The sequence below is a fragment of the Anastrepha ludens genome, chromosome 2 (genome assembly GCF_028408465.1).
Source record: "Anastrepha ludens isolate Willacy chromosome 2, idAnaLude1.1, whole genome shotgun sequence".
Taxonomy (NCBI): Eukaryota; Metazoa; Arthropoda; class Insecta; order Diptera; family Tephritidae; genus Anastrepha; species Anastrepha ludens.
Window position 1 is genome coordinate 90,826,067 of NC_071498.1, and position 144,179 is coordinate 90,970,245.

A 144,179-nucleotide genomic window follows, 5' to 3' on the forward strand; every position below is an offset into this window, starting at 1 on the left:
TGTTACAAGTTAAGTCCGTGTATGAAATCATAATACCTTTTTTAATGAAGTTAATTTTATTTAATTATTAAAGAAAAAAAATTTTAATTTTCATTCGAAATGATAACCGTTTGCTTTTACACAAGCCTTAGGCCTTTCAGCTCTTGCAGCACACACGGTGTCCATGGCTATTAGCGTCGCTGCTCGAGCCCATGATTGTTTGAGGCTCTCCAAATGTCTGCGAAGCCTTCGACAGTCCATGTTCTTCCATTCTAACCACAAACTATAGTGCATTGGATTCAGATCTAGACTTCCATAGGACCAATCTTCTGTGGCTATGAACATACGAATAGTGTTTTTTAGCTACTGGTGTGTGGTTTTTGACTTATGGACTGGAGCGGAATCCTGCTTTAAGATCCAACGCTCTTCATTGAATAGAGTACCGCTCATCTGCTTCATCACGTCCTCTAAGACATTTTGCCGAGGTCTTAACCTTTTTTTAGCAGAAATGAAGAGAGGATTATCTTTATAAGACACTCCAAATCAAACCATTACGGGGGCTGGATGGTGACCACACTGAACCTTTGCAACAACATTTTGTGTGTCTCTAGAAGTTTCGGCATAGATTTTGTTATTTTGATTATTAAAAACTTGTTCAACAGTGAACATTTTTTTATGTGAAAATAATATTTTCATATCCGTTAACCGCGTGCCACCGAAGAAGGGTCCTTGCATCGACAAGGCGTTGTCAAAAGATGATCTGCGAAGGAAGGCTTTCATGTGGAGATCATCTATAATTAGTCTTGACATGGATCTGGTCGTTCCTTCATTTACCTGAACACGATTTTCTGCTTTCTAAGGTGATTTCTGCGAATTCTTTCTCGAGCAGCTGCACTGGTTCGAACCACGCGAGGACAACCACATCTTTTTCGGTCTGTCACTTCAGACGTTTGGGAAAATCGATTGATCGTGCGGTAAACGACCAAAAGCAAAAACAACGGAACCTTTTTTTGTGATTTGTTCTCGCCGTACACATTCTAAAATTTGTCACAAAAATTTAACAAAAATTCGATGGATTATAGAGCTGCATAATCGAAATGTTTCTAAAACTGGTGATTAAAAAATTCAAATTACAATATATGTTTTGTAATAAATAAAAAATAAATAAGTAGCAAAGTAAAAACTTTGCGACACGTCGCGCTCCTTTTATTTTTAACGCATGTGTACCTGTGTGTATGTTCGAGCGCATGCTCCCATGCATTAGCCGCAATTCGAAAAATGTTGCTTATACACCCTGTTGACAATCTTGACATGCACTGTGATAATGAGGTTTTAGGCGCCCATAATGGATAGACTAAAAAGTTTATTAACAATTTGGCGGTATAAGTCTTTAAAGTCGAATAATCTTTTGTTTGGTTTGTGAGAAAAGAGGATATACTTTTAATGTTCTAGAAAAATATTTATATATTTATCAATACTTATTTTGTCTCTTTGTAAACCTTTTTTCAGATACAGCTAATTCTGTTTTTACACGGCAGATTGGTTCCAGAAAAAACCGTGTAAAAAAACCTATTAAAATTAGTGAAAAAAAAAGGATTTTTAAGAACAAGCATTAATGTTTATTTTAATTAATAATTAAATCACATATACAATGTTTATTTTTACAAGCATAGTTATTAAAGATAAAAAAATATGCACTCTAATCTTAAAAATAATATAAATTAAATGTATGCCAAGTTCAGCAACTAAAAATAATTGTGTTAAACAGCTATGTTGTAAACGAAAAGAATAGGTTATTCTATTTTAATAGGTAAAAAAATTAAAAGAAGTGATAATCATAAATACGGAAGCATAAGTTTAATTGCTGCCATCATCAGTTACTCGCATTCGCTTGCTTCGAACGCATATACAATCACTATCATCGCTGGAATAATTTTGAACTGGACTTTCTCTTGCTCGTTCAGCATCTACATTTTTACAATGAACTCTGTTATGAGCCGCAATTCTTGCTACCTCTTTGTATAATTCTTTGTAACGAGCCATACAAGAATTCAGCACACGTTGGAATTGTGCAGGTCTTTCGACATTGGAATCATTTGTGATGAAATGGTGCCCTAATTTATTTGCAAGTTGAAGTCCTTCTTGAATTAAATTTGCAGTTAATTTTATAGGGTCTTCACTATCACTGATTTCTATAGAATCAGCATTCTTTGAGGCAAAATTTAATATTTCCTCTTCGCTAAGAACTTTAGAACTGAAGATTGCTTCAGTTCATCAATGCCATCGAATACCAAGCCATCAAATGACACCAAAATATTTAATGAACGATTCTGTGAAAACTGTAGTTGTCACCCATGCTTTTTTATTTACCATTAAATTAATCGGCAATGTACCAAAATCGACACCTTTCATTGCTCGGGACATAACTGCACGATTGATAAGCAGGGACCTTAACATTCGATCTCCAGAAGCGTTACTGCAAAATAAAAATGTGACTCAATCTTTTTCAACTTTAAAACCACCAGCGCTTTTTTGCGATTTCGCCACAATCTCGGCATTTTTTTCCAAAAAAGACTAGTTTCGGCGGCATTAAAAACCTGATCTGGACTGTATGCACCATCGGCTATTATTTTTTTAAGTTTTAGTGGAAACTCTTTGGCGGCTTTTTGATCTCCAGAAGCAATCTCGCCCTTGATTTTTATGTTATGAAACTCATGCCTTTGGAGAAATCGCGTTAACCATCCTGTGCTTGCAGAAAATACGTAGCTTTTCTCATGAGTTGATTGTGTGGATGTAGACGGTTGTGTGTCTTTTATCATTTTATAAAACCTTAATGCTTGCTGTTTGATATTGTTTCCGTCTACGGGAATTTGTTTTTGTGCATTGTCCCCAAGCCATATTATGAGTGTTTTTTCCATTTTTTCTTTAGTAGCATCACTAGTGTATGATGAAGACTTAACAGATAGTTTCGTGTCAGAAATCACCGATTGCCTAATTGAAATTTCATTTTTTTTACAGTTCTTCATTTAAACCGAACCCTTTCGAAGGCGATCTAAAATTTCAATTTTGGTTTCCAAAGAAATTGCTTTACGTTTTAGTTTTGTATTTGACATTTTCTTTTAGAGATACATAAAATATATATAATTAACAAAATTAAAAAATATAAATAACTGAATAAATATATAATATTTTTTTGGCTTATCTTTTATCTTAATGCGTTAAAATTAATGTAACCTTAGAAAAATATATTTGCCAATAAAAAATTTCTTTACCAATCACGTCTGATTGCATTGATAATTCTCAAAATATTAACATATTTCAATTGCTCTGACCAGTGAATTTGCTTCTGTGCACAAAAAGGGAATTCTCCTAAATTTGTGATATGAACATATTTCGCAAAAATTAAATTTGACAAAAAAAAGTTTTAGCACAAAAAATTTTAAATCGTGCTAAATGGAATAAAATCGTGTAAAAAAATTAAAAATATTTCATTTTCAAGCCGTGTTATATCAAAACCGTGTAAAAAAGACCATGCAAAAACAGAATTAGGTGTACTCATGTAACACAATTACGCCAACGTTTTGCAAATCTTTGAGCCACTCCATATATGCGCGTTTTTGTATGACCTTCAGCTCTTTCGCCACAGATTGGCTCAATCGTGGTACAACAAAGAGCGTTATTACGTAATTTTGAAAAAAAAATCGTATAAAGAGCAATCCAAAAGTTTTTGGATATTTTATTAAATCGGTACGAAAGAAATCAGTTATTTCATCTTCGGTTTTTTATAAAATAAGCAGGCTTATTCTGTCAACAACCATCGATTTTTTTTTCTGATTTCTTCAGTAAAAATATCGTATAAAAAAGTCAAGCAGGTTAGGCGCTTTTTCAATGTCAAAAGGCCAGTAGCTGTATTCTCCGGTATTTATAAATTTAAAATTTTGTGTTCTGTTGCGTCAAGTAGTGATTTTCCTTTCGTTGCGTTATCTTGTTGTTGTCTTTCAAAGAGCAGTAAGCAGCTGATACGTTCAGCGGGCCTAGAGTGTCATTTATTTGAATCGTCCTTGCTTGAAAATTGTCCATTTGATATTCTTCCATTTCATTTAACATAATATTCCGTCTCAGTATAATATTGGATCTGCCGGGTGCTCTGTTGTAAGACTCATTGGTACTTATTATTTTGTAGCCGGGAATACTAACGTAGCTTTTATCTTAGAGATGAGTTTCTAATGCCTATAGTTTGTCAGTGTCGAATTGATAAATAAAGGTTTTAGTTGGAAAAATATGTTGATTTAATCCGTTCACATACTAATAAAAACAGATTTAATGCTATCGGGGAGCTTTGCTTGAAAACCTAAGTGATCTAATTTAGCGATCAATATATTATGTGAGACCTTATAAAACGCCTTGCAAAAGTCGGTATATATAGCATCGACTTGAGTTGTATCCTCAAAACGGCAAGGTAATCTTCGAGGAAAACAGTGAGATTTTATACAGTAAATCTATCTTTAACAAAAACCCTGCTTATCAAATCGAAAGCGAAAGTGAAGGAGAGAATAGTCCTTCTAATATCTACCGTTTTTTGATTGATGAGCAAGCACAGACTTATATAGGATAGAATTGGATTAGTGAAGGGCATCCTCTTCACCATTTAAGGTAATGAGCGATTACATTCCTGACACGATAAAAAAGAAGCTAAAGCAAATAAGAAATTTAAGAAAGAAATAGCAGATAAGAATTATTTCCAGATGATAAAAAAGCTTAACAAATTGGAAAAAGAGATAAGAGATCTGCTTCAAAAGAAGAAAGATAAAAAGTTGAGCAATTATTTTAAAAATATTGATGCAACGAAATCTTCACACTTCACACTTAGGAAGGCAACGACAAAATGGTGAGAGCTGCACTACAATTACACCAATAAAGCAAATGGAAAATGGGCAACCGCATTAGCTCAACATTTAAAAGATATTCGTATATTTAAAAATAATAATAACGATATAAATCTCACTGATAAAGCAAATGAGGATAAGAAACAATTAAAAAAATCACACCTAAAGATATAAAACAATTAATAAGAACTGTAAAGCACCATAAATCACTTCGGGGTACTCCTGCAAAAGTAATCTAAGTATGCCACAACGAGTCCAGTTGAAAATACTTAGGACCATGACTGATGTCCTTAAGGCAGATATTCTTCGCGACAGACTACTCACGCTCAAAAATTTTGGGATGAGAAAGCTCTTAAATAAAAAGAAATCTACTCAAAGTCCGCTTAACATTCAAGGATCAAGAGATCTTGCAAAATCTATGTAGTTAATTGTCGGCAGGCTAATCATCTATCCTGTCAGATATCAAATATGATAGATCAACGAAACCAACGCAAGGCAAGTCTTGTCGAGGCCCTATGCTCACAAGAGAAGTGAACAAGAAATAAAAAAAAAACACAAAAAGTGTCATCATTTTTAGTCTCTCGTTTTAAATCATTTGTATAATTGTTCTAAATGACCTTGAGGGCATTAGCCCTTCAATATCACTCTCATTCCATGTCGCTGTAAATTAAATTAGTTATTGTCTAATAATAGGTGTAATATTGAATGGAAACAAATAAAGAAAACGTAAATAATAAATTAAAAATGTCTCATATGATACAAGTTGCGGTTTCATATTTTCGAAATTTCCAATGTAAGCAGACGAACTTCCAATAGGGACGGAATATACGTCATCAAAAATATTGTAGACTCCATTTCCCTCGAATCAGATCTTAACATAGCTTCTTGGTGAGAGAGACTGTCCTAATTTGAATTTCAATAAATATTTATTGGTTTTCTCCAGGCTACATAGAATAAATATTTCATATATGGGCAAAAAGTAAGGTGAATTTGGTTGTAAAATGAAAAATCTTTATTTATTCTGGTAAATCAATTTCATCCCCTTCAAAATAATCCCCTCTCGATGATAATAATTGGCATAATTGCCAACGATTTTTCCAATCCCCGAAACATGCCAAATAGCTCATTTCCGGTATAGCCATCAGCACCTTCTTCGATTCAGCTTTTATCTCCTCAATCCACTCGAAACGCGTTCCCCGGAGTGATATCTTGAGTTTTGGGAATAGCCAGAAGTCACACGGAGCCAAATCAGGCGATTACGCTGGTTGCGGAACGATATGCGTGGAATTTTTGGCGAAATGGTCACGAAGAACGAGTGCAGTGTGAGACGGTGCATTATCGTGATGCAAAAACCAAGAGTTTTTGGCCCATAATTCTGGTCTTTTTAGACGAATTGCATAACGCTCAAATAATATTCCTTATTAACAGTTTGGCCAGGTGGAAGGAATTCATAGTGCACCACACCACGAAAATCGAAAAAAACTGTCATCATGACCTTTATTTTTGAACGACTTTGATGTGCACTTTTCGGTCTGGCCTCGCCTTTAGCACGATATTCGCTTGATTGGTCGGTTGTTTCAGGGTCGTAGGCATAAATCCAAGTCTCATCTCCCGTAATGATGCATTTGATCTTGTCTTGATAGTCTGAAAGCATTTTTTCACACACATCAACGCGACAACTTTTTTCCAAGAAATTGAGAGTTTTCGGTACCAAACGAGGTTTGACTTTTCGTAGGCCCAAATGATCTTTCAAAATGGTGTTCACAGATCCTTCTGATATTCCGATCATATCAGTAAGGTCTTTAACAGTCAACCCACGATTTTTGATTATTAACTTTTGACGATAACTCCTTCACTTTATTGACGTATTGGTCATCTGTTGACGTCGATGGTCGTCCGGAGCGCTCCAAGTCATCAACACGTTCTCGACCCTCTTTGAAGTCTTTGTACCACTTATAAACATTTTTCTGCGACATGGTCGAATCACCAAATGCTTTCTGCATGCTAAACGTTTCCGCAGCCGAAATTTCATTCCGCAAACAAAATTTGATGGCACTTCTCTGCTCAATCAAATCAGACATTGTAAAAATCGAAAAATGCACTCTTGGTCGTTTGGTAAACACAAGCGTAAATATATTACTGATAATGACATTCACATGAAAGTTGGCCCAGATGTTACTAACAGTGCTGCCAACTCATGAAAAAAATAACTAAAGCGAAATTTTAATCCCGCGAAGTTTGACAAATAAATTCACCTTCCTTTTTGCCCATAGTAGTATATAGGTATCTGTCGCTGAAAAAAGTGATTAACAGTGCTTAAACGGTATAAGTAGCTGTAGAGCGCTGCCAAGTGGGGATCCAAAACTAGCTTTAGAGGACATAAAGTGCAATATGTCACCCAAAAATTTGTAAGAAACTACGTTTTAAAACGAAATATTTTAAAATAAAAAAATATTTTTATGAAACTAAATTTATTTTCGATCGAAAAAATAAAACTCAAAACATGAGAAATATTTCTGACTAAAAGAAAAAAATACAATAACTATTCATAAAATAATCATTATTTCTGATCAAAGAAGTAATATGGAAATATTAGTTTTATGCCTGCTCAGAAAATGTAATTCGATAGATGATCGTATTTCTAGAGCAACTAATTAAAAATCGAAATATGATTCTTCACTATAATTTTAATAGATATCATTCAAAAATTTTTAAAGCGTAAAATATTCATAAAGAGCGTCAAATATTAAATGAGCACATATTCAATTGTTCTACGGTATTTGGAAGGTTTTGATTTTTGAAGTCAAACTTCTTAGGCGGCGATGAACAAGCGAGAAAGGAGAGTAAAATTTTAAGGCCATGCAACGTTTTGGGCATTATCGTTCCGCGAGAGGGAAAAATATATTATATAACGTAGAGGAAAAGGAGAGAGAGAGAGAGCTATACCTTATATATATCTTAGATTCGATTTAGGCTATTTTTCTTGAGTTTTTCCTTGTGGTTGCTAATTTCTAGTGAGAAATTACACTGCCTGCTTTTCGGCGCTTGTTTGTTGGTGCAAACTTGTAGGAAATGTATTTTTGGTGCCTACTTTTTGGCGTTATATTTCCCTGGTGCCTACTGTTTGGGGCGTTTTTTGGTCCCAATTTTTTGGCGCTTTTTCGTGCCTACTTTTTGGCGCTTATTTCCGTTTCCTGTCTGGTGCTTGTGCGTACTATAAAGTGCTATCCATTTCGGCGTCGGACTTATTGGTATTGCGTTGCGGTAATTTGTGACGTTGACGGGTGATAAACGCTCGGAGTAGTGCGCATTGTTGCCACGGTTTGTGTCCGGCGTTTACCTACACCGGTCGACCCTTCTCCGTTTTTTGTAAATTTTGTCTATTTGTATTCTCTGTGAATTTATTTAGGTATATATTATTTCTCTCTCTCTCTCTCTCTCTCTCTCTCACATTCTCTCTCGGGTCTCTCCCTCTTTCTTTGTCTGCCTTATAAATTTCACTTCTGTTATGTGTACTGCGCTACACGCACTTGTTTTTGTTTTTTTTACTAAAATGTTTAACATAATAATTATTTCCAGTTCCTGAATACCCCCGATTGACTAAAATACTCGTATTACTTTTGGGCTCTATTGTCAACAAGAAATAAGAGTGAAGTAAGTAGTTCTATTGGAGCGGTCAGAAATTACAAGTCAAGTTCACATAAATTCTGAAAGCAGCGAAAGGAACTGCGCGAACTTGGTTGGAAAAGTCATACATATTCCCCATATCGTAATACTCTTACAGCTTCATGCCTTTTTTCAGAATCTGCGGAACCCTATTCATAGACCTCAAAAGAGGTCTACAAAATACACTTCAACATATTTTTCCTTCGGAAAAATGAGAAGTTCAACAATAACCGAATAAAAGCGCGAACCAAAAATAGACAAAAGGCCATTGATCAAAATCGCACATTTGTTATTTAAATTTCAGGTAGTTAAATTTCAGTAAAGATCATATATTCTACTGCAGTTCGTGACCGAACTTTTTAGATTACCCGATATTTTCATTCTTTCACGAATATGTACACATACTCATATGTGTATGTGTATGCACTTTTATATTCGGCAGCATGTTTATAGTGACGGTAGTAGAGGTCGGCTACGAAAATACACACATCTCAACTAGTTTGCCCGAAAAACCGTAATCATAAAATAAAATGCATAGAGGCAAACGCTGCTACTAGTGTTTGGAGGCAGTTGGCTGATTTGGTCTACCAACACCACAATAACGCACATTTATCACCCATTTAACTTTATCAAGTTGTCACCACGGCCGGTGCATGTTTATATGAATTTTTTGCAAGTAGACAAGCAGCATACAGTGAAGCAAATACATGGAAATAGGAGTAGAACATAGGTGGCTATATGCATGTATACAAGATTTGATGTACTCTTACATAGCTATTATATAGAAAAGTGCCACCTGACCATAGGAAATGTGAACGTTTTCAGAAACACTTTCCATACCAACAAGGCAAGTCACACGCTTTTATCAAACGCCTTGCGTATTTAATCATGGTTTATGCGTTTCGAATTTTATTCGCAACTTTGCCACAAACAAATGGCCGAATAGTAAGAAATATCATTTGACAATGTAGACCTTTTTAATAAGAATAAACGCCAAGAAGAAGAAAATTAATTTGAAACTCGACCTAGATTTGAGTTTTGAGCATTTATTAAACGACAAATTTTAAGAATTCCAAACCTGTATGCTGATAAATTGCCATTTGCGTGTGCCATTGACCAATTTTTAAATATTCATCAGTGCCATGGAATCCAGTAATAAACAATTATTGTTATTAACGACAAGAAATTTATGATAGAATTAATCAAGAAGTCATCCTCCGTAAAATAGCAGATTAACTAGTAGCCTAAATGGTTACTGGGCCCTTAGTGATGAGGAGAAGACTAATAGAGCCACCATATATTGCCGTACGTTTTCTCATGTAGCTCCCCACACCTTGTTCCGACTCGGTTATTTTCCAAAGCCAAGGAAATTGTCTCAAATCATCAAGATTACCCAAACTTAAAAAAAAATCTAAACAGATGTCTTCTAACACATCAGTAAGTGTATTGTCTTATCTTTTGAAACTAAAAAAGTTTGTTATTAAAGACGACTCACTAAGAAATCAATTAGGGTCCCACGAAAAACATATCACAAACCAATAACTTAGTCGGATCAAAAAAGGCATATCAACTCAGGGGGCATCCAAACTACAATCCAGGGCTGGATACGGCTACAGCAACCTCAAAACTGGTGTAACAAAGCAGAAATAGATTCACCACTTTGAGCGAAAATCATAACGCTCCTTTAATGTTGTTCCCGGGACAGCGAAACTATGAAGGAAATGAAAAAGCAAACGAAATGTCAAGACGTGGGTCTGCCATAAGTAACATCCTTGCAGAACAGATATTCACACCTCTAGGTGAGAGCAAGAATGCAATCACCAAAAAGTACCTATGAATCACGGTCTGTGTGATAATTGGTCCATAGGAGAGCAGACAAACAAAACGCCCATCCCTTACAATACTTATATATACTGCCATAATTGTAATCAACCGGAGCAACAGGAAACTATCTTCCACTTCCTGCCTAGTATAGACGAAAACGACCTTATCAGGTTTCCCAATCGAACACACGGGATATAATCTTGAAGGAATAACCCGTATAACTTATTGGTAGCGAGGATGTGGCGGCATAATGGTGCCGAAGCGCTAATTTGATCTTTGGAGAGTCACCACTTAAACCAACCAATCAACCAGAGATCTTTGCCGATGTATCTGAATCATTTCATAAATTGTGGCACGAAATCTCAACACATAATATTAAAATATTTTACATATGTGCATAATTTGTGCTTACACCCTTTTTGGATATTTGGCTGAGCGCTTCCTCCTATTTGTGGCGTGCGTCTTGATGTTGTTCCCCAAATGGAGGAACAGTTTTAAACCGACTCCCGGGACAATTACGACGTGTAAGAGGAAGGTGTCATAGGTGAATCTACAGCACTGAAATGGTTTGCACAATTCAAAAATGGCCACTTTCACGGCTAATCCAATGAAGAACGTCTCAAATCGCTTTTGAAGGGGAACGGTCGCCAAACCAGCCGTGAATTGGTGAAAAATGAACTGCGGTCATAAAACGATTCTTAACTACCTTTATTCAATGAGATTTACCCAAAACTTGGGAGCTTGGGTGCCTCACGAGTTTAACGAAAAAAAATGAAAGTTGTCTTCCAATTGCTTCTCAGCATTTCGCCCGCCATCGACCAACGCCCGATCATAAACATTGCTCTTTGTACCGAATCATTATGGAAGATGAGAGATGGTGTCTATACATCAATACGAAGCAAAGAAAGGAGTGGATGGCTCCTCCGGGTCTTCATCTAAAGAAGATCATAATAGGTGTTTGGTGGTACTGGGAGAACATGGTGCACTTGGAAATGCTCGAAAAGAATGCTACGTTACCCAGCTAGGCCGCGGGAATTAGGCTATTGGACTGAACAGACCTTCAGTATTCGACGTATTCTCCGGATCTTACACCGAACGATTACCATCTTTTTCGCTCCCTGTCGAACCAAAGATGCCCTTAAAAACTGGCTCAACAACTTTTTTGACACCAGACCGGGTGATTTGTGGCGGGCCGGCATCAACAAATTGGTCGAGAGGTGGGATGAGGTTGTAAATAGCAACGGCGAATATATAATTGGTATAATTATTAGTTTTTTGTTAAATAAAAGATAAGATAAGCACGAAGTTTTGACAACTCTGGAGCAGGGCCGAATAAATGCGGAATTATTGATTAGATTAGATTATTCGCTCCAATTCGCCGGGGAGTTTTTGCGTTTGACACACTTACATTGAGGCACTTTCTGTGTACCGCCTGACTGAAATGTTTATAAACTGTTTTTAGTGCAATGTCCAGGTTCGGGATAATCTAAAGAAATCTTGTAAGACGATTCCGTTCGACGATTTGCATTATTTGATCGAGATTTCCGACAATTCGGACTCAAGAGCGTAGTACATGAAAAACAGTCGCGCATGAGTGGGCGTTGCAATATCAGATTCTTAAACACTATTCACATTTTACACCACCTGGCTTGAATTTTCGCTATTATCGGTGTGCTCTGCGTTTACAGGTATCCATTCCGAGGTGAGTTGAAACTGAGTATTGAGTCAAGTAATCACAAAATTTTCTCAACAACTTTTTAGTACGAAATCTTATATTTCTGTATGCAAATTTTTTACTAAACTAATAAAAATTGTGAAAGGACAATTCGAGAAAGCTATAGCGAATCTACTATGAAAAATTTCACAACTTTGCTTTCAAGTTAGTTAGTCTACATCATAGCATATCCCTTGTCCCAGAATCTACTACGACAATCAACATCATCAACTAGCCTATGTTGTAATCTAAAAATGCTGTCGCCAACAACAACAACAACAACATCGATACAAATGTCGACTTCTCATGCCTCACTTTTGGGCTCAACACAAACAACACCATGCAAATGGCATTGGTCATACGATGTTGTTGCGGTTTTAATGTAACATCGGTGCTACCAATCAGTTAGCCATGCATTTGCAGAGAAAATGTGGCTTGTGGTGTTCGGCTGTGGTTTCAATGACAACAACAACAACAATAGTGCAAAAAACTCTACATGCACATTTATGCAGTTTCGTGCGTATGCCCATGGGGATGTGTATGAAAGCACACATATTTTGTAAGCATTCAGTGTTGTTGTACATTAGCCCATACACTGCTAACTAATAGCCTGCAACATAGTCCACGCATGTGCATGGGTATGTGCGAAAGATAGTCGATAGCCTTGCATACACATAGGCGCTCGATAGCTATTACGTAGCATTCGTATAGAAAAGTAAATTTGCTGCACAGTACTTGGAAAAACAGAAGCAGCGGAAAAGTATACCACCGATTACATCAACAACATTTGCGCTGAAGAAATTGGCAAATAAATTTCGAATCACGCATGTAAATGTTGTTGCAAGTATAATTTTCTCTTTAGCATGCGCTGTTTTGACGTTGCTGTTGTTGTTGGTATTGTTCGTTTGTTTGCTTGCTTGCTTGCTTGCCTTGTTACGACTGCTATTGGCATTATTGTCACCATTATTGCCGTATGCTGCATTATTGTTGCTATTTCTGATACTGTCTTTCGTTTTATGTATTGACACATACCTTTCTACTTATGAATCTACACGCATGCATGGGGCGAGTATGATTACCCGCACCTCAACGCTCGTTTGCTATATGCTCGTTGCTTTTCTTTGTTTTTTTTTTCGTTTTGCAATTTTTGTTCATTGTTCCTATTGTTGCTGCATTTTTATGCCACCCACATGACACAATGCGGTTTTTAGCTTACATTGAAATAGCAAGTAAAGGCAAATTGAAACAGTAGGTGTGGACAAAATAGTCCAAAGCGGCAGCAACAACAAGGATAGCTCTCAGCAAGTGGCAGTGGCCATTTTATTAGCATTGCCAACATCAGTGACACAACAATGAGTGCAACTAAAATTGCAATGATAATAGAAATAGCCATGCTAATAACAATGATAAGGCCGATCGAATGCACTGCATGAATGGCAATCAGGCTGGGCTGAAGCCGATGCCGAAGTTGAAGGCGATGTTTAGGCACACGTGAAAAAAATGTTTCTTTAATTCTTAACTGCTCGCTCGATATAAGCAAAAATTTGAGGACAATGTTTTTCGTAGAAAGTATAAATATGTGAGCAAGCTTGGTCTGTTTGTTCAATATCCATCATCGGAGTTATGCGAATTTCCTTCTCATCCGAGGAAAAAATTGATTTGCATTTTAAATGACAATTGAAATCCAAAGAATAAAAAATTTGTCAATATACGACGGAATCAAACATTCCCCATAATAACAAAGTTGCGGCAATGGGTTCTGGGGGAATTAAAGTATTCGTTTATCGACGATTTGAAAGTTTACGTCTGGATTTTGTTTCCAAAGAAGGTCAAAGTTTTCACCTTTTCGCACATTTCTATGGTAAATTGATGTAGGAAACTTTGCGATCCTTACATTTTAAATATCTGATGGACTCAGCAGTTCTGTGTAAGAACAACGAGGAATCTTTTCTTGCAACTTTCTAACCCTCTAATTTTGCAATATCCCTACAATTTATTCCACATACTCATAAGGGGAAAATAACGGGTTCAAATGTCCATTAAAATATTTGTAATAAAATTCTACTTACAATACGTGGGCGATCTGAACTAAGAGTTTTTTCCATAGTTTGCTATTTCAGCTATCTAAAAATTAGTTTCGAAAAAGCTATCTTTAGTAGTAAAAATTTAATAAAACCTATTTCGAAATATTTTTAGAAATTCGAATTGAGTTGTGGTAATAACAATGTTGCTGCCACAACTTAAAAATTGATCAGTAATTAAACTCTGCAATAAGAAATTCTCTATTCCATAAGGCGAGTTAGTAGTTTCCAATTGGAGCTATTAAATGTCTCTATTATTTCTGCTTTATTTAGCTTAGCTGCGTTTAGGTATCTTGTTCTGGTTTTCCTCAGTACCGGACTTCTTCCGAAGAAGCATATCTTCTTCTTTTTAAATTGCAAAGGGTGCACAGTTTATGAGCATTTCCAAGCGTAGTTGCATTTCGCTTTAGTAAACCATATTTTCCTTTGAAAATTGTTGTAATGTCAGCTAGCCGCATATGTATAGTATCTCCTTTAGTATATGATTCCCCATTTGAATAGTCTAAGTCACTGTGCTTTTTGCCTTGCCATATTTAGATGAATAATATTTCTATTTCATCTGAACTTTGCAATGCCCTATTTTCGATTTAAAACTAGCGAAATGTATCGCTTGTACTAAATTCGATTAGGTGAGCAAATCAAACATTTTACAACTGCGAAATTGTGAACACTCTTTATTTACTAGTAGTATTACAATGACTTCCTAGGTGAAGCATCGTTGATTTGAAAAAGGGTTTGGCACGACTTGACAACGTATAGCGTCATAAATTTTCAAGCTTTGGATAAGTTATTCATTTAAGGTGATAAATAAAAATTGAAAATGTGATTGTGATAGGTCAGTTTCCAAAATACAAGGTGTGATGCGACCGGTGAATACAGGGTGAGTTTGGCACCCGGGGGACTAAATAAGGCTCTCTTCTAACGGAGCCCTCCTGATATCAGGCCGCCTCAGGTTGTAACGGTGGCCTTGCCATGGTATGGGGCTCTGCCATGATCGACCGGTTACTTCCCCTTAATCCTCTTTGGTCATCGCGCATGGCGACATGCGCAGCTCTCTTGGCGAGGCAGATGACCGTAGGAACAAGTTGAAATAAATAAAACAAAAAAACAAAAACTCGGATAAAGGTAAAAAATTCACAAAACAAACGGACAAAGCGATGGGAAAGCATACAGACTCAGTGGCAACACGGACTTATATTCAAACAGACACACGGACAAAACCACAGGACAAGCAAACAGGCAGACAGTTTTAGTTTAAACCGGCGTAAAACAGAACTTATGCTTTTTACCACAAGATACAAAGTACCAATGTTTAAACTACCAAATATTAGTGGAGAAACTCTTTCACATTAACCCAGTGCAAAGTACTTAGAGGTAATTCTGGACTCCCTTAGCTAGACACCACACGTCGAAGAACTGGTAAGAAAAGCAGAAATTGCTTTATATGCCTATAAACGTATGCTTGGCAGAAGATGGGGTATTCAACCTTCAAAATTCAAAGATCAGCCTGTGCAATAACAGTCGGTGCAATCAGATCACGACCTAGGTAGGCTCTCAATGTACTGACACACGTTATTCCAATAGATCTACACATTAAGAAGACGGCAACCATAAGTGCATTTAGGTTAAACGAAGCGGGTCGCTGGAAAGAAAACCCTTATGGTCATTGTAACAAACTCAGCTCACCTCGGAGAGGACCGACTACATCGTCCCGACGGTAACATTCAATAGGAATTTTACCACTCTCTTTGCATCTAAGGAAGAATGGAATAAGGGATTCTCTCTAAACAACTTCGACACTACAGTCTATACAGATGGCAGTAAAATGGATTGTGGTTTTGGAGCTGGCATATATTCTCATAGACTTAAAAATTAAAAATCTGTGCCTCTCTCCAACGCGTGCAGTGTCTTCCAGGCGGAAATACTTCCAATTGGGGAAGCTTGTGGGCTATTAATCGCAGATTTCTCCTGTAAGGACAATATCGCAATTCTTTCAGATAGCCAAGCTGCAATCCAGGCACTGGGTTCGGCTACAACAACCTCTGTGGTGGTGGCACAAAGTAAGAATAGCCATAAAGTTACCTTAATCTGGGTCCCGTGACATTGGAACATTGAAGGTACCGAAAAAGGAGATGAACTGGCAAGAGGGGGATCTCCCATGAATCACAGTTCTTGCAGAATCGGTATTCACACTATCGCGGATTGTAGATGGAGAAACCAGACGAAATAAAAAAAAAATAGCAGAACGTTATGGCCCACTTACAACCTCAAACAATCGTCGACATTGATAAACATGAAACGACGGGATGTCTGTAAACTAACGGCAGTCATAACAGGATTTTGGTCTGTCGGAGAAGAAGCAGCCCAAATGGGTATCCCTCACAACATATACTGTCACAGTTGTTATCAACCGGAGAAAAAGGAAACAATCTTCCATTTCCTCTATGATTTCCCTGCCCTATGGAAGGACAGAATGTTAACCCTGGGCAAACCGCTGTTCGAGGGTCTCGAACAACTTTCTGGCTTAGATGTCAACAACTTAGTAAGGTTCTTAAACCGTACAGACTGGATAAAGTTTTGCTAAAATAACCGTTGAACAAGTTGGTAACGAGGATGTGACAACAAAATGGTGCGGAAGCGCTAGTTGGATCCTGGATGAATCACCACTTCAACCAACCAACCACTGGAACATTTTATTCTCCATCTCTGATTCCATTAACTACATCACGACGTTTCAAAATCTGTTTACGAGGTTGAAGTTTTACATCACTTACGGAGGACTCAGATGATACAAAACATCAGTGTTTATTGAATTTCTATTGTATTTTTTGAAAATCTTGCGGTAAATTTTTAACAAAATATTACTATATTACCTTCAATAAAAACGGTTAAGCCTTAAAGTATGCAATATACCTTAATACTCGTAAAAATTTGGATTTAAATTTCCATGACCTTTATCAGAAAACGTGTAAGTTTGTTCAAAGTTCCTTACCCAGGAAGACGAATCCAACTCATTTTATTTACAAGGAAAATTACAGACGCTGTCTTTTGTAATACAATTTTGATTCGCACAGATTTTTTAAACCACTTGCGAAAAGAAAAAATAATTGTTTATTCAAGTTCTTAAGAAAAAGCCGTGCCGTAATAAAAGCATCTTTAAAAGTTTTGTTAAAAAAATACCATGAATATATACACCATTGAAATATATAAGCAAGTCGACCTGTTCTCGCTGTACAAACATTTAGTAAATCTGAGACAATTTTTCTTGCTCCTTTTTTTACTTATATAATACCTGAGAAATGGAAAGTATTCGTACTTCCACAAAAAAATTTTTTTTCAGAGCACAATAATATGGGCAGTGACCCTGTTTAGGTGATCATACTTTGCAATAGTATTAGAAATAATAATACGAGTAATTTATAGGTGTTTGACCGAGCTTTCCCTCCAACCGGGTGTTTTCTTAACTGCATGAGATTAGATTCGATTATATTTGTGGGGCTTGGACAAATTCCTCACCTAGACAACGCCGGACAGCTACAGAGAAAATGTTCTACAGTGTCCTCATTCTTACTACGAGGTAGACATATTGGGTCGCCTATGATTTCCATGCTAGCCATATGCTGACCACAAGTGTTGTGCCTTATGATTACACCTACCAGTACTATCTGGCCCTTTCTACTAAGTTTTAGGAGAAAGGCCGCTAATTTCCTGTTTGGTTCTTTCACAAAGCACTTAGCTACTCTGCAGAAGCCCAAATCAGACTAATGTCTTCTATAGGTAGATTTGATAAAGTCGTCAATCCATAGTTGAATCGATACAGAATTTACCCCTAGGAAGGTTTTCAGGGTCCGGTGGCATGCTTGCAGAGCCTTCATTAGCCAGTTTATCAGCCAACTCGTTCCCTGTAATACCGCAGTGTCCGGTCACCCAAATAAGACAAACTTTGTTGTGTTTAGCAACTCTGTTGAGTTTTGTCTTACATTCACCGAGTAATTTCAAAGAGTCGCGTGGAATGGCAAGGGCTTTTAGTGCAGCATGACAAATTCCAATACTACTACCCCACCACTTTTTCTCAATTAGCCAGTATGGTACATTTAAGATGACATAGACTTCCGTTAAGAATACCGTAGCCATCTATCTGTCTTATAGCGTAGGAGTGTTTAGTGTCTTCGTCTAAGTATGCACCACCCAGATCCCCTACCATCGCTGGTTTTGCATCCGTCGGTGTAGAAAGTGTGCTAAAATCCCGTGAAGGGTTCCTTGGACTTAACCATTGAGGTGCATGAGAACCATTGATATCGATAACTATGACTTAATAGCTGAGAATAGCAAACTGTGTTGAAACTTCTGTTCAGAAATGTTTGATAAGTCATCCTGAATTGTTTAATGCTAGAACAACGTTTCCAAATTATGGAAATTTATTTAAAAAAAAAAGTGTTATCGGTTGTTGACAGATCACTGGTGTCATCATCGGTTCTTATTTCTTTCTAAATCAAGAAGAACCAGATGCTACGGCGAATGGCGAGCGCTATGGATCCATGCTGACTGAAATTTTGTTTCCAAAAATTTATTAGCTAAATATTGACGACATTTAGCTCTAACGAGATGACGCGACTTTCATACAACGCTTAGTAATCGATGTATTGCAATATTCAAGCCACACAAAAAATAGTAAAAAGTTTTACTGATCGAATGGATTCAACTTCTGTACAAGATACAACTTGCAATTTTCATCTGAAAACAAAAAAAAAAAGATTATTAATTTTGATGTAATTATCTTCTATGTGAACTAAAAGACACCCAAAAACTTTTTTAAGCGACTTTTTTACCCAGTTGAAGAGTTTTTTTTTCCTTGAAAACCCACTTTTTTTTTTCTATATTACCTTCCCCAAAAATTCGAATTTTACGTGTTTCTCCCAATTTTTTTAGTTCACATCGAAGATAATTATATTACATCAAAATTAATAATCTTTTTTTTTTTTTTGTTTTCAGATGAAAATTGCAAGTTGTATCTTGTACAAAAGTTGGATACAGGCGCTCTGGGAATCTATTGATAACTCGGCTTAAAATATATTGTTGGAGATTGTACACATTTTTTTTTTTAGTTCAAATATATATTAAACTATCCCCAAAACTTCATTTGGCTAATTGTTTTTTTTCTCATCCTACAACGCTTCGCGAAAACTACTGAATTTAGGACATCTAATTGGCCCGCCGGCCTTAACTGAATGTTAGCACCACCGGGTTGTAGTGACATAGCCACCCATTCGGTTGCGGCAGCACTAGCGAAGAAGTGTTACGTAGATTAAAAATGACTCATCTTATCTAAATAAGTCATTATTCTTTCTAAAAACGAGTTCCGAAATTATTTTTTATTCTAAATTTTTTACAGTGTTTTCATTTTCGCATCATTAAAAGCGGAGCACGATGCCATTGTCATTGTCATGGTTGCATAAATAGTAACAATGCTACTTGTAGTCATTGATTTTGTGCAGCCATATAAGTAGACTTACTTGTTGACATCAAATAAAGTACTACACAGTCTTTGTGAATAGTCTGTGTGCATGTGTGTGTGTGTTATGAACGCATCAAGTGTTTATTGATTTCATTTAGTATAAAAGTACAAAACCTTCCACTCAACTCTTCGCCAACTTACGAAAAGTCTTTATCGTTTTTTATACACATGTTGGTTTGCTTTTGTCTTCCCTCCATAGCACAATAGCAAATATCAAACGCCCATACTTGCAACTGCATGCAATGTACATAAAATGTGTGAAATATTCCTGTAGCCGCTGTTGTAGTAATTGCCTTTCTATTTATTTATTGCGTGCTTTGTGTGATATTGGGAAAAGATTGCAACAATGTGTCCATTACGGCTATCTTCTTTAGCATGCAGAACTCTCTGTCAATGCATGTATGTGCGTATGTAATTATCATTTTACAATCTTTGTCAGAAATTTTGTTTGCTATGCTCAAGTGTCACTAGTTAAAATAATTCATGACTTTGTATTTGTGGGTGAGCTCGTGTGAGCAGCATTTATTGCCTGCATGTTTTAGTTGTTGCACTCATTTATTATCATTTATGCACTATTAAGTTCAATTGTATACATTAAGCTCTTTTGTATTGAACTTTGTTAGCACAATTACCACAATACACTGTATAACATTTTATCATTGAATATTGGGATGCGGGTACGTATGAGTGACATCAATTAGTATAAACTATAGGTGTGCGCAGGCTTTTTTCTTGTAGAAGGTTTACATTGAATATCTCAATATACACAGGTGTTTCAGAAATAGCTTCTTTTTATTGTTGTAGCAGTTCATTAAACCCTGCCGGAACGGCAGTTCGTCTGGCTCATCGAGCGGTATGCCCAGGAAACATGCTGTTTCGACGGGTTTAGTCCAGAGCGGGGAGAGAGAGTAGTGGCTCACCTGGGTTTAAAAGAGCATGTGAATAGGAGTTTAGTATCGTGTAAAGTGCCTTATATATTGAGTATGCCAAGATCGATTCTGGATAAGTAGGGGCTTAACCTGCTACAATATCTAGCACGCTGATCTCACGAGGCGGCTGAAGCTCTTTGTCTACGATGGGTGGTGGTTGGATTCCGATGACGGCATTCAGGGGTCGGGAGTTTCGGAAGCTGGTAGGAGACTCCCGATGGATGTCGTTTAATGTCTCTCTGTATACTGTTCGATTCAGTAGTAGGGGTCGTGCCAGGTCCTGAAACATTGTCATTGTTGTCAAAAAGATAGCTTCTAATTTACATTACCCTCTTTTTTTCTTTCAAACCTGCATCAATGCTACATTTTTAAGTTGTAAGTTAAGATTTAAGGTATCTTGAAATAATGCGGTTTCTTCTATTTACTGACGCCTGTTAATATATTACCCAAAGCAAAACTCCAAGTTTTGAACATTTATCATTTAGTTTTAACGAGCTGTGGTTAAACGAATAATCAATATTTTTTCAATAGATATTTTCGACAACCTTATCTCGTCTTGCATAAGTACGATCAAGTTACGTTAGATGGCGTTAGAAGGATAGGATATTTTCATCGATAGTGACTCGAGTGGAGGCCGAAAGTTTGGTTGGAAGATTCTGATGTATATTTAACGTACACTTGAGCTTCTAACAATGCTAAATAAAGCTTTAAATGTCCTAAAAAAATTTGCATAAAAACTGGAGCAGTAAAATTTCGCAGCCTTCCCTTGAGGTATATCTTTTACCTTCAGACTCCTGCGCCTCATGCAGAAATATATGGTAATCACTTTGCGCTAGGTTCGGACTATAAAATTGGTACATAAAATTCACCAACGGAGCCTTACAGGGCGCAGGATTTCCTCACCTATTGGCCTATTGGCTTCTGTGCGACTGCTTTCTTCATATGGTTAAATTGTTGGCATTTTAAATGCAAATTAAAAACCCAAATGTAGCAAAATCATTCATACGAGCTGATTTCCTGCCAAAGCAAAGAAACACGCAGCAAAATCTTCCTGACCATCATTCTTGACTTGGCCACCAATTACGCCAAAACACCGCTATTCCATTTTCTCCTGACTACAACAACGTCACCACGTGACCTATTTTTCATCAACAAATATCAGCCAGACTGTGATACTCTTTCGCATTGATTAATAGATAGCAATTCGGCACATCAAGGACTCCACATGGTGGCTGCGGAAACTTTATCACCGAAATTTAAAAAAAAACATTTTAATTTTAATTAGTTGTTTTTTATATATTAATATTATGAGCGGAGTACTGCCACTTCAAATATCTATTGTGCTCCTTTCATGTATTCAAAGTATATCTCTCATCCCAACTTTCTCAAGAAATTGTGGAATTTGTATGTACTATTTTATTGAATTATGTTTCCCCCTCTGGTAAAATATGGTTTCCTGGGTACTTAGTCCGTGTGGAGTTGCCTGATCTCCCATCGGGCGCGTCCCAGGTGGTGGATAGAGAAGCCCTAGCATCACACGAGTGGCCTTCCCTGATGGGGTGGGTTCAACACTCGTGTGATGACTCAAAGTTGGCATAGAATCAGGGCCCCATCCGCGAACCAAACTGGCTAGGGAGGAGTGCCGAACAAAAACCATCATACTCCAGATGGAATCCACAGAAGTGGCAATTCACCCGCTTCGGCGGCAGGGGTATGGATTCTGGAGGCCCGAACCATTACTCAAGTCTCTCAGTTCTACGAGCGAAAGCGCATCCTGGAGAAGACGGGGGTTGCTATCGCAATCTTCTCTCCTTCAGAGTCTGAGAAACGTTTCCCTGTTTCGGAGGGCCTGAGTTGTGAGGTCTCTTCGGCGGCTGCACGACCTCCCAAAGAAGCCGGGAAATCGAAGAGCGTGGCAAGGAGGGAGAGAAGAAAGTGGCGGGCAAGGCTCATGAGGGAGAAATCCTCATGTGGCTCTACCCACCCTTCTGCGTCTGTGTCTTCCAAAAGACCTCGGTCAGCGGAAGTGACACCCACGGAAGCTACCGAATCCTCGGTGGGCACGGGCGCTCCCAAGTTGTCTCGCTCTCGAGGTAAGCGGAGAAGGACGGTGGCTGAAAGCAGCACACCTCCCTGCCCTGCGGTTGCCGCCAATGGCCGAGCCACGACCCCCAAAGGTACGAGCGCGGTCTTGGCGCCAGCCAATGTGGCGGGAAAAGGTTCTGCTGAGCCACGTCCCTATCGGCGCCTCGACAAAATGTCCAGCACAGCTGTCTGCCCGGCGAAATCTTCGTCAGTGGAGGATCGGGAGCTGCCATCCTATACCGAGAAGGCTGCTGGCCCACGACCTGTGGATGGGATTGGAAAACTGGGGCTTGGCCATCAGCTGACGGATGCAGAAATCAAATACTGCAAAAGTCAGCTGATGCGTCAGGTTATTGTCTGCGGTCCTGAAGCCAACGCGAAGGGCTATGAGACAAAGAACGGCACCATAAAGGTGACGTGCGCGTCACTGGCCAACTTCGAGGGGATCAGGACCGTGGTCAATAACGTGCTCCCTATGGGGAGCACTCGCATCGCAGTCCACAGCTAGGAGAGTGTACCCCTCAGGAAGGCCATCTGCTGGATTCCGGATCCAGACCTGTCTACGGCGGATGCCCTATCCTGTCTACGTGCTAGAATCCGGGCACCAACACAAGGCTTTGGCGAGTCCTCTCGTACACCAAGAGCAAAAACCGAGAATGAAAGGAAGGGGCTGCTCTTGTGGAGCGAGTGAATGAGGCCAGTGTTGGTGTTATGAGCTCACGGTACGGGAACCGTCTGACTCTCTTCTTTGGGACGGTCAGCTTCCATGTCTTTCTCAGATGATTGGCTCGGACGGTTCCTGTAGCTACCGTTCCTTGACGGTGACGCAGATTAACTTGCAGCATTTCAAAGCCGCTACTGCACTACTAAGTAGAAGGCTTACCCAGCTGCACACATTACCCCACATAACAGCAGTGCAAGAGCCCTGGGTCTTTAAGGGCCGTCTCTGTGGCTTAAGTGCGCTGAAAGGGGCCACGTTGTTATATGACAGGAGTTCGAGTAGACCTAGGACCGGTCTTATAGTATCATCCCATCTCACTGTGAATGGTCTTGAGCAATTCTGGCACAAATGCCATTGCCGTCCAGAAACCCCAGGAAAACAGACTAACAGAAGTTTGGGGAAGCATTGCGGGACCTTGACGTTACGCCACCAAGACTTCGAAAAGAACAGGCCATTGAGGCGGCTGTTGAGAAACTCAACGCTGCCCTAACCGATTGCTTTGAGTCAGCCTGTCCAATTCGACATCTCCCTAACCAGACTCCCGTTCCTTGGTGGAATCGAGAGCTCCAGATGTTGAAGAGTGACTCGGGAAAACTTCTAAACCGGGCCCTCAAGACTAACCTTGCAGAGGACTGGGAGCGATACCGTGATGTTCAGAAGAACTATAAGAGGCTTATTCGTTAATCGAAAAGAGCCTCATATAGGGAATTCTGCAGCGGTATTGAATCTCTGAGTGACACGGCGAAATTGGTTAGGATCCTGGAAAGGGGCCCAACTGCAAAGCTGGGGTCACTTAGGAAATCTGAAGGCTCCTTCACGGAGCGGAAAAGTGAGACATTCAGCTTGCTGATGGAATCTCACTTTCCTGGTAATCAGATAAGCGTCAGCCGGCAACAGCCCTTATTGATAGAGGCAGTTGTTAGAGCTGTTACACCTTCTCGGCATGACTGATTCGTTGCCAGATCTGTGGTGAATGAGGCCGCCATTCGATTTGCCATCAAATCTTTTGGCGGCTACAAGTCGCCCGGATCAGATGGCATATATCCTACCATGCTGAAGGAAGGTGCAGAGTCTGTGACAGCAGCCCTGAAGAAAATCTTCTCGGCATGCCTGGCACTGACTTACATACCACGCTCTTGGAGGATGGTGAGGGTGGCTTTCATCCCAAAGGTTGGAAAAGTCGACTACACCAGCCCAAAAAGCTTTAGACCCATCAGCATGACCCCTTTCATGCTGAAAAGTCTCGAACGAGTGATGGAATTGCGCATACATTAGAAGTCGCTGAAGGCCCACCCTCTGTCTCCATTTCAGCATGCCTATCAGAGTGGAAAATCCTGCGAGTCGGCACTGCAAAACCTTGTTGCTAGGGTAGAGCTGGCCATCGACAGGAGGGACTACGCTATGGGCATCTTTTTAGACATAGAGGCGGCGTTTGATAATGCTACTTTTGACAGTATTTGTAACTCTGCTAGTAGGCGTAGGCGTAGATCGGGTGCTAGTAAATTGTATTCGTTCGATGCTGGCCCAAAGAGTCGTTTCGGTGTGAGCAGAGGAAGATCTGCTGGTGTCATCTGAGGTTAATAGAGGCTGCCCCCAAGGCGGTGTGCTATCTCCATTGCTCTGGTGCATGGTCATCGATCCTCTACTCACCACCTTAAACGATTCGGGAGTCTACGCACAATCATATGCGGACGATGTTGCTTGTTTGATAACAGGCCCTTCGCTTATGAACATCTGCAAGAAAGTGCAGAAAACTCTGGATCGGATTGACACTTGGTGCTGTGCGAATGGGCTAATGGGAACCGCCAAGACTGGTATTGTCCTCTTTTCCAGAAGGAGCAAGCTTGATGGACTCGTTCTGCCAAAGCTAAAAGAAGTCACAATCCAGCCGGAGTAATCCTCGATAGTAAGCTCCCATGGAAATCACACGTTGAAACAAAGGCATCCAAAGCACTGACAGCTATCTGGCAGTGCAAAGGTGTCTTTGGGAAAACGTGGGGTCTCCCTCCTAGCAAGGTCCTATGGATCTACACGGCTATGATAGGAAACACTGTCCCCTATGCATCAGTGGTCTGCATGAGTAGACTCTCCCTAGTGGGAGTCAAGAGGACCTTATCGAGAATACAACGCACTATGGCCATCTGTTTCACCGGAGCATTTTTTTCTGATTGGTTTACCACCACTTGATGCTTTCAGCCAAGGAGAGGCCTTGAAGGCCATCTGCAGACTGAAAGACAATGGGAACTGGTACGGCCCCTGTCCGGCATTGGAACGCAGAGGAGCCAGCTGTCTGCACTCCCTTCTGCTTAATGACAGAAGGGTTTGCGACAGTCGATCGGACATGAACGGTGACATCAGATTATTCCATCTGCAACCTCTCTCAGCCTGAAAAGCTCGCTTGTGGGTGGTGGTTACCCAGATCCCATCTTAGCTAAGGAGTCAGAGGTCTCGTTGCCCGCGATACCCACGTGTCCCGGGACCCATGTTAGCATTATGTCTACCGACATAGTTCAGCCTGGATTTACAGTACTTGACTACCCCTGATGTGGCTGGAGGGCTGCCTAAGGCCATAAGCGCAGCTTGCCGGTCGCTGCAGGCGCATATAGATCTGCCTCTCCATCGGCTTTCCACAAAAAAGTTCATCGCTTCTTGAACTGCATATACCTCCGCTTGAAACGCAGATGAATGTATTCCAAGAGCAAAGTGCAGTTTTGTCTTGCTGAATTCCACGTAGACCGCAGAGCCGACGCCATGCTCGGTCCTGGAGCCATCCGTAAAAAAACGAAAACAGTGTTTGCCGGGCTAATTTTCTGAGTTAGACCACAACTGAGCCTCTGCCAGCACTACACTGTATCTCTTTTCAAGTACGACTCTTGATGACATGGAATCAAAGGACATGGAGAGAATCAAGGCCCATGCCTTCTCTGTTTGCCAATGCCGGTTAGGAACGGTACCAGTTCCCATTGTGTTGCAGCCTGCAGATGGACTTCAAGGCCTCTCCTTGGATGAAAGCATCAAGTGGTGACAAACAAATCAAAGCATCTAATGCCGGGCCTAAAGTAGTCGGAAAAGCTCCGACTAAGTGACACCAGCTTTGCGCTTGGATCCCTTTTCAGGATCCTAACCAATTCTGCCGTGTTACTCAGAGATTCAATATCGCCGCAGAATTTCTTAAAGGAAGCCCTTTTCGACTCACGAATTAGCTTCTTAAAGTTCCTCTGAATATGACGATATCGCTTCCAGTCCTCAGCAAGATTAGTCTTTAGGGCTCGGTTTAGAAGTTTTCTGGACCACGCCTCAATGTTTGGAGTCTCGGTTCCACTACGGAACGGGAGTCCGATCAAGGAGAGGTCGAATTGGACAGGCTGACTCAAAACATTCAACTAAGGCAGCGCTGAGTTTATCAACTGCCACCTCAATCCCCTCTTCTTTCCGAAGTCTTGGTGGCGTCACGTCAAAGCCCCCCAACGCCCCCCCCCCCCAACTCCTGCCAGTCTGTTTTCCTGGGGTTTCTGGAGGGCAATGGCATTTGTGCCTCCTCGCCACACTGAGACTCAATATACCTGTGCTCCGAGCACGAATCTTTGGCAAGGACTCTCCAGTTCCTGATTGACCACCCAAATTTTGAATTTGTTAAGGTGAGATCAATCACCTTCTGCCTTCTAGCAGTAACAAACGTGGGCTGTATGCCCTTTTTGTGTATGTTTAGGCAAGGGGAAGCGATAAACTCGAATAGCCGAGAGCCCCGCTCATTGCATTTGGTTCTGCCCCACATTGTATGCTGGACATTAGCATCGCAGCGGAGAGCGAAGCCCAGACTGCCCCGCTTATAGAACCTTACGAGGCTGGTGGCCTTCCAGGTGGTGACCTTTCCGAGGCATTGTAACGAAAATAGGCAGATGCGATCACAAATCTCAGCCATCCGCTCCTACCTTTATAACACACCTCAGCAGCTACCAGCTACCATACTATAAGACCGGTCCTAGGTCTACTCGAACTCCTGTCGTATAATACCGTTGCCCCTTTCAACGCGCTAAAGCCACAGAGACGGCCCCTAAAGACCAAGGGCTCTTGCACTGTTGTTATATGATTACTTAGTTGCCAACCCAATATATATAGCAATAGATGACTTTCGCATACACTTCATTTTGGACAATTACGCATAAAATTTGCTGAACAGAGTTTAAAGTATCGTGAAGTCAATTCACCAATCAGCACTTTTCTCTTTACTTAATGGCTAAAATTATTGGCGCAAATATCGAAGATCATAATTCCATGAAATCTAAGCCATGTTTTAAATATGAACTGGGTCACTTACCTTTAAATTTTGCCGATACATACCTACTAGTCCTTAAATAATTTTTCTCAAATTTCTTAAATCAAATTTTATTAACGATTTTCATACCTTAAATACAAATACTAAATTACATACAATGACTCTGTCGCTCTGATCCTGCCATTTATCAACACCTATGTGTGTGTGTATTTACAGTATATATTGTGACATGGTAACGCCTCTTTGCGATTATTTGTATGTTTGTATGTATTTGTATATATGTGGGTGTATTCTCACATAGATCAGCTTACAAAATTAGTGTATTTGAACATCCATTAGAGTTTGACTTGCGTGTATTTACAGGTTATATTAGCTCGTATTTATTATACATGTGCATATGCACGTGTGTGCGTGAGTATTTACAAATAGGGTGCGGTTTAATTAATAAATTAACATGCTGCTATCAAAGTATTTGCCATAAATATCGGAAAGCTGTGTGTGGCTTTGGATAATGACAAATTAAGTGTGATCGGCTATTGCGAAATAATTGAACACTGTACATATGTACATATTTACAAGTATTTAGATAAATGCATAGATGTATAAATAATTTGCACTTTAATTTGTGCAATTGTGTTGGGCTGCTTGAGTATGTGTGTGTGTGGGTATTTGGTATATATAAGGAGGACAATTGTTTGTATGTGGCAGACTCAGTTATAGCAATTTGTCTTTTGGAATTTGGTTAGCAGCGCCAATTTCAACACCACTCTGATTGCGTTGACCTTCACAAAACTGTATAGTGCCGAGAATTTCATTTTTAATTTTTCTTCCTTCCTTTTTCTTAGTAGGGATTTTCTATTTTTTTTTTTTGCTGTTGCTCTTACTAGCTCAGTCTTAAAAAGTCGAGCAAATTTGTGCTGATTTCAAAGTGTGTGTGTATGTGCGTGTATGTCCTTTTATCTATTACCATTTGTGTTTGTATTTGTTAATTTGCACTGCATTCTCAAAGGTTGTTTTATGCTTTCTGCGGTTGCGTCATCCTCCCTTTCTTTGCATCCGTTAAGTCCGCCTTTTTGCAAATTTATGTTTTGGCATTCTTTTTTTATTTTGCCATTGGCCTTTCCCTCAGCACACGCTTTGCCTCAGCTACTTTCATTTGAGCTCTTTTAATAGCCCAATTTTTTTAGAGCTTTAAGATCTACATCACCATAGTAATCCTCGCTATAAAAATGTGGAAAGAAAACAGTGAATAAATAAAATGGAGAATATTTTTTTATTTTTTTTATTTTGTCTTTGTAGTGGCTTGCATTTTTCATTTTAACCATTTCTTTGTTGTTTCTCTTTAATTAGTTTAATTTAATTTTTATTCGTGGGTGTAGAATGTTACCCTAATTTCATGTTGTTTAGTTATAATTGCAATTTTCTTTAGTGGGAGGGAATAAATTTTCAGTCGGCTTCAGAGTGCCTTACCAAAATATATTATTCACTTATGGAAGAAGAAAATCTAATATTTAGTAAAACACAAATTTCTAAAAGAGTTATGTAACTACTTAGTAAATAGTCTATTCAAAATTGTGAATTAAAAATGAGTTTTTGTTAGTTATATGTAAATGAAAAAAGGAACACTGAAAAATATTGTTAGAAAAACTTACCAAAAAGAATTACCACAATAGAAATTTTAATATAAGTTTTTATTCACGTGAAAATTCAATAACTTTATACTCATGTTTAAAAATATGACTGGAAACCCAAACCTAACTTATACAACAATAGTAATACCATAATACCAATACCGGAATATATCGGGGGTCCATTTCAAATCCTATAATGATAACAACAATATGAGACAAAAATTTAGAAATTATGAAGGTTGAACCAATGACACTATCCAACAGTTTTTACTCAACACGAACAAACGTTAATAATTATGAAAGAAGATATCTCGCAGACCAGCATAGACCAGAAGATCTAAGTTTTTTTACAAAACGTTAAAGTTTTAAAAGCCTGAGCGAAAATGCGAATATATTAGCGAAAAACTTACGTATGAAAAGGCTTTAAAAATAATTTCTATATTTAGACTTGTATAACGAATTTTAAGACCCTTTTTTTGTAGTACACTTTCCTTTACCAAAACGGGTATAATGAAAGCTCATTAAAAAAGGCAGTTGGAGTGTTAAAGTATGTCATAGAAATTTTAAACAGACAATTTTACTCGGACGGGTTTAAATGAGTGCGCCAGAAAGTGTGGTATAGACGCATTGTAAACAAATAGAGCTATGAGCATTAGGGAGCATTGATTTATAAGGAAAGCAATTTTTTGACTAACTATTTTGCCGTCAAGCTGCGATCAAGGCCCTGTCGACTCCTGTAAGGAGCAGATTAAGCGTTGCGAATGTGCAAGAAATATTTCTCTTATCTGGGCTTCAGGGCATAGGAACATTGAGGAAAATGAAATTGCCGGTAGTTTGGCAGAATCGATTTCAGTTATCCCCGTGACAGACATCGGTGTCCACTTGACCATTGTTAAAGAGAAACGGCTCAATTTTTTTCTTAAAAAAGTGCAAGATAATATGGAGTTCTATATTTCCATGTGCTATCTCAAAAACATTTTGGCCTCAGTACGACAGAAGCATAACGATAAATATCCGCTACATCTGTTAAATATGCATTACCAATCATGCGAAGTCTTCTTCTAGCTAATCTTTCATACTCACAGGTCTCTAATAGTTTCCGTTTGCTTCTACAATAATCGTAGTATGGAACTCCCATTCTTCTAGTATGGTTACCTATTAGACGATAACCGTTTAATTCAACTATCAAAGTTCTTGCATCCTCTCTGTTGTGTTTTAGCATAAGTTTTGAACGTCCATTGTTAAGTTTCGGTCATGCCAATTTTTTTAATTAGTTTGTTGTTAGGTTTTGCCATTTTAAAATTACTGTTAGTATATTTCCCTTGTCTTTGAAAGTGGCTATGGGCATATCAATGCTTTATCCGATTGAAAAATTTGGGTTGTACCCTTTCTAGTAAGCTGATGTGCTTTTCAGTTTCCTGCTATATTTCTAAGACCTGGTATCCGAATTAGGTTTAAATTGAAATACTGGGATAAGTCATTTACGAGTTTATAACATTCTATCACTGTTTTCGACTAGTGTGGTTTGGACTCTAGCGCTCTGGCTCTCTAAATAACTGACGATCATCATGGTGGATAATACTTTACTGTTGTATTTATCGCTGTCATTTTTTTCTTAATAGCAGTGACTTCTGATTGAAATACACTACAATAATCGGGTAGCAGGAATGATTGCCTTTGTTATCTAATTTTGAGCTATAAAAATGGTTTAGATGGTTGCCGCTATCTAAAGCCGGCTACCATACCAGTACGCCGTAAGTTAAGATTGGTCTTACTAATGCTGCGTAAAGCCAATGGACAATGTAAGGGAAAGTTGATCCAATTAGTCTTTTACAGGAGTAGAGTGCTATACTGTTGTTTTTTACTCTATCTTCAACATTGACTTCCATTTAAGTCTTCTGTCTAGAATTAACACCCTTTTGAGTGTTTGGCCGAGGTCCTCCTCCTATTTGTGGTGCGCGTCTTGATGTTGTTCCACAAGTCGGCTACAGTTTCAAGCCGACTTCGAACGGCAGATATTTTTTATGAAGAGCTTTTTCATGGCATAAATACACTCGGAGGTTTGCCATTGCCTGTCGAGGGGCGACCGCTATTGGAAAAATGTTTTTCTTAATTTTGGTGTTTCACCGAGATTCGAACCAACGTTCTCTCTGTGAATTCCGAATAGTAGTCACGCACCAACCCATTCGGCGACGGCGGCCCCGAAATAGCGGACAGGAAAAGTCAAAGCTAACGTAATTGTTTGGGCTCTTGTATGGCTATCAATCAATTGAAGCCGAATTTGATGCCCACCACCATGAAGTATCAAATGATAAAAAAAGTATTTTCTATACCGGTCGCACCTTCGCAGGTAAATTGTGTTTACGTATTTATGAAGTCACCTGAGTAGATTTTAGCTATAGCTTGACCCCAAAATTATGCCGAAGTCGAGATATTTAGAAAAATCGTATTCAAGTTCCAATCCCCTTCATATTCAGAATAAACGTAAATAAGTAAATAGAAAATGAATCTGCGGATTGCCACTGTAATTGCGACATGTATAGGCAACCTTTTAGTCCATTTATACATTGCGTGTACCCAGAGTGAAGCAGATAGAGAATTAAGTGGTAGCCGCTAATACGAACGCTTATCTAGAGCTATAATAAAATATGTGAAAAGTCAGTGCTGGTAATTGTCACGGTATTTAAAATACTTTTTTCAATACTGGCAAATTTCCAACAACTGTCACTTAGGTCAAAATAAATGAAATCCAACTAAGGAATTGAAAGGAATGAAATAAAAAATTAAAATAATAAAATAATCCAACCACATAATCGTCTAACTTACTAACCAACTTATCCTTCCACACTTGTTGCAAAGCCAAAATGTCTAAATGACAATCAAAATACCTTTTTTGCAAATATGGGATTTATTTCTATGTAACTCTACATTTTTAAGAACTGAAAGCTTAGCGGTGCTGTAGCTGGTTTTACATTCCCACTTGCCACCAAGTGGGTCGAAGCAGCCCATACTCAACTATAGATACTCAAAAGGGCAGATATAATATTATTATGTGAGAAATATGTCAAAAGTACGGACAAAAGTGGGGAATTTACCATTTGCTTTCTCTTTGAAAGTGAATTGAATGCAGTAAAATTCATAGCAACAACATCAACCGACAGCCAGAAAAACAAACTGACGAAGACGAGTTCTGAAAATTAAGAAAATTGAAGAAGCAGTGTGTGACAAATATAAGGGAAGGCAGAGAAACAAAAAAAGACCTGCAGCGCTGGGCAACAGGATAATTGGGTTGAGCGAGGCACCGCTGTAAGGGTGAGAGGCAGTGAAAAAGTAGCACAACTATGACAGACTCAAAAATAGCCAACTACAGTAAATATGGAAATAAAAGCCTAGTAATATGAAAGACAAATGCAAGCAACATGGCCGGAGGACACTACGAAAGCGGTAAAACCCGCTGCGATGGAGGGCAAGCAAATCGCTATGACAGTAAATTGCCTTAAAAATTATTTTCCTTTATATATTTTGTTTTTGTTTATTTGATGTTGCCGCCGGACACGTGGCGCATATGTTTGGCTGCGTTTTTGTAAGTCAACGAGATGAAGGACACAAAGCAGATGGAGAGCAAAATAAAATAAAAATAAAAACACTAGCAAAAACAAAAAAACAAACCCAACTGAACTGGACGCAATAGAAACCGCAAAGGACAGCAAGAAGCCAACACACGAGAAAAAACAAAAGAGAATAAAAAGAAAATATTAAGTTAGCCATCTATAGCAACAATTGTGAGTGCTCGTTAGGAAAAAATACAAATACATACATATTTATTTGTACTCGTGAAATAAAGATGCCCCGTAGGATGACTCTCTGATGCGCCCATGTGGTGGATTCCCAATCTTGACTGACTTAGATTCCAACCCGGTACATGAGTGTCAGCAGTCTTTCTGCTATAACTTCCACTCGCCTCATTAGTTTTAAGGGAGAAAAGGGTATGTATTTAAACTTTGTACGTTCCTTGCGTCAAGCCGGGTTTCTATGCCAGCTCGACTTTGACACGCATCAGTCGCTTGTGTCAATTTGGCCACGCCATTACTTTTTCGAATTTTATTGCTTAAGTTTGATATTTGATGATGAGGCAAATTGAAATTGTTTGGCAAGGATTGATGCGTGTTATAGCGTTTTTCAGAAACTTTTTATTCTAGAAGTCTCTACTTCATACAATTCATTCTTTGGAGCGTTTTTAATTGTTTTTTTTTTATAAATTCACTGTACAAATTTGGACAAAGGATATGCTAGCTTGGTTACAGTTTTCGAGATAACGGTATTTGAACATTACCTTTGGGGATGCTGAGAGCTCATTTGCAAATAATTTTACATAATACATTTTCAAACGGAAAACCACTCTAAGCTTAATTTTACTGTGTTTTTTTAAACATTTTTGTACTAATTTTAAATTTTTTGGTTTTTGGAAATTTGTCTATATGTACATTTTTTTGCAGATAACTACCTTCGTTTTAAAGCTAGTCTGTCAAAATGTCACTGTTTTTTAACATAACTACCGTTAATCACTCTAAACTTGCGGCCAATCTGATAAAAATATTTCTAACATTTTTGTAATTTATTTTTAATATAACTTTGTTTTGAAAAATTTAATTTGTAAAATAACACCACTCCGATTTTTTCATAGTTTTTCATTAGTAACTCAGAGATTTTTATAACTTTTCGGATTATATTCAAATAGTGTACCGAGGCAGTGAAAAATCAATGCGATTTACGGATCTAGAGAAGGGGTAGCATACGTACTCGTATACATATTACGATATTTTTCATATTTCAATACAACTCGAACCTTCAAAGGATTTGAAGTATGAAGCTATTAAGGATTGCTGAGCATAGTCTCGGGTTTAATGAAAAAAGTAAGAAAAAGTCTCAAAAAAAGAAAATAATAATTAATTTTTCCCCAGAAAGAAAAGTTTTTTCAAGCAAACTTTGTTTCAAAAAGTAAAGGGTTTTCCAATAACAAGTGTTATTTTGAATAGGATTGCGCTATCGAGAGATGATTTACGATTTTTTATGGTCGCAATTGGATGATATTGATCTGGACAACGTTTATTTCCAACAAGATGGCGCTACGTGCCATACAAGCAACGCAATCATTGATCTTTTACATGAAAAATTTCCGGACCGTGTTATCTCCCGAAGAGCTGATCACAATTGGCCACCGAGATCTTGTGACTTAACACCTTGTGACATTTTTCTTTGGGGCCACATGAAAGAGAAGGTCTACGACAACAGCCCTGTGTCGATTCACGACCTCAAATATGGAACTCGTGAGGCTATCGAGGACATAGAGCAGCCACTTTGCAATTCGGTTACGGAAAATTTCATGAAAAGGATATTGTCCTGTAAGCATGATCGTGGTGGTCATTTGCCTGATATTATTTTCCACTATTAATGGCATATCTTCCTCTTTATAATGAAATAAACACCCGATCATTTATATTAAAAAATAGCATTTTTCTTTGAATATCAAAATAACACCTCTTCTTGGAAAACCCTTTATATTTTATAATAGAAAATGTACAATACAAAAATCTTAACAAAAAAAAAAAGATATTACACTTTAATAATCTTTGAACAAAAAGTTTCAGCATTGAATAAATCGGAAAATTATGATTTTTTTTTTATTTTTTTTCATTTCCTATTATATGTATGTATTCAAACTTAGAAAACAGCAAATTTTCGGAAAAATTAGGGAGAAAGTCCAAAATGCTTGGATCACTTGACATGGGATTACTCAAATATGAGACATTCGCGGCGTCCAATCGTAAGAGGGCAGGACCAATGGCACAGCACCGTGAAACGGAACGCAAACCTCAGAAAAAAATTGCGCTAGATTCAAATTGGCACAAAGTTTAATATAAAAAAATCAGTACCCAATTTCACTTGAATGACTCAATTACGAATACTTATGTACATTTATATATAGAAAAGGTGTGCGTTAGTTCATCTTCAAGACAGCTGTATATATAAAATTTCGAAAAAGGTTCTATATTTCATATAATCCCATTTTAGTAGGATCTGAAAAACACTTTTTTATTGATCTTGAGCCTTTTTGTGTGTTGCCCAACATTTTCTCACAGGGCAACATAAATCGCCAAAGCAAGCAATGTCAAGCGCAAAAGCTATTAAATAAAATTCAATTAAATTAAATTGGCCAAAGCGGGAACATCTTGTTGCTAACACAGAGAATAGAAAGCACACGGCGCAAAACTAAACAATACCAGCAGACGTAATAACAAATCAACAAAAACTTAACAGTAAACGAATCAAAGCAGTTTCTTTGCTACAGATGCCCAGCAACCAATTCCAAGTTGATGCTCTTACTCGCATGCAGCTTTGCAGATTGGATCTGAAGTCCTTCAAGGGCTTGCGGCTTCACGTGAAGATGTGGGCACTTCTAACCACTAAATCTACTTGCCAGCTGTGTACAGTTAACGTTGAAGATATAATATTAGCTGTCAGAGTGGACGTAACAGTGCCTTGTAAGGCGCGCAAAGAACATAGAATTCAAAGCAACCACGCTTTTGGGAGATGCTGTTTGCGAGTTTAGTGCTGATTTGGGGGAAGCTTTTTTGGATTTATTTACACATAAATATGTATATATTATAAATATACTGCACATATATAATAAAATACCAGCACATACATTCGTTACATTCATACATTGTTTGCTGTGCATTCTGGAGATATCTAACAAATGCGAGGATTGCCTTGTAACAGGGTTACCTTTGCAAAAATACGTATGATGAGCTATTTTTCCATCATTTTATCGAAAAGCTTGGCATTTTTTAACATAAACTTCTATATAAAGTTTTCACTTACGGGCTTATTTGTTCTTTCATTCAAATTAATCTCACCCAAGAGATGCAATTAACTCGTGTACATTTTTGTGCGATGTTTTATTAGGATATCCAACGTAGACTATCGAAACAGGAGTGCATTGATCAACTTAGTGCGACTAGTGGCGTTGAAACCCCACACTTAGCCACTGTCGATCCTTGCAGGTTGGATTTCGTCAAGTCCATCCAAAAATAGTTGAATTATCGCGATAAAGAGGCTTCCTTGAGCAATAGTGGCACCAGCATACATTCAATATTGCATACATATTTGGTCGTAAAGAAGATGGTGGGATATTGCATAATTTGACAATTCGCCAAAAAGTACTCGGATCGATAGGTGTAAAGAAATAGTGAGAAATTCAGCAGCGGTGGTTTAACGCACAGTTATGATATCGTAACAAGTGGCGAATAGACAGTGGGTATTCCAGTCAATTATGTGCCTTCAAATGTCTTTTACAAGTAAGAGAAGCTTTCTTAATACAGAAATGCTCTGTCGTTGACTGTCGAGGTGCCACCGCTGTTAGATAAAACTTTGCCTAGTATCATTTGATCTCAACATATCATCCAGAATTAACCGGGTAATAGTCACACACAGACATACTCAACTATAGCAGGCGCAAGGCCTTGGGTTAGAAGCTGGATGTTTTTCTCTGACTTTGAAATTTCTGGTCTTCTCTAGTTATTTGCTTTGTTAAGGATTCGTGATTATGTGAAAGTTTCCATCCTAACTAAGGCAAATGTTCCAGAGCCATCTAAGTTTTGGCTTAACAGATTTTATAAAAATATCTTAAGCTTTATTTTCACCTTTCTAGTTGAAGTTAGCTTTAGGAAAAGCAGACGTGATTTTTCTTTGAGACGAGTGCACCAACATAATTAAAAAAATAATAATCGAAAGTCGAATGTACGTGAAAAAAATAACGAACATTCAAAATATACCAAAATAAATTGTGATTTTCGCATCGGTATTATAAATCGCTTATATTTTAAGACTTTCGCCATAAAAAATCCGGTAGTTGGCTCAGGCATTTTTGATGTTAAAGAGAATGTCGGTAATGTCGATAAAATAACAGAAATAATCGCAATTGCCCGGTATGTTAGTAATCGTCGCATCACTCAGGAGCTAAAGATGTACGATAAAATATGTTTAAACCATTTGCGCAAAAATTTTGCACAAAAATTATGGATTTTTCTTTTCCCCAAACTAATATTTAGGAAGAATATTAAGAGTTGCATATGTTGGACCGAAAATAACTCTAAAAGTCGAGTGCTCGATAACTAAAACTGTGGTTAAAAAATATTTTTTCCAAAAAAGCGCCTCACATGATAAAAGATTTTATGATTAAAAGGCAAATTTTATCAACGGAATTAAAAGAATGAAATTTTTTTTTGAATTAATGAGTTAATTTTCTCGAAATTGAAAAAAGGAAAAATACTTTCCCAGTGATGCCTTAGAAGTCTATATTGGGTATTTTGTTTAAACTTATTTGAATTCCAAAAAAAGTAAAAAAAAAAATACAATTTTTAAGCTAGAATGATTCTGCGATTATTAACGAACAATATCGGGATTGAATGTATGTAGATAGAAAAATCCCCTTTCATAGCAAAAAATCAACATACAAAAGTGGTTTGTGTTTACAGTTTTGTTTTACACTATTCGTGCTGTATCAACTAAGAAGAGTGAACAGTCAGCAACTTCATGCATGCACTTAAATAACAGCATTAAGTTCTGATCTTACCATTTATGGTTTTTTTCAGCACCAAATAAAGGCAGCAGCATTCTTCTCTCTACCTTTTGGTCATACTTTTTAGTAGCGATAAGAGTTAAACAGCTCAATATGAAAAATGTGATAAAGTTTTAAAAACGAAAGGAGGACCTACACACAATGCACATGTAATAAGTAAGCAAAACAAAGAAACCTTGAAGAGCTTTCTGATTCTACTCTTGCAAACAGCAGGTAAGTAACCGTAACTTATACTTTATTAGAGAGTAGACACACTGTATCAGCTGAATATATGTTTATATTACCATATATGGATTATGCCTCTTGCATGAAACGTGCACTGACATACTCCATTTTTTAATTTAACATAACTTTCCGCTTATACCGTTTAGATTATCTATATTCTTTTTACTTCCCACCAGTAAGAGAACACTAGAAAATTTAGCGAATTACACAAAATATCCTACTTAAGTTGATATAACCGGTTTACGTAAAAAGCGCATAACTAAATTTGGCGTCATGAGTAGTTTCGTAAGGTACAAAGAGAGACTATTGCATATGAACCGCTCGAAAGTATTTGGAAAATTCAAGTCAAACATCAAACTGCAGTATACACACATACAGTTGTACTACTGCTATCACCTGCAAGGATTCGCCTTGAATAAAATGAAACGTCCAACTGCTGGATACAAAAATGAAACGATACAAAATAGAAAATAAAAAATATATTGCAACTGATTTCGGTTGAATGAAGCAGTTGTACGAGGTTCAGAAATGTATGAAATTCTACCAACCACATTTTTTTCTGCTTTTTCATTGATCTTTTTTCATGTTTCTCAGATATTTACACGCTTAAGTGTAATCCATCTTTTGTTACTAATGAAATTATTTCTGGTTTAAATAAACAATTTTATTTAAAACCTATTTATTATTTATTTTATGACTACAGTGCTTTTCAGGCAATATTGTTGGAATTCTTTTCAACTTAAATTGTTGCAAGTAATGCATCCGCTTATAAAAAAATCAAAAAAATGTACAAATAAAGGTATTTGAGGTGCTCTGAAAACAGTGGAAGTACTGTTATTGGCTGCTTTTGCATAAATATATCTCACCAAATATCCGCGAAACTTTCAACTTGGATAAATTTCACGCCCAACCACAGTAAGAGCTTATTTTTTAATTCATGAAGTATATTTATAAAATTTTCTGTATCTCTCTCAAATGTAGAGTGTACTGGGAATGTTGTTGTAAATATTTAAGGGGTTAGGGAAAGTCAGAATTAAAAAAAAAAATATATTTTTTTGCATTTTCTTAAAGTATAATATCTTTAAAATATTGTGTGAAAATTTGAAGCTAATCCGATAAATACTTTTCGAGTTATTCAACAATTAACAAAGGGCGTTCAGGCGCTCCGGAGCGTTCGAGAGCAAGTAGTTAGCATTTAAATGCGTTTTTCTCAAAACTATGTTTTCTGAACTGGTGATCACTATAATTTAAAAACGGCTTGGTATATTTTAATAAAATTTATAATGCTTTTGAAAAACATGAATGAATCTCCAAGGGCTTGTTATGATCACCTCAAGGAACTTCTGTAGAAATAGGCTCCACACAAACAGCGATAACTTTTACAATTATACATTTTTTTTTTTTGAAATTTTGCTTAAGTCAAATCGAAAAATTATGTATTAATGGTATGTTTTTATTTCTATAAAATAAAACAACTGACTAGCAAAAAAACAAAAACTTATTGAAAAGCAACACTTTTTCGAACCTCTGACTACCTCTAACCCCTTAAGGATATTAATGAGTGAGGTTATGAGTTGACACTCAGAGTAACCGTTTTCGTGATACTCGATTTTAGGGATTATTTAAAAAATATTTCTATTTTTGCTATTATTCACCCACTAAAAACTGGCCTCTCACACACTCGCATACCCAAAAAGTTTACGCGTTTCAATAATTGCTAGTTAGGCAATTACTACGTAATTATAGTTCTAGGAGCATTTTCCATTCAACTGAACGTTTCAAAATTTTACCGCAGCATCTTTCAAATAAATGTTCTTTTGGTGATCTTTATATTTTGTTGTTATTGTATAATTCTGGCTGCTATTCCTATTGCTATTGTGCCAACATTGCTAGCATCATTAAAATTAATTAGAGTCAAGAGTGGTTGGTGGATTTTATACTTTGCGGTTACTTTACATATTTTTTGCTTATATTTTTACATTTGTATAAGTTTTTTGACACTTCTAATTATTTCTTGTGCTTTTCATTGCTTTTTACTTTTTGCATGCTGCTCGTAATTTCGCACAACTTTTCCGTCCATTTCCACCTTTCTTCCACCCATTTATAAATACAACTAGAAAAAACACCTTCTCTTTACTCTTTGGTAAATTATGTTAGCGAAAAGAAACTGCGTGTAATTACACTTTGTCTGCGTTTATTCACGCACCATTCTTCTTTGTTTACTACATACTTCCGTTTTTTCTAGCGCTTTGAGTGCACCCATACGCACACATACACATGTGTATTTATGTATATCGAAACATTACTTTTCACACACACGGACGAGAGTGCAAGTGTATTGTGCCATTTTTTGCGTATGCAAATCTACTATTAATCCTGTCGACACAACGCAATCTCCAGTGCTGCCAAAGTAACCAGGCAACCAGTCGACCAACCAGTAAACCAACCAACTGGCAAACCACCAACCCAACCGTCGAAGGCAACCGACAACAGACCAACAACAAATGCATTGCAAATAGCAAAATGTGGTTACACTTTCCTGCTTTTCATTCGTCAAACCCCTCTCTTGCCTTCCTTCACTCTCACTCGCACACCACTGTCTCTATATCTCTATCTTTCTCTCTCATTCACTCATTTGCACTAGCTATTTGTGTACGAACACACAAAGGGAATTTAACTTTTAATTGTGACTAAACATAAACACTTTTTAACCTCGTTCGCAGTCCTTTGCCTTATAGCTTTGCAGCTGCTATTTGTGCGTGTGTGCGCTAATATTTGTGTTTTGTGTTGCGTTGCGTTGTGTTGGTATTTGTGTTATTTGTATTTTGCTTTGCTTTTGAGCTTTATGCTTGGTGCAATACGTTTTTCGTCTTTACCACACACAGCCACACTCACATAGGCATACGCGCATACTGTTATTTGCTTGAGATGCTTTTATTTTTCTTTGTGTTGTTGTTTATTATATTTTATCGTACTATGCGCTATGCATGTTGTCGCCGCCTGTGGTTTTCACGCCTCATGACTTTTTATTGCGTCAACATTAACTTTCTATTAACTTAAGCAGCAAGTAAAAGTGCAATCAGATTTTAGTGTTACTTTCATTTTTTACTTTTTCTTTTTGACAAAATAACAAATATTTATTTAGCTAATGCAGGGTAATTGCAATTATTTTGCTGAAGTGCAAACTAACCTACAGGCCTTACAAATAAAAGGTTTTTTCTTATAAGCAGATAAAGGTAAAGTTAGAGTGGTTTTACTGCTATAAAATATGTGCTCACAAACCCTGTTAGCCATGCCGCATAAATTTGTTTGGATTACACACTGCAATTTGCGCTGCGACACATTGCTATGATAGTCGAGGTGCTTTGGGCGCACTCCACGGAATATGATATAGTACGAGCAAATAGTTTTTGAAATACTTTTTAGTATATAGAAATGGAAGTAAAAGAGTCGTTACCAAACTGATTTTTTCATTACCACATATTTTTACCGATTTATTATTTTTATTATCGATTTTGTCGTTTACTCGCAATTCGATCACGTTAAACATTACCACACCAAACGACTTTTAAATCGATTCTAAATTTGTATTTATTAATGTTTTGTGTACGGCTGCCGTAGCCGAATGGGTTAGTGCGTGACTACCATTCGGAATTCACAGAGAGAACGTCGGCTCGAATATCAGTGTAAGATCAAAAATTAAGAAAACGTTTTTTCTAATAGCGGTCGCCCCTCGGCAGGCCATGGCAAACCTCCCAGTGTATTTCTGCCATGAAAAAGCTCCTCATAAAAATATCTGCCGTTCGGAGTCGGCTTGAAACTGTAGGTCCCTCCATTTGTGGAACAACATCAAGATGCACACCACAAATAGGACGAGGAGCTCGGCCAAACACCCAAACAGAGTGTGTGCGCCAATTACAAATAAATAAATAAATGTTTTGTGAATACAAAATATCTTCCTAATCCGGTACAAACTTTTATCGATACACCATGTTTATATCCGATGTACATCATTTATCCGCAATGCGAATAAATCAAATATTACCATGTAAAACGACTTTCTAATCGATTATAAATTTGTATCGATTTTCATTTGTTTTATCGAATTTCAAATCTTTATCGATTTATTATCTATCGAAATCGATAATTCCAATTTTTTGTCGAGTTCTTATTTTTATTATCGGCGCTCGAAAATATTAAAAATTGCCCTACAAAATTAATTTTTATCGATGAATCATTTGTATCAGCAATTTATGTTTCCATTCTTCTTGTAATATGTCGAAATCCAATAATCGACTATATTAGAAATGCGCTATTAAACGACTTTTTATCGATTATCAATTTTTTTCAGGTTTATTGTGTTAATGGAATAGGGTCTTGGAATCATACGTTTGAAAGTTTCAAGCGAAAATTTATCATTAGATCAAATCCAAAGAGCAAATAATAATTAACCGATTTTTTTTTTGTATTCAGTAAAACTTTTATGGTTCTAAATCTGTGATTGTGAAAAAAATGTTTTATATTTGCAAGCAATTATAATGAATTTTTCAACATACATATATGTTTTTTGGCATACACACCGCACGAAACAATAGTAATTCAATACTTTGACCATATTTTAATAATTTTCTTGTTTTTCTTTGAATGCTCATTATTATTTTCATAAGCATAATTCATTGTCTAGCAAAAACCACATATACCCAAGACCCATACTTTGTGCAAAACTCAAAACAGTTCTATAAATTTTTCATCGCAAGCCGACTATTTTTAGAAGTTCTAGAACAGTTTTGGGTATGCAGTTTTACGGCTTATTAAATTTTAGTGCAATGAAGTGCAATTTGAAATTTCTAAATAATTGCGTAGATTTTTTATAAATTTTTCGTTGCTTTCCTAATATTTGGCGCTGGCTGTAAAACTTATTTTTTTAAGTTACCGTATAAGAGATAAGGCGTAAGTTTATATATAAATTTAACTGGCATATATAATTGTTACGAACAGTTCGTGTATTGCATAAACAAATACTATACTATACTATATCCAACAGATTGGAGTCTTCAGTGACAGTCAGGCTGCATTGAAGGCCCTGGAGAACGCGAAGCAAACCTCGAAGATTGTTCAAGAATGTAAGAAGAAGCTTAATTCTGTCGCAAGACAAAACAGGCTTGTACTTATATGGGTTCCGGGACACTCCGGTGTTCAAGGAAACGAAATTGCCGACGATTTGGCCAACCGTGGATCAGCGGTGCCCCCACAGGGGCCAGAGCCAATAATCGGAATCAGTTCCGCAGGAATCAAGAATTGGATCAACGATTATGTAGGCAATCTACATAAAGAGCGATGGCCCGGTCTAGAACGCTGCAGAACTGCAAAGTGTTTTGTGACAAGTCCGAACAGAAAACTGTCAAACTTTCTATAAAACTTAGAAGGAAAGACATTCGGTTGATGGTCGGCATCATTACAGGACACAACCTATGGGGTCAGCATATGACCACCATTGGAATCATCGAGGACCCGGTATGCCTGTCCTGCTTGGAGGAGGCGGATAGCACTGAGCACTTTCTCTGTGAGTGTCCTGCCTTTGCTAGAGCGCGACTACGGGTATTGGGTTCCGATGGCATGGGAATGAGTAATATTCGTTCTCTAAAACTGGAGGATATTTACAGATTCGCCAAAGAATCTGGAAAATTCTCACAGGACTAACTATCTCTATCTCTGTCTCTATTCTTTCCTATCTCTTTCTCTGATACTTTTCTCCCTCCCTCCTTAACTATCTACCCCCTTTCCAGAGCTTTAAATACAATGGGCTTTTTAGCCTGAGTGTTTTAGGAGCCACCAAATCTCCTGGTGCTCCTTAGCTCGACCTCTTCAAATTCAAATTCAATACTATATCCAACCGAACATTTTAGTCGAGGTCTGAACTAAAGAGGACTTTTCAAAGCATTAACTCATCGAAAAATTAATTTGGAATTTATTGAAACACTTTTATTGACATATAAGAGAAAATAGAAAGTAAATAAACATTTAATTCAGAATCACACAACTTTGAAGAACCAGAATTACATATTTATTTATTCATTTCTTATACTAGAAAAAAAAAAACTGAAATAATTCAGGGAATTGTACAGCTACAGTTTAAGACCATTGTTAATAGAAAAATCTTCAGTAACCCTTGAATTTTATTTCGAATTTACGTGCAACCAGTTGTCGTTAAAGAATCAGAAGAGCGTTTACCAAAAATTTTAGAAACATGGTTGGAGAATCGGTAGACACAGGCACATTTGGCAAGTCTTGCTAATGTTGAAATGATAATTAACCATTATCTAACAGCAGATTGCGGTACTTCAATATATTTCTTAAAGAAAGCTCGCGAAATTTTGTTAAAAAACAACCCCAGAAGCTACTCTGTGGCAACTAAACATTTGTACCTATTCGTAAAAAACTGCAAAGGATTGTATAGACTGCACCGCCACTGGAGGTGGCAATCAATCTTTGGTAGATTGGTGCGTTTTACGGTTTGCACAATCCAAGAGAACGCATGCGTTGCTTTTACGATCGGAGTTTCCATTTGTGCTGCGTGCAAAAATGAGGTGACTAGGAAGGTGAATAGATGATTACCGCTTGGGGCTATGTCTTGACATAACTACATATATACTCCGACCCTCGCATTGCTACAACTCTTTATAATTTCTTGTTGCCATTAGTGGCGTGAAAATCCTTTTGCAAGAAACAATCTTTCAGCAAGTACAGATCAAGACCACACACGATCCTTTATAATCGGTACTTCTTACGAAGTCGAAGCACTAAAATTCTGAAGTGGTCTGATTTAAATTGTATTGAGAGTTGCTGGAAAGTTGTGTGTGAATTCTGCTGATATTTCACAATCAAAGTGCTATTTAAAAATGGATGACCCAACCAATGGCTGAAAATATATGTAATTCCGTTATTTAAATTGATTGCTAATGCAATTAGTTAAGGGAGAATAGACTGAGGGAATTTGAAAACGAACGAGTGCTAGGAGCAGCCAACCCATTTATACCTTCAGGTTACTTTAAACCAAGAGCATTATCCCTAACGTTTGATAACAGCGAAGATTTGTGGCACGAAAACTATCCTGGCAACTCTAAAGCAATTTTAAAATGGCCGAAAACCCTATTATTAGGCGTTTCAACTTGCTTCGTTATTAAAAATTGACATCTTAATATTTTCTGCCGAACTGCCGATTTTAGTCTCATATTTAGCAGCTCGGGCGTATGAGCAACGAGTGTCTGCACATCTGTTCGATGCTTACTTTTTCAAAATCTTCCAACTTGAACTCGCGTATAGCAACCTCTTTGAGTAATTTGAGCGATGCTTGTTGTGATTATTTTAACGCTTTTGTCAGCTCTCTCTTTAAGTCTTACAAATTATTCATACAAAGTGGAAGCTAAAGAAATGCTGACAAATAGAATTCACAATTTTTGTTTAGCTGCTCAAATTCCTAGTATAATAGTACAAGTTTGATATTTCCTTTATGTGCGTTTTTTTTATTTTTTTTGATTGAAAAAAAAAAAAAAAAAAAACACGTAACTGCCAAGTCTGCGTACTGATAGGGAATCTCATTGCTATCTGGTATATTTTATATTATTTCACTACACTCAAATTTTTCAAAACCTCAAAAATTTCGCACAAACATTTGTGTAGTTGAGCAATGAACAAAATTTAAGCGAATGTAGAGCTACTCGCTCTGCTCGATACCCGGTTATCTCGAGCTCTAGTGTACGAACCTCACTTGGTTAAGCTGACTGTGTTTTAAATAATGAAATAATTAATTTTAATTCCCACTGATAACAAATTTACTCAACTTGGCCGATTTGAACTGGCCAATCAGTTGTAGTTAAAATTCTAAATTGTCCACCACAAAAAAAAACACATTTACGATTAGTTTATCAAAAGACAAAAAACAAAAGATGTAAACAATGACTCACAATTATTGTTATTGTAAGTAACTTTATAACTTTTTTAAATATTTTTTTATATTTTACCATATTACAAAATCCAACTATCTCGATTTTAGTTACATTAAATTTTTACAACAGGTTGTTAGTCAGAAGAAAGAAAATTGCCGCGAAGGAACCCAACAAATTTTTACACAGAATACAAAGAACATACACACACATACACAAAAGTCGATTATATATGCACACATTGACAGTTAACCTTTTTATTAAGGGAAATGTGATGGTAGTTATTATTGCGCTACCAACATTTTACATTACATATGTACAAATGTATATATGTTGAATTTAGACATTTTATATTGAAAGAGATGAAACTGCAACAATATTTAGAAACTGTTAGATACCATAAAATGATTTCAAAAGAGGTGGGACTAGGAAAAGTAGTAATCAGACGCATTATATATGTATATATGTTGATGTGTATATGTTTATCTGAGGGAAGATATATGATTCTTTTTTTGTTGGTAGGGGCATGACGTTCAAATATGGCTGTATGGTGGTGGTAGTTTGTATGTACAGAAAGGAGTAAAGATCGCTCACGAAAGGTTAGAAATTATTCATACGGAGCTGGGAAAGGCTTTTGCAGCTAACTAAATATACATATATACGAGTATATGACTGTGAATTACAGTCTTATTGCTTATTGTTCTATTTTTACAATCCCTTTTTATTTTATTTACAGACTGAAAGAAAATTTTATGTACATATGTATATTTCAAATTTTCTTGTTAATTTTCGAGTCAACATAAAAACTTGTGTTGATCATTACTTGCAAAGTCTTTTTAAGATTGACTTGCCGAAATTTCGCATCTTCTTACCCTTTTTTTATTCAATTTTTATCAATATCCTTTTTCAGAAATATTCAAAAAACTATTGTTTTTAAATTTTTTTAAGTATTTTATATTTTTCATTCTTTTTCATTTTCTCTTTATAAAATAAAATTATAAACTTACAATCAATAATCACTTAAACGTACAAAATCTCTAAAATTTACGCGACAATTTCAGATTTTTCTCAACTTTATTATTTTCTCCTCCTTTTTTTCATTCTTCACTCCATTTCTTGTGCCATTTCTTTTCTGCTGCGTCAATGCTTTCTTTATATATATTTGTATAACTTACTCGCGAATTTCACTTCTCCAAATTGTTGTTCTCTTTAAAAGCTCAGTTTGTTAACGCTCTCAATGAGTGTGAAACTATTCTCAAATGTATCTTCCTCTTCTTCGCTTTCATGACTTTGTGTATTTTGTAAGAAGATGATGAGTATTATTTATTGGGGGGATTTCGAGACTTAAATTTAAGCCGAAAATAGAGTTATCATATAAATAAAATTAATAAATTGTATAGACGCGTTTTTAGGTTGGAAATCCTTAGAATTAGCGAAGTGGTTTGTGAGAATCGTAGAAATTTCTCTTCTAAAGAGAAATGCCGCTTATTTGTAAGAGAACAATTCAATGAGTAGGGGGAACCTCTAAGTTAGGAGCAGTCGTGGGTTTGACTTATCGAAATTCTGACGATTAGGTTTGTGAAAAGGGCTCATATTGTAAAAGTAATGATTTGTGGAGAATAAGTTGAGTACAGGGAATGTATGTGTGAGAAGATAAAGAGGGGGAGAGAGAAATAGATGGAGCGTGAAAGTCAGAGGTTCACAGAAATTGTGGAAGGTGTGTGTGGGCGTGTTAGAAATTTATTTTAGAGCTTATGAGGAAGAAGCAGCGGCTGCTTTGGCTTTTGATGCGTTCTTAGTGCGACCTTCGCTATTTAATCCGGCTAAGAGTTCACTTTTACGGATGCTCTTCAAGTCCAAATCACCATAGTAGTCTTCGCTGTAATTGTATAATGTGGAGATGGTAGAAAAGGTAAAAAGGGTTAAAGGATGGCTCACTTAGAAAACTTAAAAAAATATGTCGTATGTAGGGAAGCTGATTTTTACAAAGTTTTAAGAGTATAAAAATGTAATAGCTAAAATGGTTTGAATGCAGTTTTGGGGGAGAGAGAGTGCTTAGGCAGAGAGAGAGAGAGAGAGAGAGATAGAGCGGGGAGAGCAAGTGTGATTAATGAAGCAATAAAATGCGTGGCAGAATGAGGTGCAGAAATGTGTATTAGATCAGAAATATCCTTAGCTTATAGAAACAAAAGCGAATGAAAACACAAGCTAATGAAAGCTATAACTTAAGCTCGAGTTAGCTACCACCAACCGCAGTTAATAAATGAAAAGCTACTAACTAATGTTAACGTAAAAATGCATGCAAGAAAGAGATAAATAACGAGAAAAATAGCTAGTGGACGCCAAAAAATGTACTCACCATCCGGGAACATCTTCTGGATCTTCGCAGTTGCCAGTACCATCAGAATCGCCAATCTTGAAGACTGTGCCAATTGGGCAACCATATTCACGGGCAACACCCTCCAAGCAGATGTAGTATTTGCGGCAGTCTTCAGGGTGAGCGTGTCTCGAGAAGGAACCAGCGTTGGCAAGTTCACCGGCGGCAGGACAGCTGAAACCATTGGCGACTTCTAATGCAATGAAAAAAAAAAAAAACAAATGGCGCGAATTAATAAATAGAAATAAGGAGAATTCATGAGTGTATGCTGTACCTTCGTTTTTGCACTCTGGCACCTGATCGGCCCACATGCACACACGAGCATCACGATCGTAAGCAAGACCGGGCGAGCATTGGTATCTGGATGGTTCACCGTTCCAACAGTTCCAGAAGACATCGCATTTGTTCTCATCGGGGAAGATGCCGTAGAGGCGAGAACAGTGTGGTGTAGAAATTGGAGGTTCTGCAGAAAATAATTTGAAATATTATGTTAATAAATGTGGGGGTGATGTTTTTGAAATCTGAATAAAAATAATTTCTAATTGTTTTCTGATTTGTTGTAACATTGATTTTCTGTATGAAAATGTGAGCACTTATAATTTTTGCCTTCTTAGTTTCACCACTTTTCCGTGCTTTGCCAAGTAACTACACTTTATGATTTCTGCTATAACTAAGTTCCACACTTTGATCGTATACTACATCCACTCATCTTTTACACGGAAGACGACGTAAATACTTTCAATAAGTCCCAAATTGTAATTGGCTGAATATTTTGACTCACATTCAAAAAAATACTGACAAAACTTCTATGCCTCAATGGTGGTGTTATAGAGAACTGGGACTACATATTTTAGGATTTAGCATATATCAACAAATATACTGGCAGAGTAATAGTGGGAAAAGCGAATACAAAATCTTTTCGTTTCGGAAAGTATATATTAGATGCCTTTCTTTACTAAAGTTTTCTGATCCTCACACCGGTAGCAGAATATGGAAATAGGATGCTAAAAACCATAAAATTATTCGGCCTAAGTGACTAGATTGGTACTAATTGGTTCGAATTTGCTGGGAAAAATGTTAAGGTTAAACTTCAACTTCCTTATAGCAGATTGAACTGAATAGTCACTTTAGGCGATAGTCATTTTTCGGATCGATAGTCACTTTAAGTCACTAGTCAGTTTTCGGATCCGTTATAGCAAACCGCCATTTATTTGAGCGTTTTTTTTTCATAAGGTAGACATGTATTTATTTTTTTTCTTCTTGTGCAAGATTATTTTTTTTTTATTTTCTTTTCATATATCGACTAAACCTAAATATAAAACATTACTTGAAAATGTAGTTTTCTGAAGAGCTCACACAGTTTATGTGTTCTAATTCTATATTCTGCTGCAGAAGGGACGATTTCAAATACTTTAGCAAAATTCATGGAGCAAATAAGCCATCTAGTAAATATATACAATTGTTCATTAAAGATTATATGTAATTATATGAGGACTAGACGAGCCACATGTGTAACCAGAGGATTTTTACCAATTTTAAAAAGTAAATTATGTGAATACTTTGTCTTCCCCGCTTACTTACCCAATTGTGTGCGATCGCCACAATCCACATTGTGCAAGTAATCACAGTTCTCCGTCAGGAATTTCGGGTCAGAAGAATCGAAGGCGAGACCATTACCGCATGTCTTCAATTCCGCAACATTATTGTCACACTTCCAGTACTTGTCGCACGACAGATCGTGTGGGTAGAATCCAAAATCATCGGGACACTTGAAGCTATCTTGAGCAGCGGCTGTAAGAGAGCAAAGAAAAGGAATAATTAATACACATTCTATGGCATTGAATTATACAACAGATAAATGCAAAATTTCAAATTCACAATTCGAGCAGGAAAAGCGGAACGTAATCACGTATGCACTTGGATCTTTTAAAAACTCCAAAAACCAACAAAAAAAAAAATGAATCTTTTTCTGTTAGGTAACACATTTTCATGATGCCTCAATAATTTATTCATCAAAATTGTTTTCGAAGTGAAATGTGTTCGAATCCAAAATTTGGTTGTTAGCTGTAAAACAACACATTACTATGCATACCTATGCAACATTGCCATTTTGCTGCTTCTAAAACCCGGCCAGTAAAGTTGCCAATTCGGTTAGCTATGGCATATTTATGTGTGTAGGTACCCGCAGAGTATTGCTGACAAGATATTTGCCAAATGCAGGCAGCCTGCAGCACGCAACATTTTTCAATAGTATTTCATTGCATTTGCGCACGCACACATATTTACGGGTAACAAATGTGTAATAGCTTTTAATGGCGTTGTTGTGTTGAGATAAACAACAAAAACAAAATTTGCATGCTGGTGCGTATCTGAATTGGTTAATGTGAAAATATTCGTTAGCTGATTGAATGTGCAAGTATATGCAAATGAATGTTGCTGGCAGTGCGTCGAATGATGTATTAGTAGTAGTGGTGTGGTTTTGTGGCATCACAAAAGTGCAATTTTTTTTATGCGAATTTGTTAAATATGCAAATACTCTACTGAAAAATAAACAGAATGCATATTATAGGAGAGGATTCAGTTTTCGCAAAATTTATGAATATTTCTACACTCATAATTTCGCAATTGATCTCATTTTGTGAAAATATTGCTAGAAATTAAATTTGCGCACAAAATGTGTAAAATTCATTGTAATCCATTTTTTTATAAAGTTAGGTAAGAATATTTAGGAATATCCCTTGTGAAAATATTTAATTTACTTTATTTTAATTTCATAACCTATTTTGTTTTTATTTTTATTCAATTTCTTTGCTATTTCATGTAAATTTTTTTTGTTTTAATTTGGAACTTCTTATAATGCTTTTCGTTTAACCATTTAATAAAGAGAGCAATATTTTGTTTTTTTTATTCATTAAATTTTAATTAAATTAAATTTTACTTTCACTTTAAAACAAAGATTTTTTTTTTAATAAATTTAATTTAATCCTAGTTTTTATTAATCTTATTTTTTTATTTACGGCTTCGTTCTTAGTGCACTGGTTCGACACCCGCTGGAGGCATGAAAAACCAAATCAAAAGAAAATTTTTATTTTTCTAATAGCGATCACTCCGCAGCAGACAATGGCAAGAAATCTACCGGCATACATTTTAGGTCTCCTCATTTGTAGAAATACATCAAGATGCATCCCATAAAGAGGAGGAGGAGATCTTGCGAAGTATATAAGGACAAGTATATACACATATGCAAAATATATCAGTTCAATCTTATTTATTTTAATTTTTATTGCTACTTCAAATATAATTTAATTTATTTGAATTGTATATCATTTCATTTCGCATTTCTTTTTTTTATTCAAACTAATCTTATTTTATTTGTTTTCTAAAATTTAAGCTTTTATTTATTTTCATTAGAATTTACTTTTTTTTTAATTTCTATTTTAGTTTAATTTAATACTATGTTATTTCACTTTTTAATTTTTTTTTTATTCATTATACTCTATTTTTTTGTTTTTTAATTTTATTTTAATATATAAGCAATGAGTTATATTTAATTTATTTCAACATGCTTTTATTATTTTTTTAACATGCTTTTATTTTTTTTAAATTATTTAGTTTTTATTATTATTTTTTATTTCCCTATTTAAATTTTCACTATTTTAATTTATTTTTTTTTTTTAACTGACTTTAATTTATGTTAGTTAAATTTATAATTTATAATTTTTTTTAATTCAATTTATTGTGCCTTATGTTTATGTATCTAATTTAGTTTTATTTTATGTCTGCTCAATTTAATTTTTTGTTCTACCAAATAATGGCCATCGCTAGCGACACATTTTTCCCATCTCTCACTCAATTTGTGGATGCTGCGCCAAAAAAATTGGTCATCTTTGGCCGCAAACCCATCATCGAGCCAGTTTTTGGCTTCTTCGTGAGAATTGAAGCGCTGCTCGGAGAGGGCGTGGCCCGTCGATGCAAACAAATGATCATCGGAAGGCGCCAAGTGTGGTGAGTAAGCCGCATGTACCAGCGGTTCCCAATCGTACGTCTCCACCAATTCCCGGGTCGCTCTTGTTCGATGTGGCGATGCATTGTCATCAAGTCAGTTCATGCGGCACCCATCTTCCGAGCTTTAAAATCATGCCCATGTCTTTCAAACGATTGGAAATGGTTTTTTGGGTCACTCCCAACTGCTCTGCCATCATTTCTTGCTTTTAACCATCATCTTCATCCAACAATGCTTGCAATTCGGCGTCCTCAAACTTTTTCGGTGGCCGGCCACGGTCATCGTTCTTCACGCTAAAATCACCACTTCGGAATTTTTCAAGCCACCAAGTATGCCCGCCATAAGCTTCTATATATAAGCATTTGATGAGCTTGAAAAGCGTTTTTCATCAATTGGTAACAAAAAATCAACGAAGTCCGCAAATCATAGTTTGAAGGCACGAAATTCGACATTTTTAAGAGCGACAAAGTTGCGTTGTTGTATGAAACGTAACAAACAATGAGCTGAATATTATTGACAGATGACAGACGAAAAATACAAGACATTTGGGAAGGTTTAAAAATAGTCCTAGCGACATCTATGGACTAATAGCTGAAAGTTTCATAAGAATAGATGTTTTATTATGTTTCTCTTTTTTTGTTTAAAGTATCTAATTGAAATTAAATGTATTTAATTTTTTTTATACATTTTTTTAATCTACTTTTTTAATTGAATTAATTTTTATTTTACTTTATTTCAAATTTTGTATTTTGTTTATTTTCATTACATTTATTTTTATTTTGTTTCGTCTGAATGTTTTCTTATGTAGCTATATTGTTTTTTTTTTGTTTTTTTTTTGTTTTTGTTAAATGTAATACTTTTTACACATGAATTTTTTTCAAAATCTCCCTTTTGTGAATTTAGTTCATTTTTATTTTGTTTAATATTATAGTTTTTTTTTAATTTTCCACTGTATTTACATACCTCTATTTTATTTTTTAATTTTCCACTGTATTTACATACCTCTATTTTATTTTTTTTTATTTAATTATGTTACTAAACTTTATTTTAATTTATTTTATACATTTCTTGGTACACCATCTCATTGCTTCCAATTTATTTTCAGTTACATCCACTTCCGTTCTTTTATTAAATTTAGCTTGCATTAAAATTTCAACAGAAATCAAACAAGCAAAGTAAAAAAATACTCTATGTTGCGTGTTATATGTGACGGGAATGCTATGTTTCATACATACATATATGTATATATGTATATGTATGCATTGTTTAGAAAATTTTCGCTTTTATTTCCCTTTAATTCCGTGGTATATGCATGCACCTGCGTATATTCAACAGCATCAGTACGTCGATTTTCTTTACAATTACACTGCTTTCACTAAAAATATTTAATTAAAATTCCGCCAAAAACAACAACAAAAAATAAATCAATAAATTATAATAACAGCATCAAAGAGTGTTCAACCCGTATAGCCACAAAGTGTGGGCAAAGTTATTGGCGTTGAACGGGGTGGAGTGGGGTGGAGTGGGGAAAGACATCAATAGCAACAACAATAAGCGCAAACACAGTCACTTTGCAGTTTAATACTATCGTCTGTCGAGTCCATGCAACGTGCTTATGCCGTCGTCCAAACTGGCTTGTGTGGCATGCATTTTAGTGGTGCTCTTTTGTGGCCGCTTGTCAGCTGGCCAACATAAACAAAAACCACGAACCAGCAATAATAGCAACAAATACAGAGAAAAATAATAATAATTTAGAGTGGGAGTGTAAATAAATAGTAACTGTAAATCAGAAAATACCACTGCAACCGCTGGTGGTCGGTGTATTCAAATGAAGGGCTACTGGTCTGATAGACTGAGTGGTAAATTGTTGTACTTTTATGCAATGGTTGCCTTTGGCGACATGAAATTTGGGGTAAAACACTTTGGCAGGTATTTAACGGTAGTAACAATAACAACTTCGACAAGTTATAATGTTATAATAATTGACGCAATTTTGCCTCTGGTACTGAAATAACGGAAAAGATCGAAAATAGAAGTTAATTGCGGCGGAACTGTCGGAAGCAGCGGTTTATAAACTTTATCCAACATAGTCAACAGAGCTTTCATGTTGTAAAATTGTAAAATTGTAAAATTGTAATACTATTTTTATTTTTTCTGATGTGATTTCTTTTGGTGCCAACATGAATATGTGTAGATTCAAGTTATCGCCAAACTATTCAAATATTTAAGGGATATGGAAAAAGCTAAAATATGCTGCGTGCATCGTAATAACAGAAGCGGGATTTGAAGGGAAAATTACTTAATCTATTAATACCTCAAATACCACACTAATACCTTTGGCTTTGAAATTCATCTTGGAATTGCCGATTATGTCGACGCCCGATATCTTATGGTCGGCGTAAAATCATTCGCCAACTGTTTTTAATATGGACGAACTCGTTTTCGGAATAATTGCGACCGTCCTGGTACAAAAAATAAAAAATAGGCAAGTTAGTCTCGTTTGTCAGTTGATTTCAACAAAATTTAAATTGTCTCTAGATTTTTATTTGATTCATTTATTCTTGCATTGTTTTTTTCCCCTCCTGACTTTCCGAATTAATTGGAATTTCATCCGTACTTCTTCCTTCCCCAGATTGCCTTCACTTTTATAGTTGTTGTTGACTTAAACGCTCATTTCTGCGGTTACTAACTAAGCCTTTAACATTTGATCAAATGCGCACACAAAGTTACACGCATACAAATGACGTTTTGTTTTTTTTTTACTTTTTAAGGATTTTATTTGCTTAGCTTTAGCTGTTGTTGTCACTGCTGCAGCGTTTGTTTATGTTGCACATTGTGGTTGCAACTCGTTCACCGCTTTTTTTCCAACTCACACACACTCACTTTTGCCGTGTTGTTAGTAGCAGTGGTTGTTCTTGTTATTGCATTCATGTTTATATTTCATTTGTTAGCTGTTTATTTTGTTGGCAATCAGTCAAATGTTGGTTAGCGTGGCTAAGCGTTTAGTTGTTGCTAGTAACATTTGCCAATTTCAACACATATACACATACGTATGTTTGTGTCGGTGTGCGTGATAGCTTGAAGTGTGCGTGATGAGCGCTGCCACACTTTTGCGGCTTTGCAATTAGATTATCGCTCATCAGGCAGCCACACTGAGCCAGAAAGTCGAAAAAGGGCGAATAAGATTTACGCCAAATACATGAACATATGTACATATGTACAAGAGTGCAAGCACACGCATTCATTTCGCACTCGAATTTAGTGCACTTTTTGCTGTCTATTTGAACAGCCTAATTTCACTGGAGTTTCTCTTTTCTGCAGCTCCTAAATGTATGCTTTCATTTGAGTTCGCAAATCAGTTGTAACGTTCGCCCACACATCAATTTAATTTCTCTTCTTCTGTGCAATTGCATGCCGTTAGCTCACTCTCACTCTCTCTCGCTCACTTCTATTATTCCTTATATATTATATTTAGTTAAACATTTGTATGAGATTACAGTTTTATGGTTTCGGAATGTGTTTTTATTGCTTTAATTATACCCAACAACGCAATATAAGGTCTATAAATAAAGCAGATGGATTGAAATATTAAAAAATATGCTTATAGATGTGCAAGAGAAATCAAAATCCACTTGAATGTGCGAGTATTTGTTTTATCTAACACCTTTATTAAATATTAACAATCTCAATGATATTTTAAGCGCAAATATGTTAGAAAACAAAAAATTGTTTCAATGAGATGCCTAAAAACTATTGTCTGATATTAAGTTCAAGGTGAAGTAAGATAATTTTAGAGGTAATATATATTTTATATTCATTTTATTATGGGAGCAGATTATTTCGTTTCAAGTAAATAATAAAAAAAATTTATTTAAAAAATCTATGCACGTATTTGTACAGTTTTAGTTTGCATCATATTACGCAGCAGTCGTTTTCCTTTGTGCTGAGCTTAATTACTCTTCAATTTTCATCAGCACATCTAATTATTGTTTAAATGCGGCTTACCACAAAATGTAATTGTTTTTAATTGAGAATAGTTTCCAAATAGAATGCATATAAAAAGTATTTAATTAGAAATCAATTTTATGTTATTAAATTAGTTTCTATTTCATTTTATGTGCGTTTACAAAAACTAAATGTTCCTTAATAGTATTGGTATGTGTTGTATTGACTTATTGTTTTTAACATTATTTTAAACTTATTTTTATTTATTTTCAATATTAATTAAAATGCTATGAAAGCAGAAATACTGCTTAGTAAGCTACTAAAGTGTGCGAATTTGGGATTTATAAACTCTTTGCGAATCATTTATAACTGAACGCGTTTTTTAAGCGGGAGTTTAAGTTTTGCTCTTCTTCAAGAAAGGAAGAGACAACTGCCTGAGGAAAAAAGGCGCTAGCTGCGTGCTTAGCTGTTATATAGCGTTTGTTAATGCTAAGATCAAGGACTCATTTGAATGATAATACATACATACATAAACAGGTAAGTGAAGCAAATGTGTCGTGAGAAAAGCTTTCTTACAAAAATTAGCAAGGTGGCACAAAACTAATCATATAACATTAAATTTGTAGGGAAAAATTGTGATATGCCATACACCAGAAGCAACGTTAGTTGATTTTAGACAGCCTTTTTTAGCACTGAGAAGTTTTTATCCATCACTGGTTTCCCTAGGGCATCGCAGTTATTGTTTTCTTGAATATTTTCTGTAGATTCTGAATAGCAGCTAAGGCATGATTAAGACTACATACACAGATTGGGGAGAAAGTTTTCCTTATTAAAAATTATTTAAACAAAATGATTTTTAAATCCGAAGCGAGCTCCCACTATGTACTTATAAATAAGTTTCCTTGTATTAACACTTAGTATAGTCGTACTGACATTTGGATAGCAAGCTCCATGAATTGAGCTATATTTTTGAACCCTATAGTCGAAATATTTAGTTCTTTATAGAATTTGCCCACGATCCACCTATTTTGGAATTTACTTTAATTTCAACACAGAAGTATTAGTCCGTGGAAGAGCTGAAAAATGCCAACAACTTCGTATATTTTTCTAAACACTCTTCCGAAACGCTCAAGTTGTTCTTAGGGGGTTCTTTGTCTTCACACAAATACATGTATGTGTATATGTAAGTATTAAAAATAAATAACATTTGCCTCCGCATAGATTTCCACTAATTCCTCATTGCTCTTAGCAGCGTTTAAGAGAGTTGAGTAGTGTTTATTCAAAATGCCTCGAAACTTTTTCATTTCCTAAGACAATTAAGTTTTTTTTTCATTTAATTGACTTCGCCTTTTATAAGCTAATGCCTATCTTTAGAGCAAAAAAAAATGTATTAAACTAGTTTGTCGACAACTTCCTTCGATCACCTACACAAACAAACTCGACCATCACCAAAAACCTTTGTCGGTGTTTAATCCATAATTACCGTTAATTAGTCACATTAATAAAAACTGTATGTATGCAGCGGTGAGTGCATTAGCTTAATACAAACAGAGACGAGAGAAAAAATTTATCAAAGGCAAAAAAAGGTGAGCGGCGTTAAAAATTTAATAAACAAACCCGTTTCGAGTGCTACTTTTCAAAAAACAAACTGAACGTAATTGTGCGCGTACATGCACTATAACTGTCTGCAAGTATTGCATAATGACACATTAAACCCATTCAAGGTGCTCCAGTGGTTATGCAATGACAAGATTCAAAAACGTAAAAAAAGAAAGTGAATAGTGAAAAAAATGCACGTCCTTCACAGCGATTGGCGACTGTTGATAAAATATATTTACAACCACATACATACGAACATACATATGCACGTGCAAGTATAGCTGAGCATTTAAAAAGGAAAGGCGAAGGTGTTGTCTGCAATTTGTATCACATCAGTAAAAATGCTGAAGAACACTCACATGCATACATATGCATATAAAAGTGTGCATGCGAGTAAGTGCGTTTGTTGCTGGCTGTGATGTCGATGTTGCAATGAGCAGCTGAAACCGAATGAGACAAGACACGAAAGAGGCCAAGCAACAAGGCGGCACAATTGCAATTTGCAGCGGAGTGACAGGCAGGCGGCAGCAAGTCGGTGAAGAAGAGCAGACGACAAGATTGCCAGGCAAATGGTTTCCCCTTCCTTTTAAGGTTTTTTAAATGCAGTTTTTTTCTTATTTTCGATTTTTTTCCTGTATGTCTTCGCAGCAGTTGCCGCTTTTGACCGACTTGTTGCTGCCGCAAACTGGCATTCACGTACATACTAGTAGATTTTTGTGTACGTTTTTTCCTTTAAGTTTCTGTCTTGTAGATGTCGCAACCTTGTAGCAGCTTGCAGCTTGTAATTGCAGCCGTTGCACTTTAAAGTCGTCTGCCAAAATTATAGAGTGTTGCATGTACGAAAAGATGGTTAAAGCTTTTTTACATGTTTTTGTTGTTTTCTTTTTGTTTGCAACATGCTTGTTGCTTGCCGATTTTATGGCCATCACATAATTTGTGGCAATAAGTGAAGTTGCAACAGAGCAACTTATTTAAGGTAAAGCACAAAAATAGATAAATAAAAAAGGAAGCAATTGAAAGAGTTTGCGCTACAATTTATCGTGAGAAGTAGTAAGCCAACAATACGTCTAAACAGTTATAGAAAGAGTTGCATATGAACTGAATGCTAATTGTAAATACCTCAAATTAACACTGCACCTACTGCAGTTGCCTTAAATCTTTTACTCACTCACTTTTAAAGGAATTTCGAAGCATTATCATGCAACAGGTTGCATGGGGGCCTTCAAGGTGCAATAAGAAAGCCAAAAAAAATGCACAAAGTGTTGCTTAATATTTTTCAACTAAAAAACAAATGAAATTAAAATATCGCTATTTATCGCGCACAGCGCATCTTTAGAGGCGTTAACCGGCAACAACAGTGCAAGCAATTTCATTAACTTTAATGACTTACTAATGCCACGACAAGGCAGGACTGTGGCAAAAACATCTAAAAATACTTAACAAAGGCACTTGCTACTAGTTGCCAGCTACTCACTACCACGCCCAGTTGTATATTTGCATCCATTTGCGCGCGTTGTTGGCATGCAACATATGGATGCCTGTGTGCATGCATGTGGGTATGTGTGGAAAATATGCTTAAAGGCGATTTGGCAACAAAAATATATACACACTTGTACTTGTATGTGTAAAATGCTGCTGCCGCTGCTGTTGCAGAAGAGACACATTTTTAGATTTATCCAGAAAAGAAAGGAAATTAGTATGAAACGTGTGTAAAGTGAAAAATGCAGAAACAACAAAAACATAATAGCATTGCAAAAGCATTGCAAGGCAACAACCAACGTTCGGCGACACCTCATTACATTCATAGCAAGGCAATATACAGAAATACGTACATGCACTGAGCATTTGCCATAAAAAAGCATTAAAGTTAAGATGTTGCATAGTGATATGCAGTAAAAAATATCAACAAAAACTTAAAAAAAAAAAAAAAAACCAAAAGCAATCTCGAAAAATGTTAAAAGTCGAGAAAAACAGTTTCACGTTGTAAGAAATGCTTGCCACGCATAAAAATCGTAATTAGGTTAGTTTAGCCATTCACCTTGTCGTGAAGTTGCCGCTACATTCACTTGCACGCATACCAATCTTGTGTGTATGTACTTACATATACATATAAGCGTAGGTACTTATGAGTATCATACCATTGCAGACGCTTGTGAGCCTTTCATTCATCACCACCTTTCGCTGATTGCCCAGCAGCGTCGCTACATGTTGCTCTAATTATGAAATTGCATGTCTGTAGTGTGGCATTGTTGTCGCTTTTTTCCAATTTTTCATTGCAAGCATTTTACAACTTTGCTTTTTATTAAAAATAATAGATTGTTTCGTATACATACATACTTTTGTATGTATATGTGTAGTATATCTGTAGGTATGTGCGTGTTGTTGTTCTTGGAAATTTGCAACAAGTTCAACAACAAGCACGCGAAATAATTGACACGCCCCACAGCCTATGCAAAACACACCTGTAATACTTAGATATATAAAAATTACATACTTACATACTCAAATGTGTATGTGTATTTAAGCGTATATACCGGGCATCTAACAAGTTTGTATGTTTGCAGGTCTTTTCAAGTATTTTAAGAAAATTGATGTGATACATGCATAATTTTGAACATACATACATGCATGTATATGAGTATATGAGTACTTATGCAGAATTAAGTACCTGCATGTATCTCGCCATAAACATATCCGTGCAACATGCTTGTTACGGTTGTCGGCAGTCAAGGTGAATGCTAGTTTTTAATTAATTTGCATATAATAACGTACATGTATGTGCAGTATACATGTAGATATGCGGGTATGATGGGAAAATGTAAAGAAAATTCTCAAAAGAGGTCAGAATATTCTAAAGGTTATCCACTGCATTCGACAATAATTGAAGAAAATTAAAGAAATATATGTAAGCATGCATACATTAATAGAAATATATATACTTATATATACTATATGTATATGTGTGTATTTGCCATGAATCCATAAAAATATTTCCCTAATAACACTTTTTTCTCGTTTTCCCTTTCAATGCATAAATTCTATTGCTAGACATCGAAAATTGCCAACTTTTCCATTCTCAGCTTTTAAATTTTGCTGCTATTCACGTGGATAAGGAGAGTAATACGAGAAAAAAAATAGCTAAGAATATTCACGTTTATATATATATTATTTTTATGAATTCTTATTGAATTTTATTATTTCACATTTTTGTGCTATTAAAAATTATTAACGGCTCCGTTCTTCAGCAAAAATGTTTCTGATTCTTGTCTCCTCCAGCGCACTTGCATTCGAACAAGTTGCCTCCACCTATGCTTATAACGAAGCAATAACAAGAAGAATTAGATAATGCAATAAGTATTTCGAAGAAAATTTATAAAACTTCATATTGAATTTGTTAAACCCTCCCAAACTTTACTGGCCAGACTTTTCCGACTTTGGACGTGCATTTAACATATTCCTATTATAGCTAACGCTTGAGCTTTCAGGTAGCTTCCTAGATTTTAATTTTTTATTGATTTATGGATATTATCTTTTAAAAAGGATTCTCGAACAGGACGGAAAAGGGTCGGACCCAGGTGCCCAACCGAAGGTTTTAAAAAAGGTGCTTAAATGCTTAACCATTTTTGTAGTCTGTAGGAATCTCTGTAGGTGAAGGAGAATAAGCAAATAATTAGCCCTTTGCATCATTCGACGGAATAAACTACTAACAAGACCTCTCCCTTATCACAAAGATTGGAATAATGTGCAATAAATTATTTTTTGTTAAATTTTCTGGCAATTAAATAAGTTTGGTAATCCTGTATCACTATTTTTTAATAAAATAAACAGTCATTATTTTTTAATAAACATATCCAGCGGTGATGGAAAAGGGTTAAAAACAAAAAAAAAAAATTACAAAACATTTAACATTTTTCTTAAGAGCTCTATTTTCTACAAAAGCAAAATATTATATTTAATTATAATTGCTTTTTGTCCTATCAGTAAGGTAAAAGAAACCAAAATTCAACATGTAGATGCCATACACGAAAATCGAGTCGACGGTTGCAATTATCCAATAATTTCAAAACCAGCACACAAAATGGAATGAGTAAAGTAAATGAGTAAAACAATGTGTGCACCATTCTGCTGTGAGAATTTCTTCCTCAGTTTTAACAATCTATTTCCCACTTCACGTTTTAATAGTTTTTTCATGAAACTAAGCTACAAAAATATTTGCCACAAAAATATAGGTACTTTAAAATGCCAAAGCTCAAAAATCAACTTAGGCGCCAGAATAAAGCAAAATGGGAAAATGTGTACTCTAACTTATCAGAAATTTTACCTACACAATTTTTTCAGTACACACTAACGAAACCCTTACCCATTTGCCGAATCAAAAATATCTTTACGATTATTATTTTCCTAAGAAACACGTTTCGCAACCCGCATAACGCCTCTATAGTACAAACGTATGCAGACCATTTGTGTATGTAGGTACTTTTCTCATTGCAGTCACATAGTTTTTTCATAGAATTATTTCATGCATACAAAAAAGCACATTGACTGGTAATCAACGATTATAATGGGTTTTTCAGTAAGAGCGCTTTAACTTTTGAACTTTTTTGAATAAAACCCAAACGGTTTGACTTTTTTAACTAATTTTTTTTTTATTATCGAGTTTGAACATATACATTTAAGTATGAAATTCGATTTCTTTTGCATGACCACCGCGTGCACGTTTTACGAAGTCCAATCGTTGAACCCAATTTTCGACCACTCTTTTGCATAAATCGGCCGAAATTCCAGCAATTTCGCGTTCAATATTGGCTCTGAGCTCACAAATCGTCGCCGGCTTGTTACTGTAGACCAATGACTTCACATAACCCCAAAACGGGACGGCTTGTTAAATGGACCGTAAAATGGCCGTAATGCTCTTAAAGAAGCAGCAACAGAACGATTATTTTCATAAAAAATTTGCACGATTTGCAATCGTTGCTCAAGTGTGTAGCGTTCCATGATGAAATGTATACTAATGAAGTTTACAAATGATAAGCGAAAAATAAAAAATATTGCGTCGTTCGCCCTCCCTATCGGAAAAAAGTTGAAGCGCACCTATTGAATAACCCTATAGTAAGTCGTATGTCTTATAAGCAAAAAAAAGAAAAAAAACGAAAAAAGTAGTAAGTAGTATTTTGAATTTTGTAAAGCTTTCACTTTCTTTCACAAAACCGCAAATGCTATGAAATGTTGGCAATAAAAATTAGAGCAGCGCAGAGGCACAAAACAACAGCTGAGATAGCGGGCTGTGGCTGCTGATTGAGTTGAAGCTATCGAGCTGTTGGGGTGTGTGTGTGTTTTTCGTTTTTGTTTTTTTTTTTGTAACTGATCGAGTTACCGATCACAGATACTCGAATTACTGATTACTGCTAAGCAATTTTTGTTGCTGCTGATACCGTTATTGAATTGTTGAGTGCTTTTGAGTGTTGTGAAGTTATTATGACTGCAGCTACCAGTTTTACAGCTTTTAGTGTTGTAAATTATGCGCTGGCAAAGTGTTCATTCCATATAAACGAGTATATATGTATTTGCTTATGCATATGAATTTCGGTATATATGTAACTAATAGCGGCTTCTTCTGACAAACACACAGCCAATATGTATAAATCGTGAAAGTATAGAAAATAAGAATATTCACAACATTACTAGCAAACACAAAACACACACTGCCGCATTGCCTCCCACACCACCAGTTATGACTACTGCAACTATTAAATAAACTTCTCGTACATATTTGAAGCGCACCATTTCACTGCAACAATTGCGACACTTGTGCGCATTTCTGCCACAAGCATAATTGTGGCAGCACTTAACGCCAATCAGCATTGCAAGTCATGAAAAAGTGAACCCGTAAGAGAAATTAATAATCTCTATAATTATGCAGTGTTTAATAAATAGCAACAACGGCAGCAGCATGAAAATGAGCAACATCAGCACTATGCATGAGGGGCAATAATTAAATTATACAAGCAAACAACAATGGGATTTCATATGTTTTCCAATGTTTTTCCAGCAAACGCCAAGGTTTGGCCGCAAAGATGCGTAAAAAGTTGCTAGTAACCATTCACATGGATTTATGCAAAAAAAATAATAATAATTTAAAAAATGTGCGCTCGCAATAGTAGCAACAACAATTATGCCATTAAGCAGCCAGTGTTTGACTACTGTGATTACTGGTGGCGCGACGGTCATTGTCGTCGTTGTCCCCATAATTGAGATCGTCGGAGCTTGCATGTGGTTGCCGGCGTTGACTAGCAGCTGCTGTTGTGGTTGTTATTGCTATGTGCCGGTTGCCAGCCTGCGCGCTCATTATATCAGCTGATGCATCTGCTGTTGCAATAATTTGTTGTTGTGTAATTATAATCATACAAAAAAAAAAAAAAACAAATATTCGCTACTGTGCATAATTAAAACAGTAGCAGATGCTTGGTTGAGCCTGTGAATGGATGTGCGTGTGTGTGTGACAATTTGATGTGGCATGCGCCGCAAATTAGATGCTCTGCATGCTGGTTTGCTCAAACCAAAAAAAAAAGATATTTTACTTGAGAGATATTACTTTCACACTTATTTGGTTACTGGAGAACATCGAGTTATGGACATAATTGAAATATATTGAAAATATCGTGATTCAACTTATGGCCGATTAATTGCCAGCAAGCGAGTTAAAGTTTGTAATAATATTTTATTTTATTTTAAACATCTTTTATTTCCCATCATTACATTGAGGCTTCTCAATGAGACTGGATACTGCTAGTATTATCTTTCACATAACTTCAGCTATACACTTAGAGCATCTCTTCATTTGTGCTACCGCCACATAGAACCACTCTATCTGGCCGTTAAAATTCTCTTTTGAAGCCACGCTGGGAATGTTTGTTATTTTTGTATTATTCTTTGAACCGTGGTCTACCGTAAGCGCGTTCTGCTCATCCAAGTTTTACTTTGAATTCGGCCAAACATTCACCTTAAGATTTTTCTATACGGAGCTAGCAGGAATTTTTAGAAATTTATTCAAACAGCGCCAAGCTGAGTGCTCCTGGTTTACAAGCAGACAACATGTCATTGATATTCATTCATAAGCTTTATAAGAGTTCCAAATATGAGAGCAGACTGATTAAATGATACCGTGCAATGCGATAACTGAATCCGTTAGGAGTAGTCTTGTACTAAAATGGAAAAGTCTTGCTCTAACTGTCATTGCCTGCTGTATTGTGAGCATAATTCCTGCATGCCTAAAGCGTGTGATCCCAATTTAGAAGTCCATTAGCAGCATGAAAATTGCATACATGGCGAATGAAGCGCTAAGAAAATAGTGCAAGCAACTTAAAAATCCCAAGTGACAGACTTCAGCATGCCATTTACTCAGAATGCGAAACCCATTTAAACAACTTTAACATCTGCATTATGAATATTTTTTTTTCGATTTGCACATTCCGGAATCTCGTTATTGCAACTCCGGGATCCCGAGATTAGTCGCGAGATTTATTTATTAAAATATTCAAAGAAGTTCGTTACCGAAAGTTTCGGGACTTGAATAATACTGAAATCCCGTAATCCCGAATTCTCGCCATTCCGAGATCCCGGGTTTGACATCCCTATTGTAAGTTCAGTTTCTACTTAAAAATGTTCATAGAACTAACTATTGCTGTGTGTTTAACTTCGGTTGCTAGGTGAGACTATCTACTTATATGCGTAGAACGAGCTACTGAATGTGAAACTCGAAAACACTGAATTGAAAAATTTAATTCGGACATTCAATCAAATGAACAAATTACTTTAAGAAGAAATTTAAAACAAAAAAAGAGGTTGTCTGTAAAGTCGGTTTACTGACGATAGTTTAACGTGACAACGTCATAAGAAAATATTGATGGAATGGTTGCAATTTTTGTATGTATATAGAGGAGGAGGTAAATGGAATTGCAATGGAATAGGTCAAGTTACATTTACACAAACGTGAAAAATGACGAAACATTTATCAAATTCATAAAAGATATGTTCAATTTCGGTTGTGCTTCCAACGTTAATAAGTCAACAACACTAAGAGGCACCATCATCGATTTGCCTTTTTCAAGACACTTTAACTCGGAACACTCCCTTTTATTTCCTACTTTTTCTATCATCGTCCTATTCTCAACAGAGAAATGGTTCATTACCATGCACACAGGAAGAAGGCATATGCAAATACAAGTATGTAAATTTATATGCCTACATATGCGCATATACATACATATATATGCTCACTCAAGTAGGACAGAGCCAGATGTCGAACGTTGCCGAACGCGGGGGCCGATTGTGCTCTTTGTCGTTCGTTCCGCGCTCTCGCTTGCAGTTCAAGCACATTAGCTTACATTTGCTTGCGTACGGAATAGATTCGTATATTTGATATGTCCATATGATTTGTATGCATCTTTACATATAGATTTGTTCTTTTTGAAAATTGCGCGAAATTGTATATGTATATGCATGTTTATATAAATATATTAGTATACAACATATCTTAAAAGTATATGGTAAATATTACCATACATTTTTTCCTTCATATATAATAAATAAATTAATAATAATAACATTAAAACAACAGGTATTATTAACAAACTTGGTTTTATTTTAAATTCTTCAAGTAAATCAAATTAATAATAATAAATAAGAAGGCATATGCAAATACAACTACGTGAATTTATATATGTACATATGCGCATATACATACATATATACGCTCACTTAAGTAAGAGAGAGCAAGATGTCGAACGTTGCCGTTCGTTTGCTTTGTCGTTCGTTCCGCGCTTTCGCTTGCAGTTCATTCAAGGTAACGACAATGAGCAAGGTAACGACAAATGAGCAAGGTAACGACAAATGAGCAAGGTAACGACACATTTTTTCGTGCGTGCAGCCGGCTAAATCGAATTATCAGACGTTATCACGTCAAAAACTTTTCCTGTTTAAAAATTTAATTTCATAAACATCGCGTCATCGTCGACAATATCCATACGAAATATTTATGTCCGAAGGAAACTGGGCGCCCATGCCAACAATCAGGTGAATTCATATAAATTACAGATCTTACTGATATATTCATAAGTATGCATAAGTAGTAAATGCAAAAAAGATGCTACAACGCAACCAAGGCACACATAAATAAATAAATGCTACAAATACTCAAACGAGTACGAGTCAGCACAGAAGAGTCTCTAAAGGCGCACCAAAGCCGTAAGTACAACTGGTCGCAGTGTTATGTTGCGTACATTCTAGCACTTTATTGATACATGTGTATGAATATGTACATCTAACAACGATGCTCTCTCCACCTTCATACTCGTACTTACTGCATGCATGTATGTGCATACGTACGTACATGGCCCTTATACTTAGCGGCATTCAATTTGTATACATGTTTGTCCAACAAATGTTGCTGCAGTACACCAAACACTTTACTCAATTACTCGTATGCTGCAAGGCATAACATCACTGCTGTTGCAGCTTCTATTGTACACGTAAAGGGGCAGGAGTTGGCTGGTTGGTTGGGCATTCCGTTGTTTGGTCGTTCGGCCGGTGGGCAGCCGCTTGTTAGACGATCTTAATGCGTTTAAAAACAACAGCATAAATATTGTTACCCACCAGACATACAAAGCTAACTTTACAACAATACCGAACTGAAGTGGTCTGGCTCAAATGCTGGTGTTGTACGAGTGCATATGTTGCACTACACTAATGTTGCATGAAATAGAAAAATGTGTAACGACACCATACGTACCACCATACGTCGCACTCATTGCTAAGTGCAAAGTAACACAAGCTAAAAACAACAACAACAACAATACCGAGGGGAGAACATGCAGCGGTGTATTTACTAGCATATATTTCCTGGCGTATTATGCTACTTGTGTGTGTGCTTATATGTGTATGTATGTATGTATGTGCAGACATATATTTGAAGTGTGCACGACGTATGCTCAACAACGATCATAAGTTGGCTCTTAGAGCTTGCAAAGTAAATGGAGATAGGGTAACGGTTTTAGTGAAACAACACAGCATTATGTAGTAGCTAGTAGAGTTGGTAAAAGGAACAACAATACGAGCTAACGTCAATAGCAACAATAAGCAAAATAACGAACAAATTTAGCAAAAGCAACTAAGGTACGACTCACTTACAAACATACACATGTACACGTACGCTTATAATTGTAATATGTAGTAGTCAAGGCAAATTAGAGTGCGGCGTTACCTGCGGGGCTGCTGACGCAGCTACAACTTGAATAAATGTTGCAGATGCATTTATAGTTCGTTTGTTTTTTTTTTGCGCATTTTTTGCCGCAACTAATACAGCAATAGAGAAATTTGGTTGTTTGGGTTTCTAATGCTTACATATGTAATTATTGTATAAAGTATGCCGCGCACAGCATTGGTATGTCTTTAGGCCAACCCTATACACCAAATGTGGTGTGCTTCTGGATGCTGTTGCACAAATTGAGGAACCTACACTTTTATTCCACCTCCAATAGCAGATGGCTTTACGAGGCATTAGTGCATTCGGAAGTCTGCGCTGGGCTGTCATGGGACGACTGCCATTAGAGAAAACTGTTTATTATTTAACCTGCGCAGTGGGCCCAAATTTAGTAACTTCTGCTCGGATGACATACTGAAACAGATTACGCTTTTTTGAACGCCATTTTCACACCGTTAACTTCACTTTTCACTTTTTGGTGAATATATGTATTTACGCTCTTAATTTGTTTACCCAAAAATAGTCTCAGCTTGCAATTGAAATATTTTAATGCTTCTTTTTGAAAACGCCTGACTAATTAGCGCTTTGAGAAATAAGTCAGAAGTGCTGGGTATCTTCTTCAACATGACTATTGCTCAACATTTTCATATCTATTCCTAAAGCCTATTTTTAAGAACTTTTTGCATTCTTTTACGCAGTAAAATGCAAAAGAATGAACACTGTAAAGCTATAGAGTGGCTTAGGCGTTTGTAGAAGCCATATTATGATAAATATAAATGCACTTCTAATATAACTTCAATTGAGTTAAATTCCTAAAGCACCGAACACCGCGCACATAACACTTTTGAGGTAAGCATCCAAACTAGAAATCAGTAAATTAGTTAACGCAGGAATCAGCGGAGCAAAGTGAAAACGAAACAGAAATGCTTTATTTGAAAATGCTTCAAGCCACAAATTTGGGCTAACTGTTCTTCATAGTCTCCTTGTGTTTGATGTATGGGCAATTAGAGAGTCTAACTAACTAGCGACTATACGCTAGCCACTAGCAGCAGAAAATTGCACTCTCTTTTATGTGAAAAAGTATAGGCATTAAATAACTCTTAATTTGCATTGAAATATAGTTTTGGGGGCTGCGTAATAATTTGTATGGAAAAGCTTAAGAATTAAGCAAAAGCCTTCTTCAGGGCCTCTCTAAACACCGATCAAAAGCAAAACAGCCTTTTAGAATATTACAATATAAAACAAAGTTATTGCGGCAGCTACACCGCAAATGTATGTCAATGCACAGGCAAAGCCGTACGTGTTATCAAAGTCAAAATAAGTAAAGCGGTTTCAAAATTAAATAATTTTCTTTCGTAAGCTTTCTTATATCTACACAAATTAGGCGTATTAAATGCATTTAAATACATCAGTCGGTTTGTAACCCAACAAATGTGCGTTTCATCATATGCGACTTATTGTATATATTTTTTATTTATTGTTTATTTTTTTTGTTTCATTTCCCAATATCTTTCATGCCAATTTTTCCATCTTCAAACCTGCCTGGGTTACCCAATAATTTATTTACCCTTTCGCGCAATCGATTACGTCTCGGCCATTCGATCAGCTAGTTAATGTTATTTGCTTTTACTCTCGCTTTTCAAGCTGCCTACACTTGCGCAAACATGCACACACTCGCACGCTCAAATGCATTGAAGGCATATGTTTGTGTGTGGCTCTTTCCTGCTAGTGCAACACTTCTTTGTTTTGTTGTTGCTGGTATTATGTCACTAACATGCCGAAAAATACCAACAACGACAACAGCAACGGCAACAACATCTGTTAACCAACTGAATAGCAAGTAAACAAAATTTAGTGCCACAACGTGTTGCATAAATAATGCAATTGGGCGTGTCGCATATCAAGTGTAGTCCAAACTTCATTTAAGTAGCCACATTATAGCAGTGCTTGATATGCACATATCGATAAGTGAGCTTGTCCGTTTGTTTGTATAAAGCGCCTTTATATCAATCAGAGGCAAAGGTAAATTTCACGCATGCGCCATCAGCCAATTGAAATCTACTTTATATTAAAGTGCATGTCAGTGTAATGCTTTTGTATGTGTACTCGTATCTGTGTATGCATGCTGGCTTGTATTGACCACTTTTCTAGGTTAGTAAGTCGTTGTTGAGCTAACGAACTGGTTTGACCAAATTTTTAGCTGTAATATCTTAGCTTTTGTGGATCTTTTTCGTTTTTTTATCGATATTCGAGTGCTCACACCTCGTTTTTCTTTCTTGTTCCTTTGTTCGCTTCTCTTACATGTATTCATAATTAATTTAGCATTTCGTTTCAACAGTCTATGGTTAATAAGAAAAAATAAAAAGTGATATGAAAAGCAACAGCCAAATTTCGATTTTATTTGCCACCACAGCAAAAAAAAAGTAGCAAAGCGTAGAAAGGAGTAGCAGCAGCGCCCAGTATCTACATAATTTATAGCAATGAGCTTTGCAAAGAAATAAATTCGGCTTCTTCGTGCTTCGTCTCAACCTGTGCCAACAAGCCAACCTGCCGGCAATAGTTTCAATTATGTAATTGTTTCGGCGTTTGTGTGCTAGTTTTCTTTGTTTATTTCTAGTTTTTATTTTTCTTTTTTTTCTCTTTTGCTTCTCAATTTTTGTTTTGTTCACCATATTTGGCTAGCTACACTTTTTCGTTTGTGTTTTTTATTCATACATTTTATTTAATTAATTTTTTTTTTTTCGCTTCAGTTGGCCGGCAGAACCGGTCTGTTGGTTAGCATCAAGCATATAGCCGGTTGTAGTTGTTGTTGATAGCGCAAGTTAGCAAGTTGGTAGCCCGTAGTAAGATTTGTTGGCTGCGCAGTCTATGCTGATGTGCCAATCTTGTCTGATGGCATCGCGTTTTCGTTGGTTTTTCATAAGCGTAGCAGCAGAGAATTAACATATTTGGCGAAACCTCTTGATGTTTTTTTTTTTGCTTTTGGCATATTTTGCGGTAAGATGTACTCATGTACGTACTTGTATACACAATGCTGACAGCATTTTTGCGGTAAACCATTGGCATTCATTGTGTAGTGATGCGCTTAGTAAGCTAGAAGCCACAAGCGGAAGTCGCAAATGTTGGTTGGCGAATATTTATTTTTTATTTTTGTTTTTTTATTGCGCGCATTTTAAGTATTGCCAAATCTTTTAAGATGATAAATTAATTAACATGAGAACAAGACTTATATAGATATAGGAATGTCGAATATTTTAGCGTATAAGAGGAAATATAAAACACCTGCATGCTATTATTTACGGCTTTAAAGAAATAATCATCTGTTAGATATTTTTTGATTCAGATGCAGCAAAAATATGTAAGCTATTTTGTGCATGAGCAGTTATACATATATACTGGGGTTTCAGTTTTCTCCTCTACTTCTGCTTTTCCAACTCTATTTCGTGTAAGTGTTCAAGCAGTACTTCTGTTAGATTTCAAGCCTGCTGAGCAGATTTGCACGACCTTATGGCTTTATAAAATTAATTGAAACTTTTTATCTTTTAAGTGCTATATTCACTATCAAAATCTATCTTAAAATTGTTAAATTTTTTTTAAACTTTTGTAAGTTTACTTCTTACTATACACAAACCTACAAATAAAATAGTTTTTTGGAGAAATGGCGACAATCAACAAAATACTTTGATATGGGACCGCTCAAACACTTGGACAAATTTCTTTGAATATGTCGTGAGGATATACGGATATTACAATATTAACTCTTTGACGACCAGTTACGAATAGGTAAAAAGTTAGCTGGCTGATCGGCAATGCAATCACTGATTCGCTTTCAATTTCGTGACGTATAAACATCAGACATAAAAAAACATATATCCATATGTATGCATTTCGAAAGTAGGACAGAATTTATGGTATGAGTGACAATCGCCATAGTTACAGGTAGTGCCATGCAAAAGCAGACAATTCAAAGTAAATAATTTCATGCAACAATTGATGACCAGCACCCTCTCACAATAAGCCATCTCGCCCCAGACTTAAGATTGGTGACAACGGAAAATTATATCACGCTTTAGTTTATGTATTGCCAGTCTTTCTCATAACAGTTCGAAATAAATATGGTGTCCCTAAAATAGTACGGAGCAGTTGATATTATGGCTTAAAATATTATAAAGTAACTTTAATCAGAAGCAATTATTAAATCGTAAAGTAGCCGCTGAACCTTTGGTCTACTGGTCTTGCAAAAAGTAACTATAATATTTTTTGTAAATGCCTTTTGAAGTAACATAAATGTTCCTTTTCTCCTAAAAGTTTTGGTAGGGGCTGCATTCAAATGTATATAAAAATTGGAGTAGTATAGTGGGCAGTATATTTATAACACTGAAACCCAGCAGTGTTTCTTCTAGATACTATAACAGGCCATCGCAAATGCTTGGCAATAATGTAGCCAAAATGTAAGGGGAATGAAAGCATGGCATGAAGCCTAATACCATAATATTTTGTAAGCAGACATACAATGATTTGGCTTACTGGTGAATGTCACAATAAAAATTTCCTCACATTCGATGCAAATGACTCATTGTACATTACGGCTCGAACACATAAAGACTCCAATGCAGGTTCTTTGCTATGTGTTAAGCTGCACACGTCTGTGCGTAGTTTTAAGTCGTCTACCAACTTTAGATAGTTGTACAATTCAAGTGATTCCATAAGTCATTAATAACACAATATTGTGTCGCAAATTAGTAATTTGTTCCCTCATACTTTTTACTAACAAAACTTCAAAGCTAGCGTTGTGATGAAATGGAAAAACAAAAAAGAAACCGAAACAAAATTCAGCAAAAAGATAATTATTTTTGTCGTCCTCAATTATGTTGGTACCAAGTATTGGCAAAAATATGCAATAAATGTTGATAATTGAACTTTGACATTACTTGTTATTGTAAGTGTACAAAATATTCGCACATCACAAGCCATTCACTTTTGAACTCATTCTTTAACATGTTGACATGATGTCGTGTCGCTGATATGACGTGACATCTGCTTGATTTGTTGATTTAATCAAATAGTGCTAGCTTTGTGTAGAGAATCAAGTGAAAAAATCAGAAAATAAAAAAATAAAAGTGAGGACGCGATATAATTTTATTTATATTTATGTGAGGAAGTAAAACTATAAAAAAATGTATGTGGAAAAATTAAGTTAGTTATAATTTTCTAGGGTATATAAAAAACAGTATGACTGCTGATTTATGCATGTACGTTCTAATAATACATTTAACTATAAAACTGCCCTTTTCAACTGTATATATGTTTTTCTTCTTTTTTTAACTTATATAACCAGATAAATAAATAAAGCGCTCAGCAGAAAATGTCACTCAAAGTTAAGCTGATTATCATATAAATGTTGTCTGCTCCGTTGATTAAAACATTCAAAACAATTTATTCTACATAGCCTAGCAACTAAGTTTTCTATGCAAAGCTATATATTTTATTTAAGAAGTGAATAAATAATGGCACAAACAATTGGATACTGGTGTGGAAGAATTTGGTAAAAAGTTGTCAAGCAAACAAAAAAAAAAAGACTGGAAAATAATTGAAGTGATTTTCTTAAAAAATGCGATTAAGATACTTGACTACTAAACAAGTTAGCTGCTTTATAGATAATAATGCGTTTGCGTGAATATAGCTAAAATATGCAAATAAATTTGGAAATAGTAGTACGCTCTTTCATTTGTAGTCATTTTTAAAGGCAAACTAGAATTTTTAATACTACGTATGGGATAAAACTAATATGTGCAGAATTGCGTAAAGCATCAGAGCTGATATTTCCGGAAGATTAGAGCAAATGAAAAATTACTTTGGTTAAGACAAATACAATACAAATTGCAAGCAAATGGCAGAAATACACTCAGAGGTTTGCCATTGCCTGCCGAGGGGCGTCCGCTAATAAAAAACACTTTTTCTTTATTTTGGTATTTCACCTAGATTGGAACCTACGTTCTCCCTGAATTCCGAATGGTAGTCACACACCAACCCATTCGGCTACGGCGGTCGCATGTACTATTACATTAAATAATAAAACCAAATTAATTTTAAATTGTTTATATATTTCTTAAAGCGAGCTATTTATCATTGCACGCCTTTGGCGTTGAGGCTAAGCGCCAGCACGTGGCGTATGAGTAACATTTTAAGCGCATGAGAGTGTGCATGAGCAGTATTATGTCCAGCTGATACACTTATTTTTTAGGCAATGCAATTACATTTGTAAAGTAAATTTAATTGTCACTATGCAGCTGCACACGCTCACTCAATCGCTCAATCATTCATTCCCATTCGATCTAAAAACATGCGCACGGTAATCGGGTTAATGCAATCATTCAAAATTGTTTGTTTGCTTGTTTGTATGCGCATGTGTGTATTTGTGTGCATGTGTGTGACATAAAAACCATGCAGCTGACAAGTAGATGCAGCTAAATTGAATTAGTGCAATTGCCAATGCACACTGAATTAAAATGTAAATGATTTGTTTACTAATTTTTTTGTTTGCGCTATCGGGCGACACAAAAAAGCACACTTAAATGCAATTTACCGAAAACGTTTGCATAAATTTTGCATTGCCACGTAGAGTATTTATAACAAATTAAATATTTTAGCAGTTAATTAGCATAATGAATGCGATCAATTGCATTAAAGTTCTAAAATTGATTAAACATATAAAAAGTTTGATATTACTAGGTAAACGTCAATGACAGGGGCGTTTTATTGTATTCAAAAAACAAAATCTAACTAAACAGGCAAAAAATTATTAATTTACATAACCATAAATTGTCAGCATGGCCTGTCAAAGGGTGGTTTAGTGTTCATTTCATTGGGTCAAAAAGTTGTCAATTATTGGGAAATTGCGCAACCGAGTGTTTATTTATTTATTTTGGCTGAATCTGTTATGGGTGGACTCTGTTTAGTTTTTCTTCTTTTAGCGAAATAATTTATGAAACTGTAACTAAAAAATTGAATTTTGAAGCAAATGAAATAACTAAAAAATTCGAATAACTTATTAACTTATTGGCGCAAAGCTATTTGTGACTAATAGCAATTTGTTCGCTGCTAATTGATTTTTTTATTAGAAAGTACTTAGCCAGAATCAAAAATAGCTTTTAAAAAAAATTACAAAAAATTTAAAACTTAAAAAACATTGGTTGAAGTATAAGTGAGACAAAGTCTGACATAAAAACTGCGTGTTTCTGGTGTTAATGTTGAAAATCTAAAATTAAATTAACAGACAACGTTAGCCAGAGGAAAGGACTAAATTTAATTTCATCAAAACAAATTTTAGAAAAAACAGAATATTTATAAATTAATTGCAGAACGAGCGCTCTACAAAAAGTAGAAATCAATGAAAAAAATGAAAAGGTATTGTCAACAATTTAAAAGTAAATTATTTGAAAAAAATTACAAACTTTGAAATTTGATTTTCTGTGAAATTTTTAATGAGAGCAAATAAGAAAAATCGTGAAAGGAAAGAAAATTGCTTAATTTTTGGGCGTTAAAATTTGTATGTAAAATTTTTGAACCCAACTTTTTTTTAATCATCATCATCATTTTAATTTATATTGCACATATTTTTTTATTAATATTTATATATTATAGTAAAAGTGGATAAAAGGGTACTAGAAAGCAGATCAAACATCCTTAGTTCTTTCAGCGACAATGCTCTCAAGAATTTTCTACCACTTAGCAACACATTTTTTTCTCACATCTAGTGTTTGATTTTGGTTTTACTTAAATAAAACATGTGATGGAGCTGCTTTTTTTGTTTCTTTATTTCTTAACAAGATATACTTTTAGAGGAAATTTTTAGGAAGAACTAAAGAACTGCTATAAAAAACCATCAGTCTGCCTATATTATCGCTTCTAATCAGAACAAAGGAACGAATATTAATAATGAATCAAAATGAAATCATGCCCCATTATGTGTCTGATATACATTTTGAAACTTTATGGCACATGGAAAAAAATAAACTCAATTTTAAGAATGTGCCCCATCATCATCATCTTCATCAATTCCTTCTGCTCCGAATGGAACGTAGGGCCCCAAGACGTGAGAAATTTGTATTTGAAATGTTATGAATGTGAGCAGCTATAAAATGGTACCCATTTCAGCCTTCAACCAATAAATGTATATAAAGTGAGAATTCTAAGCCACTTCAAACTTGCACTTTTTTATACCTAAATTTATTTTGCTATAAATCAAATCTCATCAATTTATGTTGACTTTGTTGTGAGACGCAAATTATTCCAAGTATAGTATAGTATTTCGCTAAACAACGAAGTAAATTTGCATACACTTTGTTACTGGCAAATATTTAGTCATATTCTTGTAACATCTAAATTTGTCTGTAATTTTATTTAAAAAAAGCTACCTTCCAAAAATATGGAATATGCTTAGACATGAACCCGAATGTATGTATGTAAGTGGCTTTCACTATATGAACAGCAAAACAATTAAAATAAGGATGGCCACGCCTGAACGCCTACTTGCGAACAATACATACAACAGCAAACAATTGTCTGGCGCTCTATGCCACAGCTGTTGGTAGAAAAATGGCAGGCATGCTGCAACTTTAGGTGTGACAAGCACGTTACCGCATACACACTCACACTCACAGACATAAGCGCTGAAATAAAGAGGCACGGTGCGCACTGACAAGCATTGTTGCCGATGATAAATTACAACAATAAACTACAATCACTGGCAACATGTGGCAACTTTTGGCATTTTATGCGCGAAAAATGTCACCGAAAAATGCCAAATGTACGGCAACAACAAGAATATTTGCAATGTTGATACGCAGAAAACTGGCTGAGGCGACTACATTTAAACTTCCTCAAAGGTTCATTTCACCAGCGCCTCGCAATTTGCATGCCTGCCTACCTGAAGTATTTATTATTTTTGTTTTTATTTTTTGTTGCTTTTTACAAATAAACGTACATAACGTTTTTTTTACAAAGTATGTTAAAAAATTAAAGAATTAAAGTAATACAATGAGAGGTAATCGACTGTAGTTACTTGAATTTGCACCAACCTCAGTTGGCTATGCTTTTGCAGTTATCTCACATCTACTTACACCTATGTATGCATGTATTGTATTTTTATATTGTACTTGTAAGTGTTTGTAAGTCGCATGTGTGGCCTGCAATTATGCGAATACAAGAAACAAAATCGCAAACTCAAAACATTTATCGCCTCTGCAAAACAGCATTCCATTTGAACTTGTTGTGACACACAAAACAAATAAATAAGTAGCTACACACATACATACAGAGGTATGTGCACAATTATATGTGCATGCTTGGCGTATATCTGTATTTGTTTATGTTTTTAACTTTTTTTCGTTAAACATACATATATGTATGTACGTGTGCATGCAATCAACTTGCCTTAAACGGCTACCACCTTCCGCTAAGTCTGTAGCCATGCAGTTGAGCGGGCACTGAGTTGGCTCTTAGTTTTCTTGGAGTGGCACATAAATTGTCGAGACAGTCCACATACATGCATGCATGCATAACTAAACATAAATAAATACATATAAGCAAGAGAGTATGTGCATAAATATACATATATATATATATAGGTATATGTACACATTCGTTTGCATCTAAAACGTCTCAGACAAGTTAAGACATTTTTTTTCTTTTCGTCTTCAACCAAAGAGTTACATTTTTCTTCTTCTATTTCTGTATTTATTTTTGCACTCGTCTACCGTAAGTTTTTAATAGAAAACTATTACTTGCAACAATTCACAAGGCATATAGGTACATACATAGAAACCTACAGCTGCATTCAAAATAACATGTAAGGCCTAATAAGCCCTGAAGAAAATTATGTGAGAAATAAAAATAAATGCTTAGTTGAGTGGAAGTTAGTTACTAGAAATTATTACCCTTTTTAAGTGAGTTCACTAACTTTTCTGGCAAATCATGCCACCAAGCACCCTTTACTGACTAAATTACTGGCGAACTATTTCTTTGTCTTTGTTTAAAATTTGCACTTGCATTTTTTACATTTCCTTCAGATTAAGATCATGGCAATTGTGATGGTCTTTCCATGACCTCAGTTCTATTGGTCATAAAGAACACTTGCGCCACTTTGCATCAAATTCAGCATTTAGTGGTTGGCTGACTAATTGACGTGGCCATTTTATGGTGCAGTTCATAAAAACGGATCAGAACAGCGACACTGAATACTTGCATATTAGAGGCGCTATTAATTTTTTGACCTCAACTGTAGATATGGACATATAAGTGTAGAGCAAATGTTTGTGCAACACGTCTAGCTATTTAACAACTTGCCACTTTGGTCTAGCTTGCCCTGAAATGCCTTAGCAACATTAGTTGCATTTATTTTTTGTTATTTTTGCCCACCTTGTATGCATTAATGGTATTTAAATATTTGTGTCTTTAGAGAGGTAGATGCATATAGGTTAGCCAGTAGTTAAGGTAAGAGCCAAGGGTTGTCTGGATGGATCAATTTTGCTGCAATTGGAAGCAAGTTTTTTTTTGTTTTTGTGTTTTGAATTGTGTTGCTTTGTTAGCCAAGCGGTGCAATGCCTTTTGCAGTGCCTGAATTGTATAAATTGAATTGAGAGGGATTGGAAGAAGAGTTGGTCATTTAAATTAAGTTAAGTTTAATAGTTGGGTAAAAGGTAAAAGCCGCAACAAAAAAAGAAAAGTAAGAAGTAAAGAGGAAAACTGGAATTGGGAAATGGAATTCAAAAAAGAAAAGTAGAGTTAGAGTGGAAGTAGAAGTAGGAATAGAAGTAGAAGTGGAAGCAGAAGTAGAAGTGGAAGCAGAAGTAGAAGTGGAAGCAGAAGTAGAAGTAGAAGTAGAAGTAGAAGTAGAAGTAGAAGTAGAAGCAGAAGTAGAAGTAAAAGTAGAAGTAGAAGTGGAAGCAGAAGTAGAAGTAGAAGTAGAAGTAGAAGTAGAAGTAGAAGTAGAAGTAGAAGTAGAAGTAGAAGTAGAAGTAGAAGTAGAAGTAGAAGTAGAAGTAGAAGTAGAAGTAGAAGTAGAAGTAGAAGTAGAAGTAGAAGTAGAAGTAGAAGTAGAAGTAGTAGTAGAAGTAGAAGTAGAAGTAGAAGTAGAAGTAGAAGTAGAAGTAGAAGTAGAAGTAGAAGTAGAAGTAGAAGTAGAAGTAGAAGTAGAAGTAGAAGTAGAAGTAGAAGTAGAAGTAGAAGTAGAAGTAGAAGTAGAAGTAGAAGTAGAAGTAGAAGTAGAAGTAGAAGTAGAAGTAGAAGTAGAAGTAGAAGTAGAAGTAGAAGTAGAAGTAGAAGTAGAAGTAGAAGTAGAAGTGGAAGCAGAAGTAGAAGGAGAAGTAGAAAGGGAAGAAGGAGTGAAAGTAAAAGAGACAAGGAGATTTAAGGAGTAGAAGAAATAGTCAAATAGACTCGCGACTTATGAGAATTGGAAAAAGAAGACAGAAAAAATAGGCAAATTAGAGAAAGGAAAATATTTGCAATAGAAAAGAATTATGCGAAAGTTAAGTACGGGAAAAATGGGCAAGTAAGAAACATTAAGCTTTTGCCAAAGAATAGATTTATCAAAAATAGAAAATCAGACATAACAATTAGCAGAAACGGATATTAGATATTTTTTGTAACTTCTGGGAAAATTACTCAAAACAGCGAATGAATGAATCAAAGAACAATAAGAAAAATATAGTAGAAAATAAAAGTAGTATGAAGTAAGTAAATAGGCACATAAAAGGAAAAGAAAAATTAGAGAAGGATTTTGAAATATGAAATGAAGAAAACATATAAGTATGAATAATATTTAGTAATAATAAGTCAAATAGAAAACTAATTTTCTTACATTCTTGAGTTTTACGTTGAGAATAAATTTTTAGCTCAAAAAACAGAAAAAGAAAATTTATTTCAATTATTTCAGAATGGCATAAAACATAGTTTTTGAACAGATTATTAACTACTCCACATGCCTCACAACCAACAAAACCAAAGTACACCATTTAAAAGCACATCCATTTCTAGCGCACAAATTTTTCACAGTTGCAGAAAATATAATACATGACTAATAAAACAGCACAAAACCTTTGTGTGTTCCGCCAGTGTTCGCTGCATGGCAGTTGACGTTGCGACAGATATTATCAGTGATCAAAGTAATATATTTATAAGCACATTTATGAGTATGTAAGTAAACAACACAGCAAGCACAGACAAAAGTTTCTTTTATATATACGCTCCAAATATACACCTGTGTTCACAATAATAGCAACGCTACATGTAGCAAAGTTGTGAAAAGTTATTGTGAAAAGTTATTTATTTTCATTTAATTTTTTTTTCTAAACATAAAGTTTATAGAATAACAAACAACTTATCAATACAACTTCCCAGCTTTGCACAAAATTAATTTTTTTTTTAAATTTCGCAAAATTTTCAAACTCTTTAATCAGAATTTTTTGAAAAATTTTAGTTATGCTGTTTCAAAGACCATTAAATTTTAGTATAATAAAGTACAAGTTCGAAGTAGCTCAAAAGTCGAATTGATTTTTTACAACTTTTGTATTATTCTAGTTTGAGCTATATTTTTATAAAAAATAAAAATAAATTTCAATAAAACATAACTAAGTAATCCTAGAACTGCAAAAAATCGCACTGCTGTAATTGTGAACACAGATGTGTACTACATACATACAAATGCACGCTAGTTGCTACGCTTATAGCTTATAACCTTTTCAATTTTATATCTCATAGCCAAAGCGAAAAATTCACACTTCAATAGCGGCATTCAATGCAATACTTTTCAAATTTAACGCATCACTGCAAATGCCAACAACAGCAAAGGTGCAATAAGCTCAAAAACAAAGCCAACAAAAGCAGCAATAACAGCAAAAATCTTAAAAAATGAAAGACTGAGCTATTGCGCTGCCATCATAAATACATAACTACATACAAACACTACGTATAAAGCATATTGAAGTATAGTATTTGTATTTCGATATACCCGGCAGCAAAAAAAACTGAAGATGTGCATATTTTGGATCCTAAAGAGTTGTGCGTTATACCTGAATGGCCAATATAATTAATTTGAAAATATTGAACAAGAGGGGTAATGGCATCCCCCTGATTAGGGTATCACTACACGAAACTTATGGTGCTTTAATATTTGTAGATTAGAACTAAGCCAAGCAGTTACCCTTTAATTGCCCTAAAGGGCATTTTGGCAACATATATGTACTTATAAAAATGAATGTGTGCATGTATCTTCCAAGTTTATAGTTTATGTGGCTTCCGTGTGCGCTAGTAGGAACGTTGAAACTGTTATGTCACACATCGATTAGCAAGAATTGAGCTGTGTAGAAATTTACTTTATTTTATACACAAATACGTATACGTTCTAGATCTAACTGCTGTGTGTGTGAGTATTTGAGTAAACAGGATAGCGAAAATACTGATATTTGTCATTTTGACGCTGATAAATTTTTTGCCGCTCCAAATCTTGACTGTCAGCCAGTATCCTATGCGGAACAAAATTACTCGTCTTAAGCTTAGACAACATTAGAATACATTTCGTTGTCTTAAAAGCGCGATTTTGGATGCTTACCTCTGGGTATCAAAAACCCTGAATATGATTGCCAAGAAGGCAATACATTCAGAAATACATGCATACAAAATCATATTGTTGCTCGTATAGTGTGGCTTTTAGAGTGTTGAATTATTGACTAATTTGTTTAAAAGACTACTGGATGCTCTGCTTGAGTAGTACAGCCATGACTGTTCATTTTTTCATATAAACTAGGATGGTAATGGGTTTCAGCAAATGACGCCTCAAGTTCGGTAATTGTGTTATCAGAAATCTTGACAATGTGCGTTTGGCAGCTCATAGTCCATTTTTGATATTGTTAGACTTTTTACGAGACTGAATAGGAGCTATTCCGGACGTAGAACTGGAACTAATTAACCAAGTTTCAGAAAATGAGTTTACTGTGCAGCCAGCCGAGATACTGTACTAAATTATTTGCTATAAAAACGTATAAAAAAGTGTTGCTTTCCTAATGAAGCTAACAGAAAGAAATTGTGTTTAAATTTATTTTATATTTGATTTAATTTTTAAAAAGCTACTGGTTCTTGAACTACCCTGTACTTATATTTCATTCACTTCTACTTTCCTTTTTTTATTTTTGCTCCTTTCTTTTCTTTTCTTCTTGCCACTATTCTCTATCATCTCATAAGTGAAACGACTGTTATTATACTCTATTGGCATACAATATAGAAAAGTAAAAAAAATGTCAAAGCTGCTACAGTTTTATTATAAATATTGGTGTCAAAAATCAATTTTATAGTGGTATATGAAACTAAAGTCTCCTAAGTTGGCAAAGGTTCTGAGGCTGGATATTGCCGTTATAAGTACGAGTATAGGCGATTGTGTGAGTTAAAAAATAGTTGTTGCTGCCAAAAAATGGTTTCTGGTTTGGCATTTCAAAAGATACAGAGCAAATTGCATATTTTTTGAAATAAGTTTAATCTCTATGTGTCGCTGGTTACATATTTTTGTTTCGTTTTTCGTTGTCGCTTCTACCTTTACTGTTGGGTATAGTTGGTGAATTTGAAAAGCAATTTTGTTTGCACGGAATGATTTGATTTTTTTCTATAACTCATAATTGTTGCTATTGCAACATAATTTTACTCGTTTATATATCTTTTTTGTTTTGTTCAAAAGAGCCAATAAATGGAAGAGTGACGGTCCGCGTGACTTTTACCTTAACTGTTGTGAATAGATGAGGTTTTTCCAAAATCAATATGTGATCAAAAAATGCAATGGATCGGATGCATTCAAAGTAGGTATATATAAAAAAGTTATTTTCCTTAATAAATTTGGTTACTCAAATTAATTGGCATCCAATTCAATGCAAGGAAATTTTAAAAGTTCTAATGAAAATCAAGAGAAAACCAGTTTTCAAATAGCTTTGTCCACTACGAGAAAACTTTGAGATTTTCTTGTAAAATCGTCGAGGCAAGAGCATTGGTTAGGTTGGGTTCCCTCAATTTAGTTTAGGTTAGTTTAGATGAGCTCAGATAGCCTCAATCAGTCAACAACAATGACTCATATACCTGTTTACATGTTTATAATTGGTGCGTGTAGTCGCTTTGTTGGGTTATTGCCTTGGCGCTTCCTCCTATTGTTCCACAAATGGAGGAGCCTACAGTTTTATGATGCCTTAGAACGACAGATTGGTCTTTATGAGGAATTTTTTATGGCAGAAATACACTCTGAGGTTTGACACTGACTGTCAAGGTATGCCCGCTATTAGAAAAAAACATTTCTGTCATTTTGGTGTTTCGTGCCCACACCACAGCTTAGTTGACCAAGCTACATAAAGCACAGAGTTAGTAGTGTTTGGAGTTGCTATGCGCTTTTACTTTACTCCCATTGTCTTTTGTATTATTTTAAGACATTTAGTAGATCTTAGTACTGCTATGCGCTTTCGACTTTATTCTCATAGTATTTTTTTGTTTACATTTAGAACATTTAGGTTTCCATGGCCTGCACAATTCTTAATTGAAAAGAATAAGGTATAGACAAGAATACTGAATGCTGGGACATAACCTAAAGTGCTCTAGCATGATCACATGTAAATATGCGGCATTTAGAATTAGGAAAAAGTTTCTTTCCCTAAACTTCCTTTTTTTCCTAAAATTTTTTGTTTGAAATTTAGAAAATTAATTTTAATTTTTTCAATTTTTCGAAACTAAATAGTTTTTAATTATAACACTCTTTCGTACATCACAGATAACTAAAAATATTTTTTTACTGTGAAAAATGAATGCGGCTCAAAGTTTTGTTTATCAACTTCGCGTAACTTGACTGGTCTTACAGGAAAAACTGAAGCTGCAACACTTTTTGCAATTTTTGGTTTTCCTATAGTTTTTTCTTTCACCAAACAGCAAAAGAAACACCACTGTCTGAGCTGTTGCAACATTCACTTGTTGAATTTATTTTTTGCTTCACTTTTCATTCCATTTTATTTTTATTTCATTGCTTAGCTTATTTTGCATAACTATTTTGTGGTTGAGTCAATAAACAAAATCAGCGAAACATAGAAGAGAAAAAACAAAAAACTAAAGAAAACCCCAAAAGCAGACAAAGTAAAATATAATACAAACAAAAACAAGAGCATGTTACAAAGTACGCGGAAATTGATTTTGTTTCACGCTAACTTGTGCAACATTGGCGCTGCCGTTGCCACCAGCGCTGCTGCTGCTGCTGCCGCCACTATGCAATCGTGCAGCCTTTATAAGGAAACTGAAAATGCTCACTCTAGTAAGAAAAACACATACTCGTACATACAGGGTGGCTGATGAAAGCCGCTACCAAAAAAAAATTGAATAACTTTTTTTCTTTTTAAGTTATCTGTTCCATTTTTGTTTTAATTTGAAGATTGATCTTTAAAATTTATTAAAATAGATAACTGGGACACGCAAACAAGAATTTGGATAGTCCGCCGCTATCACACACTGGAGTCCGTAGTTTTGGTACAAAGAGAGTACAGGCGGATGTTTGGCGGCGATCCCCCGAGCAGATGGATCATAATGAGACTGGTGAATAATTTTGCTGAGCAAGGAACAGTCGCAAGAAGGCCTTATCATCGAAACCCACCAGTTCGGACGGAGGAAACGATCGCTGCTGTAGCTGCAGCTATACAAAGCAATCCAAGGGTTTTAACAAGAAGCTTATCTGCTCAACTTGGTGTCAGCCGACAGTCTTTGTAAACAATAATGCACAAAGATTTAGACTTATTTCCTTACAAAATTCAAATGGTTAACAAACTGAGTGCAGCAGACTTGCCGATTCGCTTGGAATTTTGCCAGAAGATCCTGCAAATGGTGGAAGAAGACCAAAACATGTTAAACTGCCTTTTCATGTCTGATGAGGCCCATTTCGATTTAAACGGCAATGTGAACAAACAAAATTGTCGAATATGGAGTACTTCTAACCCACAGATACTCCACGAGACGGAATTGCATCCTCTTCGCGTGACAGTGTGGTGTGCGGTTTCTTCACGCTGTATTGTCGGGCCTTATTTTTTTGAAGAAAATGGTCACACCGTTACGGTTACTGGAGACCGTTATTTGAAAATGCTGAAAGAATTTTTCTATCCAGAACTACGCCGAAAGAGAATTTCTTTCAACTCTGTGTGGTTTCAACAAGATGGGGCAACGTCTCACATAGCCCAGACTGTTATGACAGAGTTGCGACGAAAATTTCCCAATAAACTGATTTCGAGAAACTCCGAATTTCGTTGGCCCCCCAGGTCGCCTGACCTTACTGCACCTGACTTTTTCTTGTGGGGTTTATGTAAACAAGAAGTTTATAAAACAAAGCCAACAAATTTGGATGAACTAAAACAATCCATTCGGGCAACAATTGCGGCTATTCCTGTCGCAACTCTCAAAGCAGCAATGAACAACTTTTTACTAAGATGCCGCACTTGTGTCAACGAGCATGGGGGGCAATTAAATTCAATTATTTTTAAAACTAGTTAAGCTACATTTATTGTAATAAAATTGAATGACCTTCAACTTGAAAAAAAAATAAATGAATTCCATACACTAAAAAAAAAGTTATTTGAGTTTCTTAATGTAGCAAAATTCATCAGCCACCCTGTATATCTGCAGATGTATAACGCCATTCAATACAATTTGCAAGTAACAAATACTGGTGTGTTTATTGTTGTTCCTACCGCTGTTATTAACACTTTTGAGCGCCAAACAGCAAGCAATTCGTATTAACTCGATCGACTCAATACATTCAATGCATATTACTGGTTGCAGTGTAGTGATGCATTGAAAGCGCTCTTGCTACAGAAGCAGTTGGCATTGAGGACTGCGTACTTACATACAAACATACATGAATACATGTGTGCATATGTACATACAAGCGTGCGCATACCGATAGAAAGATAGTTGCACAGAGTAGTCGGAAGTGTACATTGTAGAAAAGAAAATCGTAAATGCACGAATTATAGCTAGAGACGAGCTCTGTACAGTTGTGGCAAGCACAGGCAAAGTCATAAAACTGTGCCACACCAAAAAGGGGGCGGCAATGTTCGTGTTGTAAACATGCTCGTGCCCAGCTAAATATGTACCATGTAATCTTGCAGGTAAAATTCAGTCAGCTGCACGCCCACTACCGCCCGGTAGTGACTGCTAAATTTGAATTACTACAAATTAGCGTTCGTATTTTTGAAAATACTTTGGCAAAACATTGTTTTTGTTTTAGTTGTGAGCTATTCCATATACGATATCCATAATTACTTTTATTTCAAATTTAAATGTTGCACTAAAATGTATTATTATGATACTTAGTAATTTTACTTTTCCATCGTGGCTATAAAATGTGCCACCTGCTGTGAAGCAAAAATGGAATCCACTAGAAACATTTTTGTTAATAGTTTAGAAATAAACTAAATTTAAGTTTGAAGTCTGATTCAATTCGAAAACAACAAATCTGAAAGTTTATGATGCAACCGCCATGGTTCAGTGGACTTCTACGTAACTACTGTTTTTTGGTTCGATAGAAAAAAAATGCTTATATTAGCCATCGCTCTTCAAGAGGCAATGGTTATCCGCAAAGAGCCTTACTACGGCGAAAAGCTCTCGCATTTAAATCGTTTTAACTTGAGCAGCTGGCAAAAAACTGTATTGTAGATCCCACTATTTTGGGATAACATCAAGAAGCAGACCACAAATTGGGGGAAAAGCTCGACCCAACATCTAGTAAAGGATGTTTGCTCCAATTAGTGTATATCGTTGTATGTGTGGAAGATCACGCTATCTGAGCAAATCTTACAGGAAGGTATTAACTAGTACTTTTTATAGGGAGAAGTTGCACAAGAAAAACAAAAAAGAATAGCTACAAAAATCAAACAGATTTTCAAATCGAAATCTTTATTTTGACCTTTACACGCTCCATTGCTTGTATGTTTGTACACTGCAGCTGTTTAGTTCAAAGGTGTCGTATATGATTGCCTTAAGACGCCATTTGCCGAAATTGTAAATCTTCCGACAGGATGATTCGTTTTGCGTCACCTTGATAATTCAACATGTGCCACTTGTACCTTCATTCAATCGCTTTTTTGCACACGAAAAACAAATTAGAACGGAGCTGTTCGAACAAATTTTAATGGACAGATATGATTTGCTAGTTTATTTCTTGATACTTTTTGGAAATTCCTTTTAACTTTAAGTCCCCTCTGTTCACAACAGTCGAATTTCTTTTCAATTCCACTCTTTCTTTTTATCTCTCTTACAGCCATTAACTTATAATTATGCATTGGCATTTTTGTTTAGTTTCATCACTCCACTGCCGTGTCCGCAAAGTTTTTTTTCGTTGGTTATTAAGCAATCTTTCGAGATTGTAAGCTCAAACTTGTTTACAAAATTTTTACAAATATTTTCCACTTGTTTTTATATAGATTGCAACTTCAGCAGAAGGTTACAATTGGCGTGCATTTTTTGTACGATAAAATAACTTCGCACAATTCGCATGTAGATACTTACACATACAGAAGTAAGAAATGCTATATTTAGCTGCAAAAGTGACTTAATATTATTATCAAAGAACCGGATATGTGTTCTTGTATTTTTCTTTTGAAAATTATTAAATTCGCAAGTCTTTTTACGAGTCATGTAAGTGGGACGTGAAGAAGCTTGGCAACAGCAAAAAGTGTATCTTTAATTTAGTGGTATTAATTATTCTTCAGACCAGTATATGTATTATATTATATTATAAGTTTGTATGTAAATGCGTATCGCTTTTATGACATAGGCAAACCTGATTTAGGTCTACAGGTCAGCAAGTTAAGCGGCTAGCGAATCAACTTTGCGGTACAACAAGATGCCTTTCATTTTCTGGATGAATCGATGTACGCTAAGAACCGGTCTAAATGGTTAAGTAAGTAGTGGTTAGTTAAATAAAGATATGTAGAGCACGTGGTGCTGTTGCTCAACAAAGCAAAAGCGTTGGCAAGACAACTTGCTTCTAAGAAATTAATAACTTAGTCTCCCCATAGTTGAATTATTTTACAAAAACAATAAGAACTCGTTTTATGCTATTCTTTATTTATTATGCACAGTGCCTTAGACATTTTTCGCAAACCGAAATTGATCAATTTCCGTTGAAAAACCACAAATGCCACCAAATTCACAAAATTCGCAAAAATCTATAAATACTCACAACACAAAAAATTCACGCTAATGAAGTGCTTTTGTTTCAAGCCAATCTTCACCGCATTCTTTTCCAGCTACCACTTAGAGCCAATCTCCGTTTAGCATTTTGCGTCACTTTTTACATGGCTCAGTTACCAGCCGCTAGCCACCTACCGCTAGCCATCAACCGTAACTCAATGTGCTTAGCCTCAATGTCAACTGGTTTTGCTACTGAGATTGAATACACTTATACCTATGTACCAGTGTGCATGCTACATGTAGTTACACTTAGATATGTAGTTATATATTTATTATATTTCAAAACCTTTCTCAATACACTTAAGTATTTCATTGCAGCCATTATTGATACTGGCAGTAATTTTCTACTATTGTTCTTGCTACTGCTGCTTGTCAGGTTTGTCTACTTTATTGAACGGGTGTGTATCGCCGGCACTTAAGTGAATATTTTAAAACAAAAACAATTTATATTAACCTCAAAATGGAAACAATGAGAATACTCGATGAGTGTTAGAACGCATGAGGCCAACACCAAGTAGCGGTTTGGTTAGTTTGCTTTGAATGTAAGCGGATATATTTACTAAGAGACTCGGTTGTGGATTCATGGTGCGCGCATTAAATTGTGTGAATTTATAATTGAAGACGCTTTATTGTATATTTATGGCTTTCCCAGTACGGATATTCAAGCAAATTCTTTCCTCTACAGAATTTCATTAAGGATTGCTAAAATTTAGATATGAAGTTACTTACGGTACTTATGGCACTTAAAAAATAATACATTTTTGATAGTAACACACACCAAGGAATTCGAAGAAAATTATTATTGGCCAATAACGCCAAAAAGCTTACTAACTTCTTTGGAATGCATGCGAAGTTCTTATTCATCAGCAACTTAAAAGAACAAATACTAATTAGCACACAATCTGAGAAAATCTTGTACATATATTTATCATCTTTGTTTATTGGTTGGAACAAAAAATATAGATTTTAGGCTAAGTGGCTTTTTGAGCACAAAAAAGTAAGAAACAGGAAAACAACAACAACAGCATCATTTCCTAAAGTTACTTCTTAAAAATAGCGAAATGCCGCAAAGAACTTAAAAAATACATTTATGTCATGCGTAGCCAAGCGAGCTTTATCGGCATTAGGAGGTGGATGCAAATCCCACTGTGCTTATAAACTACAAAACACAGTGTTACCATTATCAGTAATGATTAGCAGCATTACTATACGAGTATAGTTTTATCATTTTAGAAATGTCTACTATTAATTGACGTTGCGGATAAAAGTATTCGCAGTTTACTAAAACTTACGAAACAGTGCACTGAGGTTAATTTCTAGGGCCTATGTCTACATTCATATACACAAGATCTTAGCAAAGCTAAGCCCAATATCTTTGGTTTATAAGAGTGCATTGTCGAGTGGCCAAGCTAACCTAATGCAACTCAAATGGAAACTAATGCTTGTGCTTGGTCTTGGATTCTATGACCGAATGGACAATCCGCATTCCGCTGTATAAGATTTATTATTATACCTTTTGCGACTAATAATACATGAAAGCTTTAGAGTAAATCTCTCTTTGCCGTAGCACCATAACAAGAGTTAATTCACATATTTGTAGCTAAAGCTGTATACAGAAGTTGACTCAATCTAGTGATTAAAAATGCATTATTATAATTTCCAAATTTTGGTTTTTTTTTCTGTTCATTAACAAAAGTGATTAGCTAAACAAAAATTCCTTAATTTACCAAATGTGAAAGTGAAAGTCAGCTCAGTGCACAGCATACACCCATACGTACATGCATACAAAACTAATTAAAATTATATAACATTTTATTAAAGCTAATAACTAAACGAAATTTAAGCGAATTTTAAATGGTTAGTTTTTAAAGCCACATAACTGTGAAATGAGCAAACAAAAATGATTTTTCAAGTAAAATCTGAAAGCCAAAAAAATACCACCAAAAAAAAAACAAAAAATTTCGACACACAATTAACGCCAGTTACTCGCTCTTTCTCATGCTAAACTTTTCCTTTCATTTTTTCCCCGGCTCTCAGCCATCCTTTCACTGCTTACTTCTCTACGCTTTTTCAATTCCCCTTTTGTCATAATCTTCGCTTGTCTGCCGTATTAATCTTCAAAGCTTATAAAAAAAACGAAAAACTTGTACCCACATTTGACCTTTGTTTTCTACATAAACCGCGAACTGCTGTGCGCCTACTGATTAAGTGGCATGTATTTATTAGATAACCGCTTAAAATTTAGGCTGGTCACTCATTAAATTGCCGCTTTGTGTGCGCCCCCTTGTGCGTTTGATAGTAAAAAATACTCATATTTTATGATGATTATAAATTTTGTTGTGCTGTCCATCGTTTTATGTTGGACATGGGAATGGTCAGTCGGAGAAAGATGTTTCCCTGCATTTCTTGCAACATACGCATAAATTTGCTGGTAATGCACTACAAACTAGCTGTTCGGCAAACGCGTTGCTGTGATGACTCTTTTTATTGCTTTACAATATTATAAAATTCTTTTTATAATTATTTTAAGTAGCATCACTGATCGCTTCCTTCCACCTCTTTTCTTTGATTTTGAAAAACGTGTAAGCTTATTAATTTGATATGGTAGCGCGCGTTGCTATTTATTTTTAGTAATCTTATTTGGTTTTTTTTTGCCAACCTTGGTGTGACTGTTAAGCCTATTAATGTCTCTTCTTATTTTCATTACTCATTTTAATTTTTTCAATAAAACGCAGCTTTGTTTGAAAGTCATTGCCATTTGCGTCAATAGGTTGAATGCTTCACAAGCGGATTAAATGTAGTGTATGTGGGTAAAAAATCTATGTATATATCGAAAAGTTTACTTTTCATATTAATCTGTATTTAAAATTATATTAGGATGGCATTGTCAATGACTGGAATTTTCCAAGTAATCAGGCAAGCGCTGGCTCATTGCACTTAAGATCTAGAGAGTGGATATAAAGAATATAGAAAGAAAGATGAATTAGGAATTCATTGCGCCACTATTAACTTCCCAGATTTGTTTAAGAATCTTGGCAGTTTATGGAGTGAAGGAGAATGTAGCTCTGAGCTCTTTAAGTCTGGCGAAAACCGGCTGCCAGTAGCGAAAATGTTGTGTACTATCACAATCCTCCGAGAAATATGCACACAGTGGATCAGCGATAAGGCCTATGGTAATTATATGTTATTCCTATGGATTAGCTCTATTAGAGTACGCAGCCCACCCAATCTCTGTCTAAAAAGGAATTTGCAACTACCCTAACAGACCTGGCACAGGCAATGGCAAATTAAAATAACTAACGTTTATCATTTATCAGTATACTGTCCCTGTATTTCAGAACAATTATTTCTATTTCAAATTGTCCATTATTTACATACTTTTTTGGTTTTTAGAATACTTTGCACTTAAATCAAAAATTTGGCCAACGCAATTTGTAAAACAGTGTGGCACCTAATGTGTGCATAGAAGCGTGCGATGGAAAATTTGACAAAAAATAATTCAAGGCATATTCAACACCAAAATTACTGCATCTAAATAAATAATGGCAACGACAACACCCAGTCAGCGACTTTGCCACTCACAAAAACCAACTCTTGCACGCCCATTCGCGCAAAGTTGGATAAGGCGCAGGAGCAGCAGCCATCAAGTAAGCCAGCAGCTTATTAATGTACAAAGTTGTATACGAATAAATACTCATTACCTCTATACCTCTACTTCGAATGCAGCAATGGTACTTTTAGTCGCTTTCATGGCTATGACTAACTGCGTAGTTTGGCAACTTCATATATCAAAATTCAAAACTAAATTGCATTACACAGAGTGGAGTTATAAAAATAAATAAATGTGACATAGAATATAAAGTAATGTTACCTATTTTCACGAAACTGCAAGTCAGTTTTATTTTCTTTAATTTAGTGCAATTTATTTCTACGCGCACTCATATCAACTTATGTAAATGTGCAGAAAACAAATAAAAGGAATGAAATAAATTGTGCAATTTTCAGTGGCACACCCTGCAGGAAAATTCACCAGTACCGAACTGGTTTGATTTGGTTCTCTAGTGAATTTTGAACCTTAATCAGCTCACATTACACCTGTTTCTCATATCAGCAAATATAATAATTAATGCTCTGGAAGTGTAAATTTCATAGGTTTATCGATAGCTGGAAATTCAAAGGATGGCACAAAGAATGCGCTGTGAAGTCAGTTCTCACAACTCGTCGCAATCTTGAGTGCGAGGTGGTTCGCAATTGACGAAATCGTACGTGTTTTGAACAAAAATGATTTTCCTTAGCGTGGGATTTGCTATAGGGCAGTTACATACACAGGGCATGTATGCATATATTTAGCGAGTATGTGTGTCCGTGTACTCAATAGAGGCAGCTTCAGTCTTACAATGTTATTTTGAACCGAAAACGGGTAGGAGCTTCATATCTATGTATGTGCGATTTGGTTACTCCTATCAAATTATTTCTCATTTTCAAATTTGCCAAAAGTCACTTGAAAGACAGACCCTTCGCTTATGTTTCTGCTGTGATTTTACTTTTTTATGCATTGCGCATTTAAATAAAATTGAATTTGTCTCAAATTCAGCGTTGCTTTGCTGAACTCAAGAGCAAAAATACATTGTCGATGCCAAGCGTTGAAGTGACTGTAGTTTAGCATACAAATACACATGTACTTATGCATACAAATTAATACTCTTATACTGGTTTTTTGCTTCTTTACATTGCTTTATTGTGCATTTTTAGCAAAACCAATATTTCTAGTTTACTTCTGTCTCTAGATAAGGCGTTAATTGATATTCATTACAAACATTTTGACCAACTTGATTTTATGAAGATATTTAAATTGCATAATAGTAGCGAAGAAGGCAAAAAGGCAAATGCAACCACACTTATGGGCCTTCCCAATGGAAGGGAGGAAGATCACCTATACGCCTCAACTGTAAGCCAGCTTCCGAAAACAGCAAGCAATGCATTTCCAGAGTTCAGATATATTTGCCTGGAAAGCGAAATAACTGAGTAAAAAGGAGATATTTTTAAGGTAGTACCGAAGGAGGCACCAAAAAGAAAACATCGCAATTTAGCTACATCGAAAGTACTAAGGGCGCCTATTAAATAAGAAGCGAAAGCCGCCAGGAAGCTGATTGCATTGAAAACACATTTCCAAATATGAAATATTACAAAAGGTCAGCGTTCACTAATAGTTTTTACCCATATGCTAGAATATGGCAGGAAACTACTTGAATGAAACTTGAGGGACTGCTTGTGTACTCAGCTTTGAATTTGAGTAGTAGGTGGTTTTTATTAAGAGTAGTGTTCAAATACTTATATTATACAAAGAAATATTTTTTTTTTTTTTCAAAATTACAAAAGTCCTAGTATGAAAATCTTTCTGTTGCTTTTAAGTTAACAAAAAACCCCAGGCCGGGACAAATGAACATGAAACGTATCAAGAGGAGTACGCAAACTTTAAAATCTTTGAAAATTTGAAATAGATATCGTCCATTTCCTAAAAATGTCTCTTAATGCTAAAATAATTTGTTTGAATAAGTATGAATTCATAGAGATATAATACAACCGTATCTTATTATATGGAAATTGCCTATACTTTTAGTAATCGAGGCATAGTAAATTGAAAGTTGTGAAGCCAATTTTCTCAACAATTTGGATTTTTTTATTATGAATTACAATTACTGAAGTATATAACTTGCCTTTATAAAAAGCCATATTTTTTATAATCATATAAAAAAATGTTTTTTTTATTAAAGTACGAGTACCTTTTGGAAGTAAAAACTCAAGGAGAAAATTTTCACTATTTCATTTTTTTCCAACCAATAAGAATTTTGTTAAAGAAACATAGTTGTTATTAATGTACCAAATATGCAGAATAACAAATTGTTTCTAAAACTTTTATGATTTTTTTTGATAGAAATCTTTTTGGATCATAAAGAAAGAACTACACTAACCCCCAAACATTTACAATTTCTTTCTTGATATTTTAAGTTAAACGAAATATATTTTCTAAAATTTAAATTATTAATAAAAGATATTTGAAACGAAAAGTTTGTTTTAAAAAAATTATTTTAATAAATTTAAATTTGCTATAAATTTAAAAAAAAAAAAATTATAAAATTTTTATTAAATATTTTTTCTAAAAGTTTTTATTCATATATGAGTCACTGTAATTCTGCGAAAAACACTTTATTGCCATTGAACATACATTTATTCATTAAAAAAAGGGATTTATCAATTATTTTCCTACTAATGAATTATGAATTTCATAAATTTTTTTTTTTTCGCAAAAATTTCGAATAAGTTTTATTATTTTATTAAATTTTCAAAAGTTTTGTACAATATTTAAATTTTTTTTACGAAAAACGATATACCATAATTTGTTTTCTTATAAAATATTTTTACGAAAAATTTTATGAATTTCTTTATTAAGAATGTTTTTTATAGGACTATGAATAAGTTCGTTTCGGTTTTACAACAGATGGCGTAACTTGATTATTATTCCATCGATCCACATTTCCAAACATTCATTGGAGAGCTACTGTCGTAAGGCACAAACGTCAGTATAAGTTTTTTATTTGAAGCGTAAACAACAATATTTTTACCACACTTGAAAATGTCGAATTTCGTGCCAAATAATGTGTTTTTGCGGGGAATTCTTCTTCATTATTTTAATATGAAGAAAAAAGCAGCCGACAGTCATCGTATCTTGGTGGAAGTTTATGGTGAGCATGCTCTATCTGAGCGAACGTGCCAGAAGTGGTTTGCACGCTTTAAAAGTGGTGATTTTGGCTTGGAAGACGAAGAACGCGAGGGTGCGCCGCCAAAGTTCATGGATACCGAATTGGAGGAATTGCTCGATCAAGATCCGGCTCAAACGCAAGAAGAGGTTGCAAAAACTTTGGGAGTTGATCAATCAACCATTTCCAAACGTTTAAAAGCCATGGGAATGATCCGAAAGGTAGGCCATTGGGTGCCGTATGAATTGAAGCCAAGAGACGTTGAACGCCGTTTTATGGCATGCGAACAACTGCTTCAACGGCACAAAAGAAAGGGTTTTTTGCATCGAATTGTGACTGGCGATGAAAAGTGGGTCCATTACGACAATCCAAAACGTCGGGCAACGTATGGATACCCTGGCCATGCTTCAACATCGACGTCGGCGCAGAATATTCATGGCCTGAAGGTTATGCTGTGTATCTGGTGGGACCAGCTGGGTGTTGTGTATTATGAGCTACTGAAACCGAATGAAACGATTACGGGGGATGTCTACCGACGACAATTGATGCGTTTGAGCCGAGCACTGCGAGAAAAACGGCCGCAATACGCCGATAGACACGACAAAGTTATTTTGCAACATGACAATGCTCGGCCACATGTTGCACAAGTGGTCAAAACATACTTAGAAACGCTCAAATGGGATGTCCTACCCCACCCGCTGTATAGTCCACACCTTGCGCCATCCGATTACTATCTCTTCCGATCGATGCAACATGGCCTGGCTGACCAGCACTTCCGTAATTACGATGAAGTCAAAAAATGGATCGATTCGTGGATTGCGGCAAAACCGACCGAATTTTTCACAAAGGGAATCCGTGAATTGCCAGAAAGATGGGAAAAAGTAGTAGTAAGCGATGGACAATATTTTGAATATTAAATTTGTAACCATTTTACGTCAATAAAGTTTCAAATTTGGAAAAAAAACCGCACGAACTTATTCATAGTCCTATTACGAAAAATTGTATACATTCTTTTATTCTTTATTATTTAAAAAAAAAAAAAAAATGTTTATCAAACATATGTTTTTTGAGTAGAATATAGTTATTTAGCATTGGCAAGTAAGTCTGTAACTAAAATCATTTCATTGATTATTTAACTTTCCCATATATTAAAAAAATGTAAACTTTTAGCTTTGTGAAGTACGTGAAGAATTCCAAAACGTAACTATTGCTATGTGAAAAATTTTTTGAATTTTTATCAAAAATTAACATTCCTTAGAACTTTAGCTCGAAAATATTATAAATTTGTATTTAAATATTTTTTTGTTTAATCTGACACGATTTACTTATAGTCCCGCAAAGTGCACCAGAAGTATGTTTCATGAATGCAATAATATCTTGTTTCGTATAACTCTTTATTATTGCCGTTAATATCAACAAAACCATTTCCACAAAAACACTGAAAGCAGCTCGCATTATTAGCCCCTTGTTTGCGATATAATTTGTTGCATTAGCAGCATTTTAAGGCCAACTATATATGGTTATCACAAAAACGTCCATTATCCTTGCCTGGCACAAAGCACTCAAAACACGAACAAACATTTTTATATGTATACGTGTGTTTCCAATTAATTTCTTTTCAGCAAATATTTTTGCTCTTCTTTACAATTGTTCCGCTTTTCCTTGAAATCTAATTTCAAAGTTGATTTTTATTTTGCATCTTCTATTTTTTTTTAATTTTTCACTTTATTTAATATAAAGAATAGTTATTTTTTTTTTGTACATACCGGCTCCAAAAAGTGCAACAAACACAAACAAAAACTTATTCATTTTGTTAATTTGAGATTATTTTTTATAACTTTTTCAAGCGTTAAAATGTAACTGCGTAGGCGTTTTTCGGATTATATATTAGTATATTCCGTTAAGTAAGAAAAATTTAATTTCCTTTCTCGCTTCGCTTCTTTTGCTTTTCCAAAAATGCCGTTGATATGCACAACGTCTTACAGGGAACCACTGGGATCGACTATGTGTGGTACGTTGACGTACATTCGCTTTTTATACCGGGCCATGTGTAGCGTGCGCACGCGTACGGCTGCGCACCAACGTCCGCCGCGTCTGCGCCCGCCAACCACCCGACCACCTGTACGATCGGCCACACCGCGCTCTCGCCCCCACCGAAGTTATGGCTAAGTACATCAACTGGCACTAGCCAATGTAAGAAATTGTCGCTGCCTTTGAAAGCTGCTGCCAGCGTCATTGGTGTTATCTTGTTGTAGTCGACGTTGACATCGCAGCCAGCAGTTGCTGCGTTAACTAACGTTGCAGAGGGCGACAACAGAGTGGAGTGAATTTTTGTAGTCTCTAGCTACCAATAATCGCTGAGTGACGTTGGCGCTTGCTCTCTTGCCAATGTGAGCGCGCGCGCGCCACTGTCGCTGAAATAATGAAGTAAAACCAGACAAACAAAAGTAAAGCTCACAAAATAAATTGCTAAAACTCAAATTTTGTTGTCTTGGAAATAATGCGCGAAAGCAGGCGCAAAACGTAAGTTGTAAAACCGCTACAGCCTATGCGCGGTGTAGCAAAATCACCTACGCTGCTGGGTGCAAGCAATAGGCTAGCTTTTGCTGCGCCTAGACTTGGAGCAACGGCATACAGCCAATTTGGCGCTTTGTAGCCAACAGCTGGTGCTATTTTAACTGTTGTGGTTGTAGTTTTGCCGTTTAACATTTCTTACGCTACTTTTGCTATACTGCAGTTTGTTCAACAAACAACCACAATTGTTTACTATTCGCTTTTGGTACTGCTTTCATACAATAAGAGTGGACGTTGAAGCCAAAATTATAGCACAGTATTCGTGCACCTCGTCTGTTATTTGTACTATGCAAGTGACGCATACGCAACTGCCGGCTAGTTACGCGCACAAGCACACACTTAGCATACATGCATAAATATTGTACGAAGACGAGGGTGGTGACAACACGTTCAACGTCGCCTGGAATGCATTCTTGCTGCTCTCTATATATCTACGTTTGTGACTCTAGACTTCTCATTATGGCTATTTTTCGACTTTACTCTCCGTCCACATGGTAATAGGAAATAATTGCTTGATCGTCCTAAAATACACAAAGAACGTTGTGATTACTATTCCGTGCACATACATACCCATACATTCATGGCACGACTAGCTGACATAAAAGTGCGCGCAACTTTCTGCTTAGAATACCTTTTATTGCAGCGTTTCAAGTCTTGAATTGCTTTCTACTTTACAGTCAAAGCATTTTAGATATCAGAAGCTTGACCGCAATACTTAGTAGTTAGAATAATAAGTGCACAAATGTTTATAGCTTTCAATTCTATGAATAATTATTAATATATTCATAAAAATAATTTACTACTCTCGGCGCGGGAAAACATGAAAGGTTTAGGCCGGGCCTCCTCTCAAATTTTGTTTAATACCCCACCAGAATTTGACACCTCCCAACTGCTATTAGCATTTTTAAGAACCTTTGAATTGAAGTTATGCACTAAACCTGGTAAAAATAAAAAAAAACATTTAGTATTAGGTAAAAAAACAAAAGAATTTAATTACAAAAATGAAGTAGGAAATTTCAACAATGTATACCAATAACTAATATTGTGGTATATTGCTGTTTCGCACAATATATTGTTGCTGACGCTTGAAAAGTTAAGTTTCATTTTAACCTTCCTTTTTTGGTTAAGGGAATGCATCTCTAAGCAAACCTCATACGTAGAAACTGGTAATATCAAACTGGTGCCACCTTGAGCAACATTTCTTGTTATTTACGTACCGCCGCCGAAGAAAAAATCGGAATCGATAAAATAATTGGTACGAACATTGGTACTGGGACCTGCAAAAGGAAGATGGACACATTCTCCGAAATAATAAACAAGAGTCCGAATTTCTTGAGCGCGAGGAGCTTGAGATGCTGGCCGGTAGGAAAAACGACTGAAAATTCTATAAGAAAGTTTGGCGGATGACAGAAGGTTTTACGACCGGGATTTGTTCCTGTTAGAACAAAGACGACGAACTGGTGGCTGTCACGCTTGAAATCCGATGAAGAATCTATCTTGCCAACAAGTGCTACTTTGCACTAAGTAAAGTCCACTCTCGATGAACAATCCTAACACTCTACAAAGCTCTTATCACGCTCATCCTAACGTGTGGCGCAGTAACTTTGACTATGACAATAGCCAATGACGCGTTCCTTTGAGTTCTCGAGAAAAAGATTAAGTGGAAGATTTTTCGATTATGCGAAGTTTCGTTGACTGGGTCAGGACGTCCGAATGGATACAGACGCCCGGCTCTGAAATTATTCAATGCCAGCTGGTTGGAGAGATCAGATGGAGAAGAACTTGGTTTCACTTGGTGTGTCCAACTGGCGCCGGTTAGCACGAGAAAGAAATGACCGGCGCGCTTTGTTAAACTTAGCCAAAAACACGTAAAGCGTTATGATGCCAATCAAGAAGAAGAAGGGGATGACGCAGAATAGTTATTAGGGACATACAATAAATCATTTTTTCTTATGGTGCTCTCGACTTATCCAAAATCGGTATCATTTTGTTGATAAGACTGCTCAGAATATAAAAATTAATGGTCGATAATCTCTACGTCGTTCTTGAGGGACTGAACGACTTTAAGCCACATTAAAGCGTTTTTGAAACTTCTATTTTGTCCAGTCACGTGGTTATGTTTTCTAAATGCTTCAATTCTTTGGGAATCCCTAGATGACTTTATATAAAATAATGGGGAGAAACCGAAATTCCAGAAAACTATAAAAATGTTTATCTTATTTAAAATGGTGCCAAATAGGTATGTATAAATTCAACTAAATAGTAGTATGTCTTTGAGGAATGTGGGCTTACTCTATTTTCAAAGTAATCATATATGTATTTACATTAACTACGAAAATTTGTAATGATAAAAGCAATAAAAATTCTAACAGATCTTTTTGTGAAAATGGACTTACACCACTTTCAAGGAATGCGCTTAATATATTGAAATAATATTTTCTCCTTGCGAAAACGCTTTCTTGACAAACTATGCATTCCTAGTTTAAGTTTGTATGTAAATATAGGTACATACTTATATGCGCATAACTTTCAAATCAAACCAGTTTAAAAATTACAATACTAACATCTGCTTACAAACTTTGAGCTGCCAAGGAAAAATTTCAATTGTTTTATACACACGGTAACAAAATTCAAAGCTATGTGGATAAATATTTCGCATGTGAGCTTTGCAAAAACGCGTTCGTTCCTTAAGTCTTTTGTTTCAGCGGTATTTTTATCTGCTACCGAACGGCCTTTGCCGCTGTCGCGACATGTCGACCAAATAGCCAACTGGATTTTTCTTAATAACAATTATAATAAAAAGCAAACAAATATTGGAATAAACTCGTTTGCAAATTTTGCAACGGCCTAGCCAAACGGCAATAAGAAAATGCAGAAGTCAATAAAACTGAAACTGTTGTAACCCATTCACGCGCTTAACTTATTCATCTACATAAATTCATTTTTACATATACATATGCACATATGCACATATATTCAAGACAATAGTAAACATTAGTATTTCAAACGTAAATGTGTGAATCAATAAAAAAATATTTAGTAAATTTTAATCTGCGCCGTAAAAATGTCTTTAAAGTGTTTAATACGAGTGATGATATAATATAAAAAAATTAAATTAGCAACAATAAATGTGTGTCTATGCCTTTTTAAGCCTACTTAACTTAGAGCGTACAAGCAATAATAAAATTTTGCTTAAAATCAAAACAAAACAAAAAAAACAACACTCTTAAAACTGCACAATGCTAAACAATGCATGCCGGCAAATAATATTCAAATGTGCATTACCAAAATGAGACAATTTGTAATCCAGACCGAAAAACTGTTAACTGTTTTAGTGAACTTGCAAATAGATTCAAATGCAAGACTTAATTCTTTTCATTGTTCGTACATTTTTATTTTCCCTGCGTAACGCAATTAATTTTTATAATGAAGTCAGTTCATGGAAATATGCATCCTGATATTTGGCATTGTCTGCCATCTTCAGTTATTTTAAGATTTCGATTCGTATTCATAACCAAAGAAGTGAGCGCACCAGTGACCTCCGAATATGCCAGCTGCGTGCATGCTTTGTAGGCTGAAGTCAAAAGTGAGCTCACCAGAGTAAGTGGGATCAGAAGAGATGGGGTAGAATTGTCAAGTCATACGTATTGCACAGAAAAGTCGCTAGCTTTCAAAGACTAAAAGCTTTGATCCTTCTCAAAATTGCGAGGGTAATTTGAATAATATAATGTGTGTTTACATTAAGCGGTTTTGGGGTAGTCAAAATTTTCAAAAAAATTAATTTTTTTTTGCATTTTCTTAAACTATAATATCTTAAAAATATTATGTGAAAATTTCAAGTGACATCGACAAATACTTTTCGAGTTATTCAACAATTAACGAGGGGCGCTCGGGCGCTCCGGAGATAAGTGGCAGATAAGCGCGCTAACGATAACACTCGAGAGGGTAGAATGCTACGTAGGCAACAGCAAATCGATATTTTGGAAGCTGCTATGACGGCCAAAGAACTATTATATGGCCCAGGAATAGATGACACAGTGTAAGTAATTAAATAATTCGTATAACTCTACATAAGTCGATAGCAAAACTGGTGATCACTGTAACTTAAACACCGCTTGGTAGATTTCAATAAAATGTATACTGCTTTTGAAAAACATAAAAGACTCGTGCCTGATGGAAGGATTCTTTTTTTTCAGAAATTTCAATTTTTATTTACAATTAATTGGCGGTTTTTTCTCGAAAATCTGAAACACATTTCCTGATGCCGCCATATTGTTAATTTTGAAAAAACATAAAACAGCTTCGATCAGGCACAAGATAAAATTAATTTCTCTAAAAATTATTGAAAATCATCATTTTTCTTGGCCTCTGACTACTTCTAACCCCTTAAATAAAACACTCTGCCTTCATTGAAGTGCATCTCTGTGAGAAAAACGAACGTACATCTAACCGTGGGAGAAGAAGTCAATGCGTTGTCAATAATTGATTCCGGTAAAGGCTGCCGCTATGCCTAATTAATTTTCATTGAAAATCACAAACTAATCGACAATTTAAGTCGCTCCAGTTAAAATGGGTAACTTCTTAATATAATTCGATTCTTTTGTAGTTTTTTAAGTCTCAAACCTCTGCCATTGCACAACCTAGAAGGTTTTAAATTTGTTAAAAGTATTATCGAAGCTCCGATTTGTAATGTGATTTGGTGTGCTAGCTAAAGTTTTCAAGCTATTTAAAAATTCGACTACATAAGCAGTTTTTGATTTTATTTAACAAGCGAATCTATCGGATTTTACCTAATCTATCTCAAGATGTGATTTTACGTGGTTTTCGGTGTTAATATAGTTTGATAGCAAGCCCTTTTTTCGGTATATTCCATCAACTTCGTCACATATTGACGAAGTGACACGTTTAATGTATTCCACTCTTTGACATAAATAGAAACTAGGTTAAATATTGTAAATATTGAAATATTGAAATATTGAAACACATTTCTCCTAGCCGACTTCTAAAAGAAAATCAGCGATTTGTGCATTGGTGGCATTTCTCTTTCGAGTCCTCAAACGGACTAAATTCACCTATACCTTTTTATTATTTGCGACCGCTTTTGAAAACAAAATTCCATAGTTCCATGTGCCCCGGGGCATAAATAATACAATAACAAGTAATATACATACATATATATACAAGGTGGCAGAAAATTCATATTTATTGCAAATACATATTTCTGTACAATTAATAATATATTACAAAAACATTTAAACACTTTTCACCTGATATTCCCAATTAAGCATTGAAATAAAATATTTCAAAAGTTTCTATTTTAGCGATCAAAATCATGGCAACACCAAGTAAAAATATTTTTTCCTCAAATGTTCTTCCTTGGATACCTACAGTGGCTCACAGCCGAAGTCATGCAGTCAAATTTTTAAGCCCAATAATGAGGTTAATGGAAAACAACACACATTTTTGACAATAATGAATGCAACATGCTGCTACTTAATTTGGAGAAAAAAATATTTTGAATATTCACGATAAATTATATAGCACAAAAACATAACACAATTTAAAAAGGTAGCTCACAGCCAAAATAATGCAGTACTAACAACGATTGCTTATACAGTGATGAACTATTTAAGGTAAATTATGCGGTTATATACGTCCAGAATTTTCAAAAAATCGATTTTTTTACAGATTTTTATTCTTTATAGTTTTAGGCGTATTTCTGTGGAAGTCGATTGTAAAAATTTCCCAGAGATACACAGTTATATTAAAAAATGTAACTGTCCTTCGTTTGAGGCAAAAAGTTTACACTCGTTTTTCTCGAAACTACTTTTTCCGCCACGGAAAACTTTATTTTATAAGAATTTTTTTTTACTTTTTACAGATATATCAACATTTTAAAGATAAATGATGCAGACCGTGGAGCAATTTTTTTTTTTTATTATACTTTGGGTCACGTGATTTTTTATATACTAATTTTTTTAATGGAAAATTAAAATAATTTTTTATAATAGGACTATGAATAAGTTCGTGCGGTTTTTTTCGAAATTTGAAACTTTATTGACGTAAAATGGTTACAAATTTAATATTCAAAATATTGTCCATCGCTTACTACTACTTTTTCCCATCTTTCTGGCAATTCACGGATTCCCTTTGTGAAAAATTCGGTCGGTTTTGCCGCAATCCACGAATCGATCCATTTTTTGACTTCATCGTAATTACGGAAGTGCTGGTCAGCCAGGCCATGTTGCATCGATCGGAAGAGATAGTAATCGGATGGCGCAAGGTCTGGACTATACGGCGGGTGGGGTAGGACATCCCATTTGAGCGTTTCTAAGTATGTTTTGACCACTTGTGCAACATGTGGCCGAGCATTGTCATGTTGCAAAATAACTTTGTCGTGTCTATCGGCGTATTGCGGCCGTTTTTCTCGCAGTGCTCGGCTCAAACGCATCAATTGTCGTCGGTAGACATCCCCCGTAATCGTTTCATTCGGTTTCAGTAGCTCATAATACTCAACACCCAGCTGGTCCCACCAGATACACAGCATAACCTTCAGGCCATGAATATTCTGCGCCGACGTCGATGTTGAAGCATGGCCAGGGTATCCATACGTTGCCCGACGTTTTGGATTGTCGTAATGGACCCACTTTTCATCGCCAGTCACAATTCGATGCAAAAAACCCTTTCTTTTGTGCCGTTGAAGCAGTTGTTCGCATGCCATAAAACGGCGTTCAACGTCTCTTGGCTTCAATTCATACGGCACCCAATGGCCTACCTTTCGGATCATTCCCATGGCTTTTAAACGTTTGGAAATGGTTGATTGATCAACTCCCAAAGTTTTTGCAACCTCTTCTTGCGTTTGAGCCGGATCTTGATCGAGCAATTCCTCCAATTCGGTATCCATGAACTTTGGCGGCGCACCCTCGCGTTCTTCGTCTTCCAAGCCAAAATCACCACTTTTAAAGCGTGCAAACCACTTCTGGCACGTTCGCTCAGATAGAGCATGCTCACCATAAACTTCCACCAAGATACGATGACTTTCGGCTGCTTTTTTCTTCATATTAAAATAATGAAGAAGAATTCCCCGCAAAAACACATTATTTGGCACGAAATTCGACATTTTCAAGTGTGGTAAAAATATTGTTGTTTACGCTTCAAATAAAAAACTTATACTGACGTTTGTGCCTTACGACAGTAGCTCTCCAATGAATGTTTGGAAATGTGGATCGATGGAATAATAATCAAGTTACGCCATCTGTTGTAAAACCGCACGAACTTATTCATAGTCCTATTATAAAGTTTAAGTAATTAGTACTTAAACTTAAAACAATGTATAAAATTTAAATTAAAACAATTATAAAAAACAGTTTTTCTTTTAGCGCATTTTGGGGCTGCTGAACGTATGCAAACCCTTAGTGTTTTGCAAGGTATCTCCTTCTACCTTGAACCTCCTTAGAAACGATTCCACCAGCTTCTTAGAATATTTCGAAGAAATTTTTTGCCATTACCATTTTAACACCTATTTAAGGTCAAATTTGTTTCGAATTTCATATAATGCTTGGTTATCCTAGCGGATAATGCTAACGGTTTTTCTGATTCGCAATAATGGAGTAAAAAGGCGACGCAAAACTAGTCGCCCTATCCGTAGATTTATAATTTTTCCTAATGGCGTCCTACGTCAATCATATTTGACACTTGTGAGGTAGACAGCTGAAATATACAAACGGAATAACAGCGGAGAGTCATAATAAAGATTTCTATCACACAAAATCATTTTTTTTTTTACTTACTAAAACAGTTATTCACAAACCATATTAAGTGAGTAGTTTTGCATCACCTTGTTGTTGTTTAATCTTTTTTATCTTTTTAGCTTAATATTGTCTTCATAGCCTGTATCAATCCAAAGGTAAAGGGCGGTCACCGTAGCCGAATGAACCGGTACGCGACTATCATTCGAAAGTGCATAGGCTCGAAATCCCGGACCTGAAGCACCAAATGATATAAAAAGATTTTTCTAATAGCGGTCGCCCCTCGGCAAGCAATGGCAAACCTCCGAGTGTATTTCTGCCATGAAAAAGCTACTCATAAAAACCATTTGTCGTTCGGAGTCAGCTTAAAATTGTAAGCCCCTTCATAAGTGGCACAATATCCAAGCACACGCCACAAATAAGAGAAGCTCAGCCAAACGCCAGACATTATATATATTTGTCATAAGTGATTGCTGCGTCATTTTGGCTAAAGAAACAAACGAGCGCGTAAGAAACATAGAGAGGCCATAGATACTTTTTTATGATGTGAAGTAGGAAATATTTAGTGAAAAATCGTAAATTAAAAACTTTGTTAAACACCTATTTTTCACTGTTAGGTCTTAGCAGGAAAGTATATTGATAATTTTTGATAATTCACACTCCCTTAACTTAAACACAAAAATACAAAAAAACGCAAATGCATCGTCCCCTGGAACTAAATTAAAAAATGGGCGTACACTGGAAAAATTTTTTTTTTAAATAATCTTTGAAATCCCACATCTCGAAAATGGTAAGATTTGGACTTCATGCCATGTAACCAAATTAACTCAGGTATCCAGGGCGATTTTCCCGGTAACTCTATTTATGTACTTGCTTGTAGGAATACTCACGAAACAGTTGCCTGAATTTCTTGAATTCTTAATTTCAGGTTTCAGTTAATTATTTGAGACTAAGCCAGAGAGTATTGTACTGACAATATGTAAAGAAGAAAAGTACCTCTTTCCAGTATACTGAACGTTGGCCATTGTCTAAATTAATGCTGTAGAAACCTCGACTCCTAAGAGTACTCTTGAATCAATAAAACATAGAGAATTACTACTCATAACGAAGTCAAACTTAGCCACCGTAGAGTTTAAAAATCGCCTTTAATACAAGGTGGCGTGAAACTAGTCATGAAATTTTGTTTTTGAATAACTCTCTTCCTAAATAAAAAAACTATTTTAAGTGAGCTTTACGCGCCCCTTTGCTTGATGCCGTCGCGTTCAGAAGTGTCAAATATGATTGACGTAGCACGCCATTTTAAAAAATTGTATATTTATCTACCTGGATAGGGTTATTAATTTTGCGCCAATTTTTTTTTTTTGTAATCAAATAGTAATACAAGAGAGTGCAAAGCACACTTTTCCTTTTACATTACAAAAAAAAACGAAATACCTCGTACTATTGATTGATAAAAACCAATCATTTTAGCTTTTGCGTTTATCTGCTGCAATCAAAACCAATTTTTGTCTAAGTTAATTATTGATTTTATCACGTTTTTGCTTTCATATGAAAAATCACATAACCCTTGTAGGCAAATACGATTTACACAAATGTCAAACAGATGCATGTAATAGTTACAACAGCAAGCAGAAAACCGGTAATAATATAATAACTGTTGCTGCATGAAAATCGATTGTGAATAAGAAAAACGGAAAGGGTAAAGAAAAGAAAAATCCATCAAAAGCAAAACATACTAATGCGTTTACCACTAACGGAAATATCTTTTCCTTTCATTACACCCTTTGTGGTGGCAAGTCGCTAAAAACTCGATCCTAAAATCCACAAAAACTTCTCAATAAATTATCTGTTTACCTACCACACAACGCGCATGGTACTCTATTTGCGTTTGTATTGTAATTTCAATGCAGAAATACACTAAACTTCGGAATAGGTAAATGACGGCAAGCAGCATAACTATGTGTATATATACATATGCATGAATGTTTGTATCAATAGTGTTGGGCACAACTCAACTGCCTTGACGACCAGCACCAACACACGAGCATTTTTGCCAATTGCTGTAAAATATTTCTTAGCGTTGCCATTGGTTTGCTTTACCTTAAAATGGTAACTCAATACTCTTCCTGAATTCCAAAGCCTTGAATCACATTATGGTTCATTACAGTTCACTTTATATACCGATAGTTGGTGGAGACTGCTCTCGAACCTAGATGAATGCCTTCTCAATACACTTCGGTTGAAATACATGCATATATGCATGCACTGTGCATTGCTGCTCAGCTGCAACTGCAACTGTTTAGTTACAAGAAAATAAAAAAATAAAAGTAAGAAAAAATAATAACGTAAAAGTAAAAAAGAAAAAAAGAAAACCGACTTTATCTGTAGTACTATTTGCGTACCGTAGTCAGTCAGCATCAGTGTGTAGGTCACTTTTGATTTCACTATATTTTGCATTCATTAACTGGCGCAACGTAGGACAGCTTCGGAGCAGATTTCAATGCAGTGAGCGAACCAGCTCAGCATACATACTTACATGGTTAGTCAGCTAGCCTGCTAGCCAGGGCAGTCGGTCAAGCCAGCCAACGGCGGCATGTAAAGGTTATATGCAACAGTCAACTTTTGTTGTTGTTGCTGACTTTGTATTTGTGCGGGTCGTATACGTTGCAGCCACAATAATAACACACTCTTATAAACATATATATCTATGTATCTTTAATTCAACTTGGTTGTGTACATAAAATGAAAAGTAGATTTATTAATGAGTTCGATCTCTACTCAATCGGTATACTTGTTCGCACATCCATATATACATAAGCGATTAGCCGTCAAGCTTGTTGAATAGTTGGTGACCATCAACACATCGCAGTGACATTATGGGGCATATAATAAGTCTTGTTGAAAGCGTATCCGTTCCCATCTCCTGCTTTGCTATGTACCTCTTTCGCAACTAAACCAGTACTTGAGATGTGCGTGTTACTAAGTTCTGTAGTGAGTTGCAGATATACATACTCGTACAGTTTTCTGAATGATTTGCTCGCAAGTGAAGATGGTAAAAAAGTATGTTGTAAAACTTAAGTTCTGAATATTTCTTCATCTAATTGGCAATTAATGATTCAATTAATAGTTGGAACAATGTATACATTCGAATAAAAAAACTATTTAAATTACAATAAATACGTCTGCAAGTACATCGTCCCTAAACTTGCGCATCTTATCGTTTCCAAAGGCTAAAGCACACAGGGCTTCATATCCCCAAGATAACTCATTTCTAGAATACTCTTAAGCTATCCACAGTGATTGCAGCCATCTTAGATCCTCCTGCATTTATACTCATACACAATATTATTGGCATTATTAGAGATGGATATTAAATTATATAGATCTTTGACCGAAATGTCGTTCAGCATAACGGCTTAAGTCTTCTGAATCACTTTTATGCTCCGAAAATGCTTTATCTACATCGAAAAATGTATTTTCCCGAAAAGCTGAAATCTAACGCAGTTTAATCAACTAAGCTGAACTAAGCTATGTTTGGGTTCAATTGTCTTTGCGTGGGTGGGGCATATTGGCGTAGGGGCACAAAAGGACTTTGAAACACGTTCTCATCTTCATTAGAATAGTATTGGAAATGTCTTTTGTATTGTGCCATCACATTCTGATTTAACCATCTAGGAATTCCTACCTTCTTCGTGAAGTATTTACATTTTTCCTTCAAAATCTGACATCAGTCTGAAAGCTTGATCCATTAAACTCTGGCGGTTGCATTCGACTAGAGTTTTTGTCATGGTAGCAGTCATGTTAAGCTTGCTGTAGTATTTGGATGTAGCTTTTTATGATTTCGCATTGTCCTTGCATATCAAAATGTGTTTAGATGATGAAAGGTTTTAGCTTGAGCCACTACCACGACTGGAAAAAACTACATCATATAGTCTAAAATACAGCAATATTTAATATATATACAATATATTATATAATAACTTAATATTTAAATACATTTTAAATCGGAATATACTAAAAACTTAACATTCTTGTGCTACTATGAGTAGAAGTTTGTATTCAGTATGCAGAAAACCTAGCAGCCTGATAAAACATAAGTAGGTTTAAAATTTGTAGCGGTCTGCGTGTTGGATTCCTGAAGCTTCGATTACCGAGGAAAAAGAGGCATGACGTCATCATACGTTGATGCTTTTCAAACAGCTTTACCACCATTCTAAGCAACAGCTTGGAAAAGCATGGAAAATTTTGCACAAAATATTAGCCATATTCGCCTTTTAATTGTTGGTATAAATGAAAATAAATCTTTTAATTTTAGGTATATAAGGCACTTTCCAAAAAAAGGGTTTTCCAATAACAGGTGCCGCCGTAGTCGAATGGGTTGGTGCTTGATGACCATTCGGAATTCACAAAGAGAATGTAGGTTCGAATCTCGGTGAAGCACCAAGAGACGGTTCGTAAAACTCGAACATTTTTGGGACATCGTCAAGCAGTACAGAAATTGGTGAAAAAATTCGAGCTGTTGGGACAAGTTAGTGATGTGAAGAATAAAACCCGTGCACGTCGCTCAAAGGCAGCCGAAAATATTGCTGTTGCAACCGAAAGTATTGAAGAAAAACCAGGTTTGTTCATTCCTCGTCATTATTTGGAATTAGGCATTTCACAAACGTCATTACACAGTAAAGGTTTGAGTCTTAAGGCTTATAAAGTCCAGTTAACACAAGAACTCAAGCCGGCCGATCATCAACAACGTCGTGTTTTTGCTGATTAAGTCGTTGAAATCCATGAAAATGATTCGGAATTCCCTCGAAAAATCATCTTGAGTGATGAGGCCCTTTCCACCTCGGTGGCTTCGTCAACAAGCAAAATTGTCGGATCTAGGGCTCAGAAAATCCAAGAGTTATTGTGGAAAAGCCTTTCTATCCTCAACGTGTGACTGTGTTGTGCGGTTTATGGTCCGGCGGAGTCATCGGACCTTACTTTTTCGAAAATGAAACCGGAGCAACAGTTACGGTGAATGGATTGCGCTATCGAGAGATGATTAACGATTTTTTATGGCCGTAATTGGATGGTATTGATCTGGACAACGTTTATTTTTAACAAGTCGGCGCTATGTGCCACACAAGCAACGAAACCATTGATATTTTATCAAAATAACACCTCTTGTTGGAAAACCCTTATAAACCAAACCGCACGAATACGAATTGTCGTAATATCTTAATGATAGCATCACCTACCCGCCTTAGTCCTCGTCAAAACTTTTATTTTTTATCACAAAATAAATAAAAAAGTAAGATTTTTCGCAATGTTTCTTTAAATTAAATATATATTTTTTCCTGTTACCATTTTACTCAGTCCGAAAAGGAAATAATGACTTTTCAAACGCTGATACTGCAAACTTTCGCTGCTGCATTTGAATTTCTTCACTTGTTTGAGTTTGACACTCCGCTAAGTCAACGAACTAAACGCTGGTATTACGTTTTAAACGTTGTATGATTACCATCGCTTTAGTGTACTTAAGACAAACATAAATACAAAGGCAGATACCAATATATTGAGCCACTCAAATTTTGTTACGTAAATTATTCATTATTATCTGTCACAAATATGAATAAAATTGGAATAAAAAAAAAAAAAAAAACAACAAAACTATGACGGGTTTAGATATTGCCGACATTAGTACTGAAGTAACATAACTCTAGCGCTTAAAAAACAACAAATTTTGACAATGTATTATGCGAATGTAGACAAAGATGTTCCTTTGGAACATTTCTTAAGTATAAATAAAATATTTTCTCATCACTCTGATGGCAAGTGGCGGCGTTAAAAGCATTATTCGCAGATAAATGGGCCCATAATGCCACAATCATTAACTCCAAGCCAAAATTTCACTCTTTCTTAATGCGTTGGATTCTCGACAACCACCGGGTGCCTCAGTATTTTTGATAACATAGATATCGAGATGAAATGCGTGCCATGTAAAATTTCGCATGCACTAAATTCGCTTTGTACTTTGTATAATTTTACTAAATTTGCAAACAGTTTTCAAGCATTAATTGATATATTTTGAACCATGAAGATATGATACTAAGCTTATCTGACTATTTGAATTTGTTATAGTTGTTAGTGCTAAAATACTTCGTTGAAGATATTTGGAGTGCAAAATCTTTTTAAAGTTTTCACAAATAAATCAGAAGGTTTTCCGGCTCATGAGTATGAAATTTTAGTCTGTTCACATTAAAATTACCTCTGTATTTTATTATTAACAGCAAGTCACATATTGCACTCGTACCAATAGTACCAAACAGTACATCATCGATTTTACATTGAATTTTTTTTTTACAAAAATCAACTGAATCCCGTAATATCACGGAGTTTCCAATAACAGGTGTTATTGGTGAATGGATTGCGTTATGGAGAGATGATTAAAGATTTTTTATGGCCGGAATTGAATCGTATTGATCTGGACAACTTTTATTTTCAACAAGATGGCGCTACGTGCCACACAAGCAACGAAACTATTGATCTTTTATGGGAAAAGTTTCCACACCGTGTTATCTCTCGAAGAGGTGATCACAATTGGCCACCAAGATCTTGTGATTTAACACTTTGTGACTTTTTTCTTTGGGGTCACGTGAAAGAGAAGGTCCATGTCAACAGCCCAGGGTCAATTCAAGACCTCAAAGATGGGATTCGTAAGGCTATCGAGGACATAGGGCAGCCACTTTGCAATTCGATTATGGAAAATTTGATGAAAAGGATATTGTCCTGTAAGCGTGGTCGTGGAGTTCATTTGCCTGATGTAATTTTCCACTATTAACGGTATACCTTCCTCTTTATAATGAAATAAACATCCGATAATTTATATTAAAAAATAGCATTTTTCTTTGAATATCAAAATAACACCTCTTCTTGGAAAACCCTTTACTATATACTTGTACAAAATACACTTCTGCTTGATAGATAGACGTCATATATTTTATACGATTTCAATAGATGTACATTTTTTTTGTTTGGAAGTTCTTAACCCACAATTTTCCCAGCAAGAAAGATAAACTACAAGATTTGGTCACTCGGAGAAAAGTTTTCGATGTTTTCTGGCGATACTTCAATGATGAAATTAACATAGTTTTAATTACCCTCTCGCAAATAGTTCCAAACAGTTTTATGATTAATTTTCCGTTTAATTTCGCACGCCGGTTCATCTCGATAATTTCCGTGTTTATATCAAAATCTTTGACGTTTGGCCTACCAGAGTATAACTTGTCTTCGATGTTCATATTACCAGAAAGGAATCATAGAAACCACGGTTTTGCAGTAAATAAAAACAACACTCACCCATTTTTTTGAGCCCCTGTCCCCACTTGATCATTCTTATACTAAAGAATCTATTCACTTTTCTCTCTATTACATTTCTTTCGACGTTCTTGCTTCACCAAACTTTAAACTTCAAACAACAAAAATGCTAAGCAACTTTTTTGCGGCATAAGGTCGCCTGCAAATTACCGCAGCGGCAATATGTACCGATATGGCTCAATAAAAATGTCTAACGTAAAAAAACAAAAATTTTTATGTCACCCATATATAAGTACATAAGCAGCTATGTTCACAACAACAGTAGCGCGACATATTGCGAAGTTTAGCTATTATTTATTTCATACATAATTTTTTTATAAAAATATTGTTTATTCTACAACAAAAACAATATAACTGTAGACAATACTTTCAAAAAAATTCCTAATATGCGGTTGAATGTTTTTTGCTGGCAGTTCAGAGCATAAAAAAATTTCCGTACAAAAAAATTTCGAGCATTCGTTATATGTAAGAAAATGCATAACACCATAAGCAAAACAAAATTATTTGAAAACAACGAAAATTTCAAGCCTCTTTATACTGGCACTCCATTGGTTCTAAAATCTAAAATTCTTATTAAAAAGTTGAAAGTTTCAAAATAATTTTATGAATTTTTTTAGATTTTGTACAAAATTTTCAATTTCAATTAATATTACTTTCGCTATATTACAAACATGCAAATTTAAATAAATAGCCAAAATGTTGGAATATATCGCGCTGTTGTTGTTATGAACACTGTTATAAGTGGATGAAATGCGGTAAGATTCAAAACTCTGGCTATATTTCTTGAATGTATGAAAATCTTCACTTTTACTCTATAATACAATGGCATGGTTTCCAGGTGACAACTTTGAGCTTATTACCGCATTCTCGCAATATAACTAAACATTCTGCGTGTCAATTTTTCAAAATAATTTACACTGTTCAGTGAAAACTGCATAGGGTAATTTCAGTTGTAACTATCTATTTATAAATATTTTCGATGAACGAATTTTTACTAATATTCCTTGGCGATAATCCAATTTAAATTATGTGCATGTATTACAAAAACAATAACAATATCAACATTTTTCTTTTTAATTAGTCACCGCGCAGCTAACGAGACCAGTGCTCGAAGCAAATTAAAAATATGCTCTTAATAATAACTCTTGCTTCCAAACACTTGTTAATACTCAAAATCCACTTGATTACATACAAATGTACAGGTATGCAGTAGATACAACATACTACATATATGACAAGCCGGCATTTGTACGAGTATTATTTGCTTCAGTGGCCAAAGTGACCGCGGTCGCCTCAAAGTGAACAACATTCTCAATTTATTAGCGAGCACGTAATAAATAAAAGGCAAAACAAAAGACTGATCACTGCTCAGCATTTCATTTTTTACAACATATGCACATAAATACATACATACAATGAGTGATTTCAATTTTATTGTACAATATGTGTACAAATATTTTAATAATGCAAAAATTGCATCAGCGAGGGTGTGGTGCCACAAATACCAGTAGAGGCGAACTGTACAAATTAGAGTTAGAAAAGTGGCGAAATAAATGTGAGTTGCAGAAAGTTAAAGCAGTTTGTGGGTGAACATTCAAGCTGGACATATATTGGCTATCAATTAAAAATCGGTGTGCGATCAAAATTCAAATACCGATTAAGGCAGCACAACCACAGCGTACGAGTATCGTACCATCGGGTAATGGAAAATGGATGTCAAATGAATTGAACGGAAAACGGACTGCAAAGAGCGATTTTTAATTACTTTTTCATTGCTTTTTTCAATAACAGATGCATATTTTCAAAATATAAAGCAATAATTGCTCGCTTGCGTTAGCTAATTCAAGCCGGCCTTGTCCACTTTACTCAATCTTTCATATGTATTAATAATATAGATATATTTATGTACATATGCTATGCGGTAAATAAACGCGTCATTAATTTATTATCAAATTTTCCATACAATATACCCAGTTTTAACAATAAACTACTGGTTTTATAAATAAATAAACTATATTGTAATATAATAATTTTGGAAAAATAGCATATCCCTGTTGAAGAGTAAACAAAATTATAAAATATAGGTAGCAATAGTTGAATAACTTGAGTATTTTGTTATGATTTTAATTATAATTAACCTTTTAATAATATTATTAGCTTTTAGTGTTTCTGGTGAAACTCGATTTTTGGTTATATTCAACACAACCCGGATATAATCAGTATTAAACTTTTCTGCAGTCGAAATAATACTATATATATAAATAAATTTTGTCTATATTTATATCAGGTGTCTTTTTAGCTGCATCAGAACTATCAATATCGATAATCATGATTTGACAGCCGAAAACAACAAACTGTATTGACATTTCTGTTCAGTAAGGTTTGACAAGTGATTATGAATTATTTAACACCGGAACTACGCTTCCATATAGTGGAAATTCAGTTTGAAAAAAACCAAACCTGTTCGCGAAGTGCATAGAGCACTGGCGTATGGCCAGTCCTCGGCCATTTCTTTCGAAATGAGAAAAGAGTTGCCGTTACAGTTATCGGCGTGCGCTTTGAGCGATGCTGACTGAATTTTTCTTTCCAAAAATTAATTGCCTATACATTGACGAGATTTGGTTCCAACAAGACAACTTACCATACAGCCCGCTTGACAACTGCTTTATTGCAATATTCAAGCCACCGTGAATGCCATACGCACAAAATTGGTTTGATCGAATGCATCGTATAACTCGTTGGTATATTTATTGGCGGCCGCCGTAGCCGAATGGGTTGGTGTGTGACTACCATTCGGAATTCACAGAGAGAACGTCGGTTCGAATCTCGGTGAAACACCGAAATTAAGAAAAATATTTTTCTAATAGCGGTCGCCCCTTGACAGGCAATGGCTAGCCTCCGAGTGTATTTCTGCCATGAAAAAAAGCTCCTCTTAAAAATATCTGCCGTTCGGAGTCGGCTTGAAACTGTAAGTCCCTCCATTTGTGGAACAACATCGAGACGCACATCACAAATAGGAGGAGGAGCTCGGCCAAACACCAAAAAAGGGTTTACGCGCCAATTATATATATATATATATATATATTTATTGGTAATATCATATTAAAAAACAAATGCCATGAAATTATCTTCCATATTTTAATAAAAAATGCATTTTAGCAACATTTAAGTTTTATATTAACATTTTAAATTTTGAAGTTCATAAAAAAATACCCGATATATGTAGAAAAATCTGTCTTAGACAAATTTTAAATGATGAAATGCAAAATTGGGAGAATTCCGTCTGGTTGGTGTGGAAGGATTTTATGCAAATCCTGCTAAAACAAGTCTTGGTTACATGACTGTGTTCAGTTATATGCCAAATGTAGTGAATACTTCTTATTAAAACAACTTTGTGCTTGTGTGTTTTTAGTGCTCTATTCCCCAACTACGTCGATATTTCTGTTCCTGTGTGCACCTCATAAAATACGATCTGTTTGTTGACAAGCTGTTATTATATGTATGTATGTATGTATTAAGTGGATTAATGACACACGTAAGCCATTTTTTGTAGTGGCACATACGTACATACATACGCGATTACTTATGTACATGCGTACATACATAAATACACTCATGTGCACCAACTGCCACGGACGTGCTTCGCTAGCCTAAATGCCTGCATTTTAGCGGCATTTGCATAGATATTTTAATTTTTTGGGTTTTTGTTTTTGTTGTTTTGACTAATAAGTTTCGAAGTGGCCAGAATTTTGAGCGGAAAATAACACAAAGAATTTGTAGCGACTGAAAAATTTCAAATATTTTATTTACATGGAAATTGTAAATGCAAAAAATCCAACCTACTCTTTGCAATTGCCAATTTATATAACATTGCAAAGAAATTTATTACCTTACCATAACGCAACAACAATGTATAAGCAGCAGGTATAGTTGACAGACAAAAAAAGCAGAAACTTGTAAAAAATCAAAGACGACACCAACTAGAATTGATTAATGCGCCAATAAATGATGCATAAAATGCCATTGTGGGCAAGCTATGCGTCAGAGCGCGCCAGCAAACCGCTACAACAAGATTAACACAACCAGCTGTGGCTATGCAATAACTACAGCAGCAAAAGTAGGCAGCGGTAATGGTTTTGTCTGCGGGTGTGGATGGCGGCACCTACCATTGCTGACTGACTGGCTGGCATTTTTGTTTTTGTCTTTTAGCGTTATTTTAATACCTTTTATTAGTACATTGCTTTTTTAATTTTTGTGCTTTTGGCATTCAATTAAGCATCAGCAAATGCAGTTCGACGGTGTGGGGAAGTGTAGTTGCATGTTGTCGCAAGCGATGCGCTGCATTTTAATTGCCGCATTTACTGCTATTTGCCGCCAACAATTGCGCACGCACACTCACTCACACACACACACACACATCTCCACCTGCATGTAAGCTTGTTGTGCGGTTGCCAAGTATAAAGTTAAAACTGTATTTTTTAGAACCGTTCGACGAAGAAAAAAATTCAATAATGAATTGGCAATTTTGCTATTTGCTGATGCAACAAATTTTAGCCACAGGCATTTTTCGTGCAAAACAGTTTTTATTGCAATTTAAATGTTCACTTTATTTCAAGCTTTATTTTCAATGTCGTTTTGTTTCGTTTCATTTTTTTCGTTTTTGTTTTTTTTTTGTATTGCTTTGTTTGCCAATGAAACACTTGCTTACACTTGCGACCCGTCCAACAATCCAACGACCAGCAAATCGGTGCATACTTTTTTGTTGCTTTGCAGTTAATTATGAGCAAAAACAAATGAAAAAGGGTCTTACATCCTGTAATTTTGTGTCATTTTACTATGCCGTATATGATTTTTGGCATAAATCATTAACACAAATACATATGAATTGTTATATGATTTGCGTCAGGGCACTTTTTTCGTTTATAATTTTTTTGCGCATATTTTGCTTTTTTTCAGTCCTTTTCTACATTGTGATCAGCATTAAAATGAAATTAGCGCCGCTATTTAAAAACAAGCGTAAAACAAAAGGTTAATCATTAACTGAAAGTGTTGAAGTCAATTTCAACACTTTTCAAATTACTTGGAGTATCCGCACTAAATACATTAAATAAGTAGCGTATCATCTCACACATATGCTACGAAAATCTCAGCACATTCATGTTAATCGCAGCATTGCATACTAAGTATAAAGTGAGTATATGCTACACTGAGAGAAAAGCAGCATACAATTTAATTGCTAAAAATTATGATTGACATTAAATTACAATCAGGGCTGAAATCTTATATTTATTTTATATACAGGGTGCACCACCTTTTATGTCGGTATGAAAACATTGAATAACTTTGAAAAAACAACTGATTTGATTTTATTTGGTTTGGTTGTTTACTATTTATTAAAACTGTTTTTTGAATACAATTTAAATCAACTGGCAATCACCTTTATTATCAATCACAACAAACTGCGACGATCTTTTTTCTGCGTTTGTCATCACCTTGCCAATCATTTCGGGTTATATAGCGTCGATTTCGGCATGAATCTTTGCCTTAAGCTGGTCAATAGTCTGCGGCTTGTTGGCGTAAACCTTACTTTTCAGATAACCCCACAAAAAGAAGTCCGGCAATCTGGGGGCCAGTCGATGTCGCCTCTTTTTGGCACTAGACGTCCCGGGAATTTTCGTTGCAGAAATTCAATTGCTGCATTCGCCGTGGTTCACTGTCTTGTTAAAACCAGTAACCATCTTAACCTTTTTCACGCATTTGCGGGCAGACATAATGAGCCAACATCCATCGATATCGGTTTCCATCGACCGTTTCGTTTTCTCGGTAAAAATATGGCCCAATGATGGTTTTGGCACAAATGCCTACTCAAACAATTGCTTTCCGGTCATGCAATGGCGTTTCATGGATTTCGTATGGACTTTCAGTTCCCCAAATGCGGCATATTTTGTTTATTCACGCTGTCAGAGAGGTTAAAATGTGCCTCGTCAGTCATTAAAATTTTGCTCCCAAAAATTGGGTTCAGTGTCAACCATTCGACGAATATTTGGCCCTAGTCCAAGCAACGTGAATGGTTTCACTGACGCCAAAATGCTGAGCGCGACGACGATACGACACTGTTAGCTCCTGAGCAACGCTTTCCCTCACTGCTTCAACAAGTTCATTAGAACGTCTTGATCGTTGATGAACGGCATTTTGACGATCTCCTACTGTCCCGTGCTCAAAAAAACTCGACAGCAAACGACGAATAGTATTGACAGACGGTGCCTGTTTGCCGCAATACTTTTTGCGGTATGCGCGTTGAGTTAGAACAACAGAGCGACTATTTTCGATATATAGCGTCACTATTTCAGCGCATTATTTCGGTGTAAAGCGATCCATGGTTGTGAATTGACGTATCGAAAACACGTATGGCGAAGTCAATCGGTTGGTAAATGACAAAGTTATTCATCCTTTACATACCGAAATAAATGATGGCGCATCCTGTATGTTTCATACTTTTATTTTGTCGGTCCATATGTCAAATTCAGTCTATGCCTGAGTGACCAATCACACTAATGAAACAGCATAAAATTTGGTGCTTTATTTAAATTCGGCCGTGTGACCAACTTAGTGACTATAATATTTATAGTTTGACAGACCAAACCCAAAAATTTTCTAAAAAAATTTATAGCGTTTGCCAACAAAAAACAAAAGAAATACGACCTAAAAATAAAAGGCATGACAAAGCAACCAGAGAACGACCGAACTCAAGCTTTGAGTTCGACCATTTGGGGTCACAAAATTTAAGTTAATTTTCGTTTTGGCTAGGGTCAAAAAAGTATTATAATATACATAACAGGTGGCGCAAAATTAATCAATTATGGGAAGATTTATAATATTTGCAAATATCGTCCGACGGCAATCATATTTGACACTTGTGAGCTAGACATCTGCAGCATACAAACATACAAGCAATGGAGCACGTAAGGGTCAAAATAAAGATTTCCACCATTCAAAATAATTTTTTTTTTAATAAAAAGTTGAATGGTTAATTTTGCGCCACCCCTTATAATATAAATAATTTTTTAATATTTTTGCAAACACAAGTGCATGGTTTCAACTGAAATTTATGTGATTACCTTATGTCTCTTCCCTTTCTTGTTATTGAGAACACTGGATTTTTAAAAAAGCATTGTTTGTTTATTATTTGGTCCCTTTAAAGGGTTAGGGTAGTCAGAGGCCCGAAAAAATTATGATTTTCAATAATTTTGTTTTTCTAGTCAATTGCTTTATTTTACAAAAATAAAAACATAGCATTCATACATCATGTTTCCACTTGACTTAAAAAAACATAGCATTCATACATCATGTTTCCACTTGACTTAAAAAAAATTAATAATTATATAAGTTATCGATGTTTGTGTGGAGCCAGTTTGTCCAAAAGTCCCTTGCGATGATCATCACAAGTCCTTGGAGATTCAACTAAAATCAATCGGACAAGAGAAATTAGTTTCACTAATAGATAATCTTGTGCCTGATCGAAGCTTATTTTTAATTAACAATATGGTAGCCTCAGGAAATATTTTTCAGATTTTAGAAAAAAAACCGACAATTAATTGTTTAAAAAAAAATTGAAATTTTTGAAAAAACAAAAAATCTACCGATCAGGCACGAGCTTTTTATGTTTTTCAAAAGCAGTATAAATTTTATTCAAATCTACCAAGCGATTTTTAAGTTACATAGCTTTGAGAAAAACGCATTGAAAAATTTGCTATTATGCTTACGATTTATGTAGAGTTATACGAAGCATTTAATTTCTTATACTGTGTCATCTATCTTTGGGCCATATAGTAGCCATATCGATTTGGTGTTGCCGACGTAGCATTCTACCTTCTCGAGTGTTATCGTGAGCGCGCTTATCTGCCACTTTCACAACACTTTCTGTCGGTTGCTTGCAGCTGCTGCTAGCTCTTGCTCTTGAACGTTCCGACCGCCCTTTGTTAATTGTTGAATAACTCGAGAAGTATTTGTCGGATTTCCTTCGAATTTTCTCTCAATGTTTTTAAGATATTATACTTTAAGAAAATGTAAAGAAATAACAATTAAATTTTTTGAAAATTCTGACTACCTCTAACCCCTTCTATGTTCGGTAGTTTCTTACAAGCAATCATATTCATTTCTTATAGAAGGTAGCGCAAAATAGATCCCCCTATCGTAAGATTTAATCAATCATACTTGACACTTCTGAACTAGATAGTTACAGTATAGAAAACAACAAACAATGGAGCACCTAAAGGGCACTTCACTCTAAATAATTTTATTTTTATTTAGTAAAAAATTTATTCAAAAACAAGAGCTTGTGTGTTGTCATTCGATAGAGTTGTTTGTTCGAAGAGTTGTTTGAACCGACTATCATCTCTAGTGAAAATTGTATTGCCTCTTCCGCTGCCGAAGGGTGTTTAATATATGCTTAATATGCTAAATAGTTTTAAAGTTGGATCAATTAATCTTTTATTATAAACGGTTTGGTAATACGGAAACAAAGTAGCACAGTGAAACTACTAGAAAGAAATAAGAGAGTTATTCAAAACATTTTATTTTTCAAAGTGTGGCGACAACATCGGGGCAGAAATCTAATTGTAAACGTCACAACCGGACAATGGTCTTATTTTCTAGAATTAAACAAAGCATATCTGGTAAATAGATAGCTTCCAAGTGTCCCGCGACATCGCGGCAGGAATCTATGCTAAATAGTCAAAACGGCTCCTACTGGCAGAGCGAAGCAAGATAACTCAGCCTGTCCAACTAAATTCAAAGTAATGAAGCGACAGGCATTATACCTTAGAAAAGAACAGTTAAGGGGTTTAATGTTCTGCTATTGGAAGGCCAATACATCACACATGATATAAGGCATACAAGGCAGGATAATGAAACACATAATTAGTGTAGATTTAGGCGCATGTAAGCTACAACTCTGTTCCAAATAATAGCAGTCGCATGTAATGAAATTTCTACCAAAGAAAAAATTTCTGAAAACGAGATTTCAGCTACGATTTTTATTTTGATCTCTTTGCTTTTTATTATAAATTTATGAGAAAAACAGTTATAAACGAAAATTGCAGTACCCCATTTTTACAAAAAAATAATGAGTGAAAAGAAATATTTAGTTTATGATATAAAATAGCAGTAGTCGGCGCTTTACTTCAAAAATAAAAAAAATAATTATAAAAATTTATTCATTATGTAATGTAAAATAAAACTAAAATTACTCTTCATCTCTACGTGAATGGCCTTCCACGCATTTCTCAGTCCAAAAATTTACAATGGAATTGAGGAGAAGTTTCGGAAACAAACAAGTCATGACCTCATCCCCGGTAGAAACGCAACAATTTCTTGCCAACTTGCTGGTCTTCCCTCGGAGAAGAAGAAACATATAGTGAACCAGTAGCGTTGTTTGAGAAGCAGCCTCATTTATTGGTTTTGACACCTTTGTGCTTTAATGCCCCCCTGCTGACTTACTTAGTGTTAAAACAAGCACTCTTTGGCTCACGTACACATTTTCTGTCAGAACTGACCAATGTAGGTGCTTCTTAGTAAATTTATTATGGCCTGCTGTAGTAATGTTGCCTTTCTTGCCGTAAAGTTTAGATACAATGCGCTTCATTCTGGTTGTCGACGAATTCACATTAATATTAAGCTCATGTTTCAAAATTTTGGCAACATAACAGGGGTTTCCATGCATTAAACCCAATACTTTTCTCAGCTCCGGCCTCGAAAGAGCTTCTTTGCGACCTCTTGTTTCGCTTTTTGGTGTCCAAAAAAACCTATATAGACATAAAAATGTTGCAAAAAATCACCACCTTTACTGAAGTTAATCCAACTGATTTGGCTACTTCGATTGCACGACTACTTTGGAGCAGAGTAAAAAAGAAGTGCCTAATGCAGAAATTAACGGCATATCTTGAACATGGCAGCCAGATGAGAAACTAATATAAAGGGTCGTTTTTAGCAGATTGAAAACTTATAATGCTAATACAAAACAGTTGAAAATTGCATCGGATTTATTTTTTGAATATGATATCCGTCATATATTCGCCGGCTTCGAGTAACATGGTCTAATCGATCAGTCCAATTTTTGACAATTTTGTCCAATAAGCCTGAACAATAAATTTATATGAGCCCAATCAGTAAAAGTGCTTCGCAAGCGATGGTCATTTGGCTTCATTTCTTAGAAGAGCGGTATTTTATAGACATTTAACCCAAGATCCTTACATAAAATGTCGTTGGGGGTGACGACGAATTGATATTTCGGAGTCTTCTTCAACACTTCACTCTATGAATTGGGTGAAGAGTTTTTTTTTTCAAACCAAATTCCCACAATTTGAAACCATTTTTCTGACGTTAAACGATTCGTGATGGTTTGTCAAGCCTTACTGAACAGAAATGTAAACACAATTTGCCATTATCAGCTGTTAAACCACAGTTGTCGATATCGATAGTTTTCATTCAGCTAATAAAACACTCGATGCATGCAGTGGTGCGGTATTTAACAGCTGTTATTTTAATTAAAGTTATAAAATTTTATATTTTTGTTATAAGCCACTATTATTGTGTGGAAACTAACACAATGCAGAAAATCCAAGACGATGAATTTCAATTTTTAGAATATAAAATTCGTTTACCGAAATAATTAAACTCGCGAGCAATTTCAAATGAGGCTCATTGTGGCTTAAATGCTTCGTATAAATTCGGCTCACCACAATAGTATAATTTACTTCCTCATATACAGGCGCATAGTATCTTACACATTTATGTATGTCCATATCTACAAATATACATTAGTGTTGCATATATATAGGGTTTTTCAGTAAGAGCGCTTCAACTTTTGAACTTTTTTGAATAAAACACAAACGGTTTGACTTTTTTAACTAATTTTTTTTTTTATTATCGAGTTTGAACATATACATTTAAGTATGAAATTCGATTTCTTTTGCATGACCACCGCGTGCACGTTTTACGAAGTCCAATCGTTGAACCCAATTTTCGACCACTCTTTTGCATAAATCGGCCGAAATTCCAGCAATTTCGCGTTCAATATTGGCTCTGAGCTCACAAATCGTCGCCGGCTTGTTACTGTAGACCAATGACTTCACATAACCCCAAAACGGGACGGCTTGTTAAATGGACCGTAAAATGGCCGTAATGCTCTTAAAGAAGCAGCAACAGAACGATTATTTTCATAAAAAATTTGCACGATTTGCAATCGTTGCTCAAGTGTGTAGCGTTCCATGATGAAATGTATACTAATGAAGTTACAAATGACAAGCGAAAAATAAAAAATATTGCGTCGTTCGCCCTCCCTATCGGAAAAAAGTTGAAGCGCACCTATTGAATAACCCTATACATGTATTTCTTGTATACAAGCCAAATGAGATAAAACCTTAAACTCAAGATGTTGCAAGACGAACAAATATAACAGCCCTATAACCCACAACAAAATCATACCTGTTTTGAACCAGACAAACATCCAAATACATTTTTCATATCCCTTCAACTTTTATGTTACTAGTTATGTTTATGGATTTGTGTAAATAGCAACCAATACCAGTCATTATAAGCACAAACAAAGCGATAATCGATGCTCATGGCGTTCGTTTGTAATTTACATGTTTGTAATATGCAGACGCGCAGACACCGATCGACGAACGAAAACGTTCATAATTTAAAAATCATTTCGCTTTTCGATGCCCCAGTTTCGAATAGACTATGTGTGCGCGCGTGTGTGTGTGTATGTGGTATGTAACATCATAACTGCGATCGTAACTACGCATGCTAATATGCAAGCAGTCAAATTACTAGCTGAAATCCATACATACATACGAACAGCTCAGCGCGCTGACGGATTGATCAGTTAGTTGACTTTCAGCCGATTTGTTGGATGTTTGCCCAGCTATTGCACTCATCCACTTTTCAACTAATGCTACTTGGCAAATCTACACATGTACCTACACATACATGCAGAACTTCATACACATAAATATGTATATGTAGTTGCATGCATATATACATACATGTGAGAGGTGGTGGTATGCAAGTTTATGTGCTGGCATGCAGATCAGCGTCAGATTAAGCAGCTCTGACAGCAGCACCAGCGTCAGCAACAAGTCAACAACCTCAGCGTAGTCTTGCTAAAGGTTTGCCTTCGGTATTTCTTTTTCTGTTGTTTTTTTTTTTTGCTTTGCTTTTGTTTTTTTTTCGCTACTCATTGCTGCATCTACTCGCGGCGCCTATACGGTTCCGGCAATTTTCGCTCATCAAATGTTACAGTTGCTGCTGGTAAGTCTCTGCTATCTTTGAAGCAGATAGCTTGGTAACGTTTGCGTCATCGCTGATGCTGAGCGCAAATGTGGTACATACGAGTACATTTGTGTCATGTTTGTTGCTATTGCTGCTGCTTGTTTTGCCTGTTGCTGCGTGTTTGATGCTCGCGTCAGCGAGCTGGCATTTTTCCGCTCCTTTGTAACCTTTTGCAGGTTTGTTATTTTCAAAGCGGTCGCCTTGCACATTGGTTTCGTTGACGTTAATCCCGCAATAATGAGCTGAAATGTAGGTGCTTACATTGTTATAAACGAGCAACTGTATAAGTATACATGTAAGTACGTACAATTATATTACAAGTATTTGTTGGAGGAGCGTGGTATGCATAAATACCTAAATGCTTACGTATCTCACATAGCTACGTACATACCTATATATGTAGATCGACAATCCTTACGCCGGTTTGAGGTCTGAATGATTCTTTTCTTTTTGATTTTGTGCCTTTAGGAGACGTTACAAAATGCCTTATTATCATGCCACGCTAACACACTAAGGAAACTTAGGTATAATTTCTTTAAAATGGAGAATTTTTGAACCGATGAAGCAAACCATGTCTCTTTGGATATATATATGTATGTATACATATAATTGGTGCGTACACTCTTTTTGGGTGTTTGGTCGAACTCCTCCTCCTATAGCCTGTGCGAATATCCGTAAGCATTCTCAGCTCATCTTTGGGGAAGGTTAAACCTTTAAACCTCTTTTGGTTGTACCCCAGTACCTCCAGTAAGAAGGACCATACTTTGGTGTCAGATAGCATCCCTTAGCGTTAGCCCTTCACTCCTAAGTTTCTCCTTGATGGTATGTTATCTCATAGCAAGGAAGGGCTCGGGATCTATTAATAACGAACTCGCAGCTGTTCCTAGCTATGCCCCAAAATTAGCAAGATTCAGTTTCGGAAATAATAGATTATTAAAATTCAAAAATTAAAACAACATTAATCTACTTTTGCAAATTTTTAATAATATCTACTGTACTTGGTAGTTTTCACAAGATTAGCTAAAGTCCATTTTTATGGCATTGTCCAAGAAACCTCAAGCTAAAAAATGTAAAGAGTATCGTCTGATCAGCTTAATGAACCATTCCTTTAAAATATTCCTAAAAATTATTCATAATCACAAACAATCGGCTCTCGTTAATTCAAACCTGCGATATTTCGAACCCCTCATTAATTCAAAGTTATCACGAGTTCCCTCCAAAATCTCTATTTATTTCGAATTATGTCCATACATTTTTATGCACTCAATAATTCGAACAAAAAATCATTACTACGACACGGTAGTCGTAGATCTTTATTCGCTGCGCTATGTCTATGTCGTCGTAAAGCTCATACAGCTCATCGTTCCATCGTCTGCGATATTCGCCATTGCCAACGTGCAAAGGTCCAAAAATCTTACGCAGAATCTTTCTCTCGAACACTCCAAGCGTCGCTTCATCGGATGTTGTCATCGTCCAAGCTTCTGCGCCATACGTTAGGACGGGCATGATGAGAGTCTTGTAGAGTGTTAGTTTTGTTCGTCGAGAGAGGACTTTACTGCTCAGTTGCCTACTTAGTCCAAAGTAGCATTTGTTGGCAAGAGAGATTCTACGCTGGATTTCAAGGCTGACATTGTTGTCGGTGTTAATGCTGGTTCCTAAATAGACGAAGTCTTTTACAACCTCAAAATTATAACTGTCTACAGTGACGTGGGTGCCGATACGCGAGTGCGCCGACTGTTTGTTTGAAGACAGGATGTACTTCGTTTTGTCCTCGTTCACCACTAGACCCATTCACTTTGCCTCTTTGTCCAGTTTGGAGAAGGCAGAACAAACAGCGCGGTTGTTAAGACCGATGATGTCAATATCATCGGCATACGCCAGCAATTGTACGCTCTTATAAAAAATTGTGCCCGAGCGATTAAGTTCTGCGGCTCGTATGATGCTCTCCAACATCAGGTTAAAGAAGTCATACGACAGTGAGTCACCCTGTCTGAAACCTCGTTTGGTATCAAACGGCTCGGAGAGGTCCTTCCCAATTCTGACGGCGCTGGTGGTGTTGAGCAACGTCATCTTACAGAGCCGTATTAGTTTTGCGGGGATACCGAATTCAGACATCGCGGCATACAGGTAACTCCTTTCCGTACTGTCGAATGCAGCTTTGAAGTCGACGAAAAGATGGTCTGTGTCGATTCTCCTTTCATGGGTCTTTTCCAAGATTTGGCGTATTGAGAATATTTGGTCGATGGTAGACTTTCCAGGTCTGAAGCCACACTGATAAGGTCCAATCAGTTGGTTGACGGTGGGCTTCAGCCTTTCACACAATACGCTCACTAGAACCTTATGGGCGATATTTAGAAGACTAATCCCGCGGTAATTGGCACAAATTGCAGGATCGCCCTTCTTATGGATTGGGCAGAGCACACTTAAATTCCAATCGGCAGGCATGCTTTCATCCGATCCCATTTTGCATAGAAGCTGATGCATGCACCTTACCAGCTCCTCGCCGCCATGTTTGAATAGCTCACCCGGCAGTCCGTCGGCGCCCACGGCTTTGTTGTTCTCGTCAACGATTGGGGTATCGGGATCTTCACTTTCTCGGTGACATGCGCAGCTGTCACTGTTTAATAAGTTCGAGAAGTGTTCCCTCCATAATTTAAGATTGCTTTGTACGTCAATCACCAGTTCGCCGTCTTTGTTCTTACAGGAAAACGCCCCGGTCTTAAAACCTTCTGTAAGCCGCCGAACTTTCTGGTAGAATTTTCGGGCGTTGTTCCTGTTGGCCAGCATCTCAAGCTCTTCGCACTCACGTATTTCGGCCTCTCGTTTCTTCTGTCGGATAATACGTCTCTCTTCCTTTTTCAGCTCTCTGTAGCGATCCCACATGGCTCGCGTTGCGCCCGATCGCAGCGTGGCTCTATAGGCGGCATCCTTTCTTTCTACGGCAGCATGACATTCCTCGTCGTACCAATTGTTTTTGCGGGCTCGCCGGAATCCGATTTCTTCTTCGGCGGCGGTACGTAGAGAACGAGAAATGTTGCTCCATTGTTCGTGGATGCCGGTTTGTTGGGCAGTACTCTCTGAGAGCAGGAGTGAGAGTCGAGTGGCGAATCTTCTGGCTGTCTGTTGTGATTGCAGCTTTTCGATGTCGAACATTCTTTGCGTAGGTAGATGCACGTTTTTTGCTGCACAGAGGCGTGTGCGCAGTTTGGCTGCAACAAGGTAGTGATCCGAGTCGATGTTGGGTCCTCGGATCGTACGTACATCTAATACGCTAGAAGCGTGTCTTCCATCTATCACAACAAGATCGATCTGGTTTCGTGTTTTTCGATCAGGAGACAGCCAGGTGGCTTGGTGAATCTTCTTATGCTGGAATCTGGTACTGCAGACTACCATGTTTCGGGCCCCGGCGAAGTCGATCAGCCTCTGTCCGTTACCGGATGTTTCGTTGTGCAGGCTGAATTTTCCGACTGTGGGACCAAAAATTCCCTCCTTGCCCACCCTGGCGTTGAAGTCGCCAAGCACGATTTTTATGTCGTGGCGGGGGCAGCGCTCATAGGAGCGTTCCAGGAGCTCATAGAAAGAATCTTTGGTCGCATCGTCCTTCTCTTCCGTCGGGGCGTGGGCGCAAATTAGCGATATGTTAAAAAAAACGGGCTTTGATGCGGTTTGTTGCGAGACGCTCGTCCACCGAAGTGAACGACAGTACTTGGCGACGAAGTCTCTCTCCCACAACAAATCCGACACCGAATTTGCGCTCCTTTATATGGCAGCTGTAGTAGACGTCGCAAGGTCGTATTGGTTTTCTTACCTTGCCCTGGCATCTCTTGGATGGCAGTGATGTCAGCCTTTACTCTCACGAGGACATCAACCAGCCGGGCAGAGGCACCTTCCCCATTAAGGGACCGGACATTCCAGGTGCATGCCCTCAAATCATATTCCTTATTTCGTTTGAAGGGGTCGTCATCAGTATAGGGAGGTCTCATCCGAGGCTTTTTCAAACTTTTCATTGGGGGGGATTTTTTAGTGGCGGGTCCCAAACCCAACGCACAACCAGCTATCCTGGAATGTTTCGCCTTCTCACGTTAGCTCACTCCCGAACGGGTGTTCGGAAGCTACCCAGAGGATACGTGGGCTAATCCCGGCTGTTGTGAGCTGCTTGAACCATATGCAGAAGAATCGTCCTGGCCATTCCCAAGTGAATGGCGATCAGTAACTTTCCCCACTTGCGTGGACTTCTACACATGGAACCATCCTCCATGGGTGGCTTACAAATGTCAAAAAGAGGAATGGGGTCGTGTTTAAAAATGAAATGAGCATCGATGAAGATGTAGACGATACATCAGAACCTTTGGCAGAGGTGGCGGTTAAGGTAGCAAGAGCCTCTTACGATAACTTGCAAAGCTTTAGTCTACAAAACGAAACTGATGAAACAGCATATCAGGCACTTTTTCTCTTTAACAAAATTATTGAAAAGTCTGAGCAGCAGCAAACTCGTATAAATGAATTTCAAAGATTAATTAATTCACATTACGAATACGTAAAACATTAGCGGTTAAATAAAAACACTTGATAATTCGAAGCTATATTTATTATCTCTCAAAAATTTCGAAGCATTTATTATAATATTTCAAACACTCGGTAATTCGTAATATTTTAAGGGTCCCTCGAATTTCGAATTAATGAGAGTCGACTGTTTGTGCTAAATTCCAGAGAGGCATGCGACTCCCGAATGGGTTTTAAAAACGGATTGGGTACACGCGAAACTCTCCTATATGTTAATGCATTAATTCAAAGCTTCATTTCCAATGTTTATAGGAAAACTATAGAAATATATATATTACCTGTATACTATAGATTATGGAAAAGACTTCGACATTGAACAACACGACAAGCTATTTAATATACTACAGTACACAAAATTTCTACTGGAACCAACCACAGAAGTTAGAGTAAACAATGAAAATACAAATGAAATCGAAACATTAAAAAATAATATTTATTCAGAAGCGATTTCTCAAAAAGCACTTTGTACCGCACACGGAGACGTAAAAGTGAATGGTGTGATTATTAATAATATCAGATATGCTGATAACCCGACACTTTTTGCAGACAATTGCAGGTCCGCAGGAAGATATATAATATAAAGCCGAGATAGATAAAACTGGCAAATATAGCAATAAATACGGCCGTAATATAAACGTGACCGAAACTAAATTCATAGCTTTATGCAATATATGTAATGTAATTTAACTTTATCAATCCGAAGTGAAGCCATAGAAAGAGTTTTCAAATTCATGTACCTTGGATGTTGAATTAATGAGCAATGGGACTGGTCCCAGGAAATTAAAACAAGAATAGAAATGGCAAGGCCGCCACTCTGCACCCACGAAATTTACATGCAATTCAAAATTTGCAGATATATTGATATATCGATTTTCGCCTCAATATACAGACGTATGCTTAATATTCCATGAACTGACAACATTCCTAACAGTGAAGCTCTTCGCCAAATGAACCCAAACAGGTGGCTTCGATGGCGGTGAAACGAAGGAAAAAGCCTTATCTAGGGCATATTCTGTGAAAGGAAAAGTAAAAATTGATATAAATTAGCCTGAAAGGGAAAATCGAAGGAAGAGGAGGAGGAAACAGTAATCAGGGCTGAGAAAGATTAGAGACTGTACGGGAATCGGCAATATCCGAGAGTTGTGGAATATGGCAAGAGGCAACCATTATCTTTTAACAACACAAATTTATACCCAACAAATACACTTATATATATGTATATATACACTTTCGTATGATCGCTAACGTTCGAAAACGAAACATGCAAATAAAGAAGAAGAATGCACGATCGGAGCTTAAGGCAGTCTAATTTTGTTCATTGCGCGATAAACGAAGTATTTTTTGTTTAAACAGTTCTGTGGAAGACCTGAGACTGTTTTTTTACAACATGTATACTAGTGTACAATGTACAAATTGTGTTTAAATTTGTGAATTATTTATAAAACAGAAGAGGACTTTTCTAAAGTAAACTATAAAGAGTTAATATATGGCATATAATACTTTTTCTTACTTTCTAATTTCAACAAAAGCGATACTAAGAGCAAAAAAATAATTTTATAACTCAGTACATTTCATAACTTCAGAAAATTATTTAAAATCCAATAAATTTATTACGAGGGTTGTCTTCTATATTTTGTGCCTTTGCAGCACTATGTGTAATGAACTGTAGTTCGGTATTTTTTATTGAAAAGTTGGGTATTTTTTAACATAAACTTACATAAAACGTTTTCACTTACGAGCTTTACTTGTTCTTTTTACAGTGAGTTGATGAAATTAACTCGTGGAAATGCTTTTGCGTTGTTTTATTATGATTTCCGACATAGATTATCGAGACATAAGGAGAGCACTAACCAACTTACTTTGACTTTTGGCGTTGAAGCACCACTCTTAGCCATTGTGAGACGTAGATACAATGAGTTTCAACGGGGCGTCGATCCTTCACGAAAGGCCAACCAAAATCGGTTATTTCTGATGCAGTCGATTGATAATACGATATCAGCATGTGACATAACATGAGATAGAGACTGCTGGATAGAAAATGCCCTCGTGTCGATTGGCGTAAAGAAATGTTAAAGAAATGCATCCGCCGTGGTTCAAAGCACATCTGTGGCATTGTTATAGGTGGCTTGCTGAATTTTTGATACTTGCATATAGCCGTAAACAAAATAGCAATCGGTAGTATGGGTGTTGCAAGAATAGTTTAACCCATCTAAAGTTATTTGCGGAAGAAGCACACCAAAGCAAATGATCGCCTGTTGCTTAAGAAAATCTGGGCATGTCACAACTGTACTACTAGATAAACTTAAAGCAGTCAATTCTGAGTGGCACACAATCAGTCTTTTAACAGATTTCAAAGAATTCAGGAAAACCACCCGTCAAAGACGAATCATTCTTCATCGAGAAAATGCGGCTCACACCAGAGAGTTTTTGAGCACTCGAAATATGGAATTAATGGGTAATCTGCCTAACAGCTCTGATTGGACTCCTAATGATTTCTTTTTTTTCTGAACATCAAAATAAAATGCCAGATAAACGCTGGTGAAACCTTTTCTGAATGGTAAAAGATGCCTTGAAAATTGATTGAAGCAAATACTGACGTATACTAGCTTCCAAGGAAAATATTTATGAAAATAATAAAGCCATTTTTATTACTATTTTACTGTGTTTTCACTATTGGGCGCAAAATAATATTCGCAGCCGTCGTACGCCTAAAAAATTCCTTTTACTTGCAAGCAAAAACGCTTATATACATAAATCAAAAGTGGCACACTAAAAGAAAAGAATTTACTGCCTATGGCATCGTGAAGACAAACATCGAGGAAGGACGAGGTTTGTGTTGAATGCTATATGCCAGGTGAGTGAGTGCACCTATTTCATATTTCAATTCTTAATAGTTTCTTGTAAAATTTTAAATCTTTAAATCCATTTAATGACCTTTAATTTGTTTTGGGTCTGACAGCCCCACTCTTACCCTATGTGTCCACGTATACACAAAACGCTTTAAATTAGCTCAAATTTGTTTTCGAACCTTTTGTTTTCAGATTACGCAATAATTACTATTTTATGTTAAATGAATACGCACTAAACAGATGAGTGGCTTTTCAACACCGCTTATTTTGTTATCGCCACATTTGCATGCATAGAAGTGCACTAACGTAGCGACAATGTATCAAGATTTGCATAGATACGGGGAACACATTATGTGCGGCAGTTAAAATACTTAGGTACTTCCAATTATATAATATATTCAATGAATCATGAAATATGTGTACTTGATCTTAAAGTTATCTAGCCATGTGGTACCAAAGAGAAAAACATAAAAAATCCAATAATACGCTTATTACTTGATTCCTCACGCTTGTTGTTGAATTAAAAATCTGTGTACCACTTTTAGTGCGAAATTACTAAATGTTTTTACTTCAAATTTTCAATAGAGTGCTATTTATCTACTTCAATTTATTAGTCACCTTATTGATTGTGCAAAAAACTCGTAGCTATCATCAGCTAGCCAAGGTAGTGGAGGCGTTGCATTTTTGGTTATGGGGTGCGTCAATGTCATACACTACTGAATTGTGTCATGACAAATGCTTACAAAGGTAAGCATACACACAAAACTTATCGAAAAATTCAAGTCAATGCTAATGTTTTTAATTGCCTTGCCATCACCAATAATCGACTATTCCACAAAAATTTAACTCTACGTACTTTGAGAACTACAAGAAGGGCGTATTATTAAAAAAAATTAAAGTGGCAATTTCGTACACCTACTTTTTTAGATTAACGAAATTAAAATATTAAAGCTAGTATAAACACAAAAACTTTAATCAACTGGATGTAAAGACAGACTTACTTTTGGCTTTTCACTGATATGTAGATATGTGGTAGGTGAAATGGTTGAAGTACCAGTCTGGCACTCCCCAAGTAGCGCTAAAGTGCCGTTTTGATACCAACCAGAGCTGTTAATATGATGGAGAAGGTTGTTGGCATCTGCTCCCGTCTGTCGAAGAAAGTAACGCCCAGTAGCCTTAACCGTCTAGCTGCCAAATCCGAACTTTGTGTTTTATTGGGTAGGGGAATAAGTCTGTGTGCTTTCTTAGCCAAAGCTACGAATTATTTAAACAATTAAATAATGCAGAATATTAAGTGAAGTATTTGCCATTGGAAGCTACAACTTTACTCCATCTTTCAGGCAGCATACGGATTCCTCTGATTTATTTTGAATTGGACCATTCATAGAGCTAGTGTTCGGAACAGATAGTAACCCGAAAGTGCAATGTCTGTAGAATACGGAGGGTGGGGCAAGATTTCCCAATTCAGTCTTCTGGACCCATTTAATAACGTGTGGGCTGGCGTTGTCATGCAGCAAAATCAGTTTGTCATATCTATCGTCCCAATTCCGGCCTCTTTTCTTGAGAGCTCATTTCAAACGCATTACGTGCAGTCGGTAACGATCGCCAGTGATGGCTCCAAATGGTTCAAGTAGTGCATAATAGATGACACCCTTCTGATCCCACCAAATACACAACATAACCTTTGAAGCATGAATATTTTTTTACGCTGTCGATGGACCTGGTTCACCTGGCAAGCTCCAACATTTTCGACGCTTAGGGTTATCATAATAGATCGATTTTTCGTCGCCAGTGACCATGCGGTGCAGAAATCCTTTTCTCCATCTCACACGTCACCAAACATCTTTTGATATCCCTCTCCTTCAATAGATGTGGCACCCAGTTACCTGCTTTCTGAAACATTCCCATTGCGTGCAAACATTTACCGATGGTTGATCCGTCAACATCCAAGCCTGCAGACATATCTTCATCCAATAATTGTTGTAGTTGGCTTTATCACTGACGTCGAAATTACCACTTTGGAAGCGTCGAAACCATTTGTATTTGATGGAGCGTGATTACCGTACATATTGATCAATATACAGGGTGGGCCAAAAAAACGTATCAATATTTTTTCAAACTTTTTTTTGAAAAATAATATCGTTCAAATGACTGCCACGACTGACTTTACAGTAGGCCATTCGGTCAACCCAATTTTTAAGCACATTTTCGATTGTTTGGGCTCCAAATTCATGAATGGCAACTTCGATTTCGTGTTTTAAAGCATCAATCGTCTCGGGATGGTTCGCATAGCATTTGTCCTTAACGGCTCCCCACAAAAAATAGTCCAACGAGCTTAAATCGCAGCTCCGAGGTGACCAATTGATATCAGATTTTCGGCTAATTATTCGGTTTTCAAAAACGGTAGCCAAAAGTTCGAGTGTAACTTTGGCAGTGTGAGAAGTTGCACCGTCCTGTTGAAACCAAATGTCGTCCATGTCATCCTCTTCAATTTTTGGAACCAAAAACTCGTTGAGCATGTCACGGTAACGCTCGCCATTTACTGTAACCGCGGCTCCTCGTTCATTTTCGAAAAAAATGGCCCGATGATGCCGCCAGACCAAAAACCGCACCAAACAGTTACTCGTTGCGGATGCATTTGCTTCTCTACAGTAACGTGTGGATTTTCTGAGCCCCAAATCCGACTATTTTGCTTATTGACGTAGCCACCGATGTGAAAATGAGCTTCATCAGAAAAGAAGAAGAAGACTCACCACTTTGGAAATAGGTTTTCACTATTTCCCAATTTTGTTCAAGCGTAAAGCGTCCCATTTCGTAAATGTCAAACCTTTAAATAAATTATGCACACATTTCACATGTCATTTGTGTTCATCATCATCATTAGCATTACAGTCTTGTGCAGACCATTGCTTCCACAACTACGGTTCTCCACTCCGATCGATTCTCTACTACTCCTTTCCAGTTTGTGATACCCATTTTCTGCAGGTCGGCTGTGACCTCATCTACCCAGCGTTTGTTTGGTCTCCCTCGACATCTCCGTCCAATTGGTTGTCTATGGAACGCTATATTGGCAGCTCTCCATTTGGGCATTCGGTACATGTGCCCCAGCCATCTGATTCGTTGACTTTTTATAAAGCGTATTGCGTTTCCATTACGTATCAATGTGTCTAGCTCATGATTGTACCTTATCCGATACGTTCCGTCATCTCGCCGGGAAGGACCATATATTGTTCGCAGTATCTTTCTTTCAAACCTTAGTATTTGGTCCATGTCTTTTGTTTTAAGTACCCATACCTCACTGCTGTATGTTAGTATGGGTCTTATAAGCGCTTTATACATTGCTATCTTTTGATCTCTTGATAGCAATCGGGACTTGAATAATTTTATGTGAGCAAAGAATGCTTTATTTGCCGCACTTACTCGGTCATTTATTGCCACGGAAGTGTCAGAATTACTGCTGATGAAAAAACCTAAGTATTTAAATTTGTCGACCTTCTGTATGCATTCACCATCTATTTCAATGTGTGCATCTTCACTCGGTTTCTTTGCGAAGTGCATATATTTCGTTTTATCTATGTTTACCCGTAGACCCACTTCTAAAGCTGTGTTTTTCAATCGCATATAAATTTTCTTAAGCTCATGTTCATTCTGTGCAATCACGACAATGTCATCGGCATAAGCTAACACTTGCGAGCTGCAATTAAAAATCGAATTGCCACATTTCAGTTTGCATACTACCTCATGTAGTAATAAATTAAAAATTGTCGCTGATAGTGAATCGCCTTGTTTTACACCTGATGAAATGCTGAATTCGTTGGTAACATCTCCATTTATCATAACCTTGGCATTAGTGTTTGATAGTGTCATCTGAATTAGTTTTATAATTTTTACCGGTATACCTTGTTTAAGCATTATGTCGTTTAGACAGTTTCTATTGATGCTGTCGAAAGCTTGCTTAAAATCAATGAACAGACAGTGCAGATTTAGTTCGAACTCTCTGTGTTTCTCAAGAATTTGCATTAGTGTGAAACATTGGTCTGTTGTGGATCTACCCTGGCGAAAACCGCACTGGTAGTCATCCAAAATTTCCTCAGCATATACGCTCAACCTTTTGTTGAGTATATTTGTAAAGACTTTATAACCAGTGTTGAGGAGAGATATGCCTCGATAATTATTACAATTTGTTTTGTCGCCTTTTTTATGTAATGGTACTATAAGGCTATTGTTCCATTCTTCCGGTAGATGTTCGGTTTCCCAAATTTTGCGTATCAGTTCTGTTATCATGTTATTGAGTACTTCACCGCCGTATTTTAGAAGTTCTGCATTTATTTGGTCACTTCCGCTGCTTTTATTATTTTTTAACTTTTTCAGACTTTCTACCACTTCGTTACGACCCGGTGCTTCTATGAAGTTTTCTGCTGTAAAGTATGTCTCACCTATACAGTGTGGACCGTAGTCTGTTGCATGTTCTATATTCAGAAGATCACTAAAGTATTCTTGCCATCTATTCAAAATTTTTTCTCTTTCTGTTATTATTTCACCTTCCTTGTTTTTGCACAAATTTGTTCGTGGCTGATATGTCTTTGTTTGGCTTCTAATTGCGCTGTACATATTTCTTACATTTCCTTGACTGAAATCATTCTCGATACGCTGAACTTTGCTGTTGATGTCCTGTTTTTTCCTTTGTTTTATAATTTTCTTTGCGGCTTGCCTTTTTTCGTTATATTCAAGTAGGTTTTGTCTTGTTCGTTTGTTTAAATATTTTCTTCGCGCTTCGTTTTTTGTTTCAATAGCTGCTTTACACTCTGCATCGAACCACTCATTTGTGGTGCATCTTTTTGTGCCTATTTTCTCTTTAGCTGCTCCAATAACCGCATTTTTTACTTTAGCCCAGATTGTTTCTGCTGAGTCTTCCTTTGTTACGATTAGATTACTCTTTATGATTTCTTGGTATGCACGACGCTCTTTCTCATCCGCTGAAATTCGCTCAGTACTCCATTTTACTTTCTTGAACCTGCGATCGTTGCCTATATTTGAAATTTTTTGCCTTATCCTGGCAATCACCATGTAGTGGTCAGAGTCACAGTTTGCGCCTCTAAACGATCTGACGTCAATGACCGAGGTTGCGTGTCTTTTATCCATCAATACATGATCTATCTGGTTCGATCCTCTCCTTCCGGGCATTTCCCAGGTTTGCTTATGAATTTTCTTGTGTGGAAAAGAAACGCTGCTTATCCACAGCCCGCTGCTTAGACAAAAATTTATTAGTCGTGCACCATTATCGTTCGATTCGTCGTGTAGAGAGTGCTTTCCCCCAACGTCTTTGCTAATATTGGTGTTTCCCACCTTTGCATTTAAATCTCCGAGGAGCATTTTTATGTCATATTTACATGATTTTGACATCACATATTCCAATTCTGCATAGAAGGAGTCTTTTGCAAAATCGTCTGCGACATCGGTAGGCGCATACGCGGCTACAACTGTTATGTTCTGAAATCTTCCTTTGAGTCTCATGAGGCAGAGTCTTTCACTAATTGGCTCGAAAGCCATTATACTTTCTCTAAGTTTTTTGTCAATGTAAAAGCCCACACCTAGTTGTCCTCGTTTGTTTGGACCACTGAAGAAAATTGAATAGGCTTTCTTTCTTATCTCACCATGATCCGCAAAGCGTATCTCTTGTAGAGCTGCTAAGTCAATATTATATTTCATACACTCATCCGCTATTTCGGACATCTTGCCGGCTTGTAGCATTGTTCGTATATTCCAAGTAGCAAAACGTAAATCATAGTCCTTAATTCGTTGCTTGGGTCGGTATCTTTTGATTGTATCAGTTATCCGAGGCTGTTGTTGTGGATTCGCGACAATAAATACTGGTATAAGGTTGTCAGCCTTAGGACCAGTCCCCTCTAGGAGAGCCAGATCACCCACTTCTTTTGTTCCCTTTCCTTCCACTGGGGTTTCCCACTTTGTGAGGTACCCAGTCTCTGGTTAGGGTTAACAGTTTCACCGCTCGAAGGATTCAAGTTGGGAGATTGACAGTAAGAGGTGATATACATCATATCTCAAGATCAGTATTCAAGTTGCACATTACTGCCCTTTGCGAAACCTGTCATTTGTGTTACCATCCTCAAAAAAATAGGTGGTTCAAAAAGCAAACGCTATATGGCCCACCCTGTAGGACACGTTTCAGCTGCATTTTCTTTAAAAGGTAATAATAAAGGTAAGTAATTTCGGGACGAACGTAGACATTTATTTATTTATTTATTTATAACAAATTATACAATAATAAATTATAGTATAAATTAAGAAAAGCGACACTAGCTACGAGGCTTTCAGTCGTCTTTTTGATGGAAAGATTGTTAATTTATTTAAGTGGGATGAAATGAAAAGTAAAAAATTATACTGATTAAAACTAAGCGGTTATTGTTATAGAATAATAAAATAAAAGAATACTTTAATCTACGCTATATTAAATTTAAGATATCCTGGTTCCTTAAGAAATTGTATATTGTGACGATATTGCCATAGCTAGGTGTAGATAATGCTCTACTTATGTTAATGTTGTCAGCGGTTTCGTACTCCTTCGTTACTGGACATTGGTTAATAAAGTGCTCCACTGTGTTTGGACCGCCGCACAAAGGGCAGCAGGACGGACTTTTCCTGGTTAGGAGGTGTGAGTGGGTAAAAATTGTATGACCCAGTCTTAAACGAGTATACGGCTTCAAGAAATTAGGGGTCAGACTCACCGGATAGGATGGCGTTAGTCTCTTTGGATTTAATTTGTAATAGTGATGTCCTTGCGTTGTCCAGTCTGCTAAATCGACATTACGTCTTTCTTTCTTTATGGCGTTAAACAGGTCCGTTTTACTTATAACTTTAAGCATAAGTGTAGGAGATTTGTTGACATTTTTAGCAGTCGTATCAGCTGCTTCATTTCCTGAGATTCCAGCATGACCGGGTATCCACATTAGTTTGATTTTGTTTGGTGCTGCAATAAGCGAATTTCTAATCGATGAAATAATTTTGTTCAAATTAGACGGTGATTTGATTGCTGAGATGCATGATTTGCTGTCAGAACAAATCATATATTTCCCTTTGTTTTTTTTTGCGTACTCAACGGCTAGTTCGATTGCCAAGGCTTCAGCAGTGAATATTGTACACATTGGATAAAGAAGCCATTGTGATATTGCGGCTCCATCTTGGTTGATTACGGCCAGAGAGGTGTAGTCTGAAGTCTTAGATCCATCAGTGTAAATGAAGCTCCATCCAGATGTTCTATAACATTCAAATGTCTCCGAGAATGTAGCTCGATATACCGTGTTTGGTGTGTTTTGCTTAGACAAGCTAAGTAAGACGTCTTCAAATGATCTGGGGCTAATGAGCCAGGGAGGGAAAGTTTCAACGACTCTTTTCGCTCGGTAAAGAGTTATGAAATTCTCCTTGGCGAAAACGAGGGATCTTGATATGGATGATAGTATCCTCGGCTGCGTTTTTCGTAAAATTGCATTGTTGAAGATGTTTGTTAACGCCATATTTGTGGTGTCGAGTTGTTTTGCAAGAACACGAGATGTTGCATCAGTAACTCTATTGGGGATACTCGGTAAGCCGGCTTCTGCTAGTAGAAACTTTAGACATTTTTGACGTCAAATAGAAAAGGATTTTTACGCTTAAACCGAAGGCGAACTACTGTGATCGAGACCTCACATATACACCTTCAAATAACCTGTATATTACTAGAGCGAACACGAAAGAAGTATCACCTCTTTTACAAGGGCGGAAACTTATTCCCGTACCCAATATAATGATAAAATGATGTGCGATTAAATTTGAAGGGGCTTACAGATGGTTTATATCAGAATTACATGTAGGAAATACAGCACCATGACTACTTCTTTCTCGAAATTCCCGTTTGATTATTTCATAACATACATCTTCCTACTTTTTATTCTTCTTATAACCACCTCCTGAGATAGACGCTTCGTTGTATAGTTCATTTAAAAGGTCCCGATGATCTCGAGCTCAAAAATTTAGGGTATTTTCATGATTTTTTTCTACTTGAAACCATATTTAAATTTTTTAGGCTTTCTATTTGACTTCTTTTACATATGTACAATACATAAATGAAAAATAATCTTTTTTTTTTTAATTTTAACAATTTTAAAAATGACGCTGAAGTTAACACTCTCGAAAAATTGGACCTCGACGATGTTGTCCATTTTGGTTCTTCTATTTATCTGAAAGGCAAAAACCAAATAAATTATTATCCCGTACTGGAATAAAAAAAATAAAAATTTGAAAACTCGTGTTTTTTAATTTTTTTAATACAAAAATACGAAACAATTTACATAATAATATAATTCTAGTACGGACGATTTTTTTTTTTTTTTGTTTTTTTTTTTTGTTTTTGGTGGGTGAGGTAGGGTTCAAAATGCCTTGGCACGTACAGCGACCGTCGTCTAGTGCGTCGTGTGGTGTGACCACTAAAACGATCCCTCTTCTCCTTCTGGGGAGACACCCTTCCCGGAACTGCTTTCTATATTACTTCGGGAGGCCCCAGAACGGCATCCATAAAGGACCAATTCTATTCACCCACGTCTGGGTCCACCATATTTGTAGCCAGCTTTCATGCTATAGGCTCGTCTTCTTGTGTCTCTATCTGTGCGGCTTCGCTTTACGGATGATAATCATTGATGTCCTGAACAACATATTAAAATTGCAGGCGATTCGGTTCAATATTTTTTTTTTTGTACCAGACCGAAAAAAGTAGTTTTGAGATAATTGAGTTTAAATTTTTGAAAGTGGCCGCGTGACGAATCTGACTCTTAGCAGGGAGAGAATCGAATATACTGTGAATATCCTTCCAAAAATTTGGCAGTATATTCTTAAAAGCTTATACTTTCGAAATATGAACAAAAAATATCAGTATTTTGAAAATTTTAGACCACCGGGACCCCTTAACGAGGTTTGCTATATTCCATCCTGTATATATTTGAAGTTTGGCCGTGCTGCAAAATTTGTCTGCTATCAGAAGAAGTATTTACCTATTCAGACAATACATACCTTCTGCTCAAATATGAACGAGACGTTATCAATAAAACGGTCCACGGATGACACATGGCAAAAATAAATTTTTTGTTTTTTGGTAGGACTGCTATAAGCTTGCATGGCAAATTTCAGCGTGATATGTCACATAGTTTGTTTTCTGTGCTACTGGAAACAAGCCAAGCTCGAGTGTGTTCTTCGAATTTAACGATGGAAATTCAAGTTGAACAAAGAATTTGTTTGAAATTTTGTTATTCCAACAAAATTTCGGCTTCATACGCCTTAAAAATGTTGCAGACAACCTATGGGGACTCTGCTCTATCGCGAGCACGTGTTTTCCAGTGGTACAAATCGTTCAAAGAGGGCCGTACATCGGTTGAAAACTTGCCTCATGAACGTCGTCCAGCAACATCAGTAAACGACGAAAACATCGGAAAAGTAAAGGAAATTGTGCTTGAAAATCGCACAAATCGCAAAATCGGTTAGCGCTGAATATTATTTAGACGTTCTAAAGCGTTTGCGCGAGAACATTCGTCTTAAAAGGAAGGAATTATGGGACAACAAGTCATGGTTCTTGCAGCACGATAATGCACCAGCTCACACATCACGTCTTGTTCGCGATTGTTTGAACAAAAATAATGTTAATATCGTTCCGCAAGCACCGTATTCGCCTGAAATGGCTATATGTGACTTTTTCCTGTTTCCCAAGCTCAAGTTGCCGCTCCGTGGAAAACATTTTGAGGCAGGCAATGGCAAAACTCTGAGTGTATTTCCACGAAATTCACATAAAAGCATCTACCGTTCGGAAGCCGCATAAAATTATAGGATCCTCCATTTGTGAGGTACTTTTCCCCACTTTGTTTTTCTTTACCTTGCATTTTAAAGCAATGAATTTTTCATATTGAATTCCCGACTTACTCGATAAAATTTCTTTTTTGCATAGTAAGCTTAAATCAAATAAATTTTATTACCATGGTACCAAACATAGCTATTCCCTATGAATGAATGAATGAAAGAAAGTGAAGTTTGCACTTCGGCGTCGTGGACTTTTGTACCCTCGACTCAGAGCTGGGTTAAGCTTAGCGTACGTGCCTTTTTCTAGTCGCATCCGGTCAAGATGCTTCAACCTTCGTCGCGCTATAGCGTCACATTCGAGAGAAAGATGTGCTGGAGTCTCCGGGGATTGGCCGCAGAAACGATAGAAGCTAAAGGGCCATTCTTTAAACTCTGTGAATTTAGCTACGCAATGCAGTGACTGGTGAGAATGCCCGTGAGCATTCTAAGTGCAGATTTGCTTCGTTCATGAATGAATTGGCCTCAGGCAACAAGTTCGGGGATAAGCAGCCCACGGCCGGGGCTTAACAAAAAATCTAGAACACATAAAAATATTCAACTCGTTTTTTAAGGTTTGCACGATAATCCACGTCAGTCCTTGCGCAAGGAAGTGGCTACCCTGAGACTTCCAAATACTACTGTGTAAGAAATTTTTTAAGAAGGACTTTAGATTTCACCTCTCAAAATTCAAATCGTGCAAGCGCTTAAGCCTAAAAATTACAGTAAGCACTCCAATAATTTTTTGAGTGATGCATCCCTTTTTTAATTAAAAGGAAGCGTAAATAAGCAAAATTGTCATTAGTAGTAACCTAAAGGACACAATCTCCTTATTAAAATATTAACAGACACTTCACAGTCCCAAAGTGACGGTTTAGTGTCAATCTTTGGAATAATTGGACATCTCATCATATGGTTTTTGAATATCGTCGAGCGCAAGCAATTTCTATGGATAGTGTCTTTTATCGGGGCATGCTGAACGAGTATTTTCTGCCAATAATGAGAAAACATCCTTCTTTCAGTACACACACACTGTATTATTTCTCCCACAAAAAACTAATAAGCCATCCAAGACACTCGATCTTAACCCTATAGCCTTTTTTCTGTGGAAGTACCTAAAAAGTAGAGTATATAAAATAAACCCAGCGTCCATCTCAGACAAGGATTAATGGGAAAAGTTAACGGTCAACATTTAGAGGGAGTCATTTAAAAAAAAACATCCGCACTTTTCTTTGTAATGGTTATGGAAATAAACTTTCTCATTAGAAATTATTTTTTAATTTAGCTTTTAATTCCAAATTCTGTCACCGGACACCCTATATTTCCAGCGAAAAGAAAGATGTACTCTAATACGAAACATGGTTTATTTATTGTATTTACATTTATGTAGAAAAGCATGAGGCACTCGTACTGCATTAGAAAGAGAAAGTTTCACGTCAAGACCTTAGCGGTTGATGGACTTTAGCACATGCGCACTTTTCCAAAGGGGACTTTCTTAGTAATCTTTTTTGTCCATGTTCACTCGTCTCGGGAGCATAGGGCCTCGACAATACTCTTTTCTTGCGTTGGTT

The 144,179-nt window shown here is 36.2% G+C and overlaps 1 protein-coding gene across 2 annotated transcripts; it reads right to left on the minus strand.

Annotated features, from left to right (window-relative positions):
- Positions 1-27,770: 27,770 nt before the first annotated feature.
- Positions 27,771-97,334, minus strand: LOC128854734 (protein obstructor-E). Of its 2 annotated transcripts, none has more exons than XM_054089060.1 (5): positions 97,079-97,334; positions 50,075-50,284; positions 48,768-48,956; positions 48,476-48,686; positions 27,771-28,897 (listed from the first exon to the last, which is right to left on the minus strand). In XM_054089060.1, exons 1-5 carry the CDS (start codon positions 97,119-97,121, stop codon positions 28,843-28,845), a joined length of 708 nt encoding a protein of 235 aa, XP_053945035.1. In that variant the 5' UTR covers positions 97,122-97,334; the 3' UTR covers positions 27,771-28,842. The 2 variants fall into 2 exon arrangements, with proteins under 2 accessions (XP_053945035.1, XP_053945034.1); XM_054089059.1 differs by lacking the exon at positions 27,771-28,897 and adding an exon at positions 47,067-47,995 and having other exon boundaries at positions 97,079-97,332.
- Between the last annotated feature and the right edge of the window lie 46,845 nt (positions 97,335-144,179).

Coding starts and splice junctions, on each gene's coding strand:
- LOC128854734 (XM_054089059.1), bottom strand. CDS start 97,121: ATGAATAAGTTTTTGTTTGTGTTTGTTGCACTTTTTGGAGCCG. Junction 48,957..50,074: donor TGGCGATCGCACACAATTGG/GTAAGTAAGCGG, acceptor TATTTTCTGCAG/AACCTCCAATTTCTACACCA. Junction 47,996..48,475: donor CCAGAAGATGTTCCCGGATG/GTGAGTACATTT, acceptor ATACAATTACAG/CGAAGACTACTATGGTGATT.